General features: G+C 43.2%; 6 protein-coding genes across 17 annotated transcripts; 3 read left to right on the top strand and 3 right to left on the bottom strand.

The window, feature by feature from the left end:
• The first annotated feature begins 15,787 nt into the window (after window positions 1-15,787).
• dnajc24 (DnaJ (Hsp40) homolog, subfamily C, member 24) lies at window positions 15,788-26,151 on the top strand. 2 transcript variants are annotated; one of them, XM_004069381.5, is made up of 5 exons: window positions 15,788-15,937; window positions 17,185-17,339; window positions 20,855-20,990; window positions 23,088-23,156; window positions 25,406-26,151. In XM_004069381.5, exons 2-5 carry the CDS (start codon window positions 17,238-17,240, stop codon window positions 25,597-25,599), a joined length of 501 nt encoding a protein of 166 aa, XP_004069429.1. In that variant the 5' UTR covers window positions 15,788-15,937; window positions 17,185-17,237; the 3' UTR covers window positions 25,600-26,151. The 2 variants fall into 2 exon arrangements, with proteins under 2 accessions (XP_004069429.1, XP_078805375.1); XM_078949249.1 differs by having other exon boundaries at window positions 15,807-15,941.
• A 23,827-nt stretch (window positions 26,152-49,978) lies between these two features.
• Window positions 49,979-76,145, bottom strand: LOC101173141 (paired box protein Pax-6). 4 transcript variants are annotated; one of them, XM_023955573.2, is made up of 11 exons: window positions 75,909-76,145; window positions 72,605-72,658; window positions 67,631-67,761; window positions 63,861-64,076; window positions 62,886-63,048; window positions 57,403-57,555; window positions 57,190-57,272; window positions 56,814-56,964; window positions 55,740-55,849; window positions 53,456-53,597; window positions 49,979-51,857 (listed from the first exon to the last, which is right to left on the bottom strand). In XM_023955573.2, the coding sequence occupies exons 1-11, from the start codon at window positions 75,919-75,921 to the stop codon at window positions 51,772-51,774; spliced, it is 1,302 nt and encodes a 433-aa protein (XP_023811341.1). In that variant the 5' UTR covers window positions 75,922-76,145; the 3' UTR covers window positions 49,979-51,771. The 4 variants fall into 4 exon arrangements, with proteins under 4 accessions (XP_023811341.1, XP_078805373.1, XP_078805374.1 ...); XM_078949247.1 differs by lacking the exons at window positions 67,631-67,761; window positions 72,605-72,658; window positions 75,909-76,145 and adding an exon at window positions 66,276-66,334; XM_078949248.1 differs by lacking the exons at window positions 67,631-67,761; window positions 72,605-72,658; window positions 75,909-76,145 and adding an exon at window positions 66,087-66,223.
• Window positions 76,146-88,129: 11,984 nt separating this feature from the next.
• Window positions 88,130-102,294, top strand: dus2 (dihydrouridine synthase 2). 6 transcript variants are annotated; one of them, XM_011475759.4, is made up of 16 exons: window positions 88,130-88,268; window positions 91,008-91,228; window positions 91,313-91,358; window positions 92,316-92,407; window positions 92,487-92,530; window positions 93,351-93,411; window positions 93,477-93,524; window positions 93,599-93,664; window positions 94,230-94,300; window positions 94,570-94,656; window positions 96,235-96,403; window positions 96,479-96,600; window positions 96,679-96,819; window positions 98,416-98,503; window positions 99,826-99,899; window positions 101,754-102,294. In XM_011475759.4, the coding sequence occupies exons 2-16, from the start codon at window positions 91,109-91,111 to the stop codon at window positions 102,013-102,015; spliced, it is 1,491 nt and encodes a 496-aa protein (XP_011474061.1). In that variant the 5' UTR covers window positions 88,130-88,268; window positions 91,008-91,108; the 3' UTR covers window positions 102,016-102,294. The 6 variants fall into 6 exon arrangements, with proteins under 6 accessions (XP_011474061.1, XP_078804499.1, XP_011474062.1 ...); XM_078948373.1 differs by having other exon boundaries at window positions 88,151-88,268; window positions 91,071-91,228; XM_011475760.4 differs by having other exon boundaries at window positions 88,152-88,519; window positions 99,832-99,899.
• Window positions 102,295-102,962: 668 nt separating this feature from the next.
• On the top strand, window positions 102,963-125,585 carry LOC101172896 (nuclear factor of activated T-cells, cytoplasmic 3-like). Its single transcript, XM_023955570.2, has 10 exons — window positions 102,963-103,554; window positions 112,924-113,572; window positions 114,246-114,641; window positions 117,417-117,579; window positions 118,458-118,657; window positions 121,431-121,603; window positions 121,741-121,881; window positions 121,958-122,013; window positions 122,435-123,099; window positions 125,093-125,585. The coding sequence occupies exons 1-9, from the start codon at window positions 103,482-103,484 to the stop codon at window positions 123,044-123,046; spliced, it is 2,463 nt and encodes an 820-aa protein (XP_023811338.2). The 5' UTR covers window positions 102,963-103,481; the 3' UTR covers window positions 123,047-123,099; window positions 125,093-125,585.
• Window positions 125,586-125,729: 144 nt separating this feature from the next.
• pdcd2l (programmed cell death 2-like) lies at window positions 125,730-127,332 on the bottom strand. Its single transcript, XM_023955572.2, has 2 exons — window positions 126,823-127,332; window positions 125,730-126,356 (listed from the first exon to the last, which is right to left on the bottom strand). The coding sequence occupies exons 1-2, from the start codon at window positions 127,262-127,264 to the stop codon at window positions 125,764-125,766; spliced, it is 1,035 nt and encodes a 344-aa protein (XP_023811340.1). The 5' UTR covers window positions 127,265-127,332; the 3' UTR covers window positions 125,730-125,763.
• A 1,039-nt stretch (window positions 127,333-128,371) lies between these two features.
• immp2l (inner mitochondrial membrane peptidase subunit 2) lies at window positions 128,372-135,577 on the bottom strand. 3 transcript variants are annotated; one of them, XM_004069379.3, is made up of 6 exons: window positions 135,492-135,577; window positions 134,546-134,687; window positions 133,137-133,240; window positions 132,351-132,416; window positions 129,484-129,586; window positions 128,372-128,713 (listed from the first exon to the last, which is right to left on the bottom strand). In XM_004069379.3, exons 2-6 carry the CDS (start codon window positions 134,666-134,668, stop codon window positions 128,585-128,587), a joined length of 525 nt encoding a protein of 174 aa, XP_004069427.1. In that variant the 5' UTR covers window positions 134,669-134,687; window positions 135,492-135,577; the 3' UTR covers window positions 128,372-128,584. The 3 variants fall into 3 exon arrangements, with proteins under 3 accessions (XP_004069427.1, XP_078804500.1, XP_078804501.1); XM_078948374.1 differs by lacking the exon at window positions 129,484-129,586; XM_078948375.1 differs by lacking the exons at window positions 129,484-129,586; window positions 135,492-135,577 and adding an exon at window positions 135,322-135,444.
• Window positions 135,578-136,916: the final 1,339 nt, after the last annotated feature.

The raw sequence follows: 136,916 nt of genomic DNA, 5'->3' as shown, positions 1-136,916 counted from the left end.
ACACAAGAGGCCTTCAGCTCTCATCTGTCTGCTCAGCTGTTGGACAGGACAAGTTAAAGAAAAGAAAAAAAGAAAAATTTAAGAAAACAGTAATACCTAAAAAGAACTGTAAAAAAAGCACATAAGAAATTGATCATTAAATTGTTTAAAGTGACACCTCATTTGTTATTTTTTAAGTTTGATTTTTAAAGTCAGCCTGTTTTTTATGTAAAATATACTTTTTTTTAACAGTGAATGTTAGCTAAAGTATTAATAACAAATTAATGATGTTTTAATCATTTAAGTTTGATGATGGTTTTGAATTTTGACGATAAGAAACAGGAAAACGTCTGGGTTTATTACATTTATGGCAGTTTTCGTCAAATTCTCCAACTTTCTTATCCAAACCCACATGGTGAACTGCACAATCTCGTCCTTATTGGAACACACACGCAGCTAATGAAGCGTAAATGGTTGTCTCTACAGGCCTCTCCACAAATGGAATTTGCTCTTAATGAAACGTCTTCTGAAGCTCACGTACACCTCACAGGTTTAAAAGGTGTCATTTGTCCGCTTCAGTGGCCACGCTGAATATTCGCCCTGACAGTTCTCACAAAGGAGACGCTGTGCAGAGAAGAGGAATCACTGTCAGAGGAAGAACAGAAGAAGCATCAAGACTGTAGAGAGCTTCAAACCACAGAGCTGAAAGGAGTAAAAGATGATGTGAAGGTCTGAGAGAACAATGATGTTCACCATCACCTGCTGTTCAGCAGAGATCATCTGTGTGTGCATGTACTGTATGTGTATGTGTGTGTGGGTGTGGGTGTGTGCATGTATGTGTGTGGGTGTGTGTGTGCATGTGTGTGTGTGTGTGTGGGTGTACATGTATGTGTGTGTGCATGTATGTGAGTGTATGTATATATGTGAGTGCTTGTGTTTGCATGTATGTGTGTGTGTGCGTGTGTGTGTGTGTGTGCGTGTATGTGTGGGTGTGTCAGAGTGTGTCTGGTTGATGGGTTTGTGTGTGAGTGAACTACACCTGATGCTCTCATTTTCACCTTCAAAACTGATAGTGTAGTATCAGCATCATGGTGTGTGTGAGTGTGTGTGTCTGGGTGTGTGTGGTTTTGTTTTCTCTGGGAAATGTTTTGACCCTTTTTAGCTGATTTGTTTTAAAACATGCAAACACACAGATTGAACAATAGTGTTTGTGGTGAAGTGATTGTATGTCAGGAAAAGGTTCTGCAGGTTTGGTGTTGCTGTAGGACCGCACCTCCTGCAGGGGTTAAGATGGGGCTTCCCTTTTCAAAGTGGCATGAGTCTCAACTTTCTGTAGGTATAAAAAGCGGATTTTCCCTGTCAGTCATTCCAAGTTCATCATTTTAACAGACGTGGATTCTTGAGTGGTTATCACATTTCATAATGCTTACACATCCGAGACATCCAGTACCAGAAGTAGCAAAGCTCCCAAACCATAGTTAGACCTCTACCATATTTGACGGTAGGGACTCTGTTCTTACCTTTGAAGGCCTCATTTGTTTTTCTATAGAAAGTGTCATAATGTTTTTACCTAAAAAATGTCTTCTGTTGTTCACAGCATGTTCTCATGCAAGGATTGTGGTTTTGTTACACACTTTTTGGTTCCCTCCTGGATCTCCAACCATGGTGTCCCTTTTCATTCAGATGTAGACAGACAGTGTGAGCTGAAACTGCTGTACCCTGTGTCTGCAGATCAATCTGAATTTGGGTAAATCCAGATTTGTTTGGATCCCCCATACAAACAATCCATCCCATTCCTGAACCTGCTAAGTCCAGTTAGCCTACCCAGCTGCTACCCAGCGTCTGAACAGTTCTCCAGTCCATCATAGGGCACAATTCAGATAGACAACCACCAATATTCACCCCAAGGGACACCTTTGAAGCTTGTCTTTGGTCTGTGGGAGGAAACAGAATAAAACACATGCCAGAGGAAAATATGCAAACTCCACATAGAAATAACCCTGATGGGATTTGAGCCAGGGCAAATGTGTAGGGGGAGAGAGAAAACCAATACACCACAGGGCAGCTAGGTTTTTTATTCATTTTCCTTTTCTCTTCACATCCAGGAAGCTTTTCTACAGAGCAGTGGGCTGTAAACCTCTCCATGGAATTGGTCAGAGTGGAAGCAGGAACATTCTGATATCTAGAAATACACTTGTAGTCCTGAGATTCTGAATCCCCAGGCCTTTCTTTTGCATTTCTTTTTTTTCTCCATACTTATTGTGACACAACACAAGGGTTGAGTGCTTCATTGCACCATTTTAACACCAAATGAGATTACTATGCTGCCAAAACCTGCTTTCTGCCACAGGTGCATTAAACTACAAAAACAGGAGTGTCACATGGTTGACAAGCTAGTATTTCTAGCAGTTTTGAGACGTTGCCATGGGTGACATACTGTGAGTGTCTGCCCATTTTTTAGTTCTGTGTGAATTTTTGTCAGAAAACTATGCAGAAACCGAGGTCTTCATCTCGCTTCAAGACTTAGGGAAAGTTTGTTCTCCTGGTAGAAACTGAAACAAAAGATTAAGTTATCACCTATCAGACTTTTTAATAAACTTCCGCTCTTCTTGAATTCACACACACTTCCAATTAAACAAGTGTACGCCTCAGTACACATACACGTAGAATTGGTTGACTGCATGCACGAGTTCCTGCACGTGCCCCGTACTTATGCTTTAGCACTGCAACTAATATGTTCATGACACCCAACACTCATGCCAACACACACTGGGAGGTTAACAGTGTGTGTGCACTTCGGTAAGCAGTGACACAAACGCAGTGAAACAATCCAGTGAAGTACAATCAGGTTTCCCTCTTAGAGACAGGGGGAGTGAAGTGCTAAATGGTTGTTTCTGCTGCTGAATTTTACGGAACTGTTTCCCTCAAATGTTTGAACTTGTGGTAAACAACAGGCTCAGTTTGGGCTAAATCCAACTCAGAAATGTTGCTGATGACATGATCGACCATTTTTCATTGTTACGTTCTTTCCCCTCTCAGTGATTTAGAGGGGGCTCCTGAGCATTTATTCTTGTTTTAGCAAAACCAGCTCCAATCACCTCGGATTTAAAGATTAAAGCCAAATAACAGGAACTCAGAGCTTCAATGTGAAACGTAAGGGCAGTCTCAGTGGAACAGCTACTGCTGTCCTATGCCCTGCAGCTCACCAAGGCTGAGATCACCCTTGTTTTAAAAATACTGACACAGTTTTGAATGAATAAATCTGTTAGAGGACAGGCTGGGACTCCATCCAAGAAGAACAACACTGAGAGAGGGAGATTGTTAATTACAGTTAAAGAAGACAATAACATGGAAATCCTAATCCAGAAAGGATAAATTATTTTTTTTTACATGACATACTGGACAAAACTGAAACATAATCCCTTAAATATGAAGTGTTCACTCATGAAAGCTCCAAGGAGTTATTTTACCTCGGCGTTAATGTATCTACTGGGTACTTTGTGCAGTTCAAACTGCAGAACTGTTGGCCAACTGACTTAAGCTAGATGACTTTCAGAGCACAACCCACTGCCAGCAATCACACACACATTTGATCAGGCCATGTGAGGGAAGCAGGTGGCAGCCAAAGGTCTCTCATTTCACCAACACGCCTCCTGGCTCTGCTTGCTCGTGTCTCTCTGCGGCCCTCAGCAAGGATGTGATGCCGAGATGCACCTGATTCACCTCCCTCCATCTCCAAGGTTCTTCATTTTGGATCGCAAAACCTCTCCGGGGAGGAAGACTTCCTGGATGAGATGAATGCACTGACTGTTTTATTCTACTCAACACCTGATCTTTACCCATTGCATCACATTTTCATGGTAGTTTGAAGCACATCTGTGATAGATTTGAGGGAAAACCTGTACTTCGCCTCATCACACAAGTGTGAAAACAGCTCCAACAGTCCAGGATATCTACAGCTTTCAAGTCAAAACCTTTCTGTATTGTTCTTCAGAAAGAACTGACGGCTGGAGCACGCTCGATACCAAGACAGAGATGGTAATAACTGTGCAAATACTGTACACTGTCAGGAACCCATTGAACCCTCAAGCTAATCAAGCAAAGCCTCTTGAAATAAGTTTCATTTTAAATGGAACCCATTTTAAAGTCCCACTCCAATCATCTATTTTCAAAGCGTGCCCAGTAGGTTTTTTAACGATGATGATGATGCCGTTTTAGACAAAATCAAAAAATCTGTGTTGTGTTCTAGGACATACTTTCTTCAGAGCAGTAGGTGTTCATTGGAAATTTATCTCTGATTTGTGGGCGGGATTGAGCAACCCCACCCCACTTCCCCTCACTGTGGCTGAGCAAAGTTAAGCAGGGAGCTTGTGGCCCAGCCCGGCGCGTTTTTCAAACAACATTTTTCTGTCTGCTCCTGATTCACAAAAATCTGAATAAAGAAAAAACTCAGAAATCCAACTTTAACCTTTATTTTCTAAGTATGTGTCCTCCATCATCAGAACAATGCAATAAGAACATGTTAAAAAAAACAACCCTGTTTTTCATTGGTGTGGGTATTTAATGAGGCAGTGTGGTCATATTGTTCAAGGCCCAAAAGCTTTCCAAAAGTCACACTTCACCCCAAGGCCTTCTTCTTCTTCTTCTTTTTCTTTTTCTTCGTCTTTCCAAGGTCAGGGATGTCCAGTTTAGATTAGTCTGTTTAGTTTAGTTCAGCCATCAGCCATTAAATTTGCGACTGATTTTATGTTTTTGTACAATTACCGGTGTGGAGCCCGTTGAGAAAACTGTGTTGTGATATTGGGCTATATAAATAAAATTGAATTGAATTTCTTAGACAGCCATCTGGATAATTGCAATCCAACTCAGTCCAGACCATTCCAAAAGAGCCAGATTGTATAAACGTCAGGTAACAATTTCATTGTTTTCAGTAACAGTGTAATCTGTATAATTATTTTTATGACACTGTCGCTGATCCATTTTAGTATTTTCCTATTGAACTCTTTGTATTTATGATCCTTTTAAGTTCATGTTTTACTTCGAAGCCCATCGAGACGACTGTTGTAGTGATTTTGGGCTATACAAATAAAATTGAATGGATTTGAATTGAATTGATCCTGAATGTTGAACACAGTGAGTTACCAAAAATCAATGGTAACACTTTATCTTAAGATTCCTTAACAAGCTTTGTTAACACATTTACAAGCATTATAAATGAATTTATAAAATCAATTTATTATATTGTATGCACCAATCACGCCACCACAAAAGTTAAAAGGGTTTATGTTCCCTAAAGTATCTTAGAGAAATTAGTTTAGTCATTGTGACAGAAAGAGATCAGGAAGCAGATGAGCACAAAATCCCAAAACATCTGTTATAAAACAAAAGAGATATGCTGGTACCTGAAAACACCAGACGGACAAACTCGACATTCCCAGAAACATCTGTTGAACAAATAAATCAAAGTTAGTCATTGTAACAGTAAAGGAAAACAGACGACCATAAAAATGTTTAAATAAACCCACATAACTAAATGGAGCCTAGTTTTTTACAAAAAAAAACTGGGATAATTGCAAGGCTAATATTCACTGAATAAATGGTCACAAAGGGCAAAACACATAACACAAAAGGATTGATTGTGATGGTTTATTCTGTTTTGGTTTTCTTTTTACATGGCATACATCATCACGTTTAGCGGCTCTTACAAAATCACAAAAGATGTACGTAGTGTACTTGAATTAGGTCAATTCCACAATTGTGTTTGACCTGATGAATGACAGACAATCTAATATGTTCATCTTTTCTTGTACTCCAAAAATGCCCATTGAAACTGATTTTGTGAGTAAAATCTTGTGACAAATGCTCATTTCTGTCTGTCTGCTTGCATTAATGTTTGTGAGTTATGAAAAATGTTGATACTCCATGAGGCATACCAACAAAAATGAAGGTGCCTGTAAAGCAGAGCTTCACTCAGCACAGCTTTCCTTACATTTAGTTATGAGACTGAAGAAAAGCTTACAAATGTAATCGTTTTTTTTAATCTCTTAATCTAATTAGTCTTTGTGTAAACACTTATTTCATTTGAATAAAACCACATTTGAAATAGACGGTCTGATTTAATATATTCTTTGGGGCATCAAAGTGTTTAATGACGTTGAATTTGCTCTTCTGGATTTTTGTGAATTCACACTGAATTGTAGGAAAAGAGAAGATCCACAGCTGCCACTCTTGGAATCAGACCTGGAGCAAGTCACTTGGCCTTTGGTGCACCTGGAGTGTTGCCTGTTGAAAGAGTCTGGGACTGTATTGTGACATTTGGACCAGTCTGGCCGATAACTATGGTTTCCATTTAAAGCTTCTTTCCTCATCCTCTCCACTTTGGTGTTCAGTGGGACTGATGATTGAGAATTAAGTCTTCATCTCAAAAGTCCTTTCAGGCCCGAGACGTGAGCCGGTGGGCCCATGAGCAGCATCACACCTCAGTGGGTAAATCGAAGAAATAACATTTTTGCCATCTGTGAGTTTGCTTCTTAGAAACAATAACAGCAGCAGGAGATTCAGTTAATGAGAGGGCTCTTTGTGTGTTGCTGTTTTTGAAATAGTTGATTACTGTTATTTTAGATGACACCTTTCTAATGAACATCTGTTCTCTCTTTTCTTGAAGACTTTGTCCGTCAGTCCGTCGCCGGCTCGGATCGACTGCAGGGACAGAGTGAGGGTCAGTGATTCTAACCACCATATTAAAAGTGTTTGTATCATTCAGCTTGTTTATCATGTCTATTTGTCTTTTGTAATTAACAACAGGTTTGTGATCACACATAGGTAGGCAGGTGTATGTGTGTGAGTGTGCGTGTGTGTGTACTCTGCCTGGTTGTTCTTTTCTGACTTTAATGAGAGTGCTGCAGTTGTTATTGTTGTCTATGTGGTTTCTTTGGCTCACACATTTCTAATGACCAGCTGCTCTACATGTGAGTGTTAGCGCGACAAACACACACAGGTTATTTGACTCTTGTACAAAAATCATGCGATTATCTTCTATGTTTCAAATTATATTCCAACAATTCACCAAAGCTTGCCTTCCCTACCTGTTTCCTTCTGCTTCCCGAAGGAAGTTTTCCGGTTTTTATGTCCATCTGAGGCTTCATCCACCTGTCCTCTTCATCGTCCTCCCCTCTTCTTCTGCTCTAAACATTCATGTTATAGCTGCCTCTACAGGTCAGGCATTATTGCTATTAGAATAAATCATTTTTGGTAAAAACTTGTCCATTATTCCAGCGATTCAAATTCACATTCAGTTTACATCTAACTGCTGGTTGCTGCTTTCTGCATTTAGGTTCTCTAAATATTAACTAGGTCACTTAAAAAAAGGAAAAACTACATAGAATAGAATAGAATGCCTTTATTGTCACTATACACATGTAAGATTCGCATAACATGCACATACAGTGAGATGAGAGCCGATCACTGTTCAGTGCAGACATGCATAAGACAAATAATTTCACAAAAAAATGTACAATTTACAAAAGTACAAAAATGTACAATAAAAAATGTAGCTGAAAAGGTTTACTTTCCACAGTGAGTTAGGTATTGATCTGCTATGCCCATGAGAGCAGGAATATATTGCATCAAGTTAGGATCAAACTAAGAAGCATGTGCAGTGGGCAAATGAGTACGAGGCACGCCGATGCCCAGCAGGAAATATCAAAGTCATAGATGTTAACCCATAAGGGAAAATGTTCATGCACGTTTTTTCTACGGACACGCTGCGGGCGACAGGTTGTGGTGAAAGCTTCAGCAACACGTGAGGGTAAGTAAGGGTGAAGTAGGTGAGACGCAGGCGTACTGTATCAATTTTTTATTTTTTCTATCCCCCCTGAATCTTGCTCATTGTAAACGGTGCCGTTCAACTTTGGACGCTCATTGCATGCTGCCTGACTGTTAGAAATGAAGAAATTAGGCAATGATAGACAAACTGTAGTTTGTTTGGACTTCCCACAGGCATCTGTGGGTTAAACATCCTGCGTGTTAAACAATTGCACGCTGTCAGTGGAGCCAATGCGTGCACCTCCCTGACTATGACTGAATGACTAGAGCAGGGGTGGCAAACACACGGCTCTCGGCCAATAAGCATGCGGCTCCTTGCCTCATAATATTTTCTATATACCGTTTTTTCACGACCATAAGGCGCATTTAAAAGTCGTAGATCTTCTCCAAAATGTACAGAGCGCCCTATGGTGCGGTGCGCCTAATGTGTTGTTGTGTGACTTTGGTAAAGAGGACATAGGAGAGGACAGCATGGGAATGGTAAGAAGCGAAGTGAAGATGTTACAGATGACCCCCCCCCCCCCCCCCCGAATAGTACTCGGTATGTGCACTATGCAGTAAAGATCATTTTGGCAACCCTCAAAATGCTGCAAAGACACACGCTTATGAAGCACAGTTTAAACTGCAAGCTATCAGCTCCGTGGAGGAACATGGGAATCGAGCAGCTGCAGAGAATTCCAGAGGAATGAATCCCTGGTTTACAAGTGGAGGAAGCTGGAAAACAAACTCAGACAGTCAAAAGACGCAGCTGAGTTTCTGTGGAAACAAGGCGAATTGGCCCGACTTTGGTTTTATAAAACTCCGTCATCTTTCCATCCGGGCAACAACTACGGTGACGCAGCAACTTCCAGCTGATACAATGAAAAGCTGCTCATCTTCCACTCCTTTTTCTAAGTCTTAGTCTTTTACTAAGACTGGGAGGCAGCGCCGGGCGAGTTACGCCACGATCTGTGAATGGATTGTAGAAGCTTGGGCTAACGTGTCTGCTTGCACTGTTCTCGGCATCATTCATGAGGAGCCGCGCAGCAACGAGACGGACTCTGACGATGACGAAAGGGAACCTGGCGTGTTTGATAGAAGTTTAGCCCAGCTGTTCATTTCAGATACCGAAGATGAGGACTTTGATTGATTCTTGGATGATTAATGAGTAAAAAAACTAAAAATAAAACACAATAAACTCAGTTTTGCTCCCGCTGCCTTTTTAAAACACACACTAGCATGCATGTTTTACCGGTTTGTGCTAACGCCTTAAAACCCAGTGCGCCTTTTGTAGGTGTTAGATACAGAAAAACCTCCCATAACTGAGATTGCGCCCTATAACCCTATGGTCGAGAAAATACAGTACTGTTGCCTCATTTCATATGTAATTCTTTTTCACCTGTTAAACTACACTCAAATCCATCAGAGGGTATTAAAAACAATAAATAAATAATGATAACACAATTAATTCCTATGTGTTTGGAGGGGGTATCTGACCTCCAGGGTAGGCACTGTGTTAACTCTGGCTAAGCTGCATTTGATGTGTTTATTGAGGGTGGACACTTTCCTTTAAATTAACACCAGAACAACACTTGCTGTTGTATGTTGTAATATGGCTTTAATTGCGTGTTTGTGTGTTTGTCTTGGCAGGTCTTGGTGTGGCTCTTTGACTATCACAGTTAAAAGTGTCGGCTCTTTGTGTCAAACTTGTTCACCACCCCTGGACTAGAGTGTGACATAATGATAGCTTCACTGAATGTCAGAAGTGCGTGTAACTTAAATAATTCCTACAGACACTTCTTAATACATTTACCACTCAGACAACAAAGGCACATTCCATTTTCATGATGTCTCTTGAGTTGGCCATACGAGACTCATAGCAACTGCAAGACACACCTGCACTCAACTTCAGATGTAGTAGCTCCTCTCTACAACCCTCCACGGACCCAGAAAACCCAAAAACCCACAGCACTCATATGATTCAATCCCCTTTGTGGATCTATGTGACCAAGGCTTAATTAAGGCTGTACGGTCCTTCAGGCTCCAACAAACCACTGTGATTCAAATGAAAACTACATTGTATATGAATGAGCAGCAAAATGTAACCACAAGGGGAAAACCAAGTTAGTCTCATTGTGCCGGTCCCAAGCCCGGATAAATACAGAGGATTGTGTCAGGAAGGGGATTTGACATAAAATCTTTGCCAAACTAAATATGCGAATCACACCTATGGTTAAGTTGATTTCCTGTGGCAAAGCCGAAGGGAAAAGAAGATGTGAATGAGCAGCAACAATATGGATTGACAGCATGATCACAGATTGAATATTCTTGCTGTTATGATTTAGTTGTTTGGTTTTCTTTTGTTGCTCACTTTTCCTTTTCTCTGGTTTCTGTGCTGGCTAGCTGTGACTCCGCCTCCTGTCCTGTGGATCCTCTGGAGCTGTCACGCTTGAACTTTACTGATTGGCTTTCACGGCATTTAAGGAACTTCTTCTGAGCCCCTCTCAGTGTTGGCTGGTTTTGGGTGATATCAGTTTTTTGTGTTTATGGGCTAAGTCTATGTCTTTGGGAATAAAACCTTGCGATTTTGCTGCAGCTTGTGGTTCTTCCTGCATCTGGGCTCTCACCTGCTTGCCTGACCATGGAAGTTTCCATTTGTTTTAAGGAAGTGATCAGTTAGACCCTCCATTCTGTCAGTTGCTACTTTTCATTTTACTAATTGGTCTTAATTCAGCCAAAAGGGAGAAATAATTGAGTGCATAAAAACGTCAGTCACCCGTGTCTTTCTGCTTTCCTTTTTCCCTTCAAGGTCTTGTTAGGAATCACGAAGTGATAGACAGGAAGATGGTTTGTAGGTGTCACTGTAGCACCTCTTCCCCCTCTGATCCCATTTCAATTAACAGATCATTTCTGCTCGGACACATATCCCAGCATGTGGTCACATAATGCTCTTTCCTGCTGCCTACTTGAAGAGAAAAAACGCACTATTGCAATTTAAAATTTAAATGTTTAAAACAGTCATTAAGACAGTGCATCTGACTGTCAGGACAGAAACAGTGGAGTTCACCACCAAAGCAAAACAACAGTTACAAAACTCACATTTCCCGTTATATTTGTGCCATGAGATAAATACTTATGTGGAATTCCACATGTGAACTGTCTGTGTCCAATACTGCTAAAATAGCTGCCACTTAAGCTTTGTGGAACTGATGTAGCTGTAGTGTTCAACTCTGTCACTGACTGTGTCTTATCATGACAGGAATTGAAAATGTTGTTTAGGGTGTATTTAGACTGAACACACTTGGTTTGGTTAAAGTGAACCAGAATTCATTTCCCCCAATAATACGGACCAAATTTTCAATCAGAATACACCCAAGCGAACCCTGGTCCGGAACCAGGAACCGTTCTTTGGAAGTAGTCTCTGTTCTTATCCAATCGGACTCAGCTTCAGTTCGCTCTGAAACTTCGCAGTCTGAACACAATCCGTCCTCGGAGCGGAACAACTGGACCAAAACGGCCACCGTAGCCGGTGGTCACGTGATCTAAACAAAGTCAGAATGTAGCAACTGATGAGCTGCGGACAAATGTAAAGCTACGATTGTCGTCTTATCAAAGACCAAAAAGGGTCCAACTGCTTACTTGGAACAACGTTTATTTTAGCACTCTGCTGAAAACGTTTTACATGTTTTTCTGTGTCTCGTAACGCGGCACGCGCTACTGTGATGTCACCCTAAAATCTACTTCGTAGTTCCCTAACAGAAATCTTTTAAATATAATGCCATAACACCACAACAAAAAGACCCAGTCACTCATTGAAATGTGGTCGGATGAATGCAGGCTCATTAAAACTACGTTTAATGTTATCCAAATTGCTTCTCACTGTTTTCCCCACAATCTATATGTCATGAACTCTTATCAGTGTACATTCTTAGCTGTCTGCTTGACAGTAACCGCCCTGCAGCATGACTCCACCGGACCAAAATAGCGAGTAAGAGTGTTGAGCCTGACGTATATATATGCGTTTCAAATTAATCAGTCAAATATAAAGTTTGAATGAACTACCCCGAGAAGGACTGCAAAGCGCAGGACTTCCACAATTTCTGTCTCCAGTTGCTTTGCCCCGCCCTCATAATACCTGACCAATGAGAGAAGAGATTTTATTCATGTGGTTTTGTTTACTAGCTTTGGTTTGAATCAGGAAAGGCCGCTTGACAGCAGTCTGATAACAGACCAAACGCAAGCTTCAGGACTCAATCTGGACCAAATTAAGCGGACTGGGTCCGGACCAACGTATTTTTCCAGTATGAATACACACTTAGTCATTTGAGAAAAGTTGCTGAGAGGATTCAATTTTAGGTTACAAGCCCTGACATTAATATCTTAGATGTTAAAAAGCGATCAAACGGTAAAAAACGTGATTTTAAAAAAGATCAGCACAGTGTAATACAGATAATGAAATGTTTAGTAAATTGAATTGTTTCAAGCAAGTTTACAGTGGAGCAAAAAAGTACTCAGTCAGTCATCAACTGTGCTAGTTCTCCCACTTAAAAAGTTGAGAGACGCCTCAACTGTGAGAGACAAAACGTCAAAAATAATCCAGAAAATCACATTGTCTCATTTTCAAAGAATTTCTTTGTAAATTATGGAGGAAGATAAGTATTTGGTCAATGAAAAAAGTTCAATTCAAAACTTTGTTATACATCCTTTGTTGACAATGACAGCAGTCAAATATTTTATGTAAATCTTCACAAGGTTTTCACAAACTGTTGCTGATATTTTGGAACATTCCTCCATGCAGATCTCCTCTAGAGCAGTGATGTTTTAGAGCTGTTTCTGGGCAACATGAACTTTAAACTCCCTCAAAAGATTTAGCTAGGCCACTCCAGGACCTTGAAATGCTTCTTATGAAGCCACTCATTCGTTACCCAGGCAAAGTGTTTGGGATGGTTGTCATGCTGAAAGACCCAGCCATGTTTCATCTTCAGTGCTGATGGAAGGAGGTTTTCACTCAAAATCTGACCATACATGGCCCCATTCATTCTTTCCTTCACACCAGGGGTGTAATGTTAAATACCTCATTATTTATTTATTATAACTTTTTAAAATGACAATTACAGTTGCATAGAGTTGCTTGTTGCTCTAGCATAAGTCCTTTTAAATTGTGTCCGCTTAATAAAACCCACATAACTCCATCAATGACGGATCAAACTGTCCAATTGAATAAAGAAAAATAACATAAAACTGGGATGCAAAGAACATGTATTACACGCGTTAAATTTTACAAAAAAGGCTGCACACAGGCTTGCATCCAACTGATGGTTTGATGACAACAATTTGTCTGCATACACACATAAGACCTGCAAACATTGAATAATTACAGCAACAGTTACACATTAATAATATGTAATGAACTAAAAAAATTAAAAACTTTTATGCCCTCGCGGGGCCATATAAAATGACATGACGGGCCACATTAGGCCCGCAGGCCTTGAGTTTGACACATGTGCTTTACACGTATCAGTCGTCCTAGTCCCTTTGCTGAAAAACAGCCCCAAAGCATGATCCTTCCACCCCCATGCTTTACAGTAGTTATGGTGTTCTTTGGATGCAACTCAGCATCTTTTCTCCCCCAAACACGATGAGTGGAGTTCTTACCAAAAAGTTCTATTTTGGTTTCATCTGACCATCTGACAGTATCTTCCAGTTGCAGGTAGTTCAGGTCTTTGCTTTTCAGGAATGTTTTCACGTGTTTAAAACAGACGACAAAGTGACGCAAAACGTCACCCCTGTTGTGTAGCAGGAGATCAAAATATTTCCTTTCAACTTCATCAAGCAATGCACGGAACTGACGGTGATTCGATTTACATCAGCCACCTGCCTAGCGGTCCGCTAAAAGTAAAACAAAATAAAAATAAAAAAAGTCCTGCTGGTAGAAACGTGTGTCGCAGGCTATGACGCAAATCTTCGTTGACAGAAATGTTGAAATTGTAGTGGCGGTCTTGTGCATTTTAGGTCTGTTAGCAGCAGGGGATTGTGGGATGTGGGATGATGATCTTATTAGGGCTCAGCAGGAGCGTTTCTGTTTGCCCACGTTTCTTTGCATATGGCAGTTTTGTTGTTCCACCTTAGTTTATTCTTCCTGTTATGTTGGTTCTTTATGTTGCACCATGAGTGTGGGAGGGGGAGAGGTTGATGATCACAGTGCAAGGCTCATGTCGTGTGTGTTCAAAATAAATGGGCTTGATAGCCCAGAAAGAGACTGCACCCTTTGCTTCACTTATTGCCTCCTCCTCACTAAGACTGTTTGGTGTCGTGCGGAATGTGGGACACGGACAGTTCTCTAGCACAGCCAGTTGATTGACAGCTCAGCATGTTTGACAGATTGGTTCCCAGGAAGTATTTGCTGGGCGTTACAATATATTTTCTACACATTCTTACAGCATTGGAAAACGTTAAGAATGTTTGTGTCTTGTTTTTCCTCCTACAGAAACCATATTAAAACAAAAAATATATTTATCTCCCCCATCTTTTTACATTTTCAAACACTTTTGAAAATGCTCCAGGGAGCCACTAGGGCAGCGCTAAAGAGCCGCATGTGGCTCCTGAGCCACGGGTTGCCGACCCTTGTCCTAGACAGACTGTCCGCCATAGGTGTCATAAACATACCTCTCAACTGGTTCTACTCTAACCTCTCTGGTCACACCCAATTTATTCCATTAAAAACATTAACTTCCCACACACACCCATGCTATTTATCATTTACCTTCTCCCTCTTGGTCAGATCTTCCGTAAATACAAGATTCACTTCCATTGCTATGCAGACGACACTCAGCTCTACATCTCCACTGAGACAAATTCCTCCCTTCCTCCCACTTCCCTCATCGACTCCCTACTTGCAATAAAATCCTGGTAATTTCCTAAATTTCCTAAAACTAAACAATGATAAAACCGAACTTCTCCTGATCGGCACTAAATCAAACAGTATCCAGAACTTCTCCATTCCCTTTGAAAACTCTTCCATTTCCCCCTCCCATCAGGTCAAGAGTCTGGGTGTCATCTTCCACAGCACCCTCTCCTTCACTTCACACATCAATAGCATCACCCGGTCTGCCTATTTCCACCTTCGCAGCATCCATCGTCTTCGCCCTTCCCTCAGTCCTCATTCCACAGCTGTCCTGGTGCACAGTCTTGTCACGTCCCGCCTGGATTACTGCAACTCCCTTCTTTTTTGCTGTTCTGCAGCAGTTCCATTGGCTACCAATCACACACCGAATTACATACAAAATACTTCTCCTGACTTTTAAATCCATCCACAACCTTGCCCCCCCCCCCCCCCCCCCCCCCCCATATCTATCAGATCTTGTTCATGTCGCCACCCCCACCCGTACCTTTGTCACTTTGGCTCTGGAACTCACTACCTCCTGACCTCAGAAACATTGGCTCTCTCTCACAATTCACCAAGAAACTAAAAACTCACCTCTTCCAACTTGCATACTTTCCTCCGTAACTTGTTATTCCTGGCCTATTTGAAATATTTATTTTTTTGCTTTTATTGCTTTCATTTTTATTTTCACTTTTATGTACGGCAACCTTGGGTTCCTAGAAAGGCGCATAACAAATAAAATGTATTATTATTATTATTACTGGCTTTAGCAGGAGGACATGTCTGGCCCTGCAGGGTTTGAGTCCCTGGTGGTGTAGTGTGTTATTGATGGTAGTCTTTGTTACTTTGGTCCCAGATCTCTGCAGGTCATTCACTAGGTCCCCCGTGGGGTTCTGGGATTTTTGTTCACCGTTCTTGTGATCATTTTGACTCCAACTTACCTGAGCAAAATGATTTACTCCATTCTACTTTGTGACTTAGTATTAATACATTTTTATAACATAGCTTTACTGCATAATTGTGTCATAATTGTTTTTTATATTGTTATCACTATTTTTGTTGTTCAAAAAAGTGTATGACAGCGGAACTGTTGTCACCGGTCTTTAGATTTCCGGGGACCTTTAACGGGGTAGGACTGGAGCGTTCCGGTTTGGTTTGGTTTGGTTCTGTTCTTCTTCGTGTAAACATTTTGAACCAAAACGGCAGACAGGAGAACTACTGGACTAATTCTGAAGAACTGAGAAAAGTCCGTCAGAACCTTCTGTCTAGACGGTGAGTAAGTGTCTTAGTTCCAGAACCTTCTCACCTCACTTCTTCTCTGTAGCTTCAGTTACGGGCTGGTCTCCGACCAGTGTTTTTCTACCGCTTTTCTGAGCCAAGGCACACTGACTTTCTCCTTGACAAAAATCCCGCAGCTCACCTGGATCCAAAATGAAAAAAGGAGAAACTCTATAGTCTGTATTGATGTACAGTCCCTCCATGATCTCACATGCATTTTTGTGATAATTGTGGCAGAAAAAGCTGGAAGTTGCAGCTGTTTGTTCTAAAAGATGTAATGAAAGTTAAGTTAGTTTTTAGTAATAATTTTCAACTAAATTATTTGACATTTTACCCTGGTAGTTATTTTTCCCTTCAGTTTATAACATGCAATTTTATGTAACCTCAAATAAAAACTAATATATTCTTTCAAAATAGTGATTTATTTTTTAATATTTATTTCAATGTTGGTGCAAAGGCCTGTAATGTTTGAATAATTATATGATATGTTTGATAAAATTTACATAAAAAGACTAAAATTATATTTATGTTTTCTGTAGCTACAAAAAAAGTGAACATGTTGAAGTTTGATTAGTTTTTCTTTTGTCTTAATGAAAGCTGCAGCTAAATCGCGGTACCGTCGTACCGTCATTCTTATGAAAGTTTCTTCATTTGGAGCATCGCAGTCTGAGTGAATCTGCCCCCCCCCCACCCCCGTTCACCTTTTGGACTTAAAATAACATTTATTAAATTGTTTGAACAATAGACATGATAGTGATTTGCGGTTTTAGTATGAACTCTGAACAGAGACAGAGTTTCTATGGTTGCTGTTTCCTTCTACCATGGGTGTTGAGTTTTCCATGGACCTCCTTGGATTTTGTGATCCCAGCTGCTGATGAGCTGAATAAAATAGAATAGATAAACTTTATTTATCCCACAAAGGGGACATTTTCTTGTCTTCAGCAGCAAAGAAAGGGTTAGGGTTTAGTGGTCAAAGAAGTGAAAACATGAGAGGCGTTGAGGGAAGCGGCCTTCATGGCAGCTTTACTGTCCTCAGTGAGAGCCTGTCTGGGTCAGATGTGGTCATTTTCCTTCTGCACAGTGATGTACATCCCTGTGGGGGTCTGGAGCGCCTCCCACGAGTTTAGAGTCCATTTTTAGTGGAATGGAGGTCTCTTCTTTGCCTTGTCTGTAGTTAGACTTTCTCTTTTCTGCTTGTATTCATCTGTCTTTATTTCAATGTTTGCCTTTTTCCTCTGAAGGATCTGGAAATGCTGAGCGTGTGCTGAAGCGGTTGTTTACTGCGGCTGCAGGCATGTGTGCCGCGGAGCAGACTGACCTGTATGCCGTCCTGGGAGCCCACCCCTCAGACTCAGTCCAGCAGCTCAGACGCCGATATCAGCAACTCGCCTTGCAGGTAAAAACTTAAGCTTCAGGAGTGACCCTCCCACTCTTTGTTTTTAATTATTTTGTATTAAGTTTCATAAATCAGAACAGACCAGATGAAACCTCATGCTTGTGCTGCATGACTGCAGGGCAGAGGTGGAGGTGGAGGGATCCCTGCAGCTTGAAACCCTTGTGTTTCTCTGATGGGGACTGCAGGCTTTAAATTAAAGCTGCAGTCTCTAATAAACTCAGATCTCTGTGAGTGGAGTGGAAATGCCAGGAAAGATCCTGTTCTGAAGAAAATCCTCTTCAGCAAACGTTTGTTAGGAACGTTCACAACAATACATTTATAGGAACTTTCAGGATTGACTGAGCGAAAATCAAGACAAAATGAACCAATTTTAAAAGAAGTAGAACCTCCCTTCCTGGTGTCCACTGCCTCGTCTACGAGGGTCTGTTCACACCAGCAGATCCACAGCCGCTTTATTTATTGAATACAGAATGGAATCAGAATCATGGCAGCCACACGGTGTGAACATACTGATGTGTGGTAGTGTGGGGTAAGATAACTGTCAATAATGTATTCATGGAGGTTTTTCAGTAATAAAACACTAGTTTTAACCACACACACAAAAAACTGCAACTTTAGAATGGATTCACCACAGAAGACTGAACAGATGTGCACTAATGTGACGGTGATACTGAGATGTGGATTGCATCAACAAGGTCATCATAACACAGGATGTCTTCTCGCACAACCAAACAAGCTCAGCATTCTCTTAGCGAATGTGTGCTTTTATGTAAAGCTGCCTTCATCCAGCTGGCGGTAAAAGCTGACCAGAGGAAGCTGTTGGTGTCTATTGTGACTCAACGTCACGCTGCAGCTCAATGACCTCCGTCTGGAGCGTCATCAGGACTCGGCGCACAGAGATATTGGGAGGTCGGTGTTGGACGAGTCTGTGCTTTCATCGCAGGCTAATGGGAAAAAAACTCCACTCCTTTTGTCTCCAACTGTCTCTTAATATCGGATGAAATGTCTTCAATTCTCCGGACCGCAGTGTTCCAGGCCCACATCAGCAAAGTCCTGCTACTTCTCAGGACAAATGTTCTCCACCACTTTCATCACGCAGTCTGTATCAAATTCTCTGCTTTGGAATCCATGTTTGTACCTCTTAGCTAGCTTTTGTGGGGTTTCATTTGTCTCACGTGAGAAACGTTGCTGTGCAGTAAAACACATTCCAGTTGCTTCATGTTTTCGCTCCGCTCCGTCCCACTTTGTCAAAGTTAGCATGTCTCGTCTGGTCATGCCTCTTGATGTTAAACTCCTTAAAAACAGTCACGGTCTCTTGCCGTGTTAGGCAGACATAGTTGTTTTGTGTTTCAATAAAAACATGGGCCAACTTCCACTTGTCCTAGAAGTGGCTGCCTCTTTTTCAGCCAATCACAATCAAGCATTGGTACACACACTTCTTAGACGGCTGTGGGTTGCAGATTATTGCTGTTATGACATGAGCTCAGGTGAGGGCAGGTGAAAATTTGGCTGGACTTTGGACATGGCTGGTTTACATGTTCGGCTGCTGTTGCCTGGCAACCACAACCCTGTATTTTGATCTGCATTATTCCATTTTCAACAGAGATATGTCTATCAAGAATATTTTCCTGTTATGGATCCATAGCATTTCTAATTTATAACAAATTCAATTTACTTTAGTTTAATTTAAAAAAAACTCAATATGCATTCACAAATTTGAACAATGTTTGTTTGGGAATTTGATGTCTATGCCTGTGACCCCCCTGACATATTTTTGACAGAGTCAACAGGACAACTGTCATATTATAAACAAAGAAAAGTCAAAACAAAGACAAATTGTGTTCGCAACAGACATGCTAAACGTAAAACTGAATGTTTTCAGATTTTTCTGCAAAGTTGTGCAAAAATTAGTCTTTCTGAATACTTTTTCTATTGACAGATTTCTCACCCCATACAGTAGGCGGCACAATAATCGGATGGTCGTTGTAATTCCAGCCTGTGCAACGCACAAATTGCAAAAGACGTCATAAACTGTGATTGAAAATGGTTACTTTAAACATGTACACATGCTAAAATATTCTAGTGCCATAAATCCCCTTTACCCATTTAATCAATTGAATGGAGCCCTGTTATTTAAGATGCCTGCCTCTTGTAGACGATGGTCATGTTTAGCATAATCCAAGTTATGCTAAAAAAAATTTCAAATAAAACTGTTGCAGTGAAATGGAAAGGATGGATTAGTTCTCTTTTGTTTGTGTTATTTGTTCATGTATTGCAAGGCACATTATCATCGCAATATTGATCACTAATATCCCACACCGCAGGTTTTCCTCATATTGTGCAGCCGAAGTGTGTGATACAGACATAGACTATACAAAAGAACTGGACAAACAGGAAATGCTGACGGGCTCACAGAAGCCAAAATCTCATGGACTGTGTCAGAATTCCCACCCTGACCCCTAACTACTAAAACATTATCCAGTGCAGCACTACGTAGAGCCCTGAAGTTTAAAAGCAATTCAGACACCACGCTCACTACTTTTATTTTATTTTAATGGTGTATATGGCGTCTGTGATTTCACAAAGTGAAAATCTAATTGATCTAAGCGTTTTGCAATGATTATTTATGAATCCCCTGTCTCCTGAAGATAAAAACGTTGATGGTTTATTTTAAAAAAAAAGAAATGTAAATACATTTTTTTGCCAAAAATTGCTCCGACGCTATGCGCAATTGTGGTCTATATTTGCTTATCTAGTGAGCATCGATGCACACTGGGAAATTTCTAGGGCACTGGGTTCTGGGATTGTAGATTCACAGGACTGTACTACATAGTGCACTGTGTGGAAGTAAGTTGGACACATCACTGTGGTCCATCAGGTTGCTGAACTAGAATCTATTGCTGTGAGGTTCTGCAGAACTTTGGCCCGCTTTGCCATCAGCATTTTGACTGATGCTAAGGTCATTAGCTGCTGTGCAGCTGCAGGGCTTCACTCGTTCTTATCTGAGCTGCTACGAAGCACCGCAATCCACGTTTTTATATGATACTGACAGCAACATGTCACAGTTTTGGTTCAGTTCCCGTCCCACGTAAAAACTAAGTAGTTCATTGTTGTGTCCAAATTCCTTCCCTACTCTCTATGTAGCGTGTTCAGCGTTTGTAGTGCTGTCCGAATCTACAATTCCAAAATCCAGTGCCCTGGAAATTTCCCAGAAGACTCATAAACGATCGCCGCATAACGCTCACATCAATTAGATTTGAACTTTGTGAAACCGATGACGTTGTATCATTTCCAATACCCCCTACTGCTTACTAACCTCGTCTGGCTCCAAATGGTTGCATCTGACTGAAAAGGCTTCATTTCAGTGGAGCCTGAAGGAAGGCATTTTCAATGGACGACGTCACACTCGCTCAGTCCAGTTCTCTTATACAGTCAATAGGTACAGATTGTTTGGTGTCAGTGTGCCCTTCATTTGTGTCTTCTAATGTCGCTGATGCTGAACCGTGTGTCTTCAGTTCCACCCGGACCGTGTGGGGGGACAGCGATCCTCAACCGCAGAGTCTGCTCTGAGCAGGTTTTTGGAGGTAGATGCCGCCTGGAAGATCCTCAGTGACCAGAACACGAGGAGGGAGTATGACTCCCAGAGGAGAGGTGGGCTTCCCCTCCGTCTGTCTGTCTGCCTCACGTGGATCTATTTACCCACAGCAGCTGCTTTTCTCACACGTAGCAGCAACACTTTAGCTATTTCTGAAAATCACCTCACATGTGGGAGAGGCTAACTGGAGGCTTGATGAGGTATGAAGAGCCAAGCATGCTGCAGATGTTGTCCAGGTTAAAGCAACCCTACAAACTAGTGTGACTGCAAACATTTGCAGCTTACCTGATTGTTTTCTGGTGTCTGCGGTCAAAAGTTTTACTTGGAACATCTTCTGATGGGACGGGCTTCAGATGTAACTCTCTGATCCTTGATGCTCAGAAAACTGTATGATATTTGCCTTCTCCAGGACTTTTCTAAAAGGATGCAGGTCTTTTCTTTATACAGATCTTAGTCTTTGTTCTTTTGGAACCAAAACAAACCATAAAAATCTTTGGTTCTGGACGTCAGTATAAAAAAGTGACTGCTTCTTTTGCTTTTGGAATAGTCCAGTCGCAGTGTGATCCTGGAGAGTTGGTTTAGTGGTTTAGGTTGATGGAAGCTGACATTTCCTGTAAAAGGCAGTCATTGAATCATGTTTGACCCAAACCAGTGAGGAGCAGGATTCATTACGCCTGCTCCCGTCTGTGCTGGCACACGGCACATTGCGCATGAGTTTTCGACTTGGACGTCTGCTCTGACCGCACGCTTGTGCCAGCCTGCTGCGTTCAGGTGATGCAGGTGCAGACCCACAGAGGAAAAAAAGTTCACTTCCTGTTTTTGCATCAGTATGTGTTTCTCCACGCTCCTGTTTGTCCTTTTCTATCATGGTTTGAACCTCCTTAAATTATCAGGAGTTTAGCAGCTTTTATTGCTCTCTCAGTGTATCGCTAATTAAAAGTGACGCATAGGTTAGCACTAATTATTCAGCGTCATTATGGATGCACAGCCACACGAGTCGATAATGACTGTTACAGTTCAGGAAAGACCTGTAAAGAAAGCGAGAATCTCAGTCTGGCCTTCATGCCTCATCTTTCTGTTTGGTTCAAAAATCTTGAGACAGCTCTCAAGCTCCAGTGGAAGGCTGACCATTTACCCCACAATGCAACTGAACTCCTCTTCATCAGACACCAACACACCAATAGGATTTTGGATTGAAAGTAAATGTTTTACATGCTCTGATTTATGCTCATGATCACATTATAGCAGCGCTTTGCAGACCACAACAATACTTGATTTTATACACAGTACAGACCAAAACTTTGGACACACCTTCTCATTCAAAGAGTTTTCTTTATTTTCATGACTATGAAAAATGTCCTTCTTTAGTAGTTTTTCCTTTAATTGAACTCACCTGGAAAACTAATGACCACAGGTGTCTGAGATGGATGTCAGTGATCCAAAGAGCCCAAATACACAATATCATCCATCAGTTTGATTGAAAAACAAAGAATTTGATCTTTTTGACACTTTGCTTAATAACTTGGAATGCACGGTGCGACAGTTGTTACCACACTATAGTAAGTATGCATAATATTAAGAAACCAGCTTTCTATTGTTACTAGGACGCTGCTAATAAAGTTGTTCAAATGGATTCACATTTTATAATATATTTAGAAAATACAGGTTTTAGTTTTTTTTACATATATATGGGACATCCGTCGCACCTTAAAACTTAGAGATGGAAGTTGGGGTCCAATTTCTAGGCTTGTACTTCCACTATATCACATTTAATGGTTCCTAAATGAAATCTAGTTTACAAATAAAGTTTAAAGCAGCTGCAGATGTTTTACAGAGGATGAAGATACCTCTACCCTCAAAAGTTAAGGGAAAGAGGAAGCTAAAACCAAACAAAATCCGATGCCCACTTTAACCTGACACAGGCCGGGCTTTGAAAATATTGTCAACATTAAACTGGTCCGTAGCCTGAAAAAGTTTAAAGACCACTGATCTAAGGGACCATTCTACCCCCCAAAAACCAAGTAGCAAATTAAGAGGATTTAGTCTCTCATTGTAGAAACCACTGACAACTTCTGCTGTCTATCTCTATGACCGATAATGGGACCACTATTGCTACTTTTTGCTCCCAGTAATCCTGATTTGTACTTTTGCAGCTGAGGCACTGAAACAGGACTGGCCAGTAGACTATACAGTCCACCTGGAGGACATGAGCTTTGACCCAGGTAAGAACTGCTGCCACATGACCTCGACACATCAGACTTTAAACTAAATCTCAAATCTAAATTTTAGGTTGACTATTTGAACACCTGTCCGGGGACTACAGATGAAAAATAGCCTTTGGGCTAATTCTGGCATATTGCAGCCATGCTTTTAATGTGCACTGTCCCTGTTAAATAAACGAATAAATAAAATCAAAGGAAACTTTCATTCCAGGTGACTCATGTCGACTGGGCAATACTAAAATTTTTTACAACTTCCTTAAGTTGGTTATCCTAGTCACTTTGACATTGGGAGTTGGGTCATCTAGACCCCACTAGACAGTGCTCTGAACCTTTTTTCTTCAATGATTTGTGATCTTCACTGGTGTCCATGGATTACATGAAATCCTCTTCACCTTTATCCCCCTTTGTCATGGTAGGGAGAACACGTCAATGGTCACCTTGACCGCATAGGATAGCACAAGGGTCAACGCTGAGTTTTGAAAGAAGGCCAAATCACACAAACCTGTTCAGCTCCTTCAGCTTTCACCGCCAACAAACAGACAGGAAAAGAATAGCACGAAAAAGGAAATTCTTTGAACTACCGTAACTCTTCAGCTGTTTTTTTTACGCAACAGTTCTACGTAATTAACGTCATTACAGTCAATTCTGAAGCAGCGAGAAGCAGCTTTTCTCAGCTTTCTGTCGTAGAGTTATAGTAGTTTACAGAGCATTATTTCCTGTCTTCAGAGACTGCTCCAGTGTTAAAGACCCACTCCCATGAAAATGGTGTTTTTGCTGTTTTTAACATGTTCTTCGCACAGTTTTATCATCATGGAGGTCATATATAAATATAATTAGGGTTGAAACAACATTTCTGAGTATTTCTTTACTCAAATTGTCGTAAATCAGAGCAGAGGAAAAATGCTATGCATTGCCGCGGGAAGGTCTTAAAAGCACTGAATTTATGAAGTGAGGGTTAATGGCCGACGAAGTGTGTTGGGTTACGTTCCAAAAAGAACCCGTGATAGGCAAAATCCGTGAAGTAGAAACCTTTATTTTATTTTCAATTATATATTTTTTACAATTATTATACAATTAAATACTCTTTTATACATTGAAAAGAAAGAACAGACAATTTTAAAGGCTCAAGCATTTGTTTCACACATAAAAGTACTTTAGAAACGTTTTTTTCAACAAATAACTTCTGTAGTGTAACTGTCAAATAATAATTTTAATCATTGATGTGAACAGAAGGCTTCAAATTGCGGAGATTAGCCCCGCCCACCGCGACCCGAGTAATTGGATTAAGCGGGAAAAAATTTAAAATAATCATGAAAAAAATACAAAGTACAGTCGTACAAATAGTGACTCAGGTGTATTTCACAGCTCTTCAGACTGAGCCGCTGCATCCTGACTCCGCTCTGCAGTGTTTTCTTCTTTTGAAGCCCGTGGTGCAGCTGTGTTTGTTCGGGAGAAGAACATAGTGAGTGATGGCCAGTTGTTGTCGCTCTTTTTCTATGGGTTTTAGAGAAACTTGAAATTGCAAGATGATTTGCACGTACGTAATGTAAATTTGGCAAGCTGATTTACGTACCTGTACATATTAAACTGCAATGTTATTGATGGTAGAGAAGAAGCGGAGTGACTTTTTAGCCAATCAGAATGCAGAACACAATGCACAATGCAAATCTGTGAAGTAGCGAAACCGTGAAAAGTAAACCGTGTTATAGCAAGGGATCACTGTACTGCTTTTTAACGAACGCCGTGGAAGCCTGAACCGTCTGACGCGAAGTGGAGGACGGTTGCTTCCGCGAAGTGCATTAAAAAGTAATAACACACACTTCGAAGGCCATGAACCCGCTTATACTATGGTCACTTTTAAAAGCAATACATATTAACCAGTTTTTAGTCCTTAATTCTTGTTTTTTTTTTTTTCGATTTGGATTGCTTTTCTCAAAAAGTGATCCGGCGCATCAGTTGAGTATTTTCTAAACATTATTGTAAGATGTTTTCTGGTTTAATAACATTTTACATTATTTACACTGTGAAATATAGTTTTTAAACACATTTTTTAAAGGTCTTTTGCTGAATCCTACCTGATTGTGTTACGTTTTAATGAAAAATACCAGGGGACAAAAATGAACCAGAGGGCCAAACGTTAAAAAGGGGCCAGAAGGATCGCTGGAGGCTGAAGCCAGTTCTGCTGTGCTTTATAGACTAACATTTACAAAACAGAAAAGAGGAAGCTGACTGAGCCGCTGTTGTTTCAGACGACCGCATGTTTGTGTGCGACTGTCGCTGCGGAGGAGGGTTCAGCATCTCGGAACAGGAAGTGGAGGAGACGCAGCAGGAGGACGGGAAGGAGGGAACGCGCAGAAGCGTGCTGGTCTGCTGCGACACGTGCTCGCTTAGTGTGTGCGTCACCTGGACATCCAACTGGAAAGCTCAGCTCCATGGAACGTGACTGTGGAGGTTCATGAGGACGGCTGTCACGGTCTGGATACACGGTGACCTTTCACCTGCAGTGGATGTGTCATGTGACAGTCTCACAGCTAGTCCTGAACGGTTGTTAGAGCTGAGCAATGAATCTTAATGTACTTTAAAAAAAATTTTATGACACATCGCATAAGTCATTTATTGTTCATTATAAAAAATATATATATATTTTTGAGTACAAAATAAATAAATACAAATCTGACCAACCTTCTCCTTTAATGTTTCACTCCAACGGTTCTGCCTGCAGTCTTTCAGATGGATTATTACATTTTTAAATCCAGATTTTTCTACAGTAAAAATGTTTTTGTTGTTCTGCAGCTCTGTTTTAAAGTTTTAGTTTCACTTTGAACCATTTTCAGCGGCATAAAAAGCTCCTTTTTTTTTAAACAAAAAAAGAAAAGTTACAAACCTTGAAAAGTCTACATTGAATTGATTATTGAAAAAAAGGTTTAACTTTGTTTTAAAATCTTTCATTGTCATAAAAACCCCAAACATTTATAAGAAAAAGATGCATTAATGATGGCTTCTTGCTTCAGATTGTTTGTGAAAATGTTGATGGACAGAAATCAAAGCATCAGTACCTCTGGATCTAGGTCTTTCATACCTTTGGTATCAGTGGTAAGTAAAGTCTGTATTGACACCCAGAGGGTGTGGGGGGCAGAGGCGGGGTGTGTCTGGTGGGGAGGGGCTTTTGTGACAGCCAGCTGTTAATTGAAGGCGAGAAGGAATATTAATGTGATGGACACATGCTGTGCACAAAATCACTCCCAGCAGCACTTTAGATCACTTTCACCCCTCTATCACAACCCCACCTCCAGAGTAGCCCCTCCCCCCCAGCTCTGCTCACACCGCTTCCCTGTCTACAGGTTTTTTTTTGCTCTTCAAAGTGAATTACTGGGTCTGTGTCACTGGTGGCTCTTTACCTTAAAATCACTGATCCATGTTCAGTAGCATTCCAACAGAAAACACCTTCATACAGCACACTCACACTTCCATGCACTTCACAACTGCCCCTCCCTACAGAAGCAGCCCCCCTGCCCTCACCAAATGTGTAAAGAGTGAGTACAGTTCTAGTCAAATCCACCCAAATAGACATCACACCTGAAGGTCATAGGACTGGATCTTTCATGGAGCTCCAGGTGGAGGGAGATTGTCAGTGATCTTGCATTTCTTCCATTTTCTAATAACTGCTCCAACAGCAGGTCTCTTCTCTAACTGTTTATTGCAGATTGGTTCATCTCAGTCTGATTCAGGTCTACAATCTTATCCCTGGTGTCCTTAGACAGCTCTTTGGTCTTGGTCATGGTGGAGAGGTTGCAGTTGGTTCAATGAAGATAATGAGTGGAGGATAGAAGAACTTCTGAAGGGTCTGTGAGGAACCCAATTCTTGGTTTCTATATCAAACCCTAAACATATATTTTAGAATAAAACCAGGCAGTAATGTGAAAAATGTCCGTGACCACTGAACTTTAACACCTCATGATAGATTTGAGTGATACTGTTTAAAATCGTAACTTCAGGTTCTTCACAGCCGAAGAAATGAATTCATTACATAAACTGAAATAGGAAGAACCATAACATTGTAATATACAAAATAAGTCATCAGAAGGACAGTTTTCTCATTAACCATGTTGTCAACACTTTTAACATTTGTCTTAAAAATGTTTTTTTATTTCAGTTTCCTGGACTTCCATGACTCTCAATAAAACCCCCTTGTCTGACATTCAAATGTCACATTAAAACAGCGAACTACCGTAATTTGCACGTGATGTAGAAGTCCAGAAATGGTCTGTGATTGCCGGACACAAATACATATGACCTGCATGTTCATCGGACGTCTAAAGTTTCTTCTGTCATTCTATTGTACATCGAGTGCAACACCATGAGTTTCTCTTTGATGTTGTCAAATATTTCTGTACAGTTGGGGCTTTCAAAATGACCAAGTACCATGACATAGACCGTAAAGTGTATTTGTTTCCCATTTTTGAGCAACAAAAACAGCCTATGCCTTGAAGGTTAATTTCTGACTATCTGTGGATTTATTTACCAAAAAAGGAAAAATTCTTTAAATGTCCTTTTGTGATTTTCAAAGTAACAACTGAGGCTGCGATAAGAGTTCACCTTTTAGTGTTGGATCTTGCTAATCCTTTCGGTACAGCTCATATCTGTGTTTGTTAGCAAATTAAGTCATTTTAAAAAACATTCAAGCTTTTTTTTATAAGTTAATCCCTAAATTACAGAAACAAGAAATCACTGAAGTCCTTAAAACACAGACACAAAGCCCAAGCAAGGAAAGCTGTTTCATAAAGGATTTTTCCATTTGCAGCTCAAATAAGGATGTGAACCTGCAGAGTGTTGCTGCAGTACGGCTCAAGGGATGGGGTTTTGTGTATGTGTGTGTTTGCGTGTGCGTTTATGTGAGTGTATACACATGTACATGTTCATGAGTTTACGTGTGTCTGAGTAATGTGTGTGTGTGTGAGACACAGCAGCAGCTGTCTCTGTAACAAGAAGCAGTGGGACGTCCCACTGGGAGCTGACTAATTGGCTGAGGCAGGCAGCTCCTCAGAGATCCGCTGCTCTTGTCAAGGCATTAGCACCTTGTTATCCTTTTTTGATCATCTACCCTCTGATAAATTGAGTCAGAGCTTGTTTGTTGTGCTGACAGTAAAAACAGTGCAGAGAAGGATTCTTCCCTGAAAACAAAGAGTTTATGACCTGAAGATCACATCACCTCTCTGGTGGCAGCAGGGTTTCTGCTTGAGTCAGTGTGTTGTTAATCAGCTAGTAAAAGTTAATAAAGAAACAAAAAAGACTGAGATCAGTTTTTTCGTAAGGGCTGCTTATAGTTCCTCAAAGATGGAAAGATGGTTCTGCAGCAACTTATGGTTTGTAAACCACAAGATGGGACAAGGATGTTAATGGACACATTTACACTCAACGACCACTGTATTAGATCCACATTGCTAGTACTGGGTTGGACCCTCTTTTTCTTTCAGAACGGCTTTAATCCTTGGTGGCAGAGATTCAACGAGGTTCTGGAAACACTCCTCACAGAGTTTGGTCCATGTTGACGTGACAGCATCACACAGTTCCTGCAGATTTGTCGCCTGCACATCCATGATGTCACTCTCCCTTTCCACCACATCCCAAAGGTTATGACATGGTGCCTTGTCCTGCTGGAAGTAGCCATCAGACGATGGTCCACTGTGGTCAGAAAGGGATGGACATGGTCAACAACAATCCTCAGGTAGGCTGTGGGGTTTGAACCATGCTCGGTTGGTACTAAGGGGCCCAAAGTGTTCCAAGAAAATGTCCCCCACACCATTTCACCACCACCACCAGCCTGAACCTTTGGTACAAGGTTGGATGGATCCATGTTTCATGTTGTTGATGTCAAATTCTGACCCTACCATCTGAATGTGGCAGCAGAAACAGACTTATCAGACCAGACAATGTTTCTCCGTCTTCTATGGTACAGTTTTGGTGAGTCTGTGTGAATTGTTGCATCAGTTTCCTGTGCTGACAGCAGTGGTACCCGGTGTGGTCTTCTGCTGCTGTAGTCCATCTGCCTCCAGGTTGGACGTGTTGTGTTTCAGAGATGATCTTCTGCAGACCTCGGTTGGAACCAGTAGCCCTGTGAGTTCCTGTTGTCTATCTATAATTTGGAACCAGTCTGACCTCTGGCATCAACAAGACATTTCTGCCCACAGAAGTGGTGCTCACTGAGATTTACTCTTTTTAGAACCATTCTCTGTAAACCTTAGAGATGGTTTTGGGTGAAAATACCAGTAGATCAGCAGTTTTTGAAATACTTATACCAGCCCGTCTGGGACCAACAACCATGCCGCATTCAAAGTTGCTTCAGTCACCTGTCTTCCCCATTCTGATGCTGGTTTGAACTGCAGCAAATCATCTTGGCCATGTCATGCCGTGGTGGCTGTGGTGCAGTGGTAGGGAGAATATTGCAGGTTCAATTCTGCCTTTCCCCATGTGTCAAAGTGTCCTTGAGCAAGACGCTAAACCCCACCTTGCCTCTGGTGGAAGGTTGGTGCCAGTGTTCGGCAGAGGAGCCGCAATCAGTGTGTGAATGGTCGAGTGGGTTTGTGACAGTAAAACACTTTGCCCTATACAAGTATGCGCCATGTCTACATGCCTAAATGCATTGAGTTCTGCCATCTGATTGGCCGTTTAGAAATTTGCATTAACTAGCAGTTGGTGTGGGTAATAAAATGGCCAGTGTGTGTGTGTGTGTGTGTGTGTATAGTGTATATGTTTTATTATCACGATCCCCAGTTGCTGCTTTTTTTGATCTGATGGTTGATAACTGGTGTGCGTTTGGAGTACAGCTGCCATGTTGCATTTTTCTTTTGGTAATGTTTTGTTTGTCTCATATTTTGCATTTCACAATTTCTCACTCCACCTGCTGTGCATGAAAATGAGGATGCCGTGATGGGGAGCTGCCCTCTGGATGGAGCAAAAATAGAAAGAAGGGCATTGTACCCCAGCCACAGGAAAGCTGCTTCAGCCCAGGTTAAGCGTGAGTAATCTGTGTTGGCTCACAGGCCCCCAAGGGGGCCATGGTCCCCCACACCCACCCCTGTCTTTTCTGCCTAATCTGCTCCTCTCTGAGTGCCCCTTGCCCTTCTCGGGCCTCTCGGCTAACCTCCCACCACCCCATTGTTCGGATTATCAGTGAGACTGGGAGTGAACTAACACCCCCCATCCAAAGAGAGGGGCCTCAGTCCAGTCAGAGTTATAGTTTTGAACATTGAGTGAGAATGAAGAGGGAGAAACCGATGTTAGCGCTAACTTCTTGTTATTTTGACCCCCTCAGCTTGTTCAAAAAACAGAAACCGCTTCACAGTAATGTAGGGATAATGTGAAAAACTCCAAGGATGTGATAAACACAGCGTTTGTTTCACTTCACAGATTTTCAGGATAGACGCACTTCATTTTCATTAATTGTTTTCATTTAATGGTCTCACTTGTGTTCAGTGGGTCTGACTTATTGGCGCGAAAACTAAAGAATTGTAAAAGAAAAACCTTTTCAATGTGGCATCAATGTCAACGTTCTGTTGGGATTAAAAGCTGACTTTGTCAGTCAGTCTATCCAAGTTCATCATTCAAACAGCCGTGAACTCAACGCTGCTTAACAGACGAGCAGCAACACCTGGCCGTAATGCGCTTTCAGGTTGGTAGTAGACAGTCGGAGGTTGCAGGTGAACTTTATTTGTGTCCAGGAGTGTAGTGACACACCGCAACCATGACCAATACCTGATGACCTATGCACTCAGACATGGTTTAGTAAATTTACCAGATGTGAAAGTTTGTAGGGTTTCCAGACAAACCATTCCCAACCGTCTCCACCGCTTGGACTTGAATGCCAGACAACTGTTACAGGTGACTACACTGGCACCAAAACACTGCAGTGAGCGTTTGCAGTGGGAACTGGACCAGGGTTGGGCAAACTGTGTCCTGGGAGCCACATGCGGTCCGTTAAACTAATGTGGCCCGCCAAACTGCGATAAATTATATTGATATTTCTTCTGTTATTTATTCTATTTTTTCCACTGTAATGCTGGTGCACAACAAATAAATGGACCATTTAGGTGCTAAAAGTTATTCTGCGCTCATGTGGTGTTGGAAGATTTGTTGTTTTTCTGACGTTCATGTGTGTTACTGAGTCAGATTGTCATTTTTCCAATTATTCTGACACCACATGAACGCAGCATTTCTCTAAACGTCCGTTTTTCCCTGAGGGACGTCAACCCAAGAACAAAAGCCACAATATTGAAAAGGAATTATCCAAAATGTTATGTTCCAAAAGATTTTTATTAATTTTTACTCAAATATTTTGTTTGTTTTGTCCCAGATTCCATGTTTCTTTACTTATAAGGTGGATTTCCAAATCACTCCATGCATTTCTTTGCTCCTGGTCTGGCCCTTTTGACAAATTTTAGAACCCTTTGTGGCCCAGGAGTTTATTTTTATACAGAGACAACTAAAAATGCAAAGAATCAAAAGTCACACACAATTAAAGTTTTACTGCACTTTCTGTCTCCCGGTGTGTGCCAAGGTTATCCCTGCTAGAATTTGTATCCCCCTGTTGTAGCACTGATATTTTGTGTCCAAAAGCACAAAAAAGATGATGCGTTTTATCAAGGGGCTGCTGAGGGTTTGCAGTTATTTTACATCTTCAACCTTAGACAACAGCAGTCATAGCCCAAAACGGAGCTCTGTTTGGCTAATTTAGGACTGGAAACATGATCTAGGAAACTGATGTTGTTATGGAAGTAGTTGCCAAAAGACAATAAAATTGTCAAAAATATTTAAACAAGCCTGGAGTCTGTCTTCTTTTATGCATAGGAATAGAAATTCTAGTGGGGATACAGTTGGATGCATCTCAGATGAGTTTAGTAACAACTGATCCAAGCCTCTGAAATCATCATTCATTTTTTCAAAGTATGTCTTTGTTTTTATTTATTTTAAATTTCAGCAGCAGTGTTTCAGATTTCAGTTTCTAGTTGTTGTGTATCAACTTTCAAAAACTTTGGGCCTCATTTGGCACCATAATCTTCACGTATAATACAACTTTAAAACACAAACCAACGTCTCTGAATCTTTATGGCTTTGCCCCATGAGACATGCTGGGAAAGTCTTTTTAGTCTAAATGTTGATTCATGTTCCGACTCCTAGAGTAGTGGAGATTGTGTGTTTGTTAATGTGGAGGAGCAAAACACGATCAATGTAGTACTTAAAACTATCACTTATTTTCTAGTTGTAGATTTTTTTTTCAGTGAAACTGCTCCAACTGAAGATGTCAAACTTTGTTCTGATTACACAGCTGGGGGAAAAGGCCACATTTTACTAAGACAGTAAAAGGAATAAACCAATAAAGATGTTAGCTGCATTTAAGCTTCCGTTTGTTTTTTAAGAATATTTGAAGCAAGAAACAAAAAAAAAGTGAAGATCTTCAACCAAGCAGAGCACTCTCTAAGTTGCTGATTTAGGCTTAGGTTTCATTCCAACTTCAATAAAAAACTGACATAAAGACTCGACGTTTCCTTTCCTAGTTCAAAAAGTCCAATGGACTTGTCTTAAGATGGAATAAGAATGCTGATAAAGTGTTTGGTTTGCTTTCACACACACCGGAAAACCAAAGACGGAAGTAGACCACATCAGCAGAACGAACATCTGTTCATTTGGAGGCATTTGTCCAAAACAAGTTAACAAGCTTTGACCAAGATGGAAAAGGAGGCACTAAGTAGAAAACCTGTTAGTTCTATTTGTCTGACCATGATATACTGTATATCATTCACCACCTGCAGTTTGGCACTGCTTTCCATTTAACCACATGACCCTGTCCAACTTTTTAATGAATCAACTGCTTCAGACGTGTGGACCTTTTGGACCTTCCCTGGGTTTTCTTTCTCTCTCTGTTCTGTGAAAAGTCTGTTTTCACTCTTATCAAACAAAGTAAGTGAATGTTGTAGAGGGGATGCAGAAACTTCACTTTTTAGTGACCTAAAACAAAACTTTGTACAGAACAAAACCTAAATAGCTAAAACTGAAATCTGACTGAAGAGACGTATCTGTGAAGACTCTCGTTCATCCTGGATAGTTCCATTTTAAGAAGTAGAGATATTAGGAATGTGAGTAAAGATTAATTTGGGATACAGCAAAATGTGCATGAAATAAGTCAGCAACCTTTGGCAGTTAGGCTCTAGGCCAGTGTTTTTCAACCAGTGTGCACGCCACTGGGGTGCCGTGGGAAATGACCCATTCACTGATGTAAAAACATTTCCCATGTCCAGGAAATCAGCTCTTTGTTCATCCAAACAGGCCCTGATAAAACACTGAGTAGTTAGGAATATGAAAGATCATAAAATTATTTTTTCTTTGTGTTTATTTGTTTCTATTAAAGACATTTTGAGAAGAATGACGTTACCGCGATTTAGCCGCAGCTATAACTGTTTTCTGAAAAGTCCCGCCCCTTTAAATGTCTCCACCAATCATTCTTGGAGGCTTAATTATACGTCATCAGTCTGACCAATCACAAGTGGTTAAAATTTTCACTTCCTTGTTCCGATTTAGCTCATAAAGTCTCTCAGTTCCAACAAATAACAGCTAAAGCTTGTCTTGCACTCCATCTTCCATGATGCATTGGGTTAAAGTGACAGCGTCTCAGCACAATGAGTCTTCCCTGTTACATGTCTTGAAACCACAACAAACACACATCAACCAGTTTTTCAATTTTCTTGATGAAATTTAGAGGTCAACAGTTTAGTTTCTCCTTCACGGTTTGTGTTTATTAACAGCCAAACATCCCAGAGATTGGTCCAAGTCATCTTTCTAACTGAAACACTTTTCTAAAAATGTCTGGATTATTTTATATGTTAAACATAAAAAGAAGTAATAACAACATTTAAGAAACAGGATTGAGGTGAAGTGGTCAACAGACACAATTAAACTAAATTGAAACAATTTAATCATCTAAAAAGAAATAAAACATTTTTGTTAAAGTTTTCAAAAACTTTATCTTTGATTAAGACAAAAGAAAAACTAATAAAACTTCAATTCAATTCAATTCAATTTTATTTGCATAGCCCAGAATCACAACAACAGTCGTCTCGATGGGCTTCGAAGTAAAACATGACCTCAAAAGTATCATAAATAAAAAGAGTTCAATAGGAAAATACTAAAATGAACTAACAAACTGACTAAGCTATACTGGCATCCCTGCCCTTAGACCCCCCTTCGCGGTAAGGAAAAACTCCTAAAAAAACGGAAAAACCAAGAAACCTCAGTGGTGTCCACATGAAGGAGGGATCCTCCCCCAGGACGGACAGGCGAGTTACCAGAACTCCATAACATGAATTAACTTATCTAACACGACAACTACACATTTAAAGTCCAGCAGACGAGCTTCATCCAGCCGTGGTTGGAGGGAAAGTCAGGGGCACGAGTCGAGCCGGAGACAGGAACCACAGCCAGGTGTAGGAGCAGGAGCAGAGAAGAGGTACACGGCCAGGAACAGGAGCACGGATGAGCCAACTGGAGTCTGGAAGCACTCCCACTCCCCAGGAGGGGAGAGGGAAAGAGGGACAATACATGAATCGCACTGCACCAAACAGAGGCATGGAGAATTAAATGATGAATAATGATCAAAAATAGAGAAGAGAGGAAGGGTAGAAGTAGATGAGAAAAGAGGACAGAAACCCAGTGCACCATAGTTACCCCAGCTTCAACTTCTAGCAGCCTACTAACAACTAATTGTTATTGATTTATATTTCAACACATTAACATTAAGTAAATAATCTCTGAATACTAGCTAGTCTGATAATAAGCCTGTCCAAAGAGGAATGTTTTCAGTCCAACTTTGAATGTAGAAACTGAGTCGGCCTCTCTTACATGAGCTGGGAGTTTATTCCATAAGGCAGGGGCTTGGTGACTAAACGCTCTACCTCCAACCGTACTTTTACTAATTCGAGGAACCACAAGCAGTCGAAGAGCAAAGTGTCCTGTTTGGGTGGTAAGGGACTATGAGATCTTTAATATAGGACGTGTTCACTTTTTGTGTAGCTACAGAAAACATAAATATAATGTTAGTCTTTTTGTGTAAATTTTATCAAACATATTGTGATCATATACTTGTTCAAAAATTACAGTTGCCTTTGCACCAACATTGAAATAAATATAAAAAATAAATCCCTATTTAGAAAGAATATATATATATTTTTTGAGGTTACATAAAATTGCATGTTAATAAACTGAAAGGAAAAACAACTACCAGGATAAAATGTCAAATAATTTAGTTGAAAATTATTACTAAAAACTAACTTAACTTTTATTACAACTTTTAGAGAAAAAAACAGCTGCAGCTTCGAGCTTTTTCTGCCACAATTATCGCAAAAATGCACAAGAGATTGCAGAGGGACTGTACATCAATACAGAATATGGAGTTTCTGCTTTTTTAATTTTTGGATGCTCAAGGATAAAGTGTGCCTTGGCTCAGAAAAGGTGGAAAAACACTGGTCTAGGCTGATGACGTCTCATAGTCTTGGGATGAACTTGGACCCCAGATGAATGAAACTCAGAACAAGGCTACTGTTGGTGGTTAGAGACCAGACCATTCCAAAGCACCACTGGTTGAAAGACGGAATGAAAGAATGGGGAACTGTCTAGAATGCAGAGAAGGACAACCGCACATTAGAAACTGGGAAAACCTTCCAAACAGCTCTTAAACAATGGCAGAAAACAAAGCGGTCCTGCCAACATTGATGATATTATTGTTTTTCTTTGGTGTTTTATTGGAAATAACCTTTGAAAACATCTTTATCACTAATATTGTGCTATTGTATTGTGTTGTCAATGTAATTGTTGAACCTTTTATCCTGCCTTAGGACAACAGAGGAAATTTAGCTCCTGTTCTAACTCAGGCTGAAACATTGATTAATATGCACTGTCCTAATTCAAATAAATAAATAAATTCATGAATTTAAAGGCAAAGACATGATTATGATGAGAAGATTGGCGGCCCATTTAACCTTAGCTTTACAGTGAAAGTCTATTTGATAATGGGTTGTAGTGACATAACAACCCAGTGTGTCTGAAAGTGAGACAGATTTTCTTTATTAAAATTATGCCTAAGCCTCACAACAGAAAATGCTGTGAAAAGGCTCATCTGGACTTGGCTCTTTAGGTTGGAGACAATTTAGAAAACCTCTTGAATAAGAGATCACCCCTTTGAAACATTCCTGCCGACTGAAGATGACAAAATAAAAGATGGATTTGTCTGAGGTCAGAACAAAATACAGGCTCTACACTGAAGGAGACATGAAAACAAGCAGCAGGTATGATCAAGTGAAATATTATCAAAGTCAAAACTTATTTACATAAAAAATAAACAGAATTACACTGACTAATTAGCAACACTCTTTGTCTGTAAGGTACAAGGCTGGACCCACCTCAGGTCAAAGTTCAGGAGCAGCATTTACCTCAGCGGGAACGGCTTCTGTTCAAGGGGAGAAGATTGAGATTCCAGGGTAAAAAAACAATTATTAAAACCCTCACTGGGATTTAAACATGAGACATTTTTGCTCAGATGTGGCACATCTTTTCTCCCCTGACCTGTGGTATTTTCAGTATCTGAATCAATTGCCTTCATTTACACCAATCCGCAGTTCTCGGGTTTTGGTCCAGATGAAACCAGACTTCTCCACAGGAGATGGTTCTCTTTGCTTACTGTACTTTAAGCAAAGTTCCATGTTTGAAATATGTAATGATAAATCCTTTAGAAGCCATTCTTTCTAGACAATTCTTTGAGGGTGACTTGTGTGGCTTTTTTGTTGAAGTCACATCAATTTTCCATCTTGAAAAAAAAACAAAGACAGAAAAGCAGCACAGGTTACACGCAGCTGTCAAGTCCTGCATACGTGGAGTTTTTCTCCCCTTTAAGGGCACTAAAATAAAAGGAGAAGGAGACGAGTCCACGGCTACGTGATGAGCAGCATTGTGTGCAGCCGGAAGCCTCACCTCAATGAGAACTGCAGCCGTTCTCTGACATTCAGGCGGCGTCAAAGCTTTGACAGCTGCAGCTTTCGAGATGTGACCTGATGACAGGGAGAAAATGTTCTGTCATTAAGTGCTCGTCTCCTGCATGCGCAGTCAGAATAAAAGGAAGCCCAGAGGACAGCAGGCCTGTCAGCCACTGCACCTCTGCCTTTGACGGAGCACACAACAGTTTAGCAGAACACATTATGAGGACGGATGTCTTATTATGTTTTCCAGCAGGTTCCAAAGGCTTTATTCTCCCGTCTTTACATCTTCATTTTTCATGCTGCCTCTTCAGCTCGCTGTCATTTTTTTGCTCTAGAAAAAAGTGAGTCCATAAAAGAAGATGTGGATTGTCATTATGTCAATTCAATTTTATTTACATAGCCTGATATTACAGCAATAGTTGTCTCAATGGGCTTCATACTGGTAATTGTATAACAAACATGAAATCATGCAGAACCTGAAGTCACAGAATTCAATAAGGTAATGGCTAAACTAAACTACAGACTAAACTAAACTGATCATCCCTGCCCTTAGACCCTCCTTCTCTGTAAGGAATACTCCTAAAAAAACAGATTCCTTAAAAAAAAAGAAGTGCCTCAGGGGTGTCCACATGAAGGAGGGATCCTCCCCCAGGACGGATCAGAATCAGAATCAGAATCTTTTATTATCATTCTGCAGTGCACAATGAAAATTTTTCCAGCAACTCTCTTCCAACAATATAAAAAAGGTAGAATAAAATAAAATAAGGATAAGGAGCAATATAAGACATAAATACTGTACAGTAGAGTGGGGTGAATATTGCACATGTGAGTGGGTATTCCACATATAGAATGAATATTGCACACACGGCATGAATATTGTGAAACTCTCAAAAATATTGACATTTAAAGCAAACATATTTAAAGAAACGATTTCAATGTTAGATAGAATAAGTCAGTCTAATTTGCAAAAAATGAGTCTGATTTTCCAGCATAAGTTGCGAATGACAAAAGGGTTTCATTTCAGTCAGACAACTAATGCAGTAAAGAAGATTTATTTCCATATTTCTTTTAGTTTGGCAGAAGGCTCCGTTCAGATACATAAAACAAAGATCCCCGAAGAAAACTTTGGGTAATAAACTACCCCTAACGGAGCTCACGGGTGGAAGCCGGGGAGGAGGGTGGGGTGATGAACGCAGAGCTCGCAGAAATGGAAGAAGAGGATTGGACCGCACCTGGACTTAAGTAGGACGCTGAACAGGTGAGTTGATTAGACTGAACCGCCCACAGGGAGGAGTAACCAGGTAAACGCACTGCTAGAGTTGCCTGCCTGAAATACTCCCAGGGTCGCTCACTTTGTCAGGAGTTCTGTTAATAGTTGTAGAAGTCATAGATTTTGATAAGCGCACATTATAATTGTTATTTTTAAAACGTTGAAAACATGCACCGCTAAATCTGCAAGGGTCACGGCAGCTATGAGCATCTTCATTGGAACAAATAAAGACGGGAGCAGATCCATGTTTTCAGACAAAGACAGCATTAAACGCTCAAGGGGCTAAAGAACCTGCCTGCGGTCCTGCTGCATGATGCATGAGGACACCAAACGTCATGATGGACACCTTATCTACAAACCGTTTTCCTCCAACTGTAAACGTCAGACGACCAAAGTGACCTGGGAGCAGACTACTACAGAGCAGAGTGCAAGAGCTGCTCACGGCATGGGGGGACTTTTTCTAAGGAAGGATATTATTGCCACCACGTTGCAAACGTTCTAGGCTGCAAATGAAAATATTAAACATTTGCTTTGAATTTTCATGGCCCGCAGCAGCATCACAGATTGCAAGGACTATGTTGTTTTCACAGTTGGAAAGAATTCTGCGTCTCTGATCCCCACCGCATACGCAAAAAGTCACTAAAATCTGCTCACACCTAGGACCCGGTGAAAATGAATGGCAAAGTGAACAACTCCCCCAAGACGATGACATTACAGCGAGCGATTTCATAAAAAAAAAAAATGAATGAGCCGGAAAAGGTGTATGGAATCAAAAAAAAAAACGTCAAAAATCCCTAACAAAACCAAAACACCCAAGGAAGTTTTGAAATCATTATGGGATGGCCACGCGACCTATGGGCATTTTGTGGTGCATTTTGACAATATGGGAAAAAACTGTTTTGTTTGTGCGATTTTCACAACCATTCCGCCAGCTCGCGTCTACAAACACCATAGATGTTTTGTTGATCTTTGACCTTGGGAAGAGGCCGCCATCTTGAATTTCCAAAATAAAACACCTCTAGTTCCAGATACAAACGAAAACTCGTCCCAGGGATTTTTATCGATCTTCTTGAAACTTCTTGGAACATTGAGAGCGGGTAGCCCCTGCGCGCCATACAACGGCACTTACGGTTTTCTTTCTTTTTTTTTTTTGCTTTCAAGTTTGTTTCCTTTTTGCTTTCAAAAACATTTTTTTCAAAAATGTTTTTTTTTTTTGCTTCAAAATATTTTTGTGTTTGCAAAAGTAATGTTTTTGCATTATTTTAAATTAAGAAGCAAAGCTAATCTAGATTCTAACCAATAAAATCGCCATATTTATCTTACATAGTGTCTGTTACCGAGCCTCAGAAGCTGAACCAGCCCTTTTAACCCTCGATTTTGTCTCTTTGGCTGAAGAAAATTTTTCATTTTAACAATAATTTAAACTTTCTTTTTTGATTTTTTAGCGTTGATTAATTTTTATTTGGTGAGATTTGTGAATTTATGGCTGAGAATGTCCCTAAACTGTAAAGTTCATCTGCTGACATTTACAGGCCTGTGTGTGATCTGTGAATCCTCTGGAGCAAAATATTGGTAAAAAGTTTGATTTTCTTTAAGATCTGTTTGAAGAAGAAAAAAGAGAGAGAGATTAAAAGCATATGTTATTTTATGCTGCACAAGTGTTCTGGAATAGTTAAAAATAAAACAATAGTTCAGATACTAATCTTAATCATAATAAATTTTAACCTAAGGCTGGACAGAGTCGAAGCTCAGACGTTTTTTTTCTGCTGCAGACGTTGGTTGCTACACTGACATGAAGGAATACAAAACCTGTTTTAGTTTAGCTGCTCCTTCTGGGTTTTACTCTGAGAGAAATGGGCCAGAATAGTTGGAAACGGCAGAATCCCATTAGAACAGAACCTACAAAGTCCATGTCTGCCTCCAAGCACCGTCAATACAAGACAGAGACACCTGATTGGTTAGAATCTGGACCAATCAGCAGCTGTTTGATGGCAGCTTTGTCACGCTAAACTGAAACTTGTGTGAGCAAAATCAAAGATATATGAAAAAAGCGAAATAAGACACAACACATGCAATACGTTTTGCATTTGCAAAATAAAAATTTTGAAAGCAAAAGAAAAACGTTTTTAGGCAAATATTTAATATTTTCATTTGAAACGTGGTGGCATAAATATTACTCCATAATATTCCTGGGATTTCTCTGATTTTTTAGGTAAAGTTGTTTGAAGGAGTTTTCCTGACTATAGTTCTAGTAAAACTGTCAGGTCAAGATGACTGCCTTGTCTGTCTGTTTCTTCATTTCCAGACAAACTGGACAAATGGACCTGTCTTAGTTAGTGAGTGTGGTCACTCTGGATGTGGTGATGATGCAGCACTACAGCAGAGCCAGAAGGGCTCAGCTCAACCTTTGCATTAAAATGCTTCTAACTCAGTTTTTTACCCATTGAAATGCACTGAGAGCTGCTGTGCTTCTTTAGCATTAGCAGTCGGTCCTCCACTCTTTTCCCACCTTGATTTTTGTTCACCCTGTTGATGAGTTTCAGAGGCAGATGGCTGTCTGACAAAAACAGCCTAGCGCTCTCGCCTCACCGTAAGAAGGCCCTGGTTAGAATTCCAGCTGGATTCTTTTTGTGTGGGTTTACCAGCTTCCTCCCACAGTGTGTGTGGCAGGCTGAGACAAGGCCGTGCCTCTTGGGTTCTGTCTGTGTGTCACTTTGTTCCCTCAAGGCCTGAAGGAAAACAACTGTACTCAACAGCTAAGTGATGACAACACACTGTCTGTGAGACAGATATTGTGCAGACTGTTAGTCAGGTCATGTCTGTTTGTTGGAGCAGAATATGCAGCATTTGCAGATGTTTTGTCACATTTCAATACGTTTTTGCAAGTTTTCTAGCTGTTTGCTGTGTACAATTTGAACGCATAAGGCTTTCAACCTACAAGTGTGTGACTCAAAATCTAAGACCTTGACTGTACAATGTGAGTGAAAGAGAACACAGGTTCACACTTTAAAATTTACCTCCATGAGTTGCTGGTAGTCTGAGCCCAGGGTTTACCACAAACCTCTGTGCTTTGGCCTGACCAGAAGCAGCTGTCTTAGTTGACCCCACCCTTGCATTGATGTGTTCTCTCTACCATGACAAAGGTGGATAAAGGTGGAAAGATTTCATGTAATCCATGGACACCAGTGAAGATCACAAATCATTGAAGAAAAAAGCTTCAGAGCACTGTCTAGTGGGTCTAGATGACCCAACTCCCAATGTTAAAATGCCTAGGATAGCACAAGGGTTACCATTTAGTCCAGCTGTCATTCGCTGGATTTTGAAAAGAAGGTTTGATTCGATTGTAGCTCGTGGTCGCAGGTTTTTTAACAGGGTCACTATGGATTAGATAAAAATCAACATTTCCTAGAGGACCAGCCTTCGATCTGTTAGCTGGGAGACCCTGAGCTTACTCCTTTTTGCGCTAATCTTGGAGGCTGACTGACATCTGTTAGTTGAATGAAGAAATCTTTAACTTTTCTTTTCAATCCTGGAGTTTTCCATATACCCAATGTCTCTTTGTGAGGTGACGTTAGCAGTTCTGATTATTACTTTAAGGTGCCTAATGGACAATGCACCAGAATTCCACTAATCACATGCTAAAGATAGGCTGCACATTGGTGTGGTGGTCAGCACTCCTGCCTCATAGCAAGTAAGCCCATCTGGGTCCACGGTTGCATGTGTGGGTTATTTCTGGGCACTCCAGCTTCCTCCAACAGTCCAAAAACATGCTTCATAGGTAGATTGATCACTTTCAATTGTCTAGGTGTTAATGTGAGAGTGTATAGTTGTGGGACCCTGCAACAAACTGCCCACGATGTATCCTACCTTTGCCCAAAAGTTGGCTGGCATAGGCTCCAGCAACCCCACATTTCCATGTAATATTAAACGGGTTTAGAAGATAAATGGGGCCTCAGCTGGATTTAGGATGAAATACATAATAGTTCAAAGATGCGTAGACTCCATTAAATAGTTCTACTGACCTGACGTTAGACACGTGACAACACCTGCAGACCTCACCTGCCACGGTCATGTCCTTTGAAGTCAAACTAAGGTGTGCCGTTTTTAAATGTAAAAACAGTTATATTCTATAATATTTAAGACTTCTGATACAAATGTAGAATTAAGAAATCCAGGAGGAGTTAAAGACTCGTGAGCTCCTTTTGGCTGTTTTTTTTAGCACTTCATTCATGCTGGGATCCTAAGAAGCTGTTATTTTTGATCCAGTAATGGCACTCTTTGAAACTATGAGTCAATCTCCAAATGTGATTTTAAATGGACACACTTTTCCCCCACAGAGCAGCAGCTTTGGATGAAAGATGAAGAGGTGCATTTAGTGGACTGAAATAAATGCAGGTTACAGCAGAAGAAGCTGTCGTCTAACTGTTAGACTGAACTTGGATAAAAGGTAAAGACCCATTAGGGGTCACACCTAGGTGTGTGAAATTTGTTCTCTGCATTCAACCCATCCCCTGGGAGAGAGGTGAGCGGTGTTCAGGAACCATTTGGCGGTTTAACCCCCCAATCCACCCCCTTAATGCTGAGTGTCAGGCAGGAAGGCACTGGGGCCCTTATTTTTAGAGTCTCTGGTATGACTCAGCTTGGATTTGAACTCATGACCTTCCAGTCACGTGGCGGACACTCTTCCACAAGACCACTGAGCATCACAGAGCCCACCGTTCGCGGAGTGTTTGTGAGCTTTTCAGTCACTTCTGTTGCCATGACAATGGCTTTTTGGACATTTTAATGATCAGAAAGTTGTTAAGGCTGAGCAGTTCATCTGTCTGTGAGCTTCAGGAGCAAAGCTGCTCTAAACCTTTTTTTTTTGGCCTATTCCTAGCTGAAGCATCCAGATACCACATTCATTTGAATACACCATTAGCCGACTTTCAGATTATTTTTGATTTATGGAACAATGTTGGCTTTTGGGATCAGTTCTCAGGAGTCATCAGCTCAAGACATGAAGCTTCAGAAACATCTAGTGTTTCTATATAACAGATATTTTTAAATTTACATTGAATTTACCTTCAAAATAAAAGTATAATGCAACTTTGAGAAAAGTCTGAGGTTTTCTACCTCACAGGATTAACTTTTGAAAAGCTTTTGACTGCACGGCCCATGTTTAAGGTTTTTGGGATGGCGGTGTGTGGGACAAAAGGTCCCAGCGGGTGATGTTGATCCGGTGTGCAGAGGGTTTATTGAGACACTTGATGATCAGATGTGCTGTCACAGCCTTTTGTTGGAGGTCAGGCTTTTAAGTTTGCAGGGTGGGCTGGACGTCTTCATCACCTCCCTGTCTTTTGTGAGTGGATCTTCAGGGAAAGCCTCTTACAGGACCTCTTTCTCTCTGCAGTCTTTCAAAGTAACTTGCAGCCCAATCAACAGCTCCACCAGACTGTCCTGCTCTCAGGCGGTTCATTGTTCAACATCGGCACAGTCAAGAGACCAGGACCGTTCTTAGCTTTTCAGGGGCCTAAGGCGAGATAATACTGACCCTGGACTTTTAAAGTATGAAGTTTCAACATACCTCAAACAAACAAGGGTCCACATTAAAAAGCCAACTTCTTGACAAGGTTGAAAAAAACAAACACAAATTGGGTCATACAATTTGTTTAAAATGGTGTGGAACCCATGATTCACTAACCCAGCAGAGTCCTGAGATCTGCAGAAATATTCAGAACCGAGTCAGAACCAAATAGGGTGAAGCTGCTTTCAGCTGCTATGCTGATGGAAACACTTCTTAATGATCTCAGATGTTCTCTAATTGTTTCAGTCCAAATGCAAAACTAGCGTTTAATTCTGATGCCTCTGTTTAAATCTCTGCTCTTTCACTTCTTGATAATGTTCTGTCAATCATTTTACTGCGTTGTTTTATATAAATATATTGTGAAAGCTGTTGCATTCTTGAAGAGAACTTTGAATTCCTTGGGTGAACTCAAGGTGGCGTCCAAATGAACTGTCTTCCTTACAAGCAACTGCAAGTTAATAAAAGAAAAACTTAAGACAGTCAATACTAAAACAGGTGACAAGAATAAAAAAACATCTTCAAAGTTTAACTTTAAATGTAACCCTTGTGCTATCCTAGGCACTTTAACATTGGGAGTTGGGTCATCTAGACCCACTAGACAGTGCTCTGAACCTTTTTTCTTCAATGATTTGTGATCTTCACTGGTGTCCATGGATTACATGAAATCTTTCCACCTTTATCCACCTTTGTCATGGTAGGAAGAACACGTCAATGTAAGGGGGGGGTCATCTAAGATAGCACAAGGGTTAAAAAAGGCAAAAACACAAACAAGGGTCGAAATGGCCTCCCTGGCCTCCCTCCCCGGTCGTCACGGCATGTTCATGACGAACACCATGTTGGAGCACAAGGGTATCCATCAGCACACGTGGCATCAGGACACCTAAGGCAGGAGATCGATGATCGACTTTGTAGTTGTTTCAGGGGACCTTCGGCCTTGCGTCTGCGGGTAAAGAGAGGGGCAGAGCTGTCAACCGACCACTACCTGGTGGTCGTACGTATAGGTCTGCCAAAAAGATTTGGCAGACCTATACGTACTGAGGGTCTGCTGGGAACGTCTGGCTGACCCCTTCGTCAGGGAAGTCTTTAACTCCCACATCTGGGAGAGCTTCAAGGGAGGCTGCAGACATTGAGTCCGAGTGGACCATGTTTTCCACCTCTGTTGTCTTTGGTGCTGCCAAGTCGATCGTGATCGTGATCGATAGTGATCGCTTCAGAAGACAAGAGAGACATTATTTTATCTAAAACAAAACATTATAAAGCTTCTCAGTGTGTGAGAAGCCTGGATGTTATTTCATCCCACATATTCAAAATATTACTAAAACCGGATTTTACCATCTTAAAAATATTGCCAGACTCATTGCTCTCTCTTGCCAGCACAGAGGTGCTAATGCATGCTTTTGTTTCCAGCAGTTTCGATTATTGGAATGCCCTGCTCTCTGGTCTTCCCAGAACAAGGATTTCAAACCTTCAGCTACTGCAGGATTCAACCACAGGTTTGCTGGTTAAGGCAGGGTGCGGGAACACGTTACACCTTTTGTCAGAATCGCTGCCTTGTCTGCTTGTGTGATTCTGAATTGATTTTATGGTTTCTTTTACTTGTCAGTAATTGTTTTTCTGGTGTTGGTTTATCAAATTTATCTGACAAATTTTACAGTGTGAGCCCTCGTGGCGCCTTGATGTCTTCTGATAGCGGCGTTTTGGTAATTCCAAAAGTCAGAACTAAAATCTGCAGTTCACTTATTCTGGAACTCACCTTTGGAACAGACTCAGGAAACTCAAGATCCACCTTTTCATACTGGCTTTTAGTTGACATTTAGAAATATTGTTTTGTTTGGTATTTTAATACGCTAATTGTATCTATTTACCTTTTGTTTATTGTTTTAGTCATGGTCAGGTCATGGTCTGCTTTTAATTTTCTGTATTACACTCTGTTTTCTGTTTTTACTTCAGTATTTTCCTCAGGAGGATCCTCCACGCAGTGACCAACCCTTCCTGTGGAACCGAGCGCTGCAGTGGGGCCCCCTGGATCTGAGTGGGTGCTCGCTTTGTTTTGGGGGAATCCTGTGGTGACGTCCTCTCAGGTGATGAGTGGGGGGGTCGCTGGTGTGGACAGCTCCTCAAAATGTAATTTACTTGAATCAGGATCAAGCCAGATTTCCCATTTCTATTCCTTGTTTGTGTTTTTAAGGTATTCATGTGACTCTTTATGATTGGTTTTCTGGGGTTTGAAGGGCCCCCTGACATGCTTAATGCACACATATGTCATCAGGCTTGAATATCCATGTCTGTTGCTTTTAAGTCACAGTAAAACAGCTGAATGAGCATCTGCTGTTTCCAACTCTACATTTTCAAACAGGATTCAATAAATTCTATTTCAGAACTTTTCACAACCCACTGAAACATGGTCAAGAGTGACAAAGAAATGGAACGTGAAAAGGACTTTTGCTGATTTCAGAACGAAGCACCAGCCATGAGGAAAGTCCAACCTAGAGATGACGGGTCTCTTTGACGTTTCTGTGTTTTCTTCAGCTGTACAGCTGTTAAACAGGAGCTCCATTCATTTAGGTCAGAATTTTAGAGCTGTTTGTGCTGACAGTAATCTCGTAACAAAACACTGAATATCAATTGTGTTCAATGACGCCGAACCATTAAATGGAGGGGAAAAAAAGCACGGCTGGCTGTTGTGAATACGTTCCTTGTTGTAATTACGAGCTTAGTCAGAGTGCTTGTTCTTCCATTCAGAGGAAGAGAGGACAGTAAACAGAGGCACACGTTGTTTGTCGTAGATGTTGATCCACGGCGCTCCATGAAGATGCGCAGAGCCAGCAGCCAATCCACTCAGCCGCTCTGACAGCCATTCAGTTTGCTAAGTCAGCGTTAAGCTCCCATCATCACGAGTCAAGCTGAATTCTTGACTAAGCGTCTCAACTGGAATTCCCTCCATTCTATCATTCATTCATGCACAAGGACAACACGCCGAAGCCTGACACAGGTATGGAGGGAGCCGCTGAAAGGCCTTCAGAGCCTGAATTCAGATCTGCTGCTGCTGCATTTGGATGAACTGATCCGTGTTAAGATGTGGGGATGCAAAATTGAAGCTGCATTGAGAAGCAGTGAGGTTGAATTGAGATGTTTTGAGCCATATTTAAATTGTACTGGAGCCGTATTGGAGCTGTATTGAGATGTATCAGAGCACAGCTAATTGAAGCTGAGCAGCAGAGAATGTTGTGCTTTGTACGCAGACGGGATTGTCCACGCCGCTGCGCTGCCGTGCTGCAGTCCAAAGGGAACCTCCATGCTATTGTGGTGTAAGAAGATTGGCCACAGTGGAGGGTAAGAAGAGGAGAAAAGCCATGAAGAGTAGGAGCACTCGAGCTGCCAGAGGTGGTGTAAGTCTGCTGTGTTGTCTGTCTGAGCGAGCCAGCCTCAGATTAGCTGTGTTCAGTGTGTGGCCCAGATCTGCCGCTCTATTGGAGACGTGGATCAGTTTGACCTCTGCATTTGATGTGCAGAGCAGCCTGACCTCCCTTTGTCCCCCAGAAAAGCTTCTAATGCTGACAGCAAAGGCCTTTACAAGGCTCCACTCAGAAGATCCACACACAAGCTCAACAGTTTGCCATCTATCAGAAGAGCATTCAGATGTTGTGAACCACATCTGACTCAAATGCAGGACTTTAGGGTCTTTTTTTATCACAATGAGATACAGTTTCTCCACAGTCACACAAAGAAGAGCCTCCTTTATTCTGCGCTGCACATCGGGACTTCAGGTGCTTCCTGCTGCCCTGACGTTCACACTGGACTGTGTCCTGTTCATGTCTGCATTTTGTGGTCTGACGTGACTCTGGGGTCAGAAAAAAACCACAGAGCCTCGTCCATGAGGAGAAATCCATGTGGACTACTTTTACTGCCCACAAACCCATATTTACGAAGAGGTTCTGAGTGATTAAAAGCATTACTTATTGCAGGACTCTGTGTTTTTAATAAGCATTTTAAGACCAAATCCTCCAAAAGATGTCATTCTGTGCATCCGAGACCAGGGTTTGAGTTCTGCAGGTCAGGTCCTGCCTCCAGTCATGTTTCCAGCATCTGGAAAGGCGATGTGTGCTCTCAGCTCACATGTTGAAACTCAGATTTCTACTTTGTGTTTTCAAACGTTCATGTCAAACCTGGGTTTTCTGAGTTGCGTGTAGTATTTTGGATTTTGTGTTATGTTTGTATGTTTTCATCTTGTGTTTTGGGTTTTTGGGTGATGTGTAGGATGAGAGTCCTTTGACCATGTTTTTCTGACACAAACAGCTTCCTTTCACCATTGTACTTTTGAAAAAGACATTTCTATTCAAAATGAAGGTTTTTTTTTGGTTACTGCAGGAGCAGTTTATTTTTTCACTCTAAAACGTTCCTGTGGTTGAAAAAGCGTCTGTTTTCTGGACTCCCCTCAGCTTCTCTGTTGGTTCTGGCGGTTTTGGCCGCAAACACGGCCTTCCCGGCGTTTATTTATCCTACATTTATCTGTGTGGAGCTACTTCAGAAGGAGCAGAACTTCATTCATGAATAGATTTGAGATGATTTGTTCTCTGACGAGATAATCATCTACTGACAGCTGACAGGCGTCCATTGTGGCCACAACCTCTGGCTCCATCAGTCAGTTGCAGTGGGGGGTCCATCACAGTGAGGCTGTGGTTGTTTGGGCCTCTTTGTGCAGATCTCTCTGCTGGAAATCAGCCTCACCCTGCTTGAAATAAAGATGTCAGAGAGAATCAGAATCCCATCTGCTTTCCCTTCATCTACCGTCCACGTCTTCACGTGTTTGTGGAACCGCTTCCCTGTCACATCTCCGTGGTTCTGATTACCATGCAAATGTTTTCCATTAGAATGTAAATGATCAACATCATGATGATTTTAATTAGAATGTAAATGATGAGTGTTTGTGTGAAGAATTCAGCGGCTGACAGCGAGCTGTTGTTTGTCAGGGGATGAATGGCTGCTCCTTCATTCATCTGCCGACAATCATCCAACTCATAGGCCATCAATCCCATCCTCACTGTCCTTTCCTACACCAAATAACGCAGGTGTCATCTGCTTGTCTAAACTCTGTTTGTGCCCAACCGTTTGAAGTCCTAAGTCCACTTTCAGAAACGCATCACAGATCCTGACTCATGCTGATTGTTGCTCTTTTCTCAGATGAAACCTTTCTCATTTCACAGCTGCAACTGTTTTGGATTTCTGTTTTACGTCACTGCCAAGAAGAGCAGAGCCCCCCCACCATGTTGGTTTACAGCTTTTTGCTGTTCAGTCTGTGCTGCCATCAGGTCTTCAGGATTCGTTCTGAGGACAGCTTCTCCTTATGACTTTGTACAGAGCTGCATTCTTACAGCTTCAAGAACGATGATTCTGATGTCAGCTGTGATCCAAACATTAACCTCAGACTGCTTTTCTTCACAGTAACCTGCAGTTCTATTCACCTTTGCACTTCAAATCCTTGGCTTAACCCTTGTTCTATCCTAGGCACTTGGGAGTTGGGTCATCTAGACCCACTAGACAGTGCGCTGAACCTTTTTTCTTCAATGATTTGTGATCTTCACTGGTGTCCATGGATTACATGAAATCTTTCCACCTTTAAATGGTAAATGGTGTATACTTATATAGCGCCTTTCTTCCTACAAGGACAAAGCGCTTTACAGTCACGGACCCATTCACCCACACATTCACACACCTTTGTCATGGCAGGGAGAACACGTCAATGTAAGGGTGGGGTCATAGGATAGCACAAGGGTTAAACCTGTGGAGCAGATGTAGAACATCTGAGCGTTCCAGGAAAGGCTCAGAGCAACCAGAAATACACTCCCACTGAGAAAAATACTTGTTTTAATGAAGGGAGAGCTTCTCCTGCACCTGAGGGTGTTTGTGCATCTGCTGGTGGAAGGTCCTAAACTGGAAGGGGCATCTGAAGGAATCGATCATTTCCCAATTTTCTGTTTTTTTAAGAAGCATTTATTTTGTGAGAGCTGTTCTTGTTTCTTTAAGTAGTCAAAGTTTACAGAAGTTGACCGGCAATCACAAACAAAATACAGGAAATGAGAAAAAAACAGAGTTTTTCACTGGTCTGTTCCCATAACGATTTTTGACACAGATTCTGCACTTTCAGGTAAGCTCCTCCCCCTCAAAAATTAAGGCCTAACCTTAATACACGTACACATATCACACACACCTATACACATCATATATACATTCTTTCATATATGTATAGACACATGCATACACACAGACACTCATATATAGACACACACACTTATTCACACACTTCATAAGAATTCTTGAAACCACAAAATAAAGTGAAACAAATACAGAAGTTCTCACACTTTGCTGTTGAATTTCACAAGCCATTTAAAGAAGTTTCCTTAAAAATGTAGCCTTCTAAAAACGAGTAAAGTAGAGAAGAGATTCTCACACTGCAAAGCTCAATAATACCAACTATGTTTGTCTGTTTTTTAATTAAATAAATGTATTACACCTGGAATAAGATGACTTTTCTTTCAAAAATACACAAAATAAATATAGAAAATGCTTACATGTCCTGTTAAAGAGTTTATGCTTGGCTCATTTCAAATGAAATTTTGCCCATTCAAGAGGATTTCTCTATGGGTAGGTCATTTTGTCTTATTAAAATGTTGCTTGTCGATTATTGTGTCTGTTCCAAAGTGTGATAAGACTAAAAAGTAGACAAATACTTGGCCAGATTTAGAGTCTTTATGGCAAGTTCTTTTGGATTAGCTGTTTTTTCTGCATTCAGGCTTTCATCCCTCAACCCAACACCAGCTTAAGTCCAGCTTCTCTGCTGCTCACGCCATCTGAATGACATAGAAACAGTTGTTGTCGTGGAAACCATCAACATTCTAAAGTCAGTAACAAGTCCACATACATTCAAAATGCATCTGTATCAAGTAGAAAAACTGCTGCTTCCTGAATTTGCATCAATACATTTTCTTTCAGTCATTGTGTTAACTTAATCCAGCTGCTTCCAGATGTTTTCAAATGTTTCAAACAGCTTCCAGGTGTTTCTAGCTGCTTCCAGATGTTTCCAGCTGCTTCCAGATGTTTCCAGCTGCTTCCAGATTATTCCAGCTGCTTCCAGATGTTTCCAGCTGCTCTTAGGTATTTCCAGCTGCTCCCTGGTCATTCACAGCTCATTCCAGCTGTTTCCAGCTGCTCCCTGGTCATTCACAGCTCATTCCAGCTGTTTCCAGCTGCTTCCAGCTTTCTGGTTGGAAGGTTGCAGTCATGTGATGGTTCACAATACCAAGGCATCTGCTGATGGGAAGGTAAGCCACAGCAGATGTCAGTCAGTCCTTCCTTCTACACTTCTGTCTACATTTCCTTTTGTTGCAAGTACACAAGTGCAATACCCCCTTTTTGGGGGGAGGGGGGTGTGCCACACATCTGTAAATTGTTTTTTTTTTTTTTGTCTGAAGCTTTTCCTTGCGGAAATGTTTCCATGTTTGGCAGCTCCTCACTCACATCCTCTGTCCTCACCAGGCAGACTCTGAAGGCCCTCCCTCGCGGTGCAGAGACCTTTGACGCAGCCCCAGATGAACCTGATCAACAACCGATCCCTCCAGCAGCTTCAGGCTCCCCCAGGACGCTTCAGCAGCACAACTCCTCAGTCTGAGCGCATCTGCCGAGGAGTTGGTCATTCACAGCACTGATGAAGATGAACAGATCTTCACACCGCCCCTCTTAGTGATCCCTGCTGCAGGAGCAGCTTCACTGCAGGCGGGGCCAGTACTGGGACATGTCTGCTTCACTTCCTGGAACTTGGACCGGCACAGAGACGCCAGGAGAGATCAGACCTGGTGAAACGGTAACAGCATGTCTGTCATCAAAACCCAGAAGCTGCTCCTGGTTGTAAACATGCAGTCTTCCAAAAGAACACCCCAACCTCGACTGAGCTGCGGTCAGTTCACTGAGCTGACATGAGTTAGTGGTTCAAATATCAGCCATTTCAAGCCCTCTGGAAGCTTTCTTGGAGCCTTCTTATTAGTTGTTGTTCAGATCATGACTGTTCATTATCAATGATCTTCACACTGGCTGAATTAACCATCAGGTGGCTGGAGCTTCACTTAACAGTCTCTGCTCCAATCATTTTGCACTTTAAGTTGTTTTTGTTTAAGGGACAACTCTATTGTTACCAGAAAGAATATAGACCCATTGATTTCATTATAGGTTTTACCCTTATTTCAGAATTTGTCTTTTTGACTCAATGGATCCATTTTGAAAACATGTCAACGAACACTTTTTCATTGGAAATACTTTTCAGCAGCCCCTCTTTTCTCTTTACTTTAATTTATTATAAATAGTAACAGATGCAATCTTTGCTTTGAGGATATTGATAGAGAAGTACAGAGAAGGTCAGAAGAGAGCTACACTGTCTTTGTAGATCTGGAGAAAACATATGACAGGGTGCTCAGAGGGGAACTGTGGTAATGTTTGAGGAAGTCTGGAAGGACAGAAAAGTATGTCAGAGCAGTGCAGGACATGTATGAAGGCTGTAAGACAGTGGTGAGGTGTGCTGTAGGGGTGACAGAGGAGTTCATGGTGGAGGTGGGATTACATCAGTAATAGGGATGGTGGAAAAGAAGTGAAGAAGTGAGTGCAGGCAGGTTGGAACGGGTGGAGAAAAGTGATAGAGTTTCAGCTCAGACGAAAGAAAAGATGTAGAAAACTGTGGTGAGAGCAGCCATGTTGTTTAGTCTAGAAACACTGAGGAAAAGACAGGAAGCAGAGCTGGAGGTAGCAGAGATGAAGATGCTGAGATTCTCTTTGGGAGGGACCAGGATGGATCAGAGATGAAAACATCAGAGGGTCAACATTTTGGAGATAAAGTCAGACTGAGATGGTTCAGACATGTCCAGAGGAGAGACAGTGAATCTATTGGATGAAGGATGCTGGGTCTATAGCTGCCATGAGATCTCGTGGAAGACCAGAGAGGAGGTTTATGGATGCAACATGAAGGTAGGTGGTGTTAGAGGAGAGGATACAGAAGACAGGGTTAGGTGGAGGAAACTTGTTCACTCTGGCGACTCCTGAAGGGAAAAGCCCAAAGAAGAAGATAATAATAACAATAATAATAATAAATAGAGCTACTCTTGCTTGAGTAATACATTTGGACTGTCAGACCTCCTCTTTGCAATGTCCTTCAAACTTAAACATTTTTGTAGAAGGAGAGCAGTTGATTGCTTTCATGTGATGGTAGACGTGTGGTCTGCAGACAGCAGCAGCTGTTTGTCCATCGCTGAGCTTTTACCCCCACTCTTCTTCAGCTTATCCTGTTGGTTTTAACTGATTCCCCTTTTTTCCATCTCCGAACATCGTTCCTTTTTCAAAATGATCATTTAGATCAGGGAGCTGTCTGCACACCACAAAGACCCACCATGGGATGACCACCCACCTGTTGACGACGTAGCAGAGGAAGTCATAGACTGGCTGCTGAGGTGAGGCTGCATATGTGGGGGAGTGTATGTTTCGTAGCTTCGAGCATTCACAGTGGGGCTGGTGGGCAGCATGCAGGAATAAGACGCCTGACTGGACGCCTGGAAACAAACATTTATTTGACCCATTAAAACAGGAAACTTTTGTCCAAAAAATACAGGAGTCTTGATGACAAGACTTTAAATCCACTGTAAACCTGCAGTTTGCCATGGAGTTTCTGACCTTTGTTAATATTGTGGATTTTTGGAAACTCTGATCTGGGGGGGGGCTAGTTGGCCAATTTTAACTCCCACTTTCTCTACATTCCATCATTTACCACAGTGGAACACAAACACTCAGCTCACCTTTGGACAGAAAGTATGGGTGACAGACAATGATATGCTTGACATGTGTGTGTTTGCATGTGAGGAATGAACGTTTCTTTACATTTTTTATGTAAGTCTTCGTAGTGAAAGCCCCTAAAAGCTCAAAAAATGGATTTTGCATGGTATAGGCCCTTTAACCCCCTTTTATTTTTTTGTTTTTTCATTTATTTTTGAAGCACCGCTCAGGCTCCTGAACCATTTAAAAGTAGTGGAGAAGCTACATTAAGCCATGTTGGAAATAAACAGCATACTTTTAGAACATTATTGGTTAAGGCACATTCCTTCTATTTTTTTTTTTTTTTCTTGTACTGAAATAGATTTTGTTGTGGAAATCAGATAATACTGACTGTTCCCTTTCTATATTTTAGGTTACCAAAATAAAAACACTATGAATTTTCTTGGGTAAAAGCATCTTATTCATGAGATACAGTTGCAGTGCTTAACATTGAGATCATTAAATAAACTGAATTTTACCATTTTATTACAATAAAACGTATTACAATATAGAGGTTTTTTTCTAAATCATAAAAAAGAAAATGTGTTATGGTACAATATCACGATGTGCATTGCAGTATTTTTCAACCAGTGTGCCGCGGCACACAGATGGTCAGGTGTGCCGTGGGAAATTACCCATTCACTGATCTAAAAACATTTCCCATCTCCAGGATATCAGCTCTGTGTTAATTCAAACAGGCCCTGATTAAACACTGAGTAGTCAGGAATATGATAGATCGTAAAATACTTTTTCTTTGTGTTTATTTGATTAAAGACATTTTGATAAGAGTGACCGTAGCGCGATTTAGCTGTAGAGTCAGCTGTTTTCTGAAAAGTCCCGCCCCTTTAACTGTCTCCATCAATCATTCTTGGAGGCTTAATCACACCTCATCAGTCTGACCAATCAGAAATGGTTGAAGTCCTCACTTCCTTGTTTTGATTCTGCTCACAAAGTCTCTCAGTTCCAACAAAAATACCAGCTAAAGCTCGTCTTTAGCGGTGTAGCTTTCCACAGAATCCGGTATCAGACCGTGGAACAAGCGAACAAAAAAATGAAGCTCAGAGACGAGAGTCTATCTGCGTTCGGTGGCTGATTGCACTACATCTCCCATGATGCATTGGGTTTGAGTGACAGCGTATAAAACTGAAAACTAACTTAACTTTTATTACATCTTTTAGAAAAAACAGCTGCAACTTCCAGCTTTTTCTGACACAATTATCACAAAAATGCACCTGAGATCATGGAGGGACTGTACATCAATACAGACTATAGAGTTTCTCCTTTTTAAATTTTTGGATGTTGGTGTGCCGCGGAATTTTGTCAAGGAGAAAGTGTGCCTTGGCTCAGAAAAGGTTGAAAAACACTGCTGAACTGTGTCGTGGGATGCATATCAGGATACATATAGTGTGGCCGGACTCTTGCCAATACATACCCCTAGTAAAATCTGCCCAACACAAGAGTCCTTCAGCTCTGATCTGTTTGCTAAGCTGCTGGACAGGACAAATTAAATAAAAACGTCCTATCAATTGTATCCCAAACAAAAGGAACTTTCCCTTTTGATTAGCAGACAACTTGCTAATTCACAAGGAACATTTCTGCTAATTCAGGGATCGTTTAAATTTGCTGCTATAAAGATGTGTTTTTCATTAAAAAAAAAAGGTTTTATTTCAGTGAAATGTTTCCAAGTAGAATAAGCTAATTTTATAGGAAATCAACAAACATAATTGGTAAGCAGTAAGAATTTTTAAAAGAAAAATTGAATATTTTGGGCCAAACTATCAAATTATTCAATAATCCTTTACATTACATGCTAACACTGGTTTTCTGATGTCTGTGCTTGTTTTTGTGCTGACGTCTAACGCATGGTTGTTGCTGCGTCTTACCTGCATGGGCAGGCTGGCCGCCATGCTAAAGCTGGGCATGGCTGGGAGGCTGTAGCTGTTGGACAGGGCGGGATCTGACCTTCCCAACATGGAGCCGGAAGAAAACGACACTGCAGAAGGAGGAGAAGGCAAACGTCTTTGTAGGGTGGTGCTGAGGGTTTTCAGGAACTCATTACATCCAGCTCCACAGCAACAGAGCAAAACTGATTTGAGGACATTTATGACTCTCAGCAGTGATCCACACATGTGAAATAGCCTAACACAAAAAAGGACAAAATCAATCCAATCAAATGCAGTAAAAATCATGAAAAAATACATCAAATGTACATTAAAGTTGATAAAAAAAGTATTTAAGAAAACCCATAATGTCCAATGAATAAATGAATGTGTGTTTTTTGTGCTCTATAATGGTTTCTGCGTTCTCCGTCTGTGTCATGTGCTGTGTGGACGGCTGGGGCTCCGTCCCTGTTTCTAGTGGATGAAGGTTTAGCGTTTAGGGAGACGACGCCTTTGTCTTCCTGTGGCAGAAAAGCAGGTGTGATTGCACATCGTCATTCTGAAGCATGCTGTCGAACAGCACTTTTCTTGTGGGTCCAGAAGGCTCCGTCGGGTCTTTTCACCCCCCTGCTGTGGCAGAAATAAAGGATGAATGGACCGGAGAACAACAGGCTACAAGGAAGCTGCTGGTACGAAGCCGGGAAGTGACCCTGAAAGGCCCCTTTCTCTTTCAAAGCACAGTATAATTTCAAAGTTTTACCTTTGCTGTTTGTCTGCTCTCCTACAAACCCTTCACAGGTTTTTTGCAGTTCTGAGACATGAGTGTGTTTTTGACAATTTTTTAGCTTTGTGGAGCTAAACTGGCTGCAGAAGATGCTGTTAGAATGGTATCATCACCATTTTTTCGTTTGCTCTTTCCCGTTTTATCTTTGAAAAGCTTCAAAGTTTAGTGGTTAAAGAAAGAACATGTTTTTCCTTTCTGATGTTCTCCATAGAGTGACCCAGCATCTTTGCTGCCTGGCAGAGGAGCTCTGCAGTTTGTGGCGGTGAGGAAGAGGGCGTGGCTTTAGCTGGTACCTGGTGCGGCCGGCTGGGGCAGAAGCTGGTAGGCGGAGGAGCTGAAGCTGCTGCTGATGGGAATGTGGCTGCTGGAGCTGGATATCTGTCGACGCTGATTTCGCAACTTCTCCTCTCTTCTCCACTTTGCTCGTCTGTTGGAAAACCAAACCTGCAGGCGGACGCGAACGCATTTAAGTTGAGGTCATGAATGACACTTGGAGGGAATTTCATCAATGTTTGCTGCGTGTGAGTCAGCCTTAACATCTAGGAGCATGAGGCTAACACTACGTCATCCATTATTGCTTCTTATATTTTTTCCCTGGCCAAAAAATATCCTCCCTGTGTGCTTCTCCTGTGACACTAAATCAATGACATTATGGGATGCGCAGCTTACCTGTATCCTGGCTTCAGGAAGGTCTATTTTGTTAGCAAGACGCTCACGAGCAAACACGTCTGGATAGTGAGTCCTTTCAAACTCTGGAAGAGGAAATTAGGAAGACGGAGAACACCTGAGAACTTCAGTTCAGCTCAGTCGAGTTACAGGCAGAACCAGACAGCGGTGTGTTCAAACCCACATGCAGCGTGTCTCACACACCGCATGTCTCACCTTTCTCTAGTGCTTCAATTTGGTCCTGAGTGAAAGAAGTTCTGTTTCTCTGCAGCTTCCTCTTCAGCTGAAGCCTCATCTGTGTCTCCTCTGAGTCTTCGGTGCTGGAGTTCACCGAGATGCCGTTCTCTCTTCCTTCTGCCTGCGGACACTCTGCCGCGTGAGAGGAAGGCAAAACACACAAAAACCAATTCAGTGATGGCTATCTGTAATCTATCACCCTTCTCTTGTTTGCTCCAAAATCACAAAGATCCTCAGGCTCCTTTGAGGAAAGTTCACGCTGAAAACACTCACGCCTTCATCGTTTTGGTCTGCTTTCACAATGGGTGGACTGAACCAAAAGAAATCCCCCAAAACAGCAGTGAAAATCATCTGCTGCCTTAGGTCCAGCATGTCTGAGGCTTCAAGCAGGAGGGAAAAACACAAACAAAGGAGCTGCTCCTGCCTCTCACATGCTGATTCACCTGCTCTTAAATGTACATGTGGGATGTCTTCTAAATGATGTCATTTCTCCTGTTGGTTCTCTTTGGTCCACACTGAAGTGAACCGCACCAGAGTTCATCTGCAAGGGAACAGAGACCCTCATCTGAAGAGGACCAGACGTCAGGTTAAGTTTTCCCACCTGACAAATCAAGACGATCAGAGGTGAGCCGCCCTGAAGTGGATTCACCTAAAGTCAAAAAGTGTTCTGGGTTTCATGAAAAGAAACGCAGAAGACAACTAAAAAAGCCCACATTAAGGAGCTTTCATGCAACCCTTTCCAAACATTCTAGTCACTCGAGTTCATCGCAATTAGGATTTTGTCATTTTATCATCAGTCATTTTATTTTTGGGATTTGGTCCAAATATTATCTATACTGTCCACCCTGGATTACAGATGACACTGAGAATTTTGGCTGAGCTGAAAAAATGGCAAACTAATCATTTCTGCCAACAGAAAAATATGATTTTTTTGTCCACAGGCTGCAGGATTAATACAGGAAATCATTTGTTAATAAAATTAGTTTATAAAAAACCAACATAGTAAACATGCATCACAATGAATGCGTTCAAAGGCACACTGACAGCGGTACTGGATATGTACCGTACTAATGATAACAAATCTATTAGTATGTGGACATTGAAGACACTGTTTTTAATCATTGCTGCATAAAAGAACTTCACAGCAGATAAAGGTTTACATAAAAAATGTAAAAACAATAATAATGAAACCTTCAAGAATGTTTCTGTCACAACAGAAGATGCTAAAGAGGCTTATTTTGCTACTTTGTCCAAGGTTTTAGTTTATTTTAAACGATAATCCCAACACGTGGAAATAGTTGGGAATGGTAAGAAAGTTCTAAAAAAAAAAAGTTACCAAATAACTTTCAGTTGAAATGATGGACAAACATCATCATCCAGTCAGTGATGCCCCATAGGACCTTTTCTAGTTTCATGTCGTGTTTCCTTTTTTAACATTTCGTTTCATTTCGTTTTCTGAAATGTTTGTTTCCTTTTTACAGAAACTGTAAATGGTAGGTACTATGGGATGTCTCTGAGTGGACAACAATGTTTGTTCATCATTTTAACTGAATGTTATTTGGTATAAAGCGGTACTGGATATGCGGCATTCTAATGGTAAAAATTCTGTTAGTATGCGAACATTGAAGACACATTTGACAAAACTCAAACGTCTTCATCCAGTCAATAATCTCTCAAAGTTGCCGCTGTTTCTGGTGTCAAGTTGTTTGTTTCCTTTTTTAACATTTAATTTCAATTTCTGGAAATTACTTTTGTTTTATTCCATGGTCTGGGTGAATACTCAATTCTGATAGGCTGCTGGGTGAGAACTAAAACCTTATAACGAACAGTGATAAATAATGTAGATCTAAAAAGTAGTTCCGGTCACATACTGTATCTTAAATGTTTTGTATCACTGCGCCGGCTTCTTTTAAACAAACTTTATCTTCATCATCTGGACAGAAACAAGCGGTAAGAGGTGAACTTTCTCTCTGAACTGATGCTTTATTTAACACATCGAGATCATCAGCATAGATATCGCTTTCCTTTGCCATTGCACTGGAGGTCATCACCATGATGATTTGCTGCACCACATATCAAATAGTCCGCTTTTTGTGAAAAAGTGGTTTAAACCTAAGTACTAAAAATGTTTTGAATATTTATTTCTTTTGTAAGTGACCATGGTATTAGCGGGATAATGGCCTTCAAAGAGTGCTTTTTTTTTAAATAATGCACCTCAAAAAACCAATCGTTCAACCGCTAGGCTTCCATATCATCTGTTATTTTCTGATAATGAACACCTTGTCAGCCATTATTTTTAATACTTGTGACACGTTTAATTCTTATTTCACTTAATTTCTTTAGAATTGTGTTTCTGTTTTTTTGGAATTTTGTTTTGATTTATAAAATGTAATGTTTTGGGTTTTTTGTTTTTTTTGCTTTTTTAATTCTTGTGATCTCTAAAATGTTTTTCTGTTGATTGATTTGTTGGTGGCATTTGCACTTCAGGGTCACGGGACAAAGGTTGCAGATGTTCAGAGATTTCGTGGACGGACATCAAAAGCTCCTGTGAGCTACTTTCATTCATCCTTCATTTGGGGACTGAACAGATCAATTCAAATGGAAAATCTGATTTATAGGGATCAGGATCTTCCCTCTAATATATCACCAGAGAATAGGAGAACCTCGGAAAAAAAACACATATATGTAAAATAGAATGAAGTAAAACTCAGCAATGTTGTTCTTTTGTACAGCATGACTATGGGTGTGTAGGTTTGTCTTCAAAGTGACTTCGGAGTGGAGATCTCCAGCTTGTGCTCTGTGAGCAGACGGAGCTTGACTCCAGCTCCCAGCGGTACTCATGTTTTTTGTGGTGCTAGCCTAATTATTCATTATCCCCAACAGACAGAGGCTGCAAAACAGAATGAAGCCATTGCTCAGTGTCACAGTCAGTCAGGCAGAAAGAGAGGCGAATGAGAGCGGACGCCCCCTCCCTGCTGACACAGACACACACACACGTCGCAGCCGGCGCCGCCATGCTGCAGCGCGGCTTTGTTTCACTGTTGTAATCCCAGAGCGATGGAGGAGGAGCAGCATATGAGCCTTCTGTACACAGCAAATGTGGCCCTCAGCCTCCGGAAACTGCCATTTCTCATCTCTAATGACAAACTCCACAATCCTAAACAGAGCTGTGCTTCAGTTCTTCAGCTTTCAGTTCAAGATCCAGACCTTCATGCGTATTTGGAAGTGCCCATGAGCAACACTTCTGTTGCTTTTACCCTCCAATATGTAGCTCCAACCGACAGCTTTTATTCAGTTCTCTACTATTACATCTGCTTCCTACAGCTGTGAGCTGCAGCAGGAAGCAGCCTATGGCCACGCCCTCCACACTTAGACTGGCCAATCAGATCACACACCTGCTGACAGGAGGACTGAACACCAGGCACCCTGTCAGCTGTCACATTTCCCCTTTTATACTTGTTTAAATATTTCTTTTAATAATCCAACTGTACACAAGAACACACATCAACCCCTCCACCAGTCAAAGAGCAGCTGATGAGACACACCTCCACCTGTGCAAGGCGACTGCCAAGAAACATGAAGCAGAGCGAGAGGTTTGCAGGTTTTTGGAGCTATTTCCAGCAAAACCTCTGACTTCTTTCCAGCTGACTCACAAAATAAGTTAAAGTAGGCCTGCTAAACAAATTAAAACTACATTTTGTGCTTTTTCACAAGCTCCTAAGGGCAACTGTTCCCTGGAGAGAGGGAGGCCAGCCAAGACCTTTCTGGAGAGAGAGCTGGAAGCATCCATGCTGAGGGGAGGTTGGGAAAGGTGCTCGAGCACCGGAAATGTCCAGTAAAACAAATACCTTTCTGCTAATGATTCCATTCTGAAGCAAAGCCAACATCTGGATGAGTGTAGCTGCTGAGAAGGTCAGGACCACTGCTGGCTGCTCCAGCATCCTCTTTTCAGGTATCGATAAATTTAACTTGTTATCTTAAAGTCAAGATTCCAGAGTCTGGAGGAAAATCCTTCAAGGACTGACACAAACAGCATCAAAGCCACCATCCAGTTCAGGAACCACCATGAAAGCTCACAGCCCATTTAAACCACGGACAACCTAAAGTCCTGTAACTGAGACCTCCAGATCCGTGATCAAAAGTTCTTCAGCAGCTCAGCAGGCTAACCACCAACCGTTTTATACTTCATCCCTGTTAAGTGTCCCTGAAAACAACAAATAGCCAAACAGGCTTAGTGAGATCAGCAGCAGATGAGATCACGGTTTCATCTGCAAAATATCTTGATCAGATCAAAGATCGGATTAGAATCCAACCGTGTACATGGGCCCAGAAAAGCTTTTTCCGATTATAACAAACGTTTACATGGGCCACACTTTTGGACGGAATAAATCATTTGGAAATGCGCAGAACTCCCTAAAATACCGGAAACTGCTGTAGAAGAAGAAATGAGTTCCGTTGTAAACAAACCTGCAGCATAGAGCGAGATGATCTTCCAAACGCGCTATGGTTATCATGGAGCGCCTGTTTACTCATAATATTGTTGTAATCTGTGTGGTCAGTGCTTTTTTTGTGGCGGAACAGAGCCAGAAGAAGGGTTAGGAGAAGGCTAACACGTGCTAACAACATTATCCTTTGATGAACACAAAATCCACGTGGGAGATGCTGCAATCTGCATAAATATGTGGGAATAACATCAGCCTGTATTTTGTCTGGACACGACTGGAAACACAAATTCACGTGATTGTTTGAAGGGTTTCTAAGGACTGAGCGGCATTTCTGCATTCCAAAGCCGCTCCTCTGCTCGGAGACACGGTCCACCTGAGTCCGGCGTTCGCTCAGGCTGGGTGGCCGGACAGACTGGAGCTGACACCGTAACAAAGCACCCTCCCCTCCCCGCAAACACGAAGCTAGGAGTCCGGCTGCTCTGCTCAGAGACACGCTTCACATGGGTGGAGCGGTTGGCCGGTTCTGTTCGTGCTCCAAAGTCTCCTCTGGAGCGCCACATCGTCTATGCATGACGTAACACCAGAGCAGTACAGACCCACGATCGGAATAAACCGTTTACATTCACCACGATCGGATCAACAATCGGCATAACCCACCTATCTCCATCTGAAAGAAATTTTGATCCGAACGAGTCTGATCGGAACAGAATATTCTGAACGGCGTGTTTACACGACGCATTTTTACTCTGACCAGGCGTTCATTCCGATTACTTTTGTCCGTGTAAACGCAGCCAATGGCTTTGGTGTGCCCACAGAAAATGTCCTCCGCATCTTTTCTGACTTTGTTTTTACGAGCTTCACGTTTAGCTGGAGCCAGTGCCACCCCAAGAGGCAACATCTGCAACATCTGCACTCACTCAGTCCTCCAGAAGGACCTGAACACTGACAGAAACTGAAACACACCAAGGGGAGCGGACTGCCAATGGAAGAAAGGGCAGTCAGAGGAAGAAATCTCACCTGTGGAGGAGAGTGTGGTCCCAGCATACCAGCTGGAGCGCCCCCCCCAGCTGGTATGCACGTTGAGCATCTTGAGTTTGTCAAACATCCCTTCTGTTCCCAATGAGCCCATTTGCTGCTTGTCACTGGCCAAATTCCTGAGGACTCTGTTTATTGAAGAGACCTGCAGGGGAAGAGGAGAAGAAGGTTGGACCGATGTCACCAAACTCAGAGGAGCAGCATGCAATCACCCCAGGATCCTGAGCTCTCCTCAGTCTCAAAAAACCAGGAGAATGTGGGTCCAGCACATCATCTAGACAGATCAACAGAAGTCAGACATTCTGACTGCTCTTCCTGATGAAATAAAAACCATCGTTCTCTCATTCTACACCTCCAACAGAGCAGAACATCTCCACCAGTCCTGTACAAGGATTAGCATCTTATTTCGTTGAGGTCTTCATTCTGGCCTTCCAGGATGAAGACTTAATTCATGAACAAGAAAAAGTTGGAATTGTGCGGCTCTGAGAAAGCCACTTAAATCTGAAGAGTCAATTCAGATTCTCTGGATCTTAATGTAAAAATATGTTTTTGCTTAATAGGGAAAATATTCCATTAAAATAGTTGTTATTTTAAAATGAATCATTCATTCTCAGTTAGACGTCACCTGTTAATGTACAATCTCTTATATCCAAGTAATTTAACTTATAATTGGGAAATATATTTGATAATACATTATTATTTAAAGCCACTGCTGGGTAATGTTCAGAACATCTTGAATTTTGAGAATCTCCCTTAAGCAAAAGCTGTCCTTAAAATAATTCCAGGCAATGTGAAAGCACGTATGAAAAATGAGCAGATAGGCTCACTCACTTTTTTTTTTATCTGATTACATGTGGTTTTTATCCAGAAAATATATTTTTCAAAAGATTTTGTTTAAACAAGATGGTGGTTCCTGTCAAATGAGCTGCCGTCCTCCTGAAAGCAGAAGGCTCTTACACTGGGGATGTTGTCATTGGAGCAGACGCCCTCCGCCAGCAGCCGGTCTCTGATCTCCCAGGCAAAGATGGACGGACACTCTCTCTTGTACTGGGCAATCTTAGCAACCACCTCTGGGGTGGCCACCCTGGGTTTACTCCCTCCAATGGCCCGGGGACGGATGGATCCAGTCTCATAGTATCGGCCCAGGATCTTACTCACACAGCCATTGGACACCTGCAAGCACATGAGGTCATGAAGCACCAGTTAGAAACCATATTTGTCTGTGAGCGAGAAGCATGACACCAGGCGAAGGCTCATATTAGGATGCATGGAGTAACATTTATAGTCTTTTTTCAATCATGTGTTCCCCCGCTTATTCGTGTTTCTATATTATTTTTTTCAGTCACGTGAATCCTCCAATTCATCACAAAAACTCTGCTCAAGACGCTCGTATGAGACTTTTACGTCTGAAGGACAGAGGAGGGGAGCCGGGATGAAGAGCTCGCCGGCCCGTCGTCTTCCTGGACTTAGGAATCTGTCACAGCTGGTTCCACCTGCTACTTGATTCACTATAACCAAAGTTTGTGTCGCTCCATGGAGAAATGACATCAGCTGACTCGGAAACATCTGGAAAATCTCTTGATACTCTGAAGAAGAAAGTCACGGAGAATAATGATCATCCGGGTGAATGATGGATGGATAAAAAATGATGAGGAAGGAGGAACGGACTCCTGGATTTAAGGCACAGAGAGAGACACTAATGTGTTATACAGTAAACTACAGTACAGTCTATTGATCTGAATACAAAAACTCTTTATGTTGAGCAATATTTTCTGAAGGTTTTTGATGAGTGAGGACATTTTTCAGCCGCGGGGGGGGGTTCTCCATATCTGCGGTTTCTGGTCCCCAACCCAGGTGAGTATGGTGGGAATATTGTAGATGGAGAATTCCACATGTATTTCTCAGTCCAAGCTCACTGAGGAAGTGTAAGGAGAAATCATGAGAGCCGGGAACTGCAGCAAACACCCGAGGACAAAAGAAAGCCCCAACATGACCTATGGAAACTCCGAACAAATGCAAGCTTACTGGTAATCAGACATTGCTTTGGACTTGTTTTTAACATGTTGTGTGGCACACCTGTGTTCAGCTTTAGCAGTGTTCTGCTTCAGGTTTTCCAACAGGTCTTGGGCAACAGGCCTGCTGGAATGTTACCTCAGCTAAAAAAAAGTGGTTTAGATAAAAACTGGAACCTTTGGAACGGGACCAACCCTGGTTTGAAGAGAACGCTGCTCCATCAGTGCACTCCTCCACACAGGGATCAGAAGGAGAACATTTCCTGAATGAGGGACCCCAATCATCTATTTTCAAAGCCTTCCCAGTGGTCTTATGATTATGCAGTTTTTCGCCACAATGAAAAACCTGTGTCATAGTTTCTAGGGCATCGTTTCTGCAGAGCGGTAGGAGTTAATGTGAAATTCAGATCTGAGTTGTGAGCGGGACTGTTGGCGCGGAGTAAGATTGCACTCAATTCCCATCATCCCTTTATTTATACTCTCTCCTGCTAGCTTACAGCCCCCCATACCCCAACCTAACTTTGGTGCTACAACAAACAGTGAACAATGTCAGAGCTATCCAGCCGTACAGTTTTAAATTCCAGCTCAGACCAGGAAAACAAAGACGTACTTGGATCTATTGGTCTGACAGTGGATGATCAGAATGGAGCAGAGCTGGGAGATGGTGAAGCTTTTCAAACAGCAGTCTGCTCCTGATTCACCACAATTTGAGGAAAAGCTCCAAAACACAGTTTTCATTTTCTTTATGTCCTCCACCATGAGAAAAATACTACAAAACATGTTAAAAAACACAAAAACACTAATTTCGTTGGAGTAAAGAGGTCTCTGCAGGGTTTTCTAATGTCCTCCTTTCAACAGTTACCAGTCTCTGGCTGAAAAGTGTGTCAGAGAGAAAGGCAGAGGTTTCTGAATACCTCCAAACATACTCATGTGCAGAAGCATTGCCTCCTAAAGCATTTCAAACTAAAACGTCTGCTCAGGGTTTAACAGTGTGGAGCACGGCAGCCATGATAACAGAGGTGAACTCCACCATATTTAGAAGAAAAAGAGACAAACTTTAGTGGAGACTGGAGACTCACGCTGTCCTGAATTCCAAAGCTGTCATTCATTGTCCACCTCACTACGTCTGAAGATTAGATCATTACCAATTTAAATCCACGTCTTCACTTACCAACCCCATTCTCCCCCCTTCTTCTGCCCTCAGGATGCATCATCAATTCCCCCATCAATACCGGTGTTCAGACTCTGAACTTTCATCACCTGAGGCTCTGCACCTGATCAGAGCTCATCCAGATTCCAACATCTATTCCAGTGTTTTTCAATCAGTGGGAAATAGTCAGATGTGCCGTGGGAAACTGACCTCATTAACTGATCTAACAACATTTCCCATCGCCAGGATATCACCCAATCATTCTTGGAGTCTTAATCACATGTCATCAGTCTGACCAATCAGAAGTGGTTAAAGTCTTCACTTCCTTGTTCATAAAGTCTCTCAGTTCCAACAAAAATACCAGCTAAAGCTTGTCTTTAGCGGTGTAGCTCTCCACAGAATCCGGTGTCAGACCGTGGAACAAGTGAACAAAACAATGAAGCTCAGAGACGCTAGTCTGTTTGCGTTCAGCGGCTGTTTGCACTACATCTCCCATGATGCATTAGGTTATAGTGACAGCGTCTCAGCGCACAATAAGTCTCTTCTCTTAACGTCTTGAAGCAACAACGAACACACATCAAACAGTTTTTGAATCTTCTAATTTAACTTTTATTACATCTTTTAGAAAACACAGCTGCAACTTCCAGCTTTTTCTGCCACAATTATCACAAAAATGCATGTGAGATTCCGGAGGGACTGTAGATCTATACAGACTATGAGCTTCTCCTTTTATTTTATTTTTTGGATGCTGGTGTGCCGTGGGATTTTTGTCAAGGTTAAAGTGTGTGGTTGGCTCAAAAAAGGTGGAAAAACACTGTCCCATTCATGTAACGTTCAAAGACGTCTTGCTTTATTCTTCTAATATCTCCCTTTTGAATGACTTTCAGCTCACTTTCTCTCTGCACTTTCTTTGTAGTTTCTATCTCTTCTCCTAAAGGGCAATACCTCACCCCAACTGGGTGGGGGTGGGGGGGGTCCCAGCCACTGAAGAAGCTTTGGTTAGAGCCTGAAAAACAGATTTGAAGTCCTCACATGATGCTCTCTTGTAGCTGTATCAATGTTCAGGAGAGGATCAGGCTCTGTTTTACTATTTGCAGAAATACTGAGGGTTCTTGCAGTCACAAAGAGAACTCTGGAATTTTATGAGCCAGCATTTGGGTCATCTTAAATCTGCTTTTTTTGTTTAAAAGTTTGTAAAACTCAGACCTGACGTCTTCAACTGAAGTAAATGAAACAGTTATTTGTGGATTCTCTCAAAAGTGTTGCGTGTCTTTCTTGATTTTTCTGCCTTTCTTCATGTGAGAACACCCTCATGTCCGCTCTCTGTGCCCTTCCTGCATCCTTCTTCTTCTAAAGCCTAAACAGTTTGTTACAGTTTTCTTCTGAATTCTTCATCATGAGGCCTCTGAACCCCCTCCCCCTCGAATGCAGCGGCCTCCCTCACCTGATGGAAGCAGACCTACAGGTGGGCATTTGTGAGAGAGCAGCTGTTCTGGCAGACCTCTTTAGGCCACGTGACACCCCCCCTCCCCCCCCCCCCCCCCCCCCCCAAAAAAAAAAGGTACCTGAAGGATTCTGGAAATGTCACATGGCCGAGCACCGCTGTGGGCCAGCTCCACGATCTTCTGCCTGGTGGAGTCGGGCAGAGGTCTCCCATTCACAAATACCCCCCCGAGCTGGTTGACCCCGCTGTGACCTGCATGCACACAAACCAAAGGGTCAGAAACGCAGAGTTCATGCCCAAACATTTTGGAAAACAAGCTGTAAAAATGGTGTTTATTCTGATTCCAGTGACGCTCCGTGATGCCATGTGAGGGTTTAGTGTTTATCAGTGAACAACAGAGGTTTCATGTAAAACAGCTTCTGGCTCCTTCAGGACACACCAGAACGGAGGCTCTTTGACCATGAAGCCCTCCACCAATCAGCAGCACAGGTGGAGGTGAGCTGCACCACTGCAACGGCCGTCAAGTCTTTCTTCATTGATACAATTATGCCGTTATGTCAAATTACCGGAAGTAATGTTGCAAAATCTGTAAATATAACCTCATCTTAGTCTATTTGATTTGATTTGGTTTGATTTGATTTGACTAACATTTAAAAGACCATTCTTGTACAAGAAAAAATTGAAAATAAAATGATGTGATGATGTGCGACAGAAAAACATCTGTTTTTACATGAAGAGTTCTACAAAACGAAAGACAGAAAATGAATAAAACTGAAACAAAGCAGAAGATCTAAAACTAAGAGTCAACAATTTAATCATCAAATTCTTCTCATGCTTAATGAATACATCTTTATAGCAAATACATAGCTTAGTAAACCAATGTCTCCTTATATTTTAAATAGATTCTGATTCTGCTGTTTGATCACATGACTAAATGACGCAGGTGATGAACACGGATCAGCGGCTTCAGTTTGAATCCGCCCGTGGCGTTAATGTAACCAGACATAAAAGCTTAAAATCCACGACACTCGTATTTAATCAACTTCATGTCCTGCTGCTTTTCCTCCCCTGTTATGCTCAGGATGTGGCATTTACCGGGATGATGGATTCTTTTCTGTCCGGTGTTGAAGATGCTCTGCAGGACCAACTTTTACCCCAAAAAAAAAAAAATCATGCAAACCACAAGAGCAGCTCAATGCCCCTGAACTCAGCTGTCCATGACAGAAAGAATCACCTTCTCGCTGGAGAATTAGTTTGTTTGCAGAAGTCCTCAAAGCCCCCATGACCCCAAAAGAGGTTGAGTGAAGGATGGAGAAATCCTTCACCATTTCTAGAAGTTCTGGTACATGCGTCTCCTGAATGACTTTTCCAGCTTTCTGAAGAACTTTGCTTTCGGGAAGGGACTTTTTCAAAGTATTTCTTTCTTTAATTAGCTGAACTAAAACTCAAAAAGCCAACCTAAATTATGACAGCAGAGTGTGAGAAGGAGCTGAAAACATGTAGAGGAATCAGAGGAAGATCTTCTCAGTGCTCTGGTTGTTACAGGAGCACTGAAGACAGGAGCTGCAGCCTCCGGGGAGGATCTGAAGCCTGGACGGCCGTGCTGTGCCGCTGCTGACAACACGGTGCCGCTTAAGCACAGATTTTCTCTCCTTCAATTGTCCATTGTCTGCTAATGGCTGAGGAGGGGGGGTGTGCAGATTTATAAACCTCTCAACGGGACATTAATAAATCATGCAGCGAGTCAACACGCCTGCACAGACCTTACATAATGAAATGGGACAGTGTCCACTTCATGCTCCATTAGGTCATCTTCTCAGCCGCGACTGCTGCACATATTATCCTGCCGAGTCGGCTTTTTCCTCACTTCACAGGCTCGGAGCACGGATGGCAGAAATATAAAAACACAGTTTGACAGCAGCTGCTGCCGAAACTCAAATCAGCTTTTAATCAGCCTAGAAACGTCTCCGTTTTCCCTCTGAGCCCTTCAAAAAAGGGGAGACTGGGAACGGATGCACGCAGAAAGACTCAAAACGGATGCTTTTTGTTTTGTTTTAAGTTAAAAGAGCCTTCAAATGTAAAGCCCATTCTTTACTGCTCAATGTGAATGTAGACACATACCAGACGGCTCTACAGAGCAGCAATAACTGCACGTGGTTGAACTCAAGAGTCTTCATCAAGTTTTTTTCTGTGATGAAAAGACTGACAGGAGGACAGAGAGGAGGACTCGTTTGAGACCGGAAGCATTTTTAACCATAAAATGTTCTTAACTTAACCGAGGCTGCGGAGCTTTGAGCAAACATCCTCCCTCTGCATTTTTAAAAAACCTCTCAAAACCTATTTTAATAGCCAAACCTTTGACAGCATGAGACGTGCTCTCCTGGTGTGTTTGACAGTTTTGCATTTATCTGCTGTTTTTATGACATTTATTTACCTTTAACTGTTTTGTTGTTTTTACTGTTTGGGGGGGGGGGGGCCTTATTTGACAGCTGTCATTTTACGGCATCGTATAAATGAATCAACTTGAATTTGAACTACTGAAGTAAATGTCAGCAGCATTAAGATGTTTTGTAAAAACAAGCAAAAACAAAACTCGGATTCAGTTCAATCTTTTTCTGCAAATTAGACTTTAGAAAAGCGTTCCGTTTTTAATTTTACAAATGACTCTTCGTTTTCTTTCTGAAAGAATTTCTCGGATTTGGAATTTCCTGCCAACCAGGAATCAAGCTGAACAGCATTTCTGAGTCCTTCATCTCAGCATGTTCCGTCTCTGTGAGGAAGGTGCACGTGAACAACCACAGGTTGGACTACCCCCCTCCATGCCCCCCTCCCCTACCTATCCTCACATCTGGAGAAGCAGACAATGCCCTGGATCAGAGGAGGGTCACCCCCCGCATTGCTCCCCCCGCCCTGGGTCTGCAGTTTAATTAAATTATGGGACAGGTGTGGCCCGTGCACGAAGCGTGACAGTGGTTTCCTCCTGCCTCTCGTTGTGAGCGCGCAGTGCGCGCGGTGCGCACGGCGCCGTCACCGCAGAAATGTTAATCACAGTGTCATTTCCCAGAGGAGCGCGCCGGGCTCTCCTCTGCTGACACACAATTAATACGCAGACATATGGAGTTGATTTGGCTCGCTCCCTGTGAAGTGCGCGCTCGCGCGCAGGTGGGCCTTTGGGAACAGCTCAGCAGCTTTCCCTGGAAATCAGCTCATTCTCACCGCACCTGACTTCAATTAACTCCGACTCCAACTGCGTCCTGTTGTTGTCGTGAACTCCTCGGAGCGAGACGGACGGAGCCGTCAGTGGGCTGGGACGGAGGACTGGTTCTGGCGGAAAACCAGACGCGCGTTCAGAACCGCTGCGCACGCCTGAATCCAAGAACCGAGAGGCCACTTTGTGTTTGAGACACACAGTCCGGGTCCGCGACACCACAGACAGAACCGGGTCAGATCAGATGAGCTGATGTCTTAGTCAACAAAAGAGGGAGCCGATCAGAGGCGCATTCTCGCGGGGGGCGCCAGCTGGAGGGGGTTTTCCTGGACTAAAACCGCCCAAAGTTAAAGAATTTGGGGGGGGGGGGGGGGCATGTTTTTGGAGCATTTTTCTCATGATGGAGAGCAGATATAAAGAAAATTCAGATTCAAATAACATTTCTGAGGATTTCTTTATATAAATTTTTGTGAATCAGGAGCAGAAAGCCAAAGGAAATGACCGGAATAAATTATTTCAAAATTCATGTCAGTGTTGCGTCCAACTCAACATAAAAAGGTTTGGTAACGTGGTGATGATTAACAGAAGCCAGCCAGCCTTCACAAAGAAAACCCAAACTGCTGCGTGTCAAGTGTGAGCTAACCTACTATAACTTCATTACATAACTAAATTTAAAGGAACAAAGAGAATATGTTTTGTCCTTAATTGTATGTATGCAGGCTTTGAGTTTTTGGGGGCGGGGCATGGGAGGTTAGGGGGGGGGGGGCACTGACCCGTGTTATGCCCTTGGCACCAAACTAGTCAGAAGTCCAGAGACGGTTTAAATGTTTAGCACAACTAGTTCAAACTAAAACCACATTTTGGGGGGGGGGGTACAGACCCACTGCTGCCTGAGCCCATCGGGGTCGTTTTCTGCCCTCTTGGACTCACATCACCTGCAGTCAAAACTTTTGGGGTTGTTTCTCAGTCTGCAGCCCTGGGATGTGAACCCTTCACTAAGCATTCATGTCCATCAAGTTTATGTGATATTTGTCTTTGGTCATTTGTGTTGTTTCATATTTGCCCCCCCCCCCCCCCCCCCCCCTTGTATTAATTCATTCAGTAATGACTTCAGTGATGAATATTGCTGTTAACCTTTGGAGGCTCGTCCACAGCCCTGTTTCCCTGCAGAATTACAGTTGATTAAATGGAAATGGGTGATTAGAAACAAATTTAATCTGAATTTGACGGGAGGTGTAACCCACAGCCGCGCAGGTGGAGATGGATGTGTGTGCGGCCATGTACCAGGCAGCTCCCACAATGCACTGCAACCTTCCCTTTAAGTTCTGGAGCAGAGTAAAAACAGCTCACGTTTGGTTCTATTTGACTCCAAAAGGAGGGAAGCCGTCCCAGCCATTCGTCCAGTTGGACTCTTCCTCAGCAGCCATTGAGGCTAAAGTTTCCAGACTCAGTTATGGTGAGGAAACAGGGAAGATGAGGAAGACCTCAGCTCACAATGATGAAGTCATTTTTCAAATTTGAACTACTACTTCTGTTCTTCAGTAGCTTTTCAGGCATTTGAGACACATTTGCCTTTTAGTCAACTTAACTAACAATTAATAGGAGATCCTGATGTTTGTACAGACCTGTTTTTGGATCCTAAATCTTCACATTAGCATTGTCTCTGTAGCGATCGGAAACCTGTTAACGAAGTCTTAACGAGCTAAAAGCTCCTCCCTCTGACTGAGCTGTTCCTTCAGATGGAGTCAGATGAGCAGGGAGCTGAGATGTCAGCTGGTCCAGTTGTGCTGATTTTGTTGACATTGTTGTTTATACATTTTTCAAATTCATAAACAACAAATGAAGCCTCATATCACAAATCAGAAACAGCTTGGAGAAGTTACTCACTGTTCTGCATCATGGAGGCCACTCCGGTCTCCCAGCTGGCCGGACTTCTGTAGTCTGCAGACACAGAAACAGTCGGTTAGAGTCCTGCACACACACTCACGGACACACTTGTGGCTCAGATGATGTAAGCTTGCTTTACCCTTGTGCTATCTTAGATGACCCCACCCTTACATTGATGTGTTCTTTCTACCATGACAAAGGTGGACAGAGGTGGAAAGATTTCATGTAATCCATGGACACCAGTGAAGATCACAAATCATTGAAGAAAAAAGGTTCAGAGCACTGTCTAGTGGGTCTAGATGACCCAACTCCCAATGTTAAAGTGCCTAGGATAGCACAAGGGTTACAGGTTTCAGGGTACTGACTGACAGATTTCATTCATTAAATATGTGCAATAAAACCACGTTCCTCCTCTAACAGTCCCAGTGTTGGGACACACGCTTCTGTCTCCCCTTCCGACCACCAGAGGGAGCCATCTCTTGAGTATTGACTTAGTTTGTCACTCCATCTCCCATCAACCACCGCTCACTGTTCCCGCTCCTTCCAGCAGCTGTTCTGCATTCAGTGACAACCACTTGTATATTTAATCAGGCACCGGCCTTTGCTCGATGTAAAGTCTGGTTGTGAATTTGCGGACAGTCGGAGTGGCGCAGCTTTGTGTTTCCCCTCCGTGTATTTTGACCTCTACTTGTGGCGTCGCTCTGCCTCACCCCCACCCCCACCCTCACCCCCTTGCCCAGTATGTGTTCTTATTCACTTCCTCCTCCTCCTGTGATAGTCAAGAATCACCGTTGCACATGGGTCCAAACGCCTCTTCTTCACACATGTTTTTCTCTGTGTAAAAGTCTTCTTATAGCTATAGTGTGTGTGTGTGTGTGTGTGTGTGTGTGTGTGTGTGTGTGTGCGCGTGTGCGTGTGTGTGTGTGTGTGTGTGTGTGTACAAAGTGTGATGTGTTCATTTCACTGCTTCCGCCAGTCTTGCTCTTTCTCCTCCTCGCTGATAGATTTGGAAAATTCTCCTGACTTCAAGCCATATCTGGATGTTTTGATAAAAGCTCTCCTTTATGGTGGCACCGTTTTGTAATAATTGATCTTTTTCTCCTGTAATATAAATGATTGAGAGCACAGGGCAGGCATCTGGGGCAGCCTCCCTGCAGGAGCGTTGCGTGATGAACCGCTGCGGCCTGAACCACATTATGGGACTTTCTCTGAATGCGTTGTGCGTCTCGGGATCCACGCAGACTGCACAGACAGTCATAACTCAATCTTTGTAGAAGATCACCTGCATTGGGGGTTCTGACGCTGACGGGGTGAAAGCAGAAAACGCCAAGAGAATAAAGGGGGAACATTCTTACAGAGAGAGGGTTTCCCTGAAGCTCGTGTTCTGTGGGCCTGAACACATCAGTGTGGAAAAGGACTGTTTGAGACATTTGGGTGAAAGTCTGACTTCTACACATTTATTTAAAAACTGATTAAAATCGATGTGGATGTGACGCTTAGAAAAAGGCCTCAAATATATATATATTTTTAAAGAATAATGTGTTTTATACGGGTGGAACTGAATCCTGCAGTTACTTGGTGAACTTGACGGCCGTCGGCTGAAGCTCAGATGAGTCTTCTGTCAGAGGAGAGGAAAATTCTCATCTGGATAAATTCAGGTGTTCAGCCTCGTGGGTTTCATCTCTCACCTGTTTTTTTTACCCGCGTGAAAACTGTGGGGAAACGTGTCTGCATGAGTTAGAGTGCGTGGGTGCTGGTGCGGAGCTCGGCTTCAGGGAGCACAAAGGCCCGGCCCGGACCGACCCGGCCTACTTTAGTGCCCTGCGGGCTTTGTGCGCCGTCGCCTTGTTAGTTGCGGCTCGTTAAAAAGCCCGCGACACAAAACCGCCGCGGGGAGCCCGATTTATCCCGAGCTAGCGCCAGAAAGGGCCGAGATGGACCGACGGACAGAAAAGTTGGAGAGGCGAGGCTCTGAGAGGAGAACAGAGCGCCCAGGAAGCGGCTGGAGCCCCCGGAGCAGCGGCGCAAACGCGCGCGCTATCGCGTCCAGCAAAACAAGTTACACGCCAGAGTATCCCAAGCAAGTTCTCCCGCTGAACTATTTCAGGACGTTAAAGAATTGGGATGAAGACGGAACTGTCCCCTGACCTCCCGGCGCTCCGGTGTGATGGGTGACGGGAGCGGCGGGCCTTACACTGATTGTGGGAAACCGCAGAAATGTCCCAGGGTCATTGAAGGCCTCTCAAGAAAGCGGAACTTTCTCTGGAACTTTTACAGCCACAAAGAGAAATATGTGCACCCGTGCATGTTTCTCAATGCGGCTCAAAGTTGACGCATTTTTCCCCGCAAATTTAAGCAGAATGAGGTTGAGCGCGCGCGCGGGGCCTGCGGACCCAGCAGCTAAACGGCGCGGATTACGTCTGTCCTCATCACTTCATCTCCACGGAAATGTCCTGCTGAAGCCGCACACCAGCAGTTTTTATTCTGTTATGGATTCTTATTTCGGCACTATTTCTTTTCATAAAACAGAAAAAGTTATTTGCTTTTTGCTGTTTTTCTAACTAAATGCATAGTTATTTAGATGAAATATATCAAATCTTAAAGCCTAAATTTTTCGGAAATGCAGGTAAAAAGTGCGTCACGCCGCAGCGAAGGAATTATTGTGTCATTTCGTTGGTTTTCCTCCTAAACTCGGGTTCCCTTCACCTGCGGGTTTTTCTGGCGCTGCGGTTTCTTCAAATCCCGTGAAATAATCTGAAATAATCCTTCATGAAAACCGGATTCTAATTTAGCAGCGCCTTAAATTTAAATGACTTGTCATTTGCAGACCTCACCGGCGCGCAGGTTCGAGGTTCCCAAACGAATCTAATGCTTTTTTCTCTCCTCTGCACGACAGTGAGTCACGCAGGCCGAACCGGCCGAACCGAACCCCGCCGTTTCGGGCACGGAAGATCAAAGAGTTTCAGTCGACCTTAAACCCATCGTAAATGTTATTTTAGATAAGAAAACATCCATTATTGAGGTAAATCAGGATCCCGAAATAAAGAACCGAGTAAAGGTCCGCGAGGGAGAAATAAATGGCGAAGAAGAAAGTTTTTTACAGGCCACAAAATCAATAAATGAAAATAAAAAACCGGAGAACAAACATTTTCTGAATTAGCAAATATTTACAACTCATCGTATTCCTTGTTTCTTTCTATCTTTCATTCTTTCGTTCTGTCTCAGATGTGGAACAAACGGAAACTTTGGTCTCGCGCGCTTCATCTCATGATGGAGGGAGAGAGGAGGATGAGGAGAGGCTTACCTTTCTGGGGCATGGTGGTGAAGCACAAACTTTGCGTTTCTTCAGTTCTCCAACTGCTTCTTTGGCGTATTCTTCCCTCCAATTAATTTCTCCTTGACTGAGGAGACAAGTGCAGAGAGACGGAGCTGCTCCTCTGAGGGGGGAGGGATGGGGGGGGGGCAGTGGGAGGGCGGAGAGGCAGCGCAGGGAGCCGGGATGGGAGGGAAGGGCGCGCAGTCACCGGAGCCCAGATTATCTAAAAGAGAGGTGCGTCAGGATGAGCGCGGGTGTGCGCGTGTCCCCCTCTCCCCCTGGGTTTTTTTCTGAAGGTCTTTCTGCTCCGGTTGGTCCGCGCGCGGCTCTGAGTCCAAACTCAAGCTGTGTAGGCTGAACTCAGGCTCAGATGTTTAAATGTGCATGGATCCCCTCACAGCACAGTCAGCCTCTGGAAAATGGGTCCAAGTTTTAGAAAATACAATTATTTAAGCAAAAAATCACCCAAAAATAGCATAAAACAAATATTGCAGGAACATTTTTATAATAGAGTTACAAATTGGGGGAGGAGCTAGATCTGACTGGACTTGGAGCCAGTCAAGAGCATCTCAGACTGAACATGTTTATTGTAATTTTCACAGTTCTGCGGGTGGGGGTCTGATCAGTTCAGGGGGGTGCCAGCAGATGAGTGTGGTCCTCCATCTTGGATGTGAATGCTTGAGGAGAAGGCGGCTGCATCCTTCACCGTTTCAGCTCAGGAGCAAACTGAAGATAACTGAAGAGGATCATGTATATTACATATATATATTTAGTTTTTTTGTGGTTGAAAATGCAAAAAGGAGCACAAATGTACTCTGAAGGTTTAAAAACAAAGTTTTCTAAAAAATCTTAAAACAAACTGACACCATGTCAGTGACAGAGGAAGCCATGAGCTCCTCACTGCAACACTGATGGCGTGTCCTGCTCTCTAATTAGTCTTAATCATGTCTTTAGTATCATGTCTGCATAGAAGTGATACCCCTTCGTCCCCCTCTCCCTTCCCTCCCCCCTCCATTATTCTCTGCCTGCAAGCATCCGCATGCGTTGATCGTTCTCCACATCAGCACCTGGGATGCAGACTCACTGTCTTACTTCTCCAGCTCTCCAAGCCAACAAGAGAGTAAACATCTAAATCCTGTCAAAGTATTCCAAAAAGAAGGAATATTGAAAGTCCCTTGTTTTCATTTTTACCTATATAAGACTTGATCTGGACACGACTGATTCCCAGCAAACTGCAGACAGGAAAGCAGGAAAACTATAGAAACCTGTTTTTTTTTCTGCAGAAATGTAGCCAGCTGGGTTAAAAAGTTAGTTTGCCTAATTTGTTTTAAGGGAGGAATTTGCATCTGCACTCCAAGAGCATTAGGGGTCTCTAAACCAGACCAATCACTGGCAGAATTTGGCCTTGTTGGAATGTTCTGAACTGACCTAGAATGAAATGATCTGAAATGCCTAAACTGAATTGGTTCATGATGATAAAGCAGCCGTAGTCACATAAGTACAGTGCTGCTTCTGCCTGAGCCTTCTCCAGGTCCAGTCTTCTGGGAGTCCCAGATAATCCAGGTTTGAGTGTGAACAGGGCTTGAAGGGGTTGACATGACCTCATTATAAATTGATTTGTGTTCAAGTTAAATACGCAAACTGATGGATTGACTTACTTTTCATTCCTTTAGGATTCGAATTTCCATTTTCCATCAACAGCATCATCATTTGTCAGAAAACAGAAGCTTCACTGTTTGAATTGTTAAACTACATCAGCAGATTCTGTGTTCAGAAAATCCTTTCCATTTATTTTGTTTTGATAATCCACACATTTTTAAAAGAAAAGGTAAAAAACACTGGTAATTCAGAAGATCAGAAACTACAGAAATGCTGAAGAAGAAATAACGGCGAAAGCTCCTCTTCCTCCATGGCATTGTCGGACCTGTGCTGTTGTTACTGTTAAAATAACTTTGACTTGTTTGTGAACGCACTGGATCATGTCTTAGTAAATAAACTCAGTTTTTACTTGATTTTGTCAGTTTAACCATTCCATGTAAGTGAAATTAATCAGATGAGGGATTGTCTGAAAGCCTTTTTAGACGGTAACACCCTGAGGCTCACCTGTGGCTACACTACAGGATACTGGGGAGTCTGACAAACACCTGCCTGCACAGGTGCAGAGCTGCACGCCACTTCCAGGTTTCTGTCCGATGTTGGGATTCTTTGAGAAGATTCAAGAACTGCTCTGTAGTGGTCATTTCTGAACTCGCACGGACGAAAGTTTTACTGTATTTGACCTAAATCTGTTTCAGTGTTTTGTAATGAACTTTATATAGTTTTAGACTTCCTCCACTTGAGTGTAACGGAAGAAGCCGGGTTCCACCCAGGTGGGTTCTAGAGCTGTCTGCTCTCTTTTTTCTAAAGGATAACTCAGTTCATCTGTCTTTAGGTTCAAGAAACAGAAAATGTAATAACTGTAATGTTTGAAGACATAAATGGACGTACAGAACCGCTGACCAACACCTCAAAGGAGACCAGAACTCTTTCTCTGCTTAACCTTCCACAGGAACTTTGAGGGATGTTGGTGATCAGTCATTTAGACCCCGGCAGACGCCAACCTCAGACACACCTGTTGGTGCACTTCAAAATATTAGCCTGTGATTGTCACATGAGGTACAAAGCAAGTAGCATCACTGTCAGCAGAGAGCAGATCAGTGGCCCTGCAATTACTGCTGCTGTCAGGGGTCTGCATCTTCTCTGCAAATGAGGAGGGGGTGTTCCATCGCTGCTGAAAGCCGCGGTCGACAGCCGCTTGACCCTGGCTGACAGATACACTTGTCAACACTTTGCTCTCTGTCCTCAGCTCCCCCTCCCCTGCTTCCTTTGCTCCTCCCCCTCTTCGTCTCTTTTTTAAGCACGGGCTCCTTTGTCCTCCTCTTTCCGTCACCTCCACACCTATCACCTTTATCCTCTTTCAATTCTACCTTCCTCCCCATCCTCCTCTTCATTCCTCTGAGTTTCTGTCTGATGCTGTCAGCTTACAAATAATTATAGGTAATCATCTAAATGGACAGTAATTACTTGAAGGGGGGGGGGGGGTGATGGTGTTCATCTTTGCAATATTGTGAGTTAGCGCTTATGCTTTGACTTGTACTGGTAGTACTGAGCCCATCATCAGATTTCTGTCTGAGGCTTTCAGGAACATTCCGTCTTATGCAAACATTTCATGGTCATATGGAAAAAGCAGCGTATTTTCAAACTGACTGCATTCTGCAGGCACTTCTTCATCCTCCTTGCAGAGTTGTTGAGGAGCGCACTGCACAATCATTTCTGTAGATCCTTCAGTCAAAAAAGTGACTTAATGTCAGGGCAAGACTTTAACCACTTTTAAACAAGTGAATTATGAATAATTGTTTTATGAATTCGCAACAGAAATGCAGTATTTATATTATTCAGGTTATTTTACTTCAAAAGAAGATTTTACATGTCCTACCTCAACCCTCAGGGTATGTTACAGAAAATTAAAAGGTGAATTGAGGCCTTCCTTTATTATTTTGCCCTCACATCTCCACAACAGACTCAGTAAAAAAGTACATCACTACTAACACTGTGCTGACCAGCCAATGCAGCATTCAACATTTTGCTGTTTGGTGAACAGAATCTACAACATGACGTCAGTTTCAGCTGAAGCAGCTTTTTGGAGGTCATGGCCCAACGAAGCTAAATGACTTTAAAGCAGAGAGAAATGTTCCATTGTAGACGTTTTCTAAAACAAATGGGGAAACTTACTCTCACACTATGCAGGTGTGTATGTGTGTTTGTGAATAGAGGGATGGATGGTGAATGGATGGATGGATGGATGGATGGATGGATGGATGGATGGATGGATGGATGGATGGATGGATGGATGGATGGATGGATGGATGGAGGGATGGATGGATGGATGGATGGATGGATGGATGGACGGACGGACGGACGAACGGCCGGACGGTCGAACAGACGGACGAATGGGCGGGCGGATAAAACAGACACACTGGGTTTTTAAACTTTTATTGAGTGTTTATTTAATTATTTTTATTGAGTATTTATTCCTATTTATTTACATTTCTTGTTGAAACCCCAACAAGAGCACTGAGGTCAGCCAGGGAGCTGCTTTAGGTTGTTAATTTAAGCTTTTGCAGAGAGAAGATGAAGTATAAAAAGGAAAAGCTCTTAGTGGCATATCACCACTGTAGAAACCAGAGTCAGCCATCCTCATGGTCAGGTTTCGAAATGCTCAGTTCTTCTACAGTCTAGAATATCAGAGAGTTTAAAAATTGGTGACTTTTTGATCAATTTTAGGTTTTTGTTTACCTTTTTGAAGCACTGGGATGCCATCCATCATCTAAACCTGCTATAACCCATTCAAGGTCGTGGGGTCACCGGAGTCTGTCCCCGCTACTGTTGGGTTAAGGCGGGGGACACCCTGGACAGGTCGCCAGTCTGTCGGAGGACCACACACTCACACATTCACACCCAGAGACGTTTGAGAGGAACCAACAAACCAATGAAGCATGATTTTGGGCTGTGGGAGGGAGCAGGACTACCCCCAGAAACCCCACGCATGTAGGGATGTTAACGCTGAATTTGATCCAATTTGTTTTGGGTTTTTTTTCTCCTTTACTTGGACAGAACTTTGCCCAGGCAGATCAGAGTTTGTTTAATGTACATTGAAATCTTTACATTATCTGAAGTTATCCGATCATTCCAGTGAACATTATGGAATCAGGATAATTTGGAATTGTCCTATCTTTTTCCTGCATGCATTCATAATTATCTCATGTAGTTTGTTCTTTTAGCTCTACATTCTTTTATGTACCCAATAAACAGGATCAAGATGAATAGCAGCTTCAGTGTGAGGGGGAAACACAAAACCAAGTGTGGATGAAAGCCTCTGCTATATTTATGGAATATTAAAGGACTGCAAAAGTCTTTAGCCTGTTTTCAGACCTTTAGACTCTAAGAACTTTAAAAAAGAGACATGGATCATTTTAACAAGGAGACCTGATGTGAAAAAACTGTTGAACTTTCAGAGATCATGTCGAGTAGAGCCACATTTCTGCAGCACCGTCTGTCTATGGCAGCACCAGTCTGATTTATTTTAGAACTGTAAACCAAAGTTTTCAAAAAGAGAGAGGAAGTACATGTGTAACCCTTGTGCTATCCTAGGCACTTTAACATTGGGAATAGGGTCATCTAGACCCACTAGACAGTGCTCTGAACCTTTTTTCTTGAATGATTTGTGATCTTCACTGGTGTCCATGGATTACATGAAATCTTTCCACCTTTATCCACCTTTGTCATGGTAGGGAGAACACGTCAATATAAGGGTGGGGTCATCTAAGATATCACTATGGAATAAATCTTCTTTACTGCATGAGTTGTCTGACTGAATGCTATTTGAAAATGGTTTATGATTGAATGGAAAAATCGCAAACATTTGCTTTTGAGGCAGAAAGTACAGACATTTCTCCAAAACTGTATAAACTATTGAATAGTTTCTTTAGTGGCAGGAAGGAAATGAACATGAAAAATAAAAGTGTAAAGACATTTCAAAATTTAGACTATGTCTGCATGGAAAACTTTGGAATAATACTTCACTGAAAACAAATAGGTCCATAAACACACACTTTAAAAAAAACATGTTTGTGCTGAATTCTTTTACTTTTTGAAAGATTTTTTGGGGACTTTGGGCTGTCAGTCTAGCTGCTTGGGCTTCAATGACAACATATTCAAAAGTTATTTATTTTAGTTTGTACAATTGTAAAAAATTATGTTTTTATGTTAGAACGGCTTTAACTCATTAAATAACACACATGTATGAATCTAAGTTTGCTTCAGCTACAGTTAGCTTTGATTTCCACACTGCATACATTCTACTTTGGGGGAAATTACCATTTTCTGGACGGCTCCTTTCAGCTGTCCTCGCTCAGCGTTAGTGTGTCAGGGTCCTTATCAGCTAATTGTTAATCACTGACCTGTAATAAGCTCTTAATTGAGACTCTGTGAATTAAAGATAATAGTCATTAGTGTGAGGAGAGAGATCACCCATCACAAGGAGACAAGACACGTCACAGCTCCGAGGATGAATGATGGCTCTCAGTGTCAGGAGCACAACACCAGGCATCTAAGATGGAAATGGATGTTTCTGGCAGCATATGTTCCTCAACTGCATTAATGATGTTTGCATAGAAAACAGCTGAATAAAATGTAGACACATGTAAGGAAAGTTGTGCCAGACATTTAAAACATGAACTGCATCACTTTCCTTCAACAGATATAAATGTAATCAATCTCTGGAAAATTATAAAGTTTATACAAACAGCAAAACCCAAACCAGGACTGTCAAGTCATTTTAACCCTTGTGCTATCCTAGGCACCTTATCATTGGGAGTTGGGTCATCTAGACCCCACTAGACGGTGCTCTGAACCTTTTTTCTTGAATGATTTTTGATCTTCACTGGTGTCCATGGATTACATGAAATCTTTCCACCTTTATCCACCTTTGTCATGGTAGGAAGAACACGTCAAAGTAAGGGTGGGGTCATCTAAGATATCACAATAGAAGAAAACCTTTCCATGTCTGTGTCTGTGTGTTCTATTTTTTTCAATCTCAAAAAGACACAGTGTCATACAGTTAAAGAGCCTATATCGTGCTATTCTTAAGCCTTTTATAGTTGACAATATCCATATACACTAATAATATATTACCTTCCTTGAATGCCCGAAGCGCCAAACAGTCACAGTCTCGTTCACACACTGATCGCGGCTTCTCTGCTGAACACTGGCGCCATCCTTCCACCATAGGCAAGGTGGGGTTCAGCGTCTTGCCCAAGGACACTTCAACACAAGGTGGGAGTCGAATCTACAGTCTTCTGATCAGTGGTTGACCGCTCTACTGCTGCACCACGGCTCCCCTGTATATTAATATATATTAAAAGTAGTAGTATATTAAACTTTATTTCTAAAGCACTTTTACAACGCGAGCTACTCAAAGTGCTTTACATAAAAACATAATCAAATTTAAAAACTAAAGGACCAGACAAACAAATATTTTGTTTAAAACTCACACAATGCCGGCAACACCCCCCCCCCCCCACACACACACACACAAACACATAAACACACTCGCCATGATAAAAAGAGTGATAAAATGATGCAATGCATGAATCTGGCTTGGTACTGAAGAAAGGAAATTACATTTTGAGGACATGTCCACATCAGTGCCCCCCCCCAGGGACCCCCCCACTCAAGTTCTACTAAAGGACCCCCCCAGATCTAACAATAAGAGCCAAAACTTCAAATAAGTTCCTAAATTTCAACTAAAAGCTAGATTAAAAAGGTCTTGAGCCCTCCTTTAAAAACACGAACAGTCTCTGCGGCCCTGAGGCATGCTGGGAGGCTGTTCCACAGGAGAGGTCCAGAAAAACTGAGTGACTCCTTGTCGTTTGTTTTAGTTCTGACTTTTGAAATAACGGCCGGTATCAGAGGACCTCAGGGTCCGCGATGGCTCATACTTTAAAACCATATCAGATAAATATTGAAGCCCAAGACCATAAAAACATTGACAAACCAATAAAAGAACGTTAAAACCAATTCTGAATTTCACAGGGAGCCAATGCAGCGGTTTTAAAATGTCTCCCCGTGGTCCTCGTCAGCACGCGTGCGGCTGCGTTTTGCAGGAGTTAAAGGTTCGACATCCTTCTTCTGGGAAGACCAGAGAGCAGGGCATTCCAATGATCTAAGCTGCTGGAAATAAAAGCGTGCATTAGCACCTCTGTGCTGGCAATAGTAAAACCACTTTAGTATGGTACCAGAGATGCTCAAAACACTCAGCCTGCTGAGAAAAATGCTGTGATCTACTGTGTCAAATGCTGCACTCAGATCCAGTAGTACCAGGCCTGAGAGTTTCTGACAGTCCAGGTTACTTCCTTCTAAAACCAGACCGATACATTCAAAGATGTTATTTCCATTTAAAAAGTCATTGAATTGAATATAACCCTTGTGCTATCCTAGGCACTTTAACATTGGGAGTTGGCGCATCTAGACCCACTAGACAGTGCTCTGAACCTTTTTTCTTCAATGATTTGTGATCTTCACTGGTGTCCATGGATGACATGAAATCTTTCCACCTTTATCCACCTTTGTCATGGTAGGGTGCACATAACTGCAGGGTGTAAGATGCTGGCAGGGAAAGCATACATGGATCCCGTCACTTGGCAGAACATCAGGAAGAAGGAACATGAGAAACTGGAGAAAGCATGGAAAGTGAAGGTGACAGTGGTGCCTGTGGTAATTGGAGCACTCGGGGCAGTAACCCCCAAGCTGGAGGAGTGGCTACAACAGATACCTGGAAAGACCTCAGACCTCTCAGTCCAGAAAAGCGCAGTACTAGGAACAGCTAAGATACTGCGCAGGACCCTCAAGCTCCCAGGCCTCTGGTAGAGGACCCGAGCTTGGAGGAGAAACCACCCACGGAGGGTGAGAGGGGCGTTTTGTTTTCTTTGTTTTTTTTAAACATATATATATATATATATATATATATATATATATATATATATATATATATATATATATATATATATATATATATATATATGTATGTTAAGAAGGCCCCAGTTCAAGTCCTGATTCCGGCTTCCTCCAACCAAAAACATGCTTGATAGGTTCATTGGTTTCTTTAAATTGTCCATAGGTGTGAATGTAAGTGTGCATGGGTGTGTGATTGTGGCCCTGACACAGACTGGCGACCTGTCATGGGTGTCCCCTGCCTTCACCCACGAATGACTAGGATAGGCTCCAGCAACCCTGTGACCCAGAAAGGGATAAAACGGATTAGAGGAGGAATGAATGAATTCTACTGATAGATGGTCAGTGTTTTTAAGGTTATTTATTTAGATCTTTCAGGGGTCAAAGTGCATCCATCAGTACTACAACATTTTATTTTGTAACTCATAATGATAAGGTGTCACTTCATTGTTTTATCAAATGAAGGAGAGTGAAACGGGTGGGAGGAAGACCATCTGTGCCTCTGTGTGCTCATTTGTCATTGACACAAACACGTCAGTCCTTTTTCTTCCCAAATCCTGAAATGTGCACAAAGATATAGAATAATATTTTGTATCCCAACCCTTTTTATCGAAACATACGTGTCAAAATGAAACAGTTGCAGTCTAGGTGAGTCCAGCCCCTGACAGATGGAGAGTTCTGCACATCCTCATCGTCCTGTGAGTTTATGAGTGAGCATCTTCACAAAACTCTGCTCTGTTCTTCAGTCTTTCATCAAATGTGGTTTTATTTTGCCATTACATTGTTTTGATCCCTTCATTTTCTGACCTGTTTATAATAAGATATATGTGATTGGATGCCCTTATTAAATGGATCAGTGTTGTTCTTTTGCTCATTTTTCTTTAAACGTTTCATTAAATCGTGCATTTTTGGTGAAAATTAAAGCAGCAAATACCATTGATGATTTCAGATGTGTGCGTGCGTGTGTTCCCACATGCCTGCACGTGTGTGTCCAGCTAGTAAAGAAAGCTTTTAATTGAATTGTTCATTGATCAAGCCATGTTTATTAGTGGATGAAAGTTACATTAACCTTTCCATCGGCCCTGACATTTTCTCTCCCTCTAAATGGAGAATTAAAGACCATTGAAAAGTCATTAGGGAAATTTACTGCTTCTGTTGGCTGGTCAGCCACTGGAAAGGCTGCAAGACCACACATCTCTGTGTCCCCCCCCCCCCCCCCACCCCACCCACGTCCCCCCCATTCACTGTTTAGTCCCACTAATTACAGTGGAAATGTCCCGAGTAAAAACTTTTGTATTTCAAATGAAATGCGATCTTTGCAGAGTCTACAGAATCAATGTTTTTCTAAATATAATTTAGCTTTTCTGTAAAAACTTCAAAGCAACGTGTACAAATTTATCTTATCATCTCATCTCATCACTTTAAAAAATGATGAAAGGATTAAATCAGACATAAAAGTGAGCCTCCATCGCAGCTATTATTTAAATATTAATCGTTGCCTAAAATAATTCTGAATGAATTAAAGTGTAATGATTGATTATTTCATTGTCTTGTGTTAACGTATTGGTGCCTGGCCATGTATAGACCCCTGGGGAACCCCAGAGGTCAATGCCATGAGACACAGTCGCCCAAATCAACAGAATACTTCCTTTGATCAAGAGAAAACTTCAACCTTTCAAGGTCAGCTCCAGAGATGCCAACAGAATAATCTAACAAAGGGAAAGCAAACGTCTTCATTGTCTTTCTTTTAGTAATTAAGACCGTACTGTTCTTTACCCAACTTATTTATGACAAAACACACATTTTCCTGCTGTTATTAAGTTTTTCCTTGAATTTCCTTATTAAAATAACATGTAAGCTATTTCATAAAAACATGTGAATTTTTCTTTTGGGTTTTCCCAAATAAAATGCTGATGCTTGGCACCATTTAAATCATTACAACATTACAATAAGCAGAAAATGGAAAAAGTCACTCATTTTTTACCAAAACTAAAAAAAAAAAATTATATTTGAAACTAAGAACAACAATATTTTGTTTGTTAACTGAAGTATTTCCTGAACAATCAGACAAGTGTTTTAGATTGGAAGAATCTTTCCTCCCTGCACTCTCACAGGTGCAGCAGTTTCCAAACTGACTCTTCACAGGGACGCTCTCCTCCGGGCTCCTTCAGGCTCCTCAGGTCAGGGGCCTGTAAAGACCTGTAAAGCAACACATGCAGAGACGTAGGAGCAAGAAGGAGGAAGGTTCTTTGAAAGTTCTCATGGGCTTTTACAGCGTCTTCGTGTTATGGGGTCAATGCGCCACCTGCTGGTAGGAGAGTCAAAACACTGCCTCAGAGGTTCCTCTGGGGTTTTTGGTTTGGGCTGCACGGTGACATGCAACACTCTCGCCTCCCAGTGAGAAGGGCCTGGTTTGAATCCCGCCCGGGTTCTGTGGGGAGTTCTCGTCACGCATGTGTGGATTTCTCCAGGAATTCCAGGTTCCTCCCACAGTCCAAAAACACGCTTCATGGGTTCATGGGTGTAAAATTCTACCTAAGTGTGCATGTTAGCGTGTGGCTCTCCATCTCTTCTACAAACCCTACTTAATTTATATTATTTAATATATTTTCATTCTGCCCAAGAAATTTGCCCTTTAGGGTATAGCTGTGATATTTTATCCCTTTTGGGATGGTGGGGTTGCTGGAGCCTATCCTAGCCACTCTAAACAAAAGTTGGAAAAATATGATCAAGCACTTGATACATATGTTCTTTATGCACATTTTATAATCATGAATAAAAACGAGGCAGAGCATCATTAGTCAAGAGGAAAAGGATAGAATAGAGGAATCCCAGCCCAATCAGTAATGAATGACTGAATTATTTCTATAGTGCACCAAATGCTTCACAATAAAAGGAAGACCGAAGAAAGTTTAAAGTTAGACAAATTAAGAACAAAATTAAAAACAGCATATAAAATTACAAAAAGCAGTCTGCAATAAAATACATACAAATAAATAAGAATGCATTAAAACAAATAAAAGACAATAAAATGCCACCAACTACTGAGCATTAAACGCCATTCTAAAAATTTTTAATTGAGATTTAAATCTGTTAAGGTGAGATATCAGTGAAGTGATATAATTAGAGATCTGTCATTTTAGGCATCTACAATAATTGATTAAGCAACTTTTATTAGTATAAGGTAATCCTTAAAACTCTAGAAAAGCTGTGGACTGTTAAAAGCTCAGTTAAGTAAACTGGGACAAGACCATGACAAGCTTTAAAAACACTTGGTAAAAGTTTGAACGGTGAAGTGAACTGGGTACTGGAGTGATGCAGATGTTCCAGTGTGTTCTGAACTAACTGGAGACGCTTCAGTGATCGATCATCTTATTCTCGTTATGGTTAAATTTCTGTCACATAACTTTGTTATTTATCTGTAACTTTCTGGCAAAAAAAAACATGTTTTTATTGGGGTTTTTGTGTGAGCCTAAGCCACTTATCCTCAGTATTTAACAGAGAAAAACGTTTTTAACTCACTTTGTAAAGATGCCTGTTTGCTGTATTCTGAGCATTGGATATTCTATACATTGTCGTTGTTATATGTAAACGACAGTATTTTGTTTGTTGACTTGAGACGGCAGTCCGCTTGGATGCCAGCAGGTGGCGCCAGTGCGGCGTTCAGCAGTGGAAGAAGTTGAAGAAGTCCGACGTTGAAGCGACCGCAGCAGAAGAAGAACGCAAGCCGGTAGCCGGAAGTTCAGCGGCACGGAGCCCTCGTACTCGCTATCGTCATCACGGGTTAAGACAGTTCAGGTGAGATTATTTATTTAAAGTGTGCGGCTTCTGCAGGGTTGGATGTGAACAGAGCCCGCGTGGAGTTAGTTAGCTGGTTAGCTCTTCGTCATCTTCATCACGTGACGGCTGGAGGTGGAGCGGAGGAAAGTTCTCCGGCGTGGACAGTGAAGCTGCCTGCTCAGCCCCGCCACACGCTGCACCGTGTCATCATGATGTGGTAACCACTCCAGCATCACCGTCTCCCTGATGTAACGCGTTACATCCGCTCAGTAAGTAACGACAGAAGCTTACGTTAACCGTGTGTAGCGCAGCGGGTCCCGGGATCCATGCAGACCACAATGATCTCTGATCTACTGCAGCTCCTGACAGACACGAGGCTCTGTAGGAACAACAAGCCGTATTGATTTGAGGCATAATTGAACATTTATTTTATTTATATTTGTATAAACTCCAGGACAATATAAATATTAAAACTGTGACTGATGTTTGGTTAAGTGAAGGTATCAGAATCACAGCCAGTTCAAACCCATAACAATTTATCTGGATAACACTATTATTTACACTACTCACCATAAGTCAGGGAGATTGTTATTTACACGAGTGCTTCTCCTAATTTGTCTGAATTTGAATGAAATGCATAAAGTTCCCTTTGATATTACTAATAATAAATGAGAAAAAAACACAGTTTTCATTTAATTTAATATTTATTATCCCATAAATAAAGGCAATAATAAAGATAATAACAAACATTGGCCATGTCAGTAGCGACTATTCCCACCTTTTGCTCACACCGACAACCATCAGTTGTGTGCACGGTGACCTGACACTCATCAGTGAACAGGACGGTCGACCGCTGCTGCATTGTCCAGGTCACATGGTCTTGTGTCCCCTGCAAACGTTCATGGTGGTGTCTTGGAGTCACCTGCATTCAGGTGAAAGCGGTGGAGTCGGTTAACATCTGCAGCTGTGTGGCGTCTGCAGAACCATGTCTGAGGTCAGACGTCCTTAGGTTCTGGTCCTGGTCTGTCCCAAACTCTGCCAGCAGTTCTGAGTATGATTCCAGTCTGCTGATGACACTCTGAGACTCCCCAGGTTCCCCTGCAACACCTGACTGCCTGCTACCAACCTGAAGGCGCCGCGGTCAGGAGGAGCTGGTCGTTGTGTGTTCCTGGCTGTTGGAATGATGAACTTGGAATGACTGACTGGCTAAATCAGCATTTTATCCCCACAGCATGTTGACGTTGATGCCACACTAAAGGGGTTTTTCTGTTACAATTTTATCCCCAATAAGTAAAACACTGTAAACAGTGAGACGATTATGTGGAAAACACACAATGAGGTGTGTCTATCAACACATCCTAAAAACCTGGGAAGTGAAAACAAACACTGTTTACTACATTTATGAGTTTTTAGTCCATTTATGCGTTTTCACTACATCCCTGACTTATGGTGAGATGTGTGTTTGCTTGTCTGCGTTGACACAAATGAACTGAAGAAACCTCCCGTTTGGTTCCGTGTGACGTCTGCTCGTCCTCAACAGCTTCAGCTTTTCTGGGAAGCTTTCCTTGTTTGGCTGTTTATGGGAATGTTTGAGCGTTCTTCAAGGAGCACACTTCAAGGAGCACATTTGTGACGGCCTGGATCCCAGTCTTTGCTCTGATCCAAAGAGTTCTGTCAGGTTGAGGTCAGGAATGGGATTTCCCGCCATCCTCTCTCATCCATGTCTTCATGGACCTTCCTGGTGCTGTGGCGTGGAACTGGAAGTGCTTGTCCCCAAAGCGGGAGCTTAGAAACATTTGGACCTGTAGCACATGTGGCATCACAGAACCAAACTGGAGAACCCGTTTACAGGAGCGGCCTCCCTCCTGTGGATCTGGTCGTGACTGAGATACCGGAGGACCAGACGCACACAGCAAACCTTTCATGGTTCTTAAAGAACGCGCATGTTCACAGTAAAGCACTACTAACACCGTTAAAATGCCTTTCATTACTGCTTATCTTCTAAACCATCCGTTACTGGTGTGCATTACTTTCAGTGACATTGCATGTCAACACAGCTGGGTCATTGCAAGGTCAGAGAAAGGTCGAAAGGTTTAAACATCTGAAACTCTTAAACTTTTTGCTTTACATTTGTGTGTTTTTCTTAAAGTAATCTTACAAAATAAGTGTTGCAGTAATTTTGACTGTAAATTTTAGCTAACAATTGATCCAGAATCATATTATTTTTGTTGGTAAAGATCCAGTAATTCTGTCTTATTTGCTGCAGTGTTTTTTCTTTTTTCACTGAGTTTTAGTCTGGTTCAATAGATTACAGATTAGGGCGGCACGATGTGAGGAAAACTTGGGATTTGTGACATCAGTGATCTATATTACGATGACGATATAACTTGCGATACATGAACAAATAGCAAAACAACCAAAAGCATCATTTCCATTTCACTGCAACAGTTTAATTAAAATAAGAGTCAACATAATTTACCTAAAAATTATATTCCAAATGACCCTCGTCTGCATCGGAGGCAAACATCTAACATCTGATTGGTCACATTTATAAAGGGATTTATTTGATTTTGTTAAACACTTCAAACTGCCATAAGATTGTTTTAGCACATTGAAGGTAACCATTTATTTCAATTGTCTCTGACTTTTGCGATATATGCGTATTGCACAGCTTGATATCGCGATAAGGATACATCTGCAATGTATTGTCGGCCTCATGCACGTTTTCCCAGTGTGCTTGGTTTTGTGTTTCCTCAGGTCCAACGTAAAGAAACATGCTCTGAGAGAGCTGTGTGTCATCTTGTGTTGGTTTGCACACAGCGCTGCGTTCTGCTGTTGAATGCGGCGTGGCTGACATCATGGCCGCAGGCAGGCTGACCTTCAGGAACATCAACGCCCTGGCCCCCATGGTCCGGGTGGGAACTCTGCCCATGAGGCTGCTGGCTCTGGACTACGGAGCTGACGTTGTGTACTGCGAGGTGGGAGCCTTTGGCGGGATTGGACTTCTTTCAAGGCGCTTGAGCGTCACAGCCGGCTCACAAATTCTTTGTTTTTCACCTCAGGAGCTGATTGACATAAAAATGGCTCAGTGTCGAAGGGTAGTCAACGGTAAGAATGCTCGTCGTCTGTCTTTGCCTGTTGCTGCTGTTCAGCCATCAGCAGGTCGTCCTGCAGACTGTTTGGATCAGTCAGAACACAGCAGCGTCATCCATCCACAGTTACATCTCCCTGTGCTTCACTGATTGAAGTAATGGATTGTTGTGGTAAAGCCTTCGTCACACGCGCCCGAGCAGGTCAACCCTACGACTGCTGCAGGCTTTTAGCTTGTTCGGCCCATAGAGGGTTGTGGAGAGAAGCGGCTGCATCCTGATGGGAGCTCAGCTGTGTCTTCAGTTCCCTTCAGGCTCATACAGCCACCTCAAGGAGCGCAATGAAAATGGAACGTACCATTGTCATGCGTGTGATAAGCGCATCGTGAAGTACTTGTAAGGCTAATGGAAGTTATACGCAATGATGACGTACGGCTGATAGTGTCTTTACGCAGAACTCTTGTCATGAAGGAGCACAACTGGCTCCTTACTGAGCGCACGCAATGCTCCTCGTACGGCATGTGTTGTATGTAAGGACGTCCGTAGGATGTCCGCACAAACTACAATCTGTTTCATTTCTTTATTTCTCACAGCCAGGCTGTGCACAAAGGAGTGTGCACATTTCATGTGAACAGTACTAGTGTACTATTAGGTTCTGGGGGTAGAGAAAAATGAAAAATCTGTCAGAACACGCCTGCATCTCGCCTACTTCCCCCGAGTGTGTTTGAGGCGATCGCTGCAAGCTGTGTCTCACAGCAAGCCCAGAGGAAATTCTGCATCATGAACATTTTTGGCTCGCGGGATCGTCTAGGAACTTAAAATGTCTGGCCAGCTCTATGGGCGTACAGGTTTGCCCATATCAACCCGCACAGGCAGTTGTGACTAAGATTAAACCCTCTGAAGAAACGGGCTAGTCCTAAACATCTGGTAACCATACAGGGATCTCCCTGATGTCTGGTGTGTTTTTGTCTGTCAGATGTGTTGGATACGGTGGATTTCGTGGCTCCAGATGATCGAGTGATGTTCAGGACCTGCGGGAAGGAGAAGGAACGAGTTGTCTTCCAGATGGTGGGATGCCGCGTGTTTAACCAGACGGAGGCGAGTCTGCAGATGCTTAGTCTCACTGACGCTGCTTTTGTTTCTTTAGGGAACAGCAGATCCAGACAGAGCGCTGGCCGTGGCCCGACTGGTGTGAGTTCATGTCTCCGTTGTTACTCTCCTACTTTCCCGGTGCAGTGCTTTGTGTTTGCAGGGTGGGCGGTAGAAGCTCCTCTTCAGCTCCAGTTCCCTGCCGTCCTATGAGAACATCTCAAACATGAGTGTGACGATGATCTGCTCCTGTGTGTGTGTGTGTGGCTGCTTTCCTCTGCTTTGACTAAACGTTTGGTTAATTTAGTTCCAACAAGGCAGGGCGGCTTTATTTATGCAGCAGCAGCAATGCAGGAGGGGGAGGGGCTTTCCAACGACGCAGGAGCTTTAGCCGCCAACAGGTTAAGGGAAGGGAGAAGATTGAGAACACTGGAGTGGAGCAACTTAGGATGAAGCAAAGTTTGGACTTTTTAAAGATGAGACAATTGGAGATCCTCTGAGATGATCAGGCAGCTGCAGAGCAGCTGAATGCAGCTTCACCCGGTTCGGTTCTGGCTCGGTTCTACCAGCTGCTTTGTGTTCCTTCAGCTTCCATATCTCTTTGCAAACAGACAGAGTCTCAGTGATGAAATGCTGAAGTTTAAGTTTGGTCAGTTGTTCAGAGGAGACACGACTCGCCTGTACGTCTGTCTGTCCCTCCTCACCTGCTGGTTCCCGTCGGACAGGAAGTCGTAGCTCCTCAGAGGCACGGTGGAGCAGAAGAGGAGGAGGTGTTGGTCTTGGGAGCAGAGCTGGTTCTGCTGTGGGTTCTATATGCTGCAGAATCCACTGAGTCATACACTGATTCTGTTTCATGGCTACAAAAGAGTGAAAGGATGCAGCGAAGTCTGATCGCTGGCTCTCTGCATCATCTGTTACACAGAGAGATGGACGTCGCCGCCATCGACGTGAACATGGGCTGTCCAAAGGAATACTCCACCAAGGTGAGGTCAGACCGTTCAGCGTCCGTCTGCTCGCTTCAGTCTGACTGATTCATGCCGTCCTGCAGGGGGGCATGGGCGCTGCTCTACTGTCCGATCCGGACAAGATCGAAGCTGTAAGTTTGACGCGCAGGAATACTTCCTCCTCGAAGCACAAAGTTTATTGTGAAGAGCTCCTGTGATGTGACAGATCCTGAGGAAGCTGGTGTCCGGAGTGTCTGTTCCTGTGACCTGTAAAATCAGAATTCTTCCTACGGTAAGCAGAGAGAGCCAAACAACCTGACCTTCACAGGCATCCAGGCTCACTCAGAATCCAGGAAATGTTGCTCCAACAGAGGTTTTGCCTGCATGAAGTAAACTGATACAAACCAGTAAGTAGACCTAAAAATTAAACAGAACAATAAAACAGCCAGGCAAAGGAACTGATGTTGGCTCAAATTAGAAAATTGTTTTAATTTTTCACACAAGCGTTTTTATTTCTGGAACGTGGTTCCATTGGAGATTCAAATATTTAAGGCAGCTTTGTGCAGAAAGTTCAAATTTAGGTGATAGCCCCTCCCAGAGGGTTTGTTGAGCTGCAGGAACAGCTTGGTGGTTTGAACCCCACCCTCAAACACGGGGAGTTTCAGGAGTGAGTTTCTGCATGCATCAGTTCTTATTCGTGTCCTTTGTATCTTTTTTATACTCACTAAGGGTTAGCAGTGTGGGAGACGGGGGGAATTCAATCCAAATTCGATCACAAATAGTATAGTCAGGTTTGAAAAGTGAAGCAGAGGGATGGACGTGTCAGCCGTCTGACCAGCATCTCTGCTGCCTTTCAGCTGGAGGAGACCGTCGCTCTCGCACAAAGGATCGAGAAGGTGGGCGTTGCTGCCATTGCTGTGCACGGAAGGTGAGCCCCTGTTTCATAACACGTTCCCGTCCCACATCTGTCGGATTGACGTGACCACATGACACAAGTCTGAGCTCTTGTAATGAAGATTTTAGTGGAAACTATCAAAAGATGTTCCTAATTTGAATTAAAATATATATATCTATGTAGTTCGAACAGTTTTTCAAAATAAAGAAACCCCTCTGAAGACCTGACAGTCCTGCCTGACCCGTTGCCTTGGAGACAAAGCTTCTGTGCTGTGGTAAACTGCTGTTCTCGTTCTGCTTCAGGTTCAAGGATGAGCGGCCCCGACATCCTGTCCACTGTGACTACATCCAGGCAGTCGCTCGGGCCGTTTCTGTCCCCGTCATTGCAAAGTAAGCGCCAACAGCTTTGTGAGGGACGTTCAGCCGGGGCTCATGTGCCGCTGTGCTGACGTCTCAGCCTCTCTGACCAATCAGGACATTTCCCAGAGCTTGATGCCTGCTTTGATGTTCTGTTAAGAAAGACTGCACTACATCATCACCTCCCTTCACTTCACTGACTGCACTTCATCTGAGTCTTCACAGCAGTCAAACCCAAACTTAGAAAAAAGGTTTTCAAGTGTTAAACTTAAAATGTTGTTAATAGAAAAACTTCTTCTTTGCCCTTTAGAGGGCGCTACAGCAAATCATCCACCTCCATCTAACCCTCTCCTCTGCATCCTCCTCCTTCACACCATCCACTCTCATGTCCTCCTTCTCTACCTCCATGATCCTTCTCTACCTCCTTGCTCCTTCTCTACCTCTATGCTCCTTCTGTACCTCCGTGCTCCTCCTTCTCTACTTCCATGAACCTCCTCTTTGGTCTTCCTCTAGTCATCTTTCCTTCAACCTCAGCATACTTTTTCCAGCATCATCACTGTTCCTTGTGTCCAAACCATCTCCATCTGCTTTCCTGCATTGATCTCCAGAACATCTACCGTGATCTGTTCCTCTGATGGATTCATTCCTGATCCATTCTGGTCCCACAGAGAACCTCAACATCTTCATCTCTGCATCAGAGTCTTTGAAACAACAACAGTGCTGTTCTCACCACCGTCTTCTACACCTTTCCTTTCATTCTTGATGATACTCTTTTGTTCCTCTTCACACCTCCAACCTTCCTCAACCTATTCTCTCCTGTTTGCAGATGTTTCTTCATCTATTTCCTACATGTTCTGTTGTTTTGGACTGTTGACTAAGAACTTAGTCCTCCACCTGCTCCACCTCTGCTCCCTCACCGTTACTCACCGTTCCTCTCATTTACACACAGATTCTCTGTCTTACTGACCTTCATTCCTCTACTTTCAAGAGAAACCTCCACCTTTCTAGATGTTCCTCCACCTGCTCTCTGCTCTCACTACAGATCACAGTGTCATCTGCAAACATCACAGTCCCCAGAGATTCTGGTCTGACCTCATCTGTCAGTCTGTCCATCACCACAGCAAAGATGGAGGGGCAAAATAAAGTTTTGCTTCTTAATCTTATGAAGCCCCTCTTTGTCCCTCACAAACAGAGTCCCACATTTGGGGAGTTTAGCTCTGGTTACCATCTCCAGCCAGCCCACTAGATATATGAGATTCACTGAATGACTGCTGACATGAATTGTTCAGGACTTCTTCCAGGAGAACAATGACAAAAAGAAACCAGGTCCTTTCAGGGGGTTGCTGGGAAAAACCTGCATAGTCAGACTGAACCACAATCAAACTTAATTTTTGACGTTTAAAAATCTTGTTTGTTGACCCTTCGGCACATCCCATCAGGGTTTAGCCACAGCAAATCAGCTTTCACTGATTCACAGAGGTGGTAGAAAATGTTAATCAAAAAAAACTCAAATCCTGATGGGTCTTAACTGCAGTACATTCAGAGGTCTGCCTCTGTTCTCTGATAGAGTCCATCACAGAAGCTCCTGACTCAGTCATTTGTGTTCTGCAGTGGAGGTTCTCTGGATCTGGTGAAAAGCTACGAGGACATTGAGGAGTTTAGATGTGCAACGGGCGCCGCCTCGGTTATGCTGGCCCGCGCCGCCATGTGGAATGCATCCGTGTTCAGAAGCCAGGGTCTTCTTCCTCTGGAGAGAGTCATGCAGGAATACTTAAAATATGTAAGTCGACTGTCCGTCACTCGTCCAAAAACGAACCCTGAAGGGCTTGAGGCAGAGCTGTCCGTTCTTTCCCAGGCAATCCAGTACGACAATCATGCCTTCAACACAAAGTACTGCCTGTGTCAGATGCTGCGAGACAAGGTGGAGTCTCCTCTAGGGAAGCAGGTTCAGGCGGCGCAGACCAACGCGGAGATCAGGTGTGGACAGGTTTAAGTGACGGTCATGGCAGTGGGAGCTCCTGGAAGGTGTTGGGTCATGTTGCACTTTTTTGACAGTGAGGCGTTGGGGCTGCAGGAGTTTTATCGGCAGACTGAGGAGCAGCTGCAGACGAGGAGGGACGCCCTTCAGAGCAGCAGCCTGCCCAGCAGTCCTGTCGTGGACGGAGGCGTCATCACCATGGCCGTCAAGTTTGAGCGGTCAGTTTGTAGCAAATGACAATGAATGGGGCTGCAGTGCGAGATTTAAATGCAATCACATCTCCCCACTTTTTTTTAAAACCCGTTTTCAAAATCTTTAGACCCTAAACTAGACGGTTCTACCATGTGTGGGAGGAGCTACTCTCAAAAGTTTTCAGCCTGATCACTGCATGTTTGTCTCATTTTCAATGAATTGGGAGTTCTGTTTTATTCATTTTAAAGAGTTCTACAAAGTCATTGGTACTCACGCCTCCATGTCTGGGTTCATGACACAGACACTCCTCCAGTACGGTGAGCTTCACCGTCTGCTGCAGACGCCTTCGGTGCTACGTCCATCTCTGTGAAACGGTGTGATGACCACATTATGCTGCATTCACACCGCACGGGATTCGTGCGTCAGGGGAGTCAATTTTCAATGCTAAGTCAACGTACAGACACGATCTGAGGTCCCGCGGTGCGTTTTGGGAGTCCGAAGCTGCGAGGCAAGGGACTCTGCTTTGGGCACATGACGTTTTCAGTGACTAGATCAAAGGGTAGAAAAAAAGCCTCTGTGACAGGCTGTCGACGCTTTGACAGGTCGCCAGCCTGTCACAGCGTCCATGGAGCTGGAGCGATCACGCCCAGTACTCTGGCCAGCCACCCAGTGGACAACATGGCGAGCTCCGCTGTCCAGGGTCCGGCAGCGCTAGTGAGCAGGCGCTCCCGGTCTGGGCAGACGGAGAGCCGCTGCAGGCGCCATTAAGGCGGGCGCGCTCGCTCCATGGGCTTATGATGTGTAGCTTATGTTTTTTATCGAAACAATAATAAAAAAAGATCTTTCAGTTTTATTTTTATTTTCTCCTCTTGAGTTAATGCAGGACAGAAATTCTTCGAACTTGGCCCCTGACAGATGGCCAAATTTGGCCAAGTTTGGCCCAGATTGGCACTCCTGCAGTACTGCGAGCGTCTCTGAATGATCTGGTGAACCCAGACATAGAAACCCAACTTACACGCTCAACATCATCCATGTTTTCCATCATGTGGCAACAGATGAAGTCCAGAAAAACATTTTATGCTGGGACCAACCTGCCGAGATGCGAATTTGACGCGTGAATCGACTCCAGTGTGAAAAAAGCATTATGTCGAGGATGGGAAAAATGAAAGCAGGAATGAAATTTCAGGATTTTTTTATTATTGTCTCGATGCAAAAAAGGAAAATATCATAAAGTTCAGGAGGAGAATGATCAGATTTTCCTCCATGTTGGTTTTGGATGTCAAGGTCCAAAGCTGAGTTCCTGATTGGTTGACGTGACGCACATTTTTCACCAAAGTTTAGATGATTGAACTCTGGACACACAGCAACACCCGTGCCGTTCTGCGCCGTGATGCCTGAAACTCGATGCCTGAAATGCGCCGCTCCCCCCCAAATCCCATTCAGTGTGAACACAGTTTCAGAAAAGTCGGCCAACGGCACCATAGTGGAAAATGATTTAGTGTTTCATATCAGTCAGCAGAACCTGTTCCAGCCTCAGAAATGGCTGCTTGCCTTCAGCGCTCTGGTTCTCTATAGAGGGCTCATCTCATGCGTTGTGTGTCTGTGTGTGTTTGTGGATCCAGAAGAGAGTATCCGCCTCAGATCACACCAAAGATGGTTCTGCTGGAGTGGAGCCGGAAGCAGAGGATGGAGCAGCCGCTGTACGAGACGGTAAGGGAACCCCGCCAAAAGATTTCAAGGAAGGATGTGCAGAATGACAGAAAGTTTCTGTCAGGTAAAGGAACACAAACGAAGCAATCCTGTGTACAGCCTCATAGAAACAAGGATTCTATCACTGAGGAGAAAAAATACAAACTTTGCCAAGTAACAGGTTTTTCTTTCAATGAAGTCTGCATTCATTCAGAAGATGTTGTCATCAATTTGAATCATGTAAACGGACCTGTAGTCGATCTTAGAGTATAAATAGAGCTGCAAGTAGCGTTGTATGGCCGCTCAAATTTAAATGATTCTAAATTGGTAGCTGGTACTAAAGGGATTATTATTTTTATCATTTCATGATGGCAGCTTCTTTCCCAAGGTCAAAGGTCAACAAGACTGGGGTTGTAGAAATGTAAAATTCCTTTTCACTGGGTGCTAGGTGTGAGCAAACATTGGTTAGTTTTTGATGATGGGGCTGGCATTTTTGCCCAAAGGCACATTTTGAAATAATTGAGCAAACAATCTGGTCTTTGCAGTCCAGGACTGCTGCAGAATATAAAAGAAAGAAAGAACATATGGTGACCATGTGTGCAGAAATGCAAGAACGAGTGTTTACGTGAAAGATGACGGCATCGGCTGCACGAGACATGATCAGCAGGAAACTGCATCAGAAAGGCATTAGTGCATGAAAAACCTTCTGCTGATAAGCGTGTCATGTCTCAACGCGTTGGCCAAGTGGGGTTGTGTTTAAAATCTCAGGGAAAGCCTACAAACGTGCTGCAGCAGCAACATTCATTGTTGCCTCTAAAGTAGGAAAGACTCTGTCCTCTGTTTTGGATGGAGTCCAACAGCTTTAAACGATGTTGGACGTCAGCAAAAATATGAAATGATCCGTCTGTCCCGAGATCGATGGGGTGAGGCCTGGAGCTCAGGGTTTAGAGAGGTTTGTCTCCAGAAGAAGAGTCATGGTATTGGCACTGACGGAGCTGATCATCTCACCCAACCACCTTCAGAGGTCAAACAGGTGAGCCCTGAGGGCCGGGCGGCTGCAGCAAACACTGACGTGCAGAAAGACAGATAGTTGCACAATGTTGACCAGCCTCATGGTGGTGCCTCAGAGGTTCTGCTGGGAAGATCAGCTCAGCCCGTCTGTTCCAGGTGAGTGTGGCAGGTCGGTGCCTGTGAGCAGTCAGACCTGTTCTTCAAGTGTGTGATAAGCGCAGTACCCAGCGATAACCAAAGCAACAACCAAGCATGTGAGCAGGAAACGCAGCAGATTTGTGTTGCAATCAACGCGTGTGTGTGTGTGTGTGTGTGTGTGTGTGTGTTGTCAGGTGCAGCGCCCTCAGGACCGAGCCTTCCAGTCCACTGTGACTCTGGATGAGAAGAAATACAGATCTTCCCTCTGGTCAGTGCACACCCAGAAGCCCTGCTCCATCACAGAGAAATTCAGTTTCACTGAAGTCTGCTTTATTCCGTCTGTCATTTTGAAATACTTGGGTTGTAATTTACACACAGTACAGATCGCTGTTTATCCCTGTGGAGGCCCACTGAGGCGCTGGACCCTGTCCTGGGTGGCAGTGTAGCTCAGGCGGTAGAGCAGGTCGTCCAACAACCGAAGGGATGGCGGATCGATCCCCGCTCTCCCCAGCCAGCTGCCCCCCCCCCGTCCCCCCCGAGCGCGGCTAGTCTGCAGCTCCCCCCAGGGGATGGAGCAAAATGTGGAGAAGAATTTCCCCATTGTGGGATAAATAAAGGATCTATTATTATTACACACACACCCTCACTCCTAAGGGACAACTTAGAACTACCAGTTGACCTATGTTTTTGGAGTGGGGGAGGAAGAAAACCCACACATGCATGAGGAGAACATGCAAACACCACAGAAAAGATCCAGCCGGGATTGGAACCAGAGCATTCTTGCTGTGAGATTGTGGTGTTGCAGTACTGATTAAACCTTTTAGATGAGAAGAAAATTCAGTTGAAAACGGCTGATCATCCACCAGAACAACAAAAGCAGAAACAGAAGAATTGCTATCAGTCATGTTCAGGATTGACAGCATTTGACATAAAACAATATTTTCTCCTTTTTGAAAGCATTTTTGCTTTAAGGCAGCATCAGATTGGGACTCTGATGAACAGATTCTACATTCTGATTAAAATGTTGATTCTGTTTTAAATGCAGTCCTAATAAAGAGAATCGGTAGCTTTCCAAAAGAAGATGGAACGCTTGGAAAAGCTCAGGCTTCGTCAGTGTTGCGTGTTCCAGCAGTCAGGATCAAATGAAGTGTTGTTGAAGAGCTTTTCTGCTCTTCAAAGGCCGCCCTCTGGCTCTAGCGAGGCAGACATCAGCAGAGGACACTTCCTGCTGTGCTGACAGCTTCTGATCGTTGTACATCTGCTCTGCATCCAACCTGCTCAAACACACGGTTTTTAGAACTAGAGAACTTCTGGATTTCAAGCTTCTACCTTCAGCATCACTGGATGCTCGGTGCACCAACAAGCAGTGTTACAGCCAACCATTCCTGTGCTAAGTTCAGTGGGATGGACAAGTCCATCCAGTCGGACCGCCTCACCCCCCACCCCCTGTGAATTTTAGAGTTCATGTTAAGATTCTTCTACTTTTTTTTTTAATCCTTAAACTGTTGTGCTCCGTCGTATCTTTCTGACGCGGCATGAGATTCTGCTCTGCTGGTGTCTTTAGCTGTTATTTTGTTTTGACTTGCTTTGATCTGCTGTTTTTAGGTTTTTATGTCACTATTTTTATATAGTTTTTTTTTTTTGACCGCCGTATAAATGATTAAAACTTAAAGATGTGGCTCATGTTGATTAAGAACATTACCGTGACATCATGCATATCCTGCGTTGTAGGGACCCTAACAATGGCTTCATGCTGTCTTCTACATGGAAATGACGCACAGAGCACGCGTGTTGTTCACTCGCTTCACTGGAACCAGGTGTTTGCTGCAGAGACGGATGCAAAACAGGAAACTAGGGAGTGACATTTCCCTTATCAAGTTATTGAGTGGACTTGATGTCTCCATGACAGAGGTGTAAACCCCATGAAGGTCCCGCTGCAGGAGCACGGTCCAACTGGGCTTCACCGTGTGGGAAGCTACGCTCTCGTCAGAAGATCAGATCATAATCGGCACACCTTTCAGCTGCTAATCTCTTCTTTTGTCGTGACTTTCCTCATTTGTCTCTCTGCACCCCATTTCCACTGCATTCCAGTGTGAAATGTGTTTTTTCTTTTTTCTTTCAGGGAAAAGTCAAAGAAGTTTGCAGAGCAAGCAGCTGCCATCGTCTGCATGCGGGTTTTGGGGGTCCCAGAGGGTCGCGTTGGTGACAAAGACTCTGATCTTGTCTGCAAGAGGAAGAGGGAAAGCAGGAAAAATGGTAGAGCAGAAGAAGAGAGGAGGAAGAAGCTGCATGTGGCAGATGATGTCCTGCAGGAGCTGGAAACTTCAGAGCAAAGGGTGGTGATGAAGACTGGAAGTGAGACATCAGAAAGGAGTGCAGACTGAAACCTCTGCATGATTCAGACTCTTTCTGTCCCATCACGTCATGCAGACACTGGGCTGTCTGAATGGGAGGCAAGAAGCTTCATGGAGGAACTGGAGCTAGTAGATGAGGATTTTATGTTGATATAGTTTCAGTAAAACTACCATCAGAGATCTCCACATGAGCTTCTGTTTTTTCTTTCATTTTACGAGTTTGAGTTTTATTTGTTCGTTTGTACCCAAGCTGCCTGCTCTTCTAAGTTGGATATCTTTAATAATATTTCCTCACACAAGTATAATGAAGCTCTGGACTGTTAGTTTTTTTATTTTTACATGTTTTGACTGATTGCTCATACTTTCCTCCTTATTGTTTATTTCCTTGTTCATCTTCTCTTTGAGTCTGGCTACTGTGGCAAATATTTGTTGTTTTTTTTCAAGAAATACTGTAAAGTCCAAAGACCACTAGAAGAGCCTGATCCCTGAAGACTTTCCCTCATCCTAGTTTGAGAGATTCTTGGAGTGAGTAATTCTGCAGAATGCTAGAGCTGTGGGAAACATCTGAAAGCTTGTTGCCTCACTATTTAAAAGTGTAAATGTTTGTAAAAACATTTTAAATTCTACTTCACAAAGGCAGCACATGATCCTCAGGACTCTGGCTGCAGAATTTTGAAGAGTTTCAGAGCATTTTTAGCATTGTCCAATAATAAGGACATGAAGTAGGTTGTTAATATTTAGATGGAAATTCTGGACAGTCCTGTCACTTTGTGTTGTTCTAGTTTCCTCCATCTTCTAAAATCAGCTGCTGCAGCCTATGCGGTTTCAGGGAGCATTTAAATAGTCTTCTCTTATTAGTCTTATCACAAGAAGAAGAAATCCAAACTTCTGAAACTGAAGTCTCTGAGTCTGTCATCGAACTTCAGACATGGCCTCTCATACACAAAATGCCAAGTGACGTCACCGTGGGGCGGGCCAATGACAGCTTCAAGGACGATGGGATTGTTATTCCGCTAGTTTTCAGGAAGCTGTGCTGCTACTTTGCGTTATTTTATTCAAACTGCGAAGGAAACGCGTAATTCAATACACAGCCTTCAACAAATTTAACACAAAGGCTCAATGTAAAAAAAAAATAGATTAAAGACGAGTACAGCAATAACCTATTTTAAATAACTTTTCATCACATCGGAGTGTTCAAGTTTACGAGGGGACTTGAAAGCAACACAAGGATCAAGCTTGAGAAGAGTAAAACTCGCAGCAACCGAAAAGAAACACCGCAATCAACAAGTTTGTTTGCTCTTCTGTGAACTACTGCGATGCGCGCAAATGTGTTGAGGAGACGTGTAGTTGGTAGTCAGCCACTTTTGTCATAAATATGCCGTAGAGCGGTCTCGGCTCCGTCAGAGTTCTGCTTATTCGAATGGAATTGGAAGTGTGTAAGAAAGCTTAGTTTTATTATTAGGACCGCTCGTTTTGGCGGTTCCTTCTTCACGCCAATGTCGGCCCTAAACTGCTGCGAGGAGCTGGACTTCAGGCTGATGTTTGAGGAAGACGGCAGGCAGGCAGCAGGTACGTGTCGCTTTCAGCCGCGGGTACAAACAAGGAGACGGAGCTAAACGGAGCTAGCAAGCAGCCCATCACGGACAGTTGTCATGACTAATCTTCAGAATAAAGGTCACGCAGATGCAAAAATAAAAGCACGTCAGACTCCGCGCAAACACACCCACTGGCCTGTTTTACAGTCGCTGCTGCTCTTAAATGACTTTTGGAGGAGAAAAACCAAAAAACTTTAGTTTCTCTCACTCGTGAGAGAATCTAGATGACAACATAACAAGGTCCCATTGTTGTCATATCGCAGAACACCACTGAACTAAGACAGGTGGAGCCGTTTGTTAATGACGTTTCCTCCTATTTTATTCAAAAGATGTCTATGTTTAGGTCACGGTTTAGAAATAAGTTTTCCCTCTGACGGTCTGTCCCGGCTCACTACCAAGAAAAGGAAAGAAAGAAAAACAAAAATCAACTCCAAAACAGGCATACAACATTTAATATTATAGTTACGAGGTTCAGAATAGATTTTAAAGAGCCGAGAATAAAACTCATATATCTGATTTCAGGAGGAACTGGGATTGATTTAGGTTTGAATATGAACCAATTCAGGGCAATTTCACATGAGCACAAAAAAGTCCTGTAATAAAGTGATATTCTGATAACAGTACAGTGGAGGCAATGAGTATTTGATGCTGATTTTGTGAGTTCCCCCCCCTTAAAAAGAAATTGACAGTCTGCCATCTTAATCTTGAATTGATTAGAACAATGACAGAAAATCAAGACATTTCTTTTAAAGAATTTATATAAATTATATTTGCATTTCATTGAGGGAAATCCGTATTGGATCCCCTAGTGACCATTAAGAGTTCTGGTTCACACAAACCAGTTAGACTCTCCTGATCAACCTGTCACCTGAACTGAAGACGCCTGTTTAACTAATCACCTGTAGAAAGACACCTGTCCACAGCATCAGTCCATCAGTCAGACTCCAAACTCTCCAACAAAGATGTTCAGTGGATTTAAGGTGGAAGATTTTACACCTGCACCAGACCAGAAAGGACAACAAAGCTAAGGGTTAAGATGACAACTGTTGCTGCAACGTGACCATCAATCCACCTTTTGGTCTGAGGCTCCAAACAAGATCTGACCTGGTGTAGTTTCCATGAGAACAGAGTAATAACAGGCCTAAAACAACACGGCAGGAGTTAGTTGATGATCTCACAACAGCTGGAACTTCAGTCACCAAAAAAAGCAATTGGTACGACTTTACAACGCAAGAGTGACTGGGAGAAGATGCTGAGGTCAGATAAGACCAACAGGAAGCTCTTTGCTCATCAACTCAAAACGTCGTTTTTGGAGGAAGAGAAATGCTGCCAATAACCCCAAGAACGCCATCCCCACTGTCAAGCATGGAGGTGGAGACATCATGCTTTGGGGTGTTTTCTGCACAGGTCTTCTTCACCGTGTGGATGGAGGGATGGGTGGAGCCGTGTACCGTCAGAACCTCATTCCGTCCTTAAGCCAGGAGGCTTCAAACTGGTCGTGGATTCCAACAGTATAATGGCCCAAAATTAGTGATGGCAGAAATAGAACGATTGGGAGAACAAATGTTCCAAATGATTCAGTCTTGTAGAACATTCTAAACACCTCACCACAGTGGCAAAAAAATATTTAAAAAAATCTGGAACAAAATAAAATAGAATATTTCATGTGTTTCTTCTTTTTTAAACTTCAAAGATTGTTGTAGCTATCAAAAGTTATTTTTCTTGTTTTTCTTTTTATGAAAATACATTTTATTCTAACCAAACTGTGTTCAAATGGAGATGAAGAAGTGCTGAGTCAGAAGCTCGGTGACCCCCAACAGCTGATCTGGGACTCTTTCTACTTGCTTCCATATCTTTCTTCAAATGCTTGATATTTAACAATTACAAGAGGCAAGATGTCACAAAGACGGTGGTCACTCGTTTCTTGCCGGAGTTACATTCTTAAAAATGACCCGCAATTGGTGAAATCCAGGAACTTTTATAAGCGTTATATTTTACAATTATTATAGCTCTTTTAAGAGAGCTATAATACACTTGTTCAATTTCAAACCTTCGCAGAAAAAAGTAAAAAAAGAAAAATTGTTTTCAAAATTGCACAAGATTTTCCATGAAACAGCAAAAGGTAAACTGCGTAAAAGACCATTGTAAACATCGTTTGGAGAAGCTCTTAAAATGCTTTGCCAATATACGGTGATCATTGACCACCAATTAGAAAAGAGACAAAAGTTCGTCTTAAAAAACAGAGAGGAAAGAAGAAAACCACTGCGATATTTTTATTTGTAAAATTGTGCATGACATTTTTAAATCAACAAGATTGCCACATTCTTTCATTGAATTTTATTTCTGTGGAGTTTGAATTACCAACCAAGATGATTAGGAACAGCTTTTGACACGATGGAACGCGAAATGAAATGGTCACATGACCTCAACAGTTTGGTCAGAGCTCGGAACAAGACAGAAGTTCCACTAGAGTTTGGAAACGCTCCGGAACACGAAATCAATCTTCCCATCACTACCAAAAACATGCCACCAAGGCAACCAAGGAATGGCTGAAGAAGAAGCATATCCAGGTCATTGAGTCTCCGGACCTCAACCCTATAGGAAACCTATGGAGAGAGCTGAAGCTCAGAGTTGCTAAGCAACAGCCACCAGATCTGAAGGATTTAATAGTAGGGGTGTGACAATTTGTTTTAACAATTCGATTCATATCATGATTTGTGGTTGAAGATACAACTCATCATCGATATTGGCTCATTCAGAACGTTTCGATTCATTCATTCAACCTAAAATGGATCCAGATCATCTTTATCCAAACTTCCACCAGTGAGACTCGCACAGAAATACCTGGGACAGAACGGTGAAGTTTTCCAGATTCTCGGATTTCTTCCAGATCATGAAGTGTAAATGAAATCTGTGTCCAAACAAACAAGTAAACTAGAATGAATGTCAAATCCATTCACATGTTAGTTTCCTAAAGTTCACCACTGTTGTTTTTTCCACATCCAAAGAATCCAAAGGGAACATTCTTAGAACATTCTAGACACTGGATGGTCACATGACTTTGCGAAATTCAAGTCTTTCCACACATTGGCGCCTTGTTTGACTGCGATCTTTTTAAGGCGTCATTAATTAATTCACTTGAACTTGAACTTATTAACAATAGTTTTGCGACAAAGTACTAAATCAAATACTTATTTCCCTCATTGAAAGGCAAAAAAATTATATGAAATCTGTAAATTCGGTTTCTTGATTGTCCTTGTGATTTTCTTTCTCTCATTGTTGAAATGAATCTACCATTAGGATGATTGTCATTTTCTTTTTAAGTGGACAAACCTACTAAATCAGCAAAGGATCAAATGTTTTTTTTTTTCTCAACTGTATGTACAGTCAAGCTAAAAGTTGATTAGTCACAGATTGTGTAACTTGTTCCACTAAAAGATGGGAGGTCTGTTACGGTCATAACAGAGACACTCTGTGAGACAGAACGTGAAGAAAAAGTCCAGGAAATCACATTAGATGATTTTTATAAATAATTTATTTGTATATTTGTTTAGAAAATAATCATTTAGCTCCTACAATAAAAGAAGAATTCTGTCCATTTTAGACCTGTTGCTACTTCTGTAAGAAGCTCTTTTATCCTCCGCTTATTATCTTTATTAATGTAACCAGTTTGAACTGGGTATAAAAGACACCTGTCCACACCCTTAGTGAGGCCGCTGTGCAGAAGTTGGGCTGTTGACCCTGAATTGGAAGATCACAGGTTCGGTTCCTGCTCTGCCTGCCCATGAATGTAGTAAAGTGCTTTATAAGTATGTATCATTTACAAATTTAAACAACTGGAACCTCTCCACAGTGACCAAGACTAAAGAGCTGTCAAAGGACAGCTGGGAGAAATATATATACCTGAACAAGACTGGGATAAACTAATCTATCATAAACAAGCAGTTTGGAGAGAAAAGATCAACTGTTGGAGCAACTTTTAGGAAATGGAAGAAATACAAGATCACTGACAATCCCCCTCCACCTGAGGCTCCATGAAAGATCTTACCTGGTGGAGAACAAATGATCAGGAGAACCATGAAAAAACAGTCCAGAATTTCACAGGGTAACTGCTCAATGACCTGAAGAGAGCCGCAGTTTGCATTTTTTTTCTACACCTGCCAAAATGATGTGGTGAGGAGCCAGACAAAGAGGGGTTCAGAACCCCTTGATGAGAATAAAACCAAATATTTTGTAACGTTGCCGGGATTGGTGTTACCAGGTCCCCACCCTGGAACCAGGCCCGGGGTTAGGGCTTACAGGCGAGTGCCTGGGGCTCCTCTCTTACAGCCTGTAAGTATGCGGTTTGGGTGGCAGTCGCCGGGGGTGCCTTGACTGCCCAAATCTTGTTTATGGAACTTGGCTTTTGGGACATGGAATGTCACCTCTCTGTCAGGGTAGGAGCCTGAGCTTGTGCAAGAGGTTGAGAGATACCAGCTAGATATACTGTAGTTGGGCTCACCTCTACGCACAGCCAGGGCTCTGAAAATTCAGTCCCTTGAGAGGGGTTGCACTACTATTCTGGAGTTGCTCATGGTGAGAGGCGGTGGGCTGGTGTGGGCTTACTTGTGAGCCCCAAGGCTTAAAAGGTGTTGGAGTTCACCCCAGAGGACGATAGGGTCATGTCCTTTTGCCTACGAGTGGGGGACAGGTGGTGTCGGCTTTTGGGCCGAACATCAGTTTGAAGTACCCAGCCTTCTTGGTGTCTCTCGAAGGGGTACTAGAAAGTGCCCCAATGGGGGACTCCATTATCTTCTTGGGGGGCTTCAATGCCCCTTGTGGGCAACAACAGCAGCACCTGTAGGGGCGTGATTCAGAAAAAGAGTCATTGTGTTTCTGAACTACTATGGAAAAATTTAGGAAGGAATTGTGTTACTATAGTCACAAAGTTTACTATAGTAACACACAACATTGTCCAGAGGTTCCCCTGCTTGAACCAGAACAGGTTAAGAGCCATCTAAAGTTCTCCAGAGACCATCTGGATGATCAAGAAGAATTGGGAGAAGGTCATGTGATCGGACGAGACCAAAATGAAACTCTTTGGTATGAACGCCACTCGTCAAACCCACTGTGAAGCATGGAGGTGGAAATATCATGGTTTGGGGCTACAAAGGGCCCAGGATGACTGATCCATATTAAGGAAAGGATGAATGGGTCATGCCTGATGACAGATGAAACATGTCTGGATTTTACAGCATGACGATGAAGCCAAACACATCATCAGGTAAACAAAGGAGTGCCCACGGAAAAAGCGTTTCAAGGTTCAGCAGAGTTCTAGCCAGTCTCTAGACCGCCATACAATGGAGAATCTGTGGAGGGAGTTGAAAGTCTGTGTTTTCCAGCAACAGCCCTAAAACATCCCAGCTTTATAGATCAGCATGGAAGAATGGATTAACATAGCAGCTGCAATGTGTGCAAACCTGGTGAAGACCTGCAGGAAACCTTCATCTGTCATTGATACCAGGGTTTCATTACAAAGTATAGAGTTGAACTTAGTTATTGACTAAGTTGTTATTTTCTGCTCCATTATATAAACGAGTTCTTTAAAAGTTGTAGTATGTGGTTTCCTCTTTTTTACATCACTCAGCCAGCCCCACCCCTGTCTCTCATAGTTGAAGTGTATTTATGGTGAACACTGTAGACCTCTCTCAGATGACTGACAAACACGTTTTTGTCCTGCTGTAGAGGACAAAAACTCACATTTGCATTTTTTTCACGCCTGCTAAAACAACTAACTATTCAAGGAAACAAACTCAAATGTGGACTAAAGGTGGTGTTCTAAGAACTTTAAAAAAATTCTTAGGGAATATAGAGACTGAAAGATTATTGCGCTACAGTTCTCAGCGAATACAGCCCCCAAAATTGGGGGCTGTATTGGCTGCTCGCTCTCATGTGTTTTATTTGCCTTTTCGTTCTGTTGACTGAGCTTTAAGTGGAGTAGATGTATGTTTTGGAAGCGCCTTATTGTTCTAATTAGTGCTGATTTGGCTTTGGTACGTCTATTGTTATTTATTTACTGACAATAAAGGTTTAAATGTCGGGTACTATTTTAAAACATCGGCCATCACGTCCTTTGTGCGTCCTTAAGTTTCTGAGACTGGTAAGGATCTCTCTGCTCCAAACGTTTGGCCATGAATGTGTGTTTTGAGGAAGGAAATGCAGCGTTTGATCCGGGGGTGGGCGGTGCACGAACAAACAGGTACAGCAGACCAGGCCGCTGCTGCTGCTGTTTGTGCTCCGGCCTGACAGACATGACACCCTGCTTATCTGTTGGCTGGTTTGACTTCCTGCTTTCTCGTGCTGCTGTGTGACACCCAGCTGTTGCAGGGTGTCGCTGCTCCCCCCCCCTCCCCCATTGAAGGGTGACAGTTATGCAACACCTCACCCCTCTGCTGCACTTAGTGTTATTTATGAAGAAAGCTGTGAGCGCTGAAGCACATCGCAGTTGGCGCTCGGACATGTTTGCATACAAGCCGCACGTGTGAGACAGACGGAACGGCATTAAAAGTGGCGGCAAGTACTGCCTGCACCTGTGTGAAGGACTGAACGGCTGGAGGTGATCTGCCTCCAAATTTACTCTGGAGCTTTGGAGTGTGCAGCTGCTGCTGTTACTCACACAGCAGAGATGCTTGACCTCCTAAGTGTGGGAGAACCCGCTGCAGTGAATGCATTTGAGGTCCACAGTGTGAACATACCCCCGGGGGGTTATGAAGGGTTCACAGCAGTCTGAGGACGGAAAGAAAGCTTTTCGGTGTGTGCTTGGGTTGGGTTTTCACCTTCCTGCATGCACTTTGCATGTGTCATCCATGAACACACACATTCACAACAACAGTATTGGCTACCTGGGGTAATGTGGGGTTCCGTGTCTTGCTCATTGGAACTTCAGCACGCATGGTCTGGAACCTGCGATCAGAGGTCGCTTTACTTCTGGGTCAGAGCTGCCCAGTTTTAGGCCCAGCCTGTGATAAATTCCAGCAGCTGTGCAGCTTTCTGCAGGCATGCATGACTGTGCATTGATCTCATGTTATGCTGCATGTGTCACAATTCATGGCTGAAGTCTGACTTTCCTTCAGTACTAGTCAGCCATTCTTTTCCACCTTTGCCATTCATTGTTCCATTATGCTATATCCTTTAAAAACGCTTCACACCGTCCGTCGCTGTTGCAGTTACAGCTGCAGGGCTCCCAAGGATAACAGCTGGCAGGAGTGCAGTGACATTCTGTTTAGTTAGAAGACATGAAATGGATAAAGGGCATATCGACACTTTACATGAAAGTCCTCTCACGTGGTCAAACTGGATCAGCCTGGAGCCGTAGATCAGCCGTTCATCTTCAGCATCAATGCTAGTTTTTCAATCTCTAAGTAAACATTCTTTGTGAAATGGTCCAGTTGCTATAGTTACAGAGTCTCCTCATCCTTACCCCCCTTTGCCCAAAGGGACAGAACCAAAACTACAGGAAAGCAGAGGTGTGAAAATGGTGAAGTGTTCTGTTCAACACGACTGGGTGGTGAGAACATAGTTTTATCAAAAAGCAATGGTGGAGAAAGCATCCGTTTCTCCTCAGGTTCAACCACATCCATTCGATTTGTCCTCACATTATAAATGAAGCTTCTTCACTTCTTATACAATGATTGTGTTTTTCAGTTTTAGTATTAACAATGTCACGCTCATGCCAGCAGCTGTTTTACCATAAACAGCCTCAAAGCATCATCAGTAAAAGTTACTGTAGGTCTCTTTTCTTGAGTAGACAGCTTCATGTTATCAGACAGAGAACAGGCTGAGAGGAAGCCATGCCTAACTTTAGCTTTTAGTTTGCTCTGATGGTTATCTGCCGTTTGCTAAACAAGTTTCTTTAATAAAGACTCACCCATCATAAAAGCACATTCAAATAGTTGGTATTATCCATTTTGACGAAGAATCTTTGCTGCTCTGATAGAAGCCCAGAGACTCCAGTATAATGCAGGCATTTCCCTACGCTCTCTGTGACAAGAATCAGCTGCAAATCGCGTTATCAGAAGAGAAGGGCTTTTTCAGCACATGCATTGTAGAGTTCCTGTAGGTCAGTGTTGCTGGTCAGATGATGTCTTCTTATAAGATCATGTGACGTTTGTTACAATACATTTCAATGCACTGACACCATGATTCCTGTTAGTGGAGGTTCACATCTATCAGTACACTAAAGCCACTGGGATGAGTGGTGAATCGTCTCAAGAAATTGGATTTTAAGTCCAGATGCCATGACTCAAGCTCAAGATCAAATCAGTGTGTGTGTGGACAGGCCCCACCCCTTCTAGATTTGTATTACATCTGAACCTAATCGTAATGATTATAACCATCCTGCAACTTGCTGCTTTATGCTGCTTCATGGTTTTACCCCCCTTCTATAATCACCCCCCACCCCCCCTCTCTAACATCCCTCTCTGTTCTTCCCTCCTTTTCTTTTCTGTCCGGTCCAACAACAAAAAAACGGTTACAAATATGTTAAAGATGATTATACCATGGTCCGGGTGAATACTCGAATCTGATTGGCTACTGGGTGTGCGTTAAAAAGTGATAACCGCACGCCCCAAAAAGAAGTTCCGGTCACCTATCTGAAATCTTCTGTATCAATGCGCCGGCTTCTTTAAAACAACCTTTATCTTCATCATCTGGACAAAAACAAGCGGTAAGAGGAGAACTTTCTCTGAACTGATGCTTTATGTAACACATCGTGATCATCAGCATAGATTTATTGCTTTATATGGCCGAATCTTGACTGCAGCGGTGGTGCAGAGCCTTGTCACATTACCGTGACAACATGCTTTATTTGCCGCACCATGTAACATTTGCCGCACCACGTAACATTTGCCGCACCACGTAATTGGAAAAAAAAACAAGAATTACGCAATAAAAACTGGTTACTATTTATTTCTTTTGTAAGTGACCATGGTATAAGCAGGTTGATGGCCTTCGAAGTGTGTATTATCACTTTTTAATGCACTTCGCGGAAGCAACCGTCTGTTCAGGCTTCCACGGCGTGCGTTAAAAAGTGATAATGCACACCGCGTCGCCCATTAACTCTTACATAAAGTTTGGCCTAGATTACAAAAGGGGTTTATTCAGACATGCTTCTGCTGTGTCAGGAGATTCATAACCCCTGCTGTAACAGTAGGATATGTCCAACACTAGAGGTCTTCAGCTCTCATCTGTTTGCTCAGCTGTTGGACAGGACAAGTTAAATAAAAAAGAAAAAACAAGGACTGTAAAATCATTGAAAGGTAAAGTTCTGTTAACAGTACATACAGCGATCTGCTTCTCCTCACAGCTCCAGATCTGAGCGGGAAAACTCCTCCAGCGTCTACACAGGGTCTGGCTGAGCAGCTGCAGGGCTACCCCCCATGTTTACCTGCAGGAGCAGGCTACCATTATGCTGGCTATCAAGCCCAGGACCCATGTCATGGCCTTCAGGGGACCCCCAGAGCCTTCGACTGCCCCAGCATACAGATCACCTCCATTACTCATAGCAATCCTGTGGAATCTGCCCCTAGCCAAGAGCTTTTTACAATGGGAGGAGCAGATGGGGGGTACACTGAGCCATCCTGGTCAAGAGGTCAGCTGTACCTGCCTCTGGACCCCTGCTATCGCGACACAACGCTCTGCCCAAGTCCCTGCAGCAGCCTCTCCTCCAAGAGCTGGATGTCAGACTTGTCCTCCTGTGAGTCCTTCTCGCACATTTCCGACGACGGGGAGGGGGACCTGAGGGATGCTGCTCTTCTGGCTATTGGCTCTCCAGCCGGGTCACCTCTGGGGTCGCCGGGCTGTGGGGGAGGGGCGTTCGGGGTGGAGCTGTGGCAGCAGCAGTACCAGTATCCTTCAGCCTTCAGCCCATCACTGTCGCCCCAGCAGTCGCCGAGCCACTCGCCTCGCGCCAGCATCACAGAGGACAGCTGGCTGAACTGCAGGCCCGGCTCCAGGTAAGCTTTCCTTTTTTTCACACACTCCACCCTCTGTGGAAGAGATCTGTAATCCGAGTTGGTGTCTGACTGAGGACACTAACACTGAATGAGGAGAAGCATTAGTCTTGGTGTGTGTGGCCTTGTGATACACTGACCCGGTCGGTGTACCCTGCCTCCATCCTGTGAGAGCTGAGCTTGGCCCCAGAAACCTCAATAACCTTAGATGGGGCGTTGTTGTGGATGGATGGATTCTTTGGCGGCTGTAGCTTGAGGGTAGTTCGGTTGTCCTCATGTCGGCTTGTGTGTGAACCAAGGTGAGGAGGAGAAGTGTCAAAGTTCTTGAGGATCAATAGAGAAACTGTTAAAACGTGCTGCTGCTGTAGAGAGACGGCGGCAGCATTCAAGCTAAATCCTTCCGTTCCTCTGAGGAGCCGCTCACAACCAAGCGTGCCTCTTTTACAGGAGATGACATGTATGCCAACGAACGGGTCATCTGCAGTTTTCCTCTGAAATCTGCACTTTTAAAATGGGCTTTATTAACAGCTGTGCTTAGCTGGGTTTTTGACTCCAAAAAAATCCCCGGGTTAGATGTTTGCTTAGGGATAAACAGCTGCAAGTGACAAGAAGAAAATGTGAGACAGTCAGAAGAACTTCACCCACTGAACTCTAACGCTTCTCCTTTCTCATTCAGGCCGTCATCCAGACCCTCCTCCCCGTGCGGGAAGAGACGCCACTCCAGCGCAGACCCCCACACTCGCTCCCCCTCCCCTCATCACTCAGCCAGCCCCACCCCAGGCACCTCTCCACGGGGCAGTGTGACAGATGACATCTGGTTGGGAAGGCCCCCTGCCCTTGGGCCCCCATTGACGTACGGCTATCAGGAGCTTGATGTGCCTTCAAAGACCAGGAGGAAAACAGGAAGCCAGTTTGTCCTCCTGAACAGTCCAGAAGACGCAGCTGCTGAGTCGTACCAAGACTCTCCTGGAGAGGACGTCCGGGAGCAGCAGGGCCTCGCTGAGCTCTTTCTGAAGGTGCCGTCCCACTTCAGCTGGAACAAACCCAAACCTGGAAACCCTCCACTGTTCAGGTCTGCATTGAAGTCTGTTATGAATTTTGTTTAATGAAAATGACAGGCAGAAGTCCGGAAAGTCTCCTGTAAAGATCCTGCAGGAGTCTTTTGTGTGACGACCCTCCCTCACAGCTCTATGGGTGTTGTTCTGTGCAGCTGCTGCTCAGCAAAAGCATTGTCCCTCATGCTTGACTGGACCTCTTTGTATGCAGACGTGTGCTGGTGCCTACTGTCCAGGCTTCAGTGTTGCCTGGTGTTTGGGTCTCAGGAAGGCTTGAAACTGATGGAATGTCACTCAATGCACTTTACAGGGATCGGCAGAAGTTCAATTGCAATTTGATTCCTGCCAGGTCAGGAGGGTCAGGAAAGAGGACACTGCTCCACAGAAACATGGACACAACAACAGAAAACCCTGAAAGATGAACAGAAGCGTCAGGATGAGAAGATCGGGCCAAGAAACACGGGAAAGCCGCTGAACAGGCTGAGGGTCAACCAAAGCAACCAGATGACCAGAGCCCGAAAGCTGCTAGAGGAAACTCCAGAGTGGAAAATGATATCCAAGGATTAAAGACGAGCCGGACACAAAAGATGATTTAAACCTAAAAGACAAAACAACAAGGAACTAGAGAAGGAACCAAAGCTTATGATTTCTAATCACTGCCCTAAAGTACAAATGACTGCAAGCCACAGGAAAGTGAGTACAGTGTTCCCCGCTTATTCCGTAGATTTCCCTAGATTCAACTCAAGACGCTTGAATGAAACTTATGCGTCTAAAGGAGGTGATGGGGGGGGGGGGGGGGGGGGGTGAACAGCACGCCGGCTCGTCGTCTTTGCTAAAGAATATTTCACAGCTGGTTCCTGAATCGCTATAACCGAAGTTTGTGTCCCTGCATGAAGAAATGACATCAGTTGACCCGGAAACAGACGGAAAATCTCCTGATACTCTGCAGAAGAAAACCATGGAGAATAATGATCATGAAGCAAAGCAATATTCCAATGTGCTGTAATCAATGTTAACAAAGCATCAGAAATCTTTCTGAAGGCTTTTTGATGAGGAAGGATCGCTGACAATCTTCAGCCGCGGGGGGTGGGGGCCGGGTCTCTGTATCCGCGGGTCTCTCTGGCTCCGTAAGCCCTGCGAACACGAGGGGGATACTGTACAGGTGAAAAGGCTGCAGGTCTACTGAATGTTCTTCCTAGCCGGAGGTTTTTGGAAGTTTTTTCCATGGATCCTGAAGGATCTACAGCTGGGGTGTCAGACTCCAGGCCTCCTGCTGGTTTTCCAGAAATCCTGCTATCTCTGCTGCTGGTTACCTGAATCAGGTGTGTTTGGCCAATAAGGAGCTTCTATGGCACGTTGGTTTTAAAACATGTAGGACGCTGGCCCTCGACACCTGGATTCTGACACCCCGGCTTTAGCCCTTGTGCTTTCTTGTGGGGTCCAGATGACCCCACTCCCAAGGCATACTAATGTTGGCAGTGGGGTCATCTGGACCCCACAAGAAAGCACAAGGGTTAAATGTTTAGATAATTGGTTTAAACAGAAAACTGGGAGCCAAAGCAGAGGCAGCAGCAGGTTGTGATGCCTGACAGGCTCGACGGGTCAAATCCTTCCAGAGGAGCATCTGAGGAGGGACTGCTGCCCCATGACCACACACCTCTGTGCGAGCATCAACTGTAAACCCGCCAGGAAGATCATCTGCTGTGAAACCATGCAGCTGAACCCCCCCCCCAGTTTTACTCTTCTACGGACTAGAAGAGGATTTTGCTGGTTGAGCCATGAGGAACCCTGTGACATCCCGGCTCTGAAAAGGCCAGAGAACGGCGTTGGTGTGGGAAAAGGAACGTGGTTGCTGTGGCAACATGAGGACAGTTATTGAGTGACACGCGTGAAGCTGCTGTCCTCACATGACGGTCATGTTCCTCTCTGTTGCGTGCCAGTTTTCTTATTTGGTGGTAGTGAGGTGGGGGCCCAGCGGCCCGACATTTACCCCCACAGCAGCCATGATACACATGAATATGGCCAAAATTCCAACCTCTGATCATTTTGACTGTGGGAAACCAGAGGAAACGCACGAGATAATCAGCTTCCTGTTTATCGGTCATGGATGGATGCAGCGTTCAGCCCTAAACTCCTTCAGGGGATGGAGTCCACGACTTCAGCTCATCAAGTCCTCTAAATGAGTCTTCGCTCTGCCATTTCCATCTCTGTCCGTGGGGGGGGGGCACTTTACCTGGCCGAGTCTTCAGGTCCCGAGCTCTTTGGAAGGGCAGGACTCAGCAGCAGGCTTCAGTCAAAACCATGCAGGCAGGCGGTGTGAGAACGATGATCCCAAACAGTCAGAGACCACCACTTCCTCTGAGAGATGAGACGATAAAGCTCAACATCTGATGATGATGATGGTGATGCAAACGTGGCAAAAACGGAATCTTGTCTTTCTTTTTTTTTGATCAAATGTAGCTTAAGACAACACATGTTAACTGGTGACATTGGACAGAAGCAGAATGAACGTCAATCCTAAATCAAGTCAATCTTTCTCTTGTTATTGCAGGTAAAGGTTTACTATAATCTACATATACTTTTCTAAACCGTCAAAGACGTTTTTCTGCTTCAAATGTCATTGCGTCTAATGTCATGTACGATACGTTTGAGCTGAAATGAAAGTGTGTGTTTTGGGGTTTGCAGTGAAGACCTGCGCATTGCATTGCATTGACAGAGCCCCCCAGGAAGGACTCTGGTGTCTGTCCAGTTTGTCTCCATCAGAGGCTGACGGCTCTTCTGTGTCTTCTCAGGACCAGGTCCCCCCCTCCTCTGGACTTCCCACTGCCCAGTCACTATGAGCAGATGGAGCTGAAGTTGGAGGTCCAGCCCAGGTCTTACCACCGAGCGCATTATGAGACGGAGGGCAGCAGAGGATCCATTAAAGCAGCTACGGGGGGGCACCCTGTCGTCACCGTAAGTCCCGGCTCTCAGCGTTCAAGTCTCAAAAACATATACAGTTGGTTTTTTGAAATGCCAAAATCCAGGTTTTGGAGTTGGGACAGATTTGGTTTGTGAATGTGAGCATTCGCCTGAAGCCCTGGTTCTGGATCCAGTGGGTTCATTTGACAAGAACCGTAACTGAAAGGGTCTAACAGAATACAAATTTTTTTTGAAGGACGGTCATTAAAGCAGGAAGGTATCCCTGTTCGGACACACGTTCAGGACGTTCAGGCCCGACCGCTTCACCGCTCCTCCGTCTGGAGACTTTGAAACCCACAAGCAAGCCAGAAGTCAGGGAACAGACTCCGCCCACAAAGTGTCTGAAACAGGAAACCCCAGATGTAGATTCAAAAAGCAAGCAAGAGAAAAAAACTCTTTGAGGTTCTGTGGTTCAGGGGGAGTCACTGCACTGTGTTTTGTTCAGTTTGTGCGTTAAGCTGAAGTTTGTAAAATGATGTGAATCATTTATGTGACAAACATCAAACATGCACAACGGGTCCAGAAAACCGTAAAGGGGAAGTAAGACTGAGGATGAATGAGACTACAGAGATGCTAAGCCATCAGAGATGCTAAATTACATCCTACCCGCCTCGACTGGTTTCAAAAAAGTCCAGCAATCATCAGATCACAGAAATGCAATGAGCTCAGACATGTGACAACTCTGATTGATGGACAAAGAGCTGAAACGTTCAGTCTTTTCTGAAGTCCAGAATTGAATGTGCTGCTTTGCTCTCTGCTGTCAAATGGTCTCTGTTTCATCAGACAGAAGCTGCAGGGTTTCCAGCCTTGTTGGACAGTGTGAGGACAGGTCCCTGTTGTTCAGATGTGTGTGTTTGTGTGTGTGTGTGCAGTTAAGTGGATACCAGGAGCATCCCGTCAGCCTGCTGCTGTTCATCGGCACCGCGGACGACCGCCACCTTCGTCCCCATTCCTTCTACCAGGTCCACCGAGTCACGGGGAAAACCGTCTCCACCGTCTGTCAGGAGAAAGTCCTGGGTGGAACCAAGGTCCTGGAGATCCCTCTGCTTCCTGAGAAAAGCATGTCTGCCAGGTAGGATGACACCGGGAACAGCCTCGGCTTTGGTTCTGAGAGCAGAACCGCAGCCGCTCGAGCACAAGTCCAGCTCTGTGCTGCACAGTCAGGAAAACCTTTACAGCTAAAAACGTACCAAACTTCCATTAGAAAGATCAGGACAGCTTTTGACGAAGCAGCAGAGAGTTTTATATTTCACATCTACTCAACTCTAAACATTTCCACCTTAAGTACATAAATGATTAAAGAAAACTCATGTCACTCCTGGAACCTCCTGTCATCCAACCAAATCCTGTCTGGGTTCATTTACAGCTTTTCTCAATTCTTTACACACATTTTCTGAAAGCATGCCTCCTACACACAAATCCAATGGGCAAAACCCCTCAATTCTCCTGCAAAATGAAACTTTACATTCAAACCAACGTTATTTCCTGTCCCAGTGGGATTGGGTTTTCAAATGACACACACCATCATATTTTTCATTTTCATTTCATTTATTTATTTGTTCCTTTCATGAAAATTGATGTTCAAATGTTTACATGTTTCTCTTACATATTGAACATTTTCATGATTAGAAGGGAGCAGAATTGAAGAACACAATTCTTATAATTGTCTGCTCCCTTTTAAACATTGCATCCTATTTACATTTCTCACACCATCAGCTGTGCTCAGATTTCACCATATACAGTTCAAATACACAGTAAATACATTCCATTCATTTAATACATACATTCCAAACATTCCATTCAACAGTCAAGTTTGTACAAACTAATTTGTTTGGCTTTATACATCCGTTTAAATTAAATCATATTTTGACAACTTTTTAACTGATTCTCCTGGGAATTCCACATTTTTACCCCTGCTATAGACAAACACTTTTGCTTTAATGTTGTTCGAGCAATCTGTTGTTTGAAATCAAATTTTCTCCTATGATTTTCTTCTCCTGTGGTAAAAATAAAAAGCTTTTGTAGGTCTTCTGGCAAATCTCTGTTTCTGGCTTTAAACATAACTAATAAGGTCTGCAATTCAATTAAATTTTTAAGTTTTAATAAGCCTGACTTAATAAAAAGTTCATTTGTTTGATCTCTAAAATTAGCTTTGTGAATAATTCGAATAGCTCTCTTCTGTAGTAGAATTAAGGGCATTATATTAGTTTCATATGTATTTCCCCACAATTCAATACAATATGTAAAATAAGGTAAAACCAAAGAGCAATATAACATGTGCATAATATGACATGGTAAAACATATTTAGATTTGTTCAGAACAAAAAGGCTCTTGGCTACTTTATTTTTTACATAAAATATATGAGATTTCCATGTTAATTTGTCGTCCAACATAACCCCTAAAAATTTAAATTCAGACACCTGTTCTATGTTTACGTTGTCAATGGACAAAGTGACTTCTGTTTTGTTTTTATTACCAAATACCATAAACTTTGTTTTTGTTAGATTCAAAGACAGTTTATTGTAGTCAAACCACATTTTGAGTTTTATCATTTCCATTTCAATACTTTTAGTTAAGGTTTTCAGATTATCCCCAGAATATTAAAAAGTTAGTATCATCAGCAAATAAAACAAACTGTAACAACTTAGAAATATCACAAATATCATTTATATATAAAAGAAAAAGTTTAGTTGTTTAAGTTATATGAACAGACATTTAGAAGAACCAGCTGAACACGGGCCGATGACATTCCTTCCCCTCTTTCGTCTTTTTGTGACGCTGAACCCAACCTCATCAATGAGGATGAACCGGTGCTCCTCTGCAGCCACCTTTCTGAAACAGTTTCAGAAATAGACACAGAGTGGTCACTATTGTGAAGCACAGTCATTGATTTCCATATTGAAATATGTATCATTTAATGTAGTGTCGCGCGTATGCCTGTATATTCAAAATACGAGGTACTGTAGTGATATACAGCAGTGTTCCCCAACCTTAATGTGGCTGCGGGACGGTCAACCCCTGGGGATTTTACCGCGGCCCGGTGGGAAGGGGTGGGGGATGCCAGGGATGCTTCATTTTGGTCCGATTTTAAAAAGAAATAAAAACTCTGATCATCACAAAAAAACAAATCTTTTAATAATAATAATAACAGCAGTGGATCATCAATCTCCATCTACATCCTTGTATTCAAAATACGGGGTACTGTAGTAATAGGCTGTACTCCAATTTTCTATAGTGAGAGTAGATTTCTTACTTTTTCTCATTCCGGATAGTCCGGATGATGGATGCTACAGTGTCCCTGCTCTAATGTGGCTGTACTCTTTGCCCAGCCCCCCTCATTGTTAGACCACGGTTGACCACATGATCAACCAAAGTGTGTCAGATCTCATCAGAGATCAGGGTCCTTGGCCTTCCTCGTCCTGCTCCTCCTCCTCCTCCTCTCACTCGTCTGGCTCTGCCTCCGTTCCCAATGTTGGCTTCCATTGGTCCAAAACGGAACCGCACACCTGTTGCCCTTTCATGCTAACGCTCTGAGTGCCAATCCTGAAACTGTGACAGCTGTTTGATGAGTCATATTTGAATGGCAGTGTGTTCCTTGTAAAATAAGATACTTTCTGCATGAAAATTGTGTCAAAAGCCGGGAATGGATTTAAAAAAGGTGTGTTTTAGAACGGTAATTTGAGTGTAAAGCAGGAACTGTTCATGTAGTAGGTTGGTGAATGAGTTGCATGTTGTGGTCATTGTGTCTCAACACTTGTGTGTTAACATTTGAGGACAACTCTAAAGGGTGTCAGGTGGTGGTGAAGAATTCAACATTTTGGCGGCGTCCGCTTCTTTTTCAAAGCATCGACTGCGCTGGGATCCTCAAGCTGCGTAACGCTGACATCGAGTTGAAGAAAGGAGAGACGGACGTCGGGCGGAAGAACACGCGGGTGCGTGTGGTGTTCAGGGCCGCCCTGCCGCAGCAGGACGACCGGACGCTGTGGCTGCAGACGGCGTCCAACCCCGTGGAGTGCTGTGAGTTCAGCTCTGTCCCTTTCTGCTGAGGCAGGAACATTCTGGATATCCCCTCTCCTGCAGTTTAACCCAAACCTCTGAACTTGTGAGTAAACGTGTGAGAACACCGTGTGATTGAAAAAACCGTGGCTTTGCAGCCCAGCGGTCAGGCCAGGAGCTTCCTCAGGTGGACAGCTTCAGTCCTGCCAGCGGCTCTGTGGACGGTGGAGAGGAGCTGCTCATCGCTGGAGCCAACTTCTCCGCTCAGTCCAGAGTGTTTTTCACCGAAAGGGGGCCTGGTGAGACCCGCTCCTGTTCAGGAACTCCTCTGCAGTCTGTGGGCTCTCCCTGACGTTTCTGTCTGTTCTCCGTCAGATGGAAGATCCCTGTGGGAGGTGGAGGCTCGACTCCTGCCTGAAAAGTGCAGTGAAGTAAGTGAAACCAGAGCCTGCTGTACCCACAGGCTCACCCCCAGTATGTCTGCCCCATCCCTGTACATGCCCACCCCCCTGTCTTTAGGGAGCACAGAGGATCAAGGGATCCTCCTGAGCTACTCATTTGCGTTTGAGCATCTGTGACAGTGGATGCTGGTTTGATGCTGACCTGTGAGTTTTCCGGTCGTCACTAAAAGCTGTTCTATCGGAAATGTCTTTGTTTTTCCATTGCTGTAGAAAAGCCTCTTAGAAAGAAGTCAAAGGTTTGAACCCCATCGGTAGATTCTCTGGGAGTTCTGCCACTGGGGAAAGAAAATTGGTCTTCCCAAGAATTCCTATTGGAAGAAAAAGAAAACTTTAAGATTCCTTTTGGTGGAAGACAACGAATAAGACTCCGTTTTCGGTGTTTGTGTTTCAGTCCGGCATTGCGGTGGAGATCCCTCCCTACAGCAAGAGGGCGGCCTGTCCCTTCCATGTTCAGTTTTATGTCTCCAATGGGAAACGGAGGAGGAGCCTCATGCAGAGCTTCACATACGTGGCTGCAGTCAGACGTCAGCATGCTGGGGTCAAAGAGGAGTCCCCCTACGATCCGGCTGCTCTGCACGCCGCCTGCATTCAGACGTCCAGCCAGAATCCAGATCTTCTGCCGGATCTGGGATGTTTTGCTCCTCACGACCTCCTGATGCAGTGTCGCCTGTCTTCCTCCCCTCGTCTCCATCATCTTCCTCCCACTTCCCATCCGCTGGAGTCTTTTCTGTTTCCTCCGTCAGCCCCTCCTCAGACGTCTGCTCCTTTTCAGACCTCAGCCATGCCTCCTCCGCTCCTCCCTATCCCTCCTCCGATCACCTCGCTTTCCGCCGAGGCCTCCTCTGGCCCCCTGCAACCTGTCCCCCCCCCCCCCCTCCCCTGGGGAGTCTTACCACCCTACATTTACCAGTGTAGGAGGCACCTTCAAACCTCCCGCTGGCTGCCAGAAGACCCCCCCGCTTCCCGCCTCTGCAGATGTGCCGTGCATCAAGAAGGAGCCTGAGGAGCGGGCGAACCCCAAACCCCTGGGTCTGCAGGAAATCACGCTGGATGATGGTGAGTCTGAAGCGGCTTTTACTTCCATCAGATGCAGACGTGTTCAGCTTTCCTGTCAGGGAAGAGGACTGTCTCCGTGGTGTAGTGTGACGCAGGCATGAAGAAAGCAGAGAGTTCAGTGGCGCTGTCGTCTGAGCTTCACGTTTCACTACTGACCTATGAATAGACTCCGCTCCATCTGTTGTTGTGTCAACAGAGTCAGCAGAGCTTCAGGGAGAACACAGCTTTAAGGCCCGTTCACACCGGGACGAATTTCGCCGACGTTTAACGCCTCGTGACTAAACAAAGGGCACCAATGTGAGTGTGCACACCGACGCGAAAAAACGCCACGCGTCAAAAAAAAACAACGCCTCAGGTTCGATTTCTTTTTTCGACGCGTCGCGTCGAAATCTATTCGACCAATGAGAATGGCGCTTTTGCACACGTGTCTGGAGCTTCTGAAGTTACAGTAAAACACAACTTGGGGGCGCTCAAACACAAAACTGCCTTTCTGACCACATATACCAGCGAAGAAGATAGACGCCAAGTAGCGTCTACACTGCCGCGAAGAAATAATGACGGACATTCTAAAATATCCCCGAACCAAGCACCAGTTGGAGCTACTGGTGCTTGAAATATTCATGTTTTCTTTGTTTGATTCTGACAAGCGCCTAAATACTTGCTCTCTTCTTCTGAATGAAAAGCGACTTTAAGAAGCCTAAAGTTGCGCAGCGCCACCTTGTGTACAGGAGTATTTCTGTTTACATTAAGCGCCATCTAATGTCAGGGAATGAAATTGCATGTTCACTCCACTCATCGTCAGCGAAAATCGCCTGGGTGTGAACACAAAAAACGTGGCGAAAAACGCTGGCGAATAACGCCTGGCGAATATTAGTCCCGGTGTGTACGGGCCTTAACACTCTGAACTGATGTAACTCTTTCACCCTTTAGGCCAGGGGTGGGCAAATAATGTAATTCCAGCCAATTCCCAGCTTTAAAGTCAAGCCAAAGTCCCGTTAGCCGTTTGTTGACCCCCTCCTCTGGGGGGGGGCTGCAGACACAGCAGGAACCTTTCGGTGGGTTCACCTCCAATCCATCATCTTAGGCTACGTTCCCACTGCAGGGCTTAATGCTCAATTCCTGATTTTTTTGCAAGGCTGGTCACATTTCCAATTAAATGTGAACTTTTGTGATCTCCTGTGTGACGTGAAATGACCCAGAAGTGACCCGCATGGCGCAGAATAGTACTCAACGGGGAACGACGTCACTGTTGTTTGTGGAAGTAGCTAACGTTAGCAATGGATGTCAACAACAACAGCTGAGCCTTTTTTGCATTATTACATTTATTTTCACAAAGAAGAGAAGAGCGCAGGCAGGGAGGTAGAGAATGAGGGGGGCAGTGGGGGGCGTATTCATGTTTGTGTTAGGGAGGAAGGAGAACGGTAATAAAAGAAGGTTTCCCCCAGAATAAATGTTATTGACTCTTTACGTATCGGATTCAGGACCACATACCCAAGTGGTCTGGGTCACATTTGAAAAGATGGGATCTGTGTCGTTCAGACTGTCATGAAAAGATCAGATACAGGTCGCATAGGGGCAAAGAAATCGGAATTGGGTCGTTTCAGCCTGCAGTGTGAACGTAGCCTTAGTGTCGAGTGTCCAACAGGGAGGCATTGGGTCCCTTCTTTGGAGTCTTTGGTATGACTCCGTTGTGAACTCCCGACTTTCCAGTCTCAGGGTGGACGCTCTACCACAAGGCCACCGATCTGGTTAAAGTGGTTGTTTTTCAGCACTGGAATGATGTTATTTGCGTAAATGATCAAAGAGTTGCAATGATTCCATAATTCTGTGGCGTTAAAGGGTTCACGTTTGGAGGTGGAAGCGTTTTCTAGCATAGAAGAGGCCTGCCAGCAGCAGGTGCATTGTGGGTGTTCACATTGAAGGTGGCTGCTTGAACGTGGGTGGCAGAGCGCGGTGAGTCCATAACAAACGTGGTCTGTGCTGCTTCCTGTAGTGAACGAGATCATCGACAGAGACTTTGGCGCCCTGAGCGGCTGTGTGGAGCCCCACCTGTGACCAGAAGGGGCGGAGTCGCACCACCTCCCGATCCCGCTGAAGGCCGTAGCTTCCTCAGATGGTTTGTTGGCACGGAGCGGATCTACAAGTGCCTGCTGTCCCCGCCCCCAGCGCTGGTGACGCCACGCCCCGCCCCTCTTCCCTCGCCCGTCTCAGGAACTTCAACCAAAGAGTCGTCCCGCCGTGAAGTTGGACTGGGATTGGACGCAAACGCAGCCTTCTACCAGGCACCAAAGTTGCATAAAAATGAGAAAAGACCTTTATTTTTTGGTCATGTGATTTTAAAAAACTATTTTTGATACACTGGTTCTGGTCCTGTGAAAGTAAAGCTGTTCAGGCTCATCTTTTCATGTTTGCTGCTGAGGCAGATCTGCTGTGACGTGAAGCTAAAAGATTTCAGTTCTAAGTTCAAATAAAACATTTGAAGCTTTGATTCTGGCGGTTCTTTTAACCCCCACTCCTGTGGCGCTGACCTGCTCCATCAGGGCTACATCTGTAGGGTCTGGAATCTCTCAAAGCTCAATCTACAGAAAAACAGAGGATCCCAGAAGAGACGGCGACTCCTGACCAGCAGCTTTAACCACAGGACTTTTATTTTTGACCCAGGAATCACTGGAAGAGCTGCTGGTCTGGGTCCGCTTGGACGAAGCAGAACTCCTCCACAGCCAGCTCCGATCCGGGCGTCCAGCAGCTGCTAGTGCACGTGTAAACCAGCACCGTCCCGAACTCCAGCTCCGCCCCCGCGGCGCGCTCTGTCCTCTGCAGGAGGCTGACCAGAGCGGGCATCAGCTGCAGCTCGAACGTCCTGCTCCCCCCACAGGAGCCGCAGCGGGGGAGCGCCTGAGCCATGCTGGAGGGGGCGGAGGAGATGAACAGAGGCCTCCCCCCGCGGCAGTAGCGCAGGACCTGCTGTGGGCACCAGGAGATGCTTTTCATGAATCTGGAGAAGACGGCGTCCCCATGCTTGGCTCTGGTCTTTTCGTAATTCTCTGCCCCGCCGCCGTCGCTCCCCTCCTCCGTCACCGCCCCCTGCTTCCTCTCGTACTCTCTCAGCAGCTCCTTGGCGTGCTCCAGGTCCTCCTCATCCTCATAAAGTTCAGACTCCTCCACCACGCTGATGAACATAGGCCGGAAGACGTGGGCGTCGGTCTCTTCCTCCAGACTGAGGGTCTGCATGTGGCTGCTGAAGAGCATCTCGCCATCTGATGGAAGAAGAGACGTCCTCAGTTCATGCGGCAGCAGCAGCTTCAACAGAGCGGGAGCTCCTCACGCTGCCCAGATGCAGGATCAACATCTGGACACGGTTTCACTCCAGACACTGAAAAATCTGGAAGCTTTCAGCTTTCATGCAGAAGAAACTCTGCCTCATGTCCGTCAAACAACAGCTTCAGTGGAGCATCAGTCAACAGCTCATCGGAAATTAGTGGATTTGAAAATAAAACAATTTAAGCAACATTTTTAATTTATACAAGAAAAACGATTCAAATCTCAGCGTGACAACTTTTTTCTTTCTGATAAAATGTCTGCTTAACATGACCTTCATGTTGGTTATTGTTGTGTAAAATTAATGCGTCCATCAGCTCTTTGAAAGGCCGCAACTATTTGGAGAAACGGCTGTCTGGACGGTCACAGACATCCTCATCCACCAGCGCCTGTCGCTGCTTCTACCTTCGCTCTGAGTCTGACGGGACTCTGTCTCCTCCTGAGCCTCCTCCACCCCCCAGTCGTCCGCCTGCTCGCACCAGTCCGTGGCCGCAGGAGGAGCTCCCCGCACCGGGCGCGGGCCACGAGCTGCGGCCATCTCCGCCTCCAGGCTTTGAGAGCGGAGCGCCGTCCAGCTCTCCGGGCGACCGCTGCACGTTCCGCGGCTGCACGCGAACAGGTGGAGGTTCCGGTGGTACGTAGCCGCCTGCAGGGGGCAGTAGACCTGCGCGACGAGCGCGGACGGCGTGCCGCAGAGTCCGCAGCGCGGCCGCGGCCTCGCGATAAGCGGCAGCCAGTCCGGCAGACCTCCGACCTTGTTGGTCCGGAATGAGGAGCGGTACCGTTTCGGGTCAAGTTCTCCGTCACACAGACCGAGTAGCGGAACCGGCTCAACAAGCGAGGCCATAACACCCGCGCACTCTATGACCGGAAGTAGAATTCAGCGGTGAGGTCCGTTGTCAACAAACGTTCGACTCATCACTCGGTCCTCACACAAATAGTTCCGAGGATAAACCATCGACTGTAAAAACTAGATACAAACACAAACGTTATAGACCACGAGCCTTAGATACGTTTAAATTCTTTTACAAAGGTTTATAGTTGACATTTTTTCACAAATGTGAACGATTGAAAGTAAAGAAAATCTTATTGACAATTTAATAAGCTTCCTCAACACCAGTAACCGTAAAAACCTGCATCTCAGAAGAGGTCAACCATAATTAGGTCATATAAGATTTCTCTCTTTTAATGACTGTAGAAAAAGATGGAGACTAAAATGAGTAACAGGAAGTTAGAATACTTCATCTGAATTAGTTTATGATGTTTACATGTCTGCAGATGCTTTTTGGCCTCAGAATTTCCTGGCTACAATGGCACCAGCACACAAAAGGCTGGAACTGTTGGCAAAAGGAAAAAAAGTTTAAAGGATACAATTTAATATGCTAAACCTTTAATTTGCATCTGCAGACATCAGGAAGGAATCAACTGTTTGTGAATCATTTAGTAAAGTCTCTGACACTCCCCTATCTGTGAGTCCTCTGAGGGCCTAACCACATTTAACCACTGGAAGTTGGGTCATCTGGACCCACTAGACAGTGCTCTGAACCTTTTTTCTTCAATGATTTGTGATCTTCATTGGTATCCATGGATTACATGAAATCTTTCCAACTTTATCCACCTTTGTCATGGTAGGGAGAACACGTCAATGGTCACCTTGACCCCGTAGAATAGCACAAGGGTTTAAACTATGAGAAATTAAGGAAGAACTGTGAGTTCACTAATAAGGACAGCATTTTACAGCTCAGAACGGCTACAGCCGTAAAAACAGTCTTTGGAGATCTTCTCAACACATCTGTGGATCTGGCTTCACAGCAACGTGACCTAAAGCCTCAAATGGTCTGTTACTTCCCAAACCGTTGTTGATAAGCAAACTCCCCTAATACCTGCCCACCTACCATGCCTACTTCTGTAAATCGGACTATTAAATATTTTGTCATGAAATAAAACAAGTGAGTAATGGTTTTCCACTGTTTTAATGTAATTCATATTAAAAAGATACAGTCAGATTCACCCTGTGAAACAAATGTATATTTTTCCATGTGAAATCATCCGGGAACTGAACGTCTGCCTTCCTCCTGGCTGCAGCGTGAACAAACCTGCACCGTCCAGAGTTTCTGTAAAGCGACCTGGCACTAGGACACGATCTAAACTCATTTGACACGTCTCTTCATCCGTCTTCCTCCTCTTCGGTTTCCAGTGGGCCTCGATGAGGAGGGAGGGACGGCGAGATCCGCTGCCAGCGGTTTGGCGGCCAGATGATGTGAGAGGCCCGACCGTGAAGGAGCCCCACGGACACCTGGGGTGGCAGGAACAGAAGCAAAGCCTCAGAGCGCGGCTGTTAAAATGCATCACTACCACCTCATGCTTTATGGGTGTAAAGGTCAACACAGACAAACTCAACTCACTAAAAAGGAACCACAAAGATCTTCCAGCAGTCTGCTGATCCCAACATTAACAGAAGAATGGAGCCAGGGACAGTTATGCAAATACAAAGGACTTTTTTGGCTGAAAATCAAGGAACCAGCTATTTTTAATCGTTTAATCATCTAAGGAAAACCATTACATTTCAGCTTCTCCAAAGTTTTTTTTCAAACCTTTTATTCAAAAAGTATCATGGTTAAAGGAACAGAATTAAGATTATTTGCATTTTAAACACTTCCTCTAAACGTTGACAGCACGTTGCTGTTGAGACGCCCACACAGAAAATGTGTTTCTCACAGTAATGAAAAAGGCCCTGTCCCAACTTTACGAGTAAAACTTTGACTCAAAGTCATAGTAATAACAATGCAAAGCGGCCTCTGCATGTGCTTGTTCTGGAGGGTAGGACGGCTCATAGGGGTTTTGTGGGGACAGGGTTACTCGCCAAAGCTGGATCCTTTTTACTGGAATACAGATAAAACTGGTTTAAATCTCTGTTTAGGATTTGTCATTTAATTTAAATAAAAATCTAAATGAAAAATGGAATTTGTAATAATAAAAAAACATAGCCTTTTTCTAGATTTAAAAACCAGTCTCACAAACGCTTCCTACGCAGAGCCCGGTCAGTCCGGACGCTGCAGTGCATACCGGTCCAAAACTGTTGCTGTCCAGACTGTGTCCATGGTGATCCCCCTCCAGCCAGAAGTGACCGTCAGGGACTCGAACGTATCTGTTCTTGTAGCTGAGAGTCCTGAAGAGAAAGAACTCACTATGTGACTTTTTGGAGAGGGGGACACTCTCAGTGCCTCTGAGGATCAGAGCGGCCCCCTTCGTTTCTCTTAAAACAAAGAGACTGGGTTTGAAACCGGTACCCCCTGCTGCTCCTGCTGGCTTTGCAGGTTCGTGGAGGATAAATCCTGCTCAACATCTGATCCCCCATCAGCTTGAGGGGCAGACACACGCCCATATATGGCAGTCAATGGATTTGTTCTAAAGCTTATCTGATGACAGTTTGGAAAAACCTGATCGCCTCCAAACTTTATGATTACCTAAAACAATAATCTCCTGGAACCTTTTCAGTCCGGTTTCCGTCCCTCACACAGCACTGAAACTGCTCTGCTCAAGATCACTATTGACCTCCTCATTGCAGCTGACTCTGGCCTCCTCACCATCCTCATCCTCCTTGACCTGAGTGCCTGAGTGCAGCCTTTGATACCATTTCTCACTCCATCCTCCTCTAAAGGCTCTCCTCCCTTGGCATCACCTCCACCCCCCTCCATTGGTTTCAATCCTACCTCTGACCGCACCCAATTCATTCAGCTTAAATCATTTAAATCTCAGCCCTCCTCCGTCTCTTCTGGTGTCCCCCAAGGTTCTGTCCTTGGTCCTCTTCTTTTCATTACTTATCTTCTACCCCTTGGCAATATCTTCCGTGTTAACTTTCATTGTTTTGCGGATGACACCCAGCTCTATGTATCAAGCAAATGTGACTCCTCTCTTCCACCCTCCTGTCTATCTGAAATCAAAAACTGCTTCACCTTAAACCTTCTCAAACTCAAGAGTGATAAAACCAAGCTACTTCTCGTCGGTTCCAATTCCACCCTCTCCAAAGCCACAAGTCATACTCTTTCCATCGATTCATCTTCTGTCTCCCCCTCCCCTCAGGTGAAGAGTCTGGGTGTTATCCTAGATAGCTCCTTGTCTTTTCAGTCCCACATCAATAATATAACTCTGTAGCACATTTCCATCTACGTAACATTAATCGTCTATGCCCCTACCTCACTGTCCCCTCTGCTTCTATCCTGGTCCACAGTCTGGTCACTTCCTGTCTAGACTACTGTCATTCCCTCCTCTTTGGTCTCCCCCCAAAAAACCCTCAATAAGCTTCAACTGGTCCAGAACTCAGCTGCCGGCATCATCCCCAGAACCCCCTCCTTCAGTCATATCACCCCGGTTCTCCACCAGCTGCACTGGCTTCCCATAACCTCCAGATTCAAACCCCTTCCCTTTCACCTTTAAGGCCCTCCATAACCTGGCCCCTCCTTATCTCTCCGACCTCCTTCATATCAAATCCTCTGTTCAGCTCTCTGTCCCTCTGGCCCGACTTGTCACCATGGGAACCCGAGCCTTCAGCTGCTCGGCTCCCAAACTCTGGAATTCCCTTCCTCCTGATCTCCGTAACATAGACTCTCTTCCAACTTTCAGATCTAAACTCAAAACTCATCTGTTTATTTCTGTTTTCCCATCCTGATTCACTTTTGATTTTTGTCTTTTATATTTATTGTGCTTTTAATGTCTATTTTAACCTTTGTTTTGTAAAGTGTCCTTGGGTTTCATGAAAGGCGCTTTAAATAAAATGGATTATTATTATTAAGTTTCAAAGAAGTCGAGTCTGACTTTAGGAATCCCACCATCAACGCCTCCAACTCTTCTGCTGTGGAAGAACTTGGGCCTACTCCGGCTTTTCTTAGGGAATCTCTTGAACAAATTTAAGACAATTCTCACAAAAGCTGTTATAAATGAAAGTTCAGGTTTCATTTTTCAATGGTAGAATAGAACATTTTATTTTGGAAAGATCACTGGTTAGTTTTTGGGACTTTCTCCAACAAGTTCAGAAAAGAGTTCTACATTTCAAAAATATGCTCTAAAAATGTAAAGTTATGGTTATTGTTCACCTTTTGGCATATAAAAGCATCAAAATGTAGCACAAACCACTCAACTGCCTGTTTTTAGACGGGTTTGTATCTAGCAGGATCCAAATACTGACACATATTTCATGAAGGGGAAAACAGGCTGTAACGAGTGATCCATGAAGCGATTTCTATTCCTACCATCCAACCAGATCCATGTGGCTGAGACACAATCAAATCCAATCGACCCATACTATTAAAAAACGGTTTCAAAGTGAAATCATTCAATTATAATGGATTTTGAAAAATACCATTCTGATTCAGTCACGGTGAGTTTATTTGACTATAAGGTAAAAACGACTAAATGCATCACAGCGGCCAACACTCATGATGACATCATCAAGAACAGATCAGTCCATCATTCCAGTCTAATGTGTGGACAGACTTTGAATAAAGTCATGTGACCATCCAGTGTCTAGAATGTTCTGATAATGTTCACTTTGAATTCTTTGGAGGTGGAAAAACGTGGACTGAACTTTAGGAAACTAACATGTGAATGGATTTGACATTCATTCTAGTTTACTTGTTTGTTTGGACACATATTTCAATAACATTTGATGATCTGGAAGAAATCCAAGAATCTGGAAAACTTCACTGTTCAGGAGCAGGAATTTCTGTCTGATTCTCACTGCTGGAAGTTTTGGAGAAAGATGATCTGGATCCACTTAAGGCCAGAGAACCGGATCATTCAGAATGAAGCAAAATCGAAAGTGAATTGAATAAACAACCTCAAATATTGAATTGTTGTTAAAATGAATCGTTACAGCCCGACTTACAACACAACCGATAAGCATGTTTTGAGGTTTGTGTTCGCTGATTTCTCACCTGATGAAGTCTCCCTCCAGGCCAATAACACGCTTGATGATCTTCTGTTTGGGATTTTTGGGAGATCTGGAAAAAAACCCACATATTTCTCATAACTATAAGAAAACGCAAAACATCCTAAACAAAAAGCATTTAATGTAAGTAATAAAAAAACAGCTTTTAGTGTTAAATCTGAAGCATTTTTCTTCCGTTTTACTCTTCTTGATGTCAAAGTTTTAAACAGGAAACTAAATTCAAATATTTTGAAGTGCAAGCAGAAATAACATGAACCTTTTCTGGATATTTAAATGCAGAACACAAAGTAATGGGAAATCTCTGATATGAATGTGTGGAAAATCGACTGGCAGCATTTTACAGGGGGCACATCCATGTGTGTAAGATGCAGTTATGTCTCCTATATGTTCAGCGTGCACAACGGAATGCAGCTGCAGAACAGCCATCTGTTATTTCATATTTGAGCTGGTAACAGCGCTGATGGGGTTGGGCCCCAACAAATGAATATGGGTCAATCTATTATGGTCCAAAAACAGGAACTCCAGCTCTTTGTTCAGTAACTTACTGTGCTGACTGAGGACCTCAGACTTGACGTTTGTGATGTAATATGTGCTCTACCTACTGCTGATGACGTGGATCAGCTGCATTTAGTCCCAACAATGACTAGGAGACGGGTGTCAGAACAACGAGCAATGTGGAGGCGTTCAAAGCCAAAGGCTCTGCGGTTCTACTCCACAGTGATCTGTGCCAAAGCTTAAAAATGCAAACCGAATGTTTGTGGCGTTGACGCACACAACTGAGACGATGTCACCTCGTTGAACTTGGTAGTTTCTCACACTCCATCGGTCCAGCAGCACCACATCACACTCAGATCCTCCTTCTGGGTTGAAGAACGGCTGAAGAGAAGCAGCAAAATAAATACAGTCTGTAAATGATCAACAGTATGTGACATGTAGGCATCTGGAATGGAGAAGAAAACCTAAACTTGATGTCTTTTCTCTGAGTGAAATATTGCTGTAGCCTGTTCGTGTGTGACCCTGTTTCCAATGCACCAAACAATTCAAGCTGAAAAAAACAAATTTTGCTGTTAAAATGCCTGATTTTACCAGCTGGTTTGCTCTGATTCAACCTTAGGGTTGATCCTGTGTAAAAAATAGAATAAACCAAATGAAAGTGTGAGATGTTTCAGCACAAAAGATCACAATATTTATCATCTGCTCTCACGAGTCCTTGGTAGCCTGACCGATCCCTGATCCCACAGGAGAAGTCTGAAGGTAACAGTGCCTTACACCCACAGTGAAATGAGTCGGAGCCACTGTGACAATGTGGGATGGGTGAGATGTAAGCATGGCTGGCACTGGGTCATGTTTGGTTCCGTCTCCAATTCTGGCAATTTTGGTGCTCCGTACCACCAGTTTAGTCAGACACGGTTTAAATGAAGGGTCACTAGACAAGGGCCGTCCCGGGCTCGAACCTTTAATGAAGAAGATAGATGCCCCACATCTGACAAAACTGACCTGCTGGATGTTTTGCTTCAGCAGGGGAACAAGTTCACCCAACAGCAGCTTGAGGCACTGATGGAGAAGATGCCATCCATCCATCCATTCATTCATTCATTCATCCATCCATCCATCCATCCATTCATTCATTCATTCATTCATCTTCTAATCCTATTTTGTCCCTTTTGGGGTCACAGGGCTGCTGGAGCCTATCCCGGCCACTTGTTGGTGAAGGCAGGGGACATCAGACACAGGGCCACAATCACACTCACATTCACACCTAGGGACAATTTAGAGTAACCAATTAACCTATGAAGCCTTCTTTTGGACAGTGGGAAGAAGACTGAGAAAAACCCCCCACACGCACTGGGAGAACATGCAAACCCTCCACAGAAAGGTCCCCCATTGGTGTTCTGGTTCAGGTCCCAAGCCGGCACTGAGGCAAGAGCGCTAACCACTGTGCCACCGTGCAGCTGAGAAGAGGCCCAAAGATGCTATTTCTCATTTTAAAAATCTCCAAATATGATTTGGTAACTCTTATGGGGATTGTTTAGCGAAGACTAAAAATGTTTCTATTTTGGATTTTGAGGTTTCTTGATTTTGACCAATTCTCATGATCTGCCACCATGCTGCAAATGACCATATTTATATATCAAATTTGAGTTTGTCAAAGGTCACATGACCTTCATGGACCTACTTCACCTGCATGGACGCCCCTTCCACTCGAGCCACATAAGCCAGTCGATCGAGTGCAGTCACGGTGACTGGAACTGCAACAAGGAATCCACTGACGAAGGCTCGCAGGTATCGACGGCCCGCCTTCATCTGCAGAGCCGAGCATACGCTGGCAGGAGAAAGCAACAGCAAGAGGTCATCAGCAAAGATCGCAGTCGTGGAATCCCATTCAAGTAAACACAAATAATCCCCAAGGGGAGAGCGGGTCACAACATCAACTCAGTAACTCGTGTGGACGGGAATCTCATCTGAAGCCATTGAAAACGAGTTGGAAGCTGATGAATAAATACAGAAACTGTCCACATGTCAGAGCACCAGTCTACCACTATTTTACTATAGTAAAACGCATGCTATGGTAAAACTACTCTGAGAAGAACTTTTTCCCCTAAAGTTCCTAAAAGTGGTGTAACTAAGCAGCTTTTCCCTCACTTTAGATCTTTCCACTATAGCGTACCTGCTGCCCCATCATTAAACTATAATAGCATTATGATTAAAGTTGTGTGTCTTTGACTGATTTCAACAGAGTCAATAAACGTGTTTGTATGGGTTATGGAGGAGTGACATCAACAGAATACCAAAGTTTACTCGCTATAAAAACAACTTCCATTTCTGGGCGGCATATTCTTTGCACTGAGCCGCTGACTAGGATAAAGAAAGACTGAATGCAGTCAAAGCACTGAGGTTTGGGCCCGATGGGGCAACGAGGGCGACATGGGGCGGAGTCCTAGTCGGGGACTGATTACCCATCATGCTCTCGAAGCTGCCCGGACCCTAGAGCTCCGACAGAAAGCTACTGTCGTTCTCGGTGAAGCTCTCAATTAGCGCTTCCTGTCCTCACTCATCCGTCACGTAAAGCCGCAAAAACGGGCTGTAAACACGTCTGTAGTCGCTGACATTGAGCTATCGCACTTACCCGCGTGAGCGCCGACTTCCTGTTGTCTACGTTTGACCCTGCTGAGTTCCCATAGTTATCAAACGTGCTGGCGCTTGACTGAGCTCCTGAAAAAAATTTTTTTATTGAACTTCAAACAAACATATACACATAGCTACAACAAAAAGAAATAAAAAAGAATAAAATGCAAATAAAACGAATAAATACAAAATAAAAATAAATTAAAAAAAACATTAAAATTGTAGTTTACAAGACTAGGGATTGTCTTATAACACTAAATATTAGAATGAGTTTCTTGTAGACAACAACATTTAACTTTTTGGCTGAGCTCCTGGAATGAAACTTATCCACTCACACCATAGACATGGCCTATATCGTCCTTTTAGATTAACTCGCAGTTGTGGCGTTTTAATTTTCAAGTTAGATTACAGAATTGCATCTGATAAAGTAAACACAAAGCCTGAGGCCCTCAGGTCAGAGTGAATGTTAGCCCCATAAGAAGTTGACTTTTTATTAACAAACCTGATAAAGACTAAAATGTATGCACATTTTACTTTAACATGGAAAAATATCTTATTTGGTTTCGTTAATTATGATAATACATTTTCATCTCAATTTTATTTAATAAATCCCCTGATTTTATTAACCAAGTATTACATTAACAAAAATAATTTTTGCAACTAAGCTACCAATTTTGTTTATTTGCAAGCCCAAATTAGATTTTACTTACAGTTCATTTCCCCCAGTAAACAAAAATGCAATTAAAATGTGTCATTTTGCTCAGCTTCATAATTTAATATAAGTTTATTTTGTATTTGTATCCCCCCTGGCGTTTACTTTGAACAATTGATGTACAGTTTATTGTTCTTTGTTTTGTTTTTTTGCTGTATGTCACCTGTGTCCTAAAATAACACAAAAAAAATTAAAAAGTTGGCATTCTATTCACAGCTTGCGGTTGGCGAGGGCACTAAAGGAAAATTCCTCTACATTTTTCACTCTTAGACCACCTAGGACCGGGTCCTGTTCAAAAACCACAAGACCCGGTCTGATCAAACCTGGAATAAATTAGGATTTAGATAGTAAAGAGTACATTAAAAACATCTTCTGATTAGTGAAAATGTGAAATAACATCATTTTTATGCACCATTGTAAGGGTTCACCAAAACATAAACATATCAAGTAAACTTGACTACCTTTCTCTTTCTGGACCCTGACATTTTGATGTTTCTGTCTTCCTTTTTCAGTTTCACCCTCTGTCATCTGTATCTTTCCTTCTCTCCAGTTGTTCGTATCTCCCCCTTCCTCATTTTGAGACATCAAATAAAGGTTTCACAAATCAGAAACTGTGTTTAATGTATTCTTTACTATCTAATGCATAATCTAATCCTGGTTTGATCAGTCCGGGTCCTGTGGTTTTTGAACAGGACCTTGTCCTGGGTGGTCTTA

This window comes from Oryzias latipes, chromosome 6, assembly GCF_053564925.1.
Source record: "Oryzias latipes strain Hd-rR chromosome 6, Olatipes_Hd-rR_3.1".
Taxonomy (NCBI): Eukaryota; Metazoa; Chordata; class Actinopteri; order Beloniformes; family Adrianichthyidae; genus Oryzias; species Oryzias latipes.
The sequence above is the reverse complement of the archived record's forward strand: the minus strand, read 5'-3'. Positions and strand labels throughout refer to the sequence as shown.

Excerpts from the sequence above, each read along its gene's own strand:
- dnajc24 (XM_004069381.5), top strand. The coding sequence starts at position 17,238 with ATGTGTGCCGCGGAGCAGACTGACCTGTATGCCGTCCTGGGAGCCCAC. Across the intron at positions 17,340-20,854 it reads ATCAGCAACTCGCCTTGCAG|TTCCACCCGGACCGTGTGGG; the intron begins GTAAAAACTTAA and ends GTGTGTCTTCAG. Across the intron at positions 23,157-25,405 it reads GGACATGAGCTTTGACCCAG|ACGACCGCATGTTTGTGTGC; the intron begins GTAAGAACTGCT and ends CTGTTGTTTCAG.
- LOC101173141 (XM_023955573.2), bottom strand. Across the intron at positions 64,077-67,630 it reads ACATTTCCAGAATCCTTCAG|GTGTCCAATGGCTGTGTGAG; the intron begins GTACCTTTTTTT and ends ATGTGCTTGCAG. Across the intron at positions 56,965-57,189 it reads TTCCTGAAGCCAGGATACAG|GTTTGGTTTTCCAACAGACG; the intron begins GTAAGCTGCGCA and ends GTCCGCCTGCAG.
- dus2 (XM_011475759.4), top strand. The coding sequence starts at position 91,109 with ATGGCCGCAGGCAGGCTGACCTTCAGGAACATCAACGCCCTGGCCCCC. Across the intron at positions 93,525-93,598 it reads ATCCGGACAAGATCGAAGCT|ATCCTGAGGAAGCTGGTGTC; the intron begins GTAAGTTTGACG and ends GTGATGTGACAG. Across the intron at positions 99,900-101,753 it reads AAATACAGATCTTCCCTCTG|GGAAAAGTCAAAGAAGTTTG; the intron begins GTCAGTGCACAC and ends TTTTTCTTTCAG.
- LOC101172896 (XM_023955570.2), top strand. The coding sequence starts at position 103,482 with ATGTCGGCCCTAAACTGCTGCGAGGAGCTGGACTTCAGGCTGATGTTT. Across the intron at positions 113,573-114,245 it reads AACTGCAGGCCCGGCTCCAG|GCCGTCATCCAGACCCTCCT; the intron begins GTAAGCTTTCCT and ends TTTCTCATTCAG. Across the intron at positions 122,014-122,434 it reads TGCCTGAAAAGTGCAGTGAA|TCCGGCATTGCGGTGGAGAT; the intron begins GTAAGTGAAACC and ends TTTGTGTTTCAG.
- pdcd2l (XM_023955572.2), bottom strand. The coding sequence starts at position 127,264 with ATGGCCTCGCTTGTTGAGCCGGTTCCGCTACTCGGTCTGTGTGACGGA. Across the intron at positions 126,357-126,822 it reads CCGTCAGACTCAGAGCGAAG|ATGGCGAGATGCTCTTCAGC; the intron begins GTAGAAGCAGCG and ends TTCTTCCATCAG.
- immp2l (XM_078948374.1), bottom strand. The coding sequence starts at position 134,668 with ATGAAGGCGGGCCGTCGATACCTGCGAGCCTTCGTCAGTGGATTCCTT. Across the intron at positions 133,241-134,545 it reads TGGAAGGGGCGTCCATGCAG|CCGTTCTTCAACCCAGAAGG; the intron begins GTGAAGTAGGTC and ends GCTTCTCTTCAG. Across the intron at positions 132,417-133,136 it reads GGTGACATCGTCTCAGTTGT|ATCTCCCAAAAATCCCAAAC; the intron begins GTGCGTCAACGC and ends GTTTTTTTCCAG.